This window comes from Cherax quadricarinatus, unplaced genomic scaffold (assembly GCF_038502225.1).
Source record: "Cherax quadricarinatus isolate ZL_2023a unplaced genomic scaffold, ASM3850222v1 Contig558, whole genome shotgun sequence".
NCBI classification, from domain to species: domain Eukaryota; kingdom Metazoa; phylum Arthropoda; class Malacostraca; order Decapoda; family Parastacidae; genus Cherax; species Cherax quadricarinatus.
In genome coordinates this window covers 8,102-152,280 of record NW_027195584.1, presented here as the reverse complement: position 1 = coordinate 152,280, position 144,179 = coordinate 8,102, and the positions used below count along the sequence as shown (strand labels likewise).

The 144,179-nt window shown below is 42.2% G+C and overlaps 1 protein-coding gene across 10 annotated transcripts; it reads right to left on the bottom strand.

Moving 5' to 3' along the window:
* Positions 1–29,606: 29,606 nt before the first annotated feature.
* LOC128695231 (protein N-lysine methyltransferase METTL21D) lies at positions 29,607–108,513 on the bottom strand. Of its 10 annotated transcripts, none has more exons than XM_070080523.1 (5): positions 108,412–108,465; positions 98,497–98,733; positions 75,375–75,462; positions 35,949–36,138; positions 29,607–29,889 (listed from the first exon to the last, which is right to left on the bottom strand). In XM_070080523.1, exons 2-5 carry the CDS (start codon positions 98,657–98,659, stop codon positions 29,668–29,670), a joined length of 663 nt encoding a protein of 220 aa, XP_069936624.1. In that variant the 5' UTR covers positions 98,660–98,733; positions 108,412–108,465; the 3' UTR covers positions 29,607–29,667. The 10 variants fall into 10 exon arrangements, with proteins under 10 accessions (XP_069936624.1, XP_069936621.1, XP_069936623.1 ...); XM_070080520.1 differs by having other exon boundaries at positions 108,393–108,462; XM_070080522.1 differs by lacking the exon at positions 108,412–108,465 and adding an exon at positions 108,341–108,361.
* Positions 108,514–144,179: the final 35,666 nt, after the last annotated feature.

Genomic DNA, 144,179 nt, shown 5'->3' with positions numbered 1-144,179 from the left:
ATATTGACTATGTGAAGAAAGGCGAATGTGCGTGCTCAGTTACCCCTGCTGTTCTCCTGTATCCCCAACTCTCCGCCTTTAAACTCAGCCGTTCGCCTCTATCAACGACGTGCAGTGTAGAGGTGTATTTTGCTGCCCCACTGGTACTCGAATATGTGAGTTCCGCAAGTGCTGCAGATTTGTTGTAACTATTTGCATGAGTGGATTATGCTGACTTAGGACATTGTGCTACCATCAGTACCTACGTAGGCTTAAAATGAGTGAGGAATGTCTGGCCTGCTGGGTGACCTTGAAAATGGCACTATAAGACCAACATGCCACTTACACCCATACTGTGTGTGTCTAGTGAGGTGAATGTCCCTTCCTCAACTTTCCTATTCACCGGTATCCCTTAACTCGTCGTCATTATCTACATATGGGATAAGGGCGAGTTTAGCTGATCCAGGCCAAACAGCGCTCCAAGCCAGCCAGTGAAGGCCAAGGCTACATCTGTTCTGAATCCCAGAATGCCTTTGTGAACGTTCTACAGTGTTCCGGCCGTACCTTCGGTGTTGTGAGAACTAGTTCTTATGTAGTGAAAATTTGTCTGTCATTCCAAGACACGTGTGCTAGATGTGTTAAGTGCTGCGGGTTTGGAGTAATTAACAAGTAGTACAGGGTTGGTAACTCTCGAGACGACTGTGGGCCCAGTGAATGACCTTGAAAATTGCACTGCGACCTGCAGGCCACTACACCCATATTGCCTGTGTCTAGCGAGGTGAATATCCCTTCCTTGTCCCTTCTCCTTCCTCGATTTGGAACTCAGCCATTCGCCTCTATTTGCTTGTGGTCTAGAGGCGGTTTTTTGCCAGACCACATGGGTGCTTGAGTGCCCGTGTCCTCTGTGCCGCACTCCGCTCATCTTGCGAGTGTCTCCTGTGTGCCTGCCTGCCTGCTGCAAGCAGGTGTCCGGGTGGTTGGCGCGGGCTTGGCGAGCACAGTCAAGCAAGCTTGAGGGCAGCACTAAAAGCTAGCCAGAACAAGCTAAGGCAGCCTGCAGTTATAGCTGTCCTAGGGCCCAGCATGTCTGTGTATACGTTCTGCAGTGCTGCTGGCATACCAGTGTTTCCTGTAGTGGCTTGAGAACAATTTGACGAGCATTGCAGTGCTGACATTTTGAGTGGGACATGCCAGAGGTTCACTTATAAACATAGTAAGTTTGTGGTGATTGGCTTGTACACAGTGAACATTCATCTGTCATACTTGTGCTAGAAGTGTTAAGTGCTGCTTTCCCCAACAGTTAATTGTCATTTGTAAGCCTGTATTAAGACTTTAAAAGGCTCAGAGTGTGCTTCAGTGTAGCGACTCCTTACATTTGATAAATCAGTGTAATACATGCTCTGCTCAGTGTAACTGAACTATTAAATACGGTTACATAATTAAATTGCTTGTCCTAGTGTCATTGCTGTGTTTTCTAATACATTTTCTCGTTCAGACTGAAACTTTACTGCTAAATTCCCAGTAATATTTCAAATTGCAGTGTTCATCTGTGGTGTGAGTGTGTAACTTATGCTTTGTATTTTTACTGTGAACAAGCTTACTGCTGCATAATGTTCAGTTTCATGAATACTTTCTCTCTTGAGTAATTCGGTTACCTTTCAACTGTGTTAAGCAAGAGTCAGCCTGTTAACATCTATGTTCCTTGCCATCTCATCTAGTGGGTCTAGCGCCTAGTTAAAATTGTAATAGTAACAATTTGCAATCATTATACTTCTAGTTATACATTGTGTAAATTGTTTTAGACTATTTGATCAACTGGATTGTAGTGTTTAACTTCTGATACACCAATTTAATGACTGCAGACACGCACTGACACATAATAAACACATTAAAACGCTGGTACCTCTCCAGAAGCTGGGCCTAGTGTGTGACCTTGAGAAGTTGAGTGTGTTTATTACGACCAGCGGTGTACCACTCTCACCTATATTTACATCAACAAAAGTGTATTCTAAGTGATAAAGTGTACACTTGGTGTACTTGGTAACACTTGTCATACATAGTAACGCGTGTGTAAGTGAGATTGTTTAGGTACTGGTTCATCTATCTACAGCTGCACACTTATGCTTGCATACATATATAACATAGTAACGTGTGAGTTACCCAGGATGGACCAAGGAAGTCAACCAGAGTGATTTATCTCATTGTCATTGTAACATTACCTAGTTCTTTTTTTTTTTTTTTTTTTTTTTTTTTTTTTTTTTTTTTTTTTTTTTTTTTTTTTTTTTTTTAGTAATACTGTTTACAATCTATGGTTGGGGTAAGAGGTTGTCTTCAGCATTCATTGTGATGTCTGCTATATTATTATTTCAGTGAGGTACATTAGGTGGCAGTAGCCTGAACTAACTCAAGTGGAAGTTATCATTGAATTTGAACCTCTTGTTTAATGTGATGTATGTCAGAATTCTAATTTTATGCTCAATATTACCTACTTTGTCTCTCTCTCTCTCTCTCTCTTTGCATCTTTGTAATCTTTGTAATTTGTGATAAGGTGTAAGACCTCGCCTGTACCATCCATTATATCATTATATGTACCATATTATTAACACACATACAAGAGGTCTCTGAGTGTGTTTTTGGTGGGGTGTGTGTCGTATTGAGTGGTGGTGGTCTGGGTTGAGTATGGTTGGAGGTGTTCATTGAACTTGAGCACTTGTGTCTTGTGATCTATTTTGGACTTCTGACTTTGTAGTGAATATTTGCTCTTGCATAAGCTATAAGGGAAAGATAAGCGAGGAATTCTTGTGTTGTGAGTCTTACACCAGATATCATCACTGGCAAACATGGCAACTGTCATAGAGGAACCTATTTCTGCAGGTGATGGAAATGATGATAGCTTCCAGACCTTTAAAAGTAAACAAAAGAGAAAAAGTGAGAAAGGGCTAGAGCGTCGACGTAGTCAGACTCACTTGACTCGTACACAATGTGATACTAAACGTCCTTGGTGCACAGAGGCTGCAAGAAGTCTTTCTTCAAAGGAAGAATGTGTTAAGCTGAACTTCCCTGACAACACCCCGCTGCCTGCTAAGTGTGCATGGCTAATGGAAGCTGTAAACAAGCATCCTAACTCAAGGATCCAATTTAGGAAAAACACACACAACTTTGTGTTTGTGGAACAGAATGCAGAGCTGATCAATGTTCTACTTAGTACACCTTATGGGGATATTAAGCTGCTCCGACCTCCATCAGACACTCACCACTTTAAAAAATGGGTCAGTATCATAATCTTTGGATACCCTCTCTGCATGGACCCATCCCATTTGACTCTAAGTGAGCATATCATCAAGCCTAAAAGACTTAAAGGAAAATCCCAAATTATTGCCAGTTGGGTGGGTCCTGTGCCCCTCCCCCGGAATATCTGGGTGCATGGTTTACGTTTCCTAAACATCGAAGTGTACCTACCCCCTAAACGTAGGTGTTACAAATGCCAGCACTATGGCCATGTTGCAGTAGACTGTGGAATACTACATTCTTGGTGTGGTAAGTGTGCTGGGAAACATTCCACTAGAGAATGCACAGTAGGCCCTGACAGCCAAAAATTTAAGTGTATTAACTGTAAAGAAGTTGGGGTTACAGTTTCCCACAAGGACTGCAGTCAGAACCCAAACAACCTTCGATGTAAACCTGATAACAGTCCTTTAATGGTAACTGAGGATGGGGCCATCCAGTCTACCACAGCCAGATCTGAGACTGAACCTCTGCAAAGTGTGCAAGAACCCCACCTCACTGCAAAGGATTCTGGTGATACCAGAATGCCATCACACACACCAGCTGTGGAGGAGCTAGCCATCCCTGCTAGCACATATGGAACTACTGGTCTGCCACTACAGATACCTATGGCTACACCTGAATATGGGGATGAGTTTGTCATTTCTCCCAATACACACAACTACAACAGTCAGACGGACACCACACAGGTAACCTCCCTGGAAATTGGAGATGAGTCAGATGCACAGGACCTACCTGCAATGAATGATGAAACAGAGAACACTAATGTAACCATGGTACCTGTTAAGGTGATAGGTGTTAAAGAAAGCACTAACCCAGAAGTGCCATCCTCCGGAGAGGCATTGGATTCGCCTGACCTTCCTCATATTATAACAAATTTCCAGAAAAAAATTGAGCATCTTGAACAGATCCTGACAAGTTTAATAAATATATGTAATCAGGATGATGCTCTTGAGCATGGTGATGATGTCAAAAGTGCAGCAATCTCCGTTCAGCTTCCAGCAATTTGTGAGAAAGAAGCCCATAACTCTTGCCTTCAAGACTTGCCTTTTAACTGGCTGCCAAAATGCCGAAAAATGCTTAAAAATAAAGGTCCTGAAGATAAAGACGTACAAACTATGCTATTTGCTCTTAAGTATCTGCACACTGTAGTCAAAGCATAATAGTTTTACCATCTTATGAGCAAGAGATTGTAATAACTCACTACAATGGATACATTACAAATCTTTTCATGGAACATTGCTTCCATCAGGAAGCGGTTGCCTGACTTACATCATATTAGTGCAACCAAGAATATTGATGTCATCTGTTTGCAGGAATGTAGATTGAAAGATGGAGCACCTCCACCAAACTTGCCTGGATATGCAGCTTATAACCTAAGGTCAACCAACTGTTGTGTGATGTATGTCAGAAAGAACTTGCCACATTCACTCCTTTCCTTGCAGAGTCGAGTTAACATGCAGTATCATGGTGTCAAAGTATATGCAGGCGATTTTTCCATAAACATTTTTAATCTCTATGCCCCAGCGAACCAGCTTCGACCTGATGCTTTACCAGATCGCATCAATAGTGAACCTACCATCATTCTTGGAGATTTTAATGCCAGACATAAGAATATTGGTGGGTCTATAACAAACACCAATGGAACTAAACTAGTGAGATTGCTAAATGAGCATGATAATGTTCGAATTGTGGGCACTACTGAGCCTACTCACATATATGGTGGCATACTAGATCTGTGTCTTGGATTTAATACATCATATACGATGCATGACTCTGTCATAGTTGATGATCTTCTATCTGATCACTTCCCAAGACTAACAACTGTCAATCTTGATCACATCTCCAGCAATCAAGGAGCTAAATACAGAAGGAGGAAACTTATTCTCAAACCAGAACACAGAGACAACTTTATTAACCACTTGGATCAATGGTATAAGAATTACGAGCCCATTGGCACACAAAAATTTAATGATGATTTAATTACCACTATTGAGAGTGTTCTCACAGATCAAGTGGGCAGGAATAGGAAACAAAGACCCTCCACTATAAATAACAATAAAAACCAATGTAAATACTATAATGATCCACAGCTGCGCAATCTAACACATGCAGCTAGGAGGATTGGTAAAGCATACCGTGAATGTAGAACCCCAGACCTGCTCAGAACGTTCCAAGCTGCACTAACAAATGCAAGGAATAGAAAGGAAGAACTTAGGCAACAGGAATGGGAACAGTTTGTTAGTGGATTAAATAGGTCCACCCCTTTGAGTTTGGCTTGGAAAGGTATAAATAAAATAACCAGGAAAAAGACTGGCAATGTTGCTCATCCCTTTCCTCTTGAAAAAGCAAATGACCTCATAAATGACTGGTCCAAAACATCCAGGCATGAAAGCCTTCCATCTCATATTAGAAAAAATTTAGAGAGTACTTCTGAAGAAATGTTGAAACTGATTAATTTTATGAGCCAAAATATTGATGAGAGTGATTGCCTCTTTACCGAGTATGAATTAGATAATGCATTAACCAAAGGTCGATCAACTGCTCCTGGAGAGGATGGTATAACCTATGATATTCTCAGAACTCTAAGGCACGTGCCTGATAACCCTTTGTTGGCACTGTATAATCTCAGTTACATTGAGGGCGTTCTTCCTACTTCCTGGACCAATAGTCTCATTGTGCCTATCCCTAAGCCCCAACAGCCTGATACATTTAGGCCGATCTCCTTAACTAGTTGTCTTTGTAAAACTTTTGAAAGAATGATGCTTAACAGACTGTACTACAGAATCAGACATCAACTTTCCCCCTACCTCTATGGGTTCATGAAAGGTAAAAGTGTGCAGAACTGTATTTCCACCTTTCTCACTGCACACACCTCTACTAGTTTTACCACTTTTCTTGATCTAAAATCTGCATTTGATATTGCGAACAGAACCGTTATACTACATGAACTAGCCAAAATGAATATTGGTGGTAGCTTACTCTGCTGGATAATAGGATACCTGTCAAATAGAGTATCCTCTGTCCTTTACCAAGGCTTCAGAAGTGATTCTAAAGAAATGTCTTTAGGTACACCGCAGGGAGGAGTTCTTAGTCCCATGCTATTTAATATTCTGATTAATGCTCTCCTAAATGCTCTACCTGCCTCACCTAAACATATAGCTATAAGCTATGCTGATGATATCATGATCCATACAACAGGGCATAAGAAGATGAATACCATTCTTAATGAAGTTCAAGCAATTTGTAATCGACTAGGCCTCATAATATCTTCCTCTAAAACTAAGATATTAACAAGCAAACGACATCCCCCACCCATCTATTTGCAGGGTGAAATCATTAGCTACGTTAAAACTTACAGATATCTTGGTGTAGATGTACCCTTTAACAAATCCACTATACCACAGCTAAACAAGAAATGTAAAGCTAGGCTAAATGCTCTCAAAGCTGTTGCTGGCTACAATCCCAACTATGGTGCTAATGTGAGAATCGTGAGAATGATGTACATAGCCTATGTTAGGTCCTTAATTGATTATGCTGCTCCCATGTTGATATTAGCTAGAGAAAGTTCTCTCCGACCCTTGGAGTTAATGCAAAATGAAGCTCTCAGGATTATTCTTGGCTGTCCCAGATCTACAAAAGTTCTTAACATGAGGAAGGAGCTTGGTATTTCTAGTATCAGTGATAGGATTGTTGAAATTAACACTGTACTCGGTATTAGAATGTTGAGAAACGAACCAGACACTGTCACAGTGAATCTTACCAAGTGTCTAGAGGTAAATACACACAGATCTAAATGGATTGTGAAAACGTGCAATTGCATTAAGTTTTATAACCTGCATGAACTGTATCACTGTAGGCAACAAGAGCATTTCACCCCTCCATGGAAGATGTGTTCATTTAATATCACATACCTACAAGTCCCTCCCAAGAAGCTCATTGCTAGTAATCCCTTCCTTAAATCTCTTGTTAGAGCAACTGCTCAAGAAGAAATTTCTCACCTAGCTGGTAGTAACAAGTTATCACAAGTTATATACACTGATGGATCTAAACAGGAGTCTTCTGACAGGGCTGCATCTGCTCTTGTTGCCACCTCCCTAGTTAAGAACGATAATAAATTTGTTGAGTTAGGCATAAGAATTAACAACTGGGCGTCTACACTGCAAACCGAATTGTTTGCAATCCTAATGGCGCTAAAGCTAACCTATGACACTGAGCTTGACTCTATCATCATTACTGATTCTATCTCATCATTGAAGGCTCTTGGCTCATATAATGACTCCAACAACATGCTCATTGGGGAAGCCAGGTATAGATACTCAAAAATTAGGGACAAAGGAATTAATGTACAATTGCTATGGATCCCATCACACATTGGATTACTCCTTCATGATAAAGTTGATATGTTAGCCAAGAAGAGTATCCAGAAGGAGAATGTAGAATATAACTTTGGTATAACTGTGTCTAGCATTAGGAATAATATTAGGAGAGAAGTAAATAATGAAAATGATTGTTATAGGAATGCAGTTAGAAGCCTGAGTAGATCTATAACCCACTATGATAACATGAACGTAGATCAGTATGTTTATGGAGCAACTTGCAATGTGAACAGACTGACTGATGTTGTAGTGGCCAGGCTTAGGCTTGGTTACAAGTACTTCTGGCAGTTTGGGAGACACACAGATTACTTGGTGTTGCAGCATATATCCTGATCTTCAACTTCCTAAGCCTAGCTTTAGCCCCCTTGGACTTCCCCTTGGGAACCACGTGCAACCGGGAGCATTAATTCCTGCAATATTCAATCGTTATTAGTGTCCTGCCTGCACCTCAGAAATTCCTATATCCAAGAGGGTATGTATCCCCTAGTATAACTATGCAGACTCAGACACTAGCTTCAGACGACTCTGAGACGCTGGTACTTACTGGGCATACTCTCTCTGTAGCACACCGAGCCCTCAGTTAACTCAACCCACAATCTCCTAAGTCACTGGCCAGATTCTACGGAAAAAGGTGGATATCTCGTCTTACTGTATGGGCTGATGGAGGAGATCATCTATGGTACATCGAGGTGTCTCTACCAGATTTCCCCAGGTCTCAGATGTGAAGACACGTGGGGGCGCCGCCTGATGTTCACGGCACGTCTTGTCCAGTCGAAGTCTATCGTAAGAAGGACGCTATTCTGTCTTTGTGACCTGCGCCCCGCCATTCAAGCTAGGGCTGCCAGTTCTCCCTAGCTAACTTATCCTAATGTTTGCCTACATTATCGGCCTATTACTACCTATGTTAAGGTCTTAGGTCTACTCTATCATTATCTACAGATGCCTTAGTAAACCTAATATGAGTGTACTACCAGTAAACCTACCTCCTACTTCCCTGAAGAGTAAATCTATAAATTAAATAAGCTTACCAACCGCCAACCAGAGAATGCCGTGTTTGGGAGGGTTTAAGGGCCGCTCGGCTCAGACGACCAGACGCTCGTGCTGGATCTGAGCTGTGGAACTATTTGGACCAAATAAATTTCCACATCCTCCCGCCGGCGAAGGTAGGCACTAAGTCTAGATCAAGTCTGCCTCCCGCAGGCCCCCCCAGTGGGCCCTGGACTCGAGCGCCGTTCGACGGGTCGTCCGGCCGCTCAGCTCGCTCAACCTCTGGTCTGATTTCTCATGTCCCGGTCCCACCGTGTGGACCTCGAGAGGCAAAAGCCTGTTGATGGGTCTTATAGTCTCGACACCGTTCATTCTCACTTTCACCATTCTCAACCGCCCAGCCTTGTCTGGGTGGGTTGACACTACCAGGCCAAGAGGCCAGTATGCCCTCGGCGCCTCGGATTCTACCAGCACCAGGTCCCCTTCACTTAGCATCATCTTATTCGCCTCGGGGTCGGCACCATAGAAATGTTCCCGCAAGGTTGTCAAGTAATCCCTGCGCCACACCTGGTTCCATTTGTCCAGGATGTTCACCAGTCTGTTGTGACTCCTGTGCAGTTCTTCATTGATGGGGGGACCATCTGGCCCATAATAATCCAGCTCCTTGGAAGACTGACTCAAAATTGCGGGGAAGGGCTCAATCCTTCTTCCAAACAGCATGTGATTGGGGGTGAGAGCTTCTTGCTCGTCAATCCCATTTTGTACGTAGGTCAGAGGCCTGTTATTAACTCTTGCCTCTATCTCAACTAACACTGTCCTCAGTTCATCACAGCTCACCCTCCTGCCGTGCAAGACCTTCCGAATGCACCTTTTGACTGTGCCCACCATGCGTTCATAGAATCCCCCTTGCCAGGGTGCCCTGGGAGCTATGAACCTCCACTCGCACTCTATTCTCTTCAGGTGTTCTCGTACTTCTCCGTTGTCCCTAAGATTCCTGAAAACTTTATCGGCCGCCCTAAAGCTTGTGCCATTGTCCGAGATAATCAATCGCGGGCACGAGAATCTGGCAGTAAACCTCCTGAACAACTTCACGAAAGTCTCTGTCATCATATCTTCTGCCAACTCCAAATGCACCGCTCGAGTAGTGGCACAGGTAAACAGGCAGACATATACTTTCTGAGGGCCCTCCTTAACGTCTCCTGGGTTCTTCAATGTGATAGCCCCAGTATAGTCTATTCCTACAGTCTCAAAGGGCCTGTCACTATGTACCCGCTCCTGAGGCAGCGGTGGTGGACCTGGGTAGGGTAGGGTCCTCCCATCGTACCGCCGGCAGACCGTGCAACTCTTTAGCACCCTTTTGACGGCAGCTCGACCCTTCAGTACCCAGTAATTCTGACGTAGGCAGGTGAGGGTATCTCCAAACCCCCCATGTAAGGTCCTCTGATGGGCATCTTGTATCAATAGCTCTGTCGCCCATCCCTCCTTTCCCAGTAGCACGGGATGTTTGGCCCCATAGCTGAGCTCAGAGTTTTGTATTCTTCCCCTGCATCTTATTAGCCCCGCATGATCTAGGAACAATCCCAATGAGTGAACCAATTTGCTGTTCCCTGAGTCGTCATCGTTGGACACGCGTCCTGACGCCATAACCTGCTGCCGGGTCGCAAGTACTTTCCAGCACTCCTGGAAACCTCCCCCTTTGGTACTGCCTTATCCAATATTCTCTGGGACCCACTAGAGACAACTGTCGACCCTGGCTTACCTTGTCATGCAGCTTCCTCACGAATCGAAATACCATTTCCGTGACTCCTATAAGTTTTCTCCACGAGGAGTAGCGCCTGGGGTCAAATAATTCAGTGTCGTGTTCCCCCGCAAAATGTACTATGCTGCTGATTGTCTCCACGAATTTCTGCTCCGGCCAGCAATCCCTTGCCGGTAACCAGTCTGGGCCTTTGAACCAAAGCTCGCTTTTACTCAACTTTCTGTGTGTCACCCCTCGGCTTATCAGGTCGGCTGGGTTTTGATCTGTAGGCACATACAGAATTGTTGACGTTGACTGTAGTTCCCGTATCTCCTTTACCCGATTCCTGACATAGGGGAGCTTAGACCTGTCATTCTGGACCCACTGTAAGGCCACCTCCGAGTCTGTCCATACATAGGTGTGTGTCACCCTCAGATTACTTAACACCTCCTCTACGTACTTACCCAGTCTTGCTCCCAGCAACATCGCCGTGAGCTCTAGCTTTGGGATCGAGCAATCCTTCAGGGGTGTCACCCGCGCACGACTGGTGACCAGATTGACTTGGTCCCCGGCCACCAAATACGCTACTGCCCCATAGGCCCTGGAGGAGGCATCACAGAAGACGTGCAAGTCATAATCCCGCCCGGTGCACCCGATGGACCTGGGGAATGTGAACTCGTGCAATTCCGCTAGGTCTTTGTTAACCAGATCCCACTCCTGGCAGACTGTTTCTGGCAGTGGGTCGTCCCAACCTAGGTTCAGCTCCCAGGTCTGTTGTACTAGCATCCTCCCTCGAATGGGGATGGGTGTCAACAAACCCAAAGGATCGAAGGCAGTCTGCACTTTGCTCAGCAAAGACCTCCTGGTCAGCTTCCCTTCCCCATCAGGCTTCCTCTTTAGCCTAAGTCTGTCTTCCTTGATTTCCCACTCCAGTCCCAACACCGATGTTACCTCAGGCACTGAGTAGCCAGTATAGTCACGTTCCACCATGCCCCGCAACGTTGGATTGTTTGTCACCCATTCTCTCAATGGCATGTTAGCCGAGAGCATCTCCTGATTAGACTCTCGGTAAATATCCATCAACAGCCTTTCATCTGAGGTGGTACCCTGCATGTTGTCTACATAAAATAGGGCCTTCAGTAATTCTTTAAGCGGGCTGTTACAGTTCACAAGGTGGTAGTCTATGGTAGCCTGTAATAGGAATGGTGAACTAGTGGCACCAAACAACACTGCCCTGAATCTATAGGTATCATACCCTTGCTTGGGCACCTCCCTGTTAGCCAACCACAAGAACCTTGTGTAGTCCCTATCCTGTGGCTGCAACCCAATACGTAAGAAGGCTTTGCTAATGTCTGCCGCATAGGCGTACTGTTCCGTCCTGAATCTCAACAACACATCTGCTAATTTCTGCGTCAGGGAGGGCCCTGTGAGCAGACAGTCGTTCAACGATGGCTCTCGGGGACTCGCCTGCGAGCTGCAGTTGAAGACTACTCTGATGGGAGTGGTTACCGACTCCTTGGTGACTGCCATGTGTGGAAGATAATGGGTGTTTTCCCCAGGGCTGGCATTGGGCACTTTCTCGATGAACCCAAGGGCCAGCTGTTCCTTAATAATATCATCATATTTCCCCACCAGACCCTTCTTGGTCAGGTTGTTCACCAATGAATTCAACTGACCACGTGCCCTCTTGAAATTAGTGGGCAGCGTTGGGTGGCCCGATTTCCATGGGAGTCGCACCCAATACTGCCCGTCCCTGAACTGCACATGGTTCAAGTAATCTCGATACGTCTCTTCGTGTTCGGGGGGCGGCTGGTCACCTTTAATACCTACTACATCCAGGTCCCATAGTTTATGGACCGGCTCACTGTCGGATATGCCGACTTGCGCCTCTGACAGGCCTTTGTGCACACCAATCCGCATCACCAGTACAGCCTCAGTCGCTGTAATACCAGAGCCCTCCTTTCCCGGGGTCGCAGGGAAGTGAGCTGGTATTCTGCCTCCTACGATGTACCCCGCTGGAGTCCTGTACAGGCCCACACCTTCCTTGATAACCCTTCTCGTAGACACGAACTCGTCTAGGTAATCCCCTCCTACCAAGATGCCTACATTACTAACATTGTCTGTAGCAATGTCTGGTTCTGCTAGCTTCACACCCAACTCCCTCAAACGTTTGACTGCTGCAGCCAGTCCCCTAGTGGTAATGATATTGGGCAGCCTCTTCACCATCAAGGCTGAAATTTCCCGTCGATGCCCGGCTAACCTGACCGTCACATTGACTACTGGATAAGACCTGCGTGGGACTTCCCCACCAAACCCTTCCACCTTCATGTCAACTTTACCAACTGTCTCCAGCTTCAACCTAGTGGCTAGACTCTCCGCTATGAAGGATCTCTGTGCCCCACTGTCGAAGAACAAACGGGTTGTTTCAGACTTCTTCCCGTTCGCGACCACCGCCATTATGGTGGGCAAGGCCACCGAGCCTTGAAATTGCTCACCAGAACAAATTCTCGGTGCCGTACTCACCACACTCATCGTTACTTCTGACTTGTTCTTGCTCTCCGCCCTTTCTTGCGGTTTGCTCTCCTTAACTTGTGCTAATCCGGCATCATTAGGACACAGTGCACTGTGGTGCTTTCCCTTCCGGCAGCCCCGACACTCCCTGAGCATGGTGTTACAGTCCCTGGCAAAATGTTCTCCACAACACTTGAAACAAAGTCTCAACTCTCTTAGCCGTTGAACCCTTTGGTTATAGGTGGTGAAGCTTGAACACCCTGAACTAGCGTGTTCTTCATCACAAAACACGCACCGTCTCATACTGGCCGCTTTAGTGGCTTCTCCCTTGGCCCTGTGGGTGGAGGGTTCGCCCTGGGCATAATACGTGCCTACTTTAGTGGGAGGTGGTTTAGGTCTATCTCTCGAATGTCTGGGGAAGTCGACCGACTTCTCCTTGGTAGGTAATTTCTCCCCCTGACCTATGCTCAGGTGAGATACGAGATCCCCTAACCCTTCAACAATTTGGTTTATCGTGAACCTATTCGTCCGATGTTTTAAGTGTAACTCATGCACTGTCGTGCTAGCCAGTTTCCTCTGAATCACCTGGCTAAGGATCCATTTTGAATCATTCTCATCATGCAAATCTCTGAAACTATTGGTCAAGCTCATAACCTCAATACGGAACTTCTCTAGACTTTGACGGTCATGTCGGCAAGCCTTTAGATCCAACAACCGATAAAGTATAGTTACCTTTATCTCCTCAGTGTTGCCAAACATGTCTTCTAATTGGTCTTTGGCATGTTGGTAATTAGTGTCAGTAATCGGGTAGTGCCGGACCAGATCTAAGGCTTTACCCTTGAGCTGCGACCGCAAATACTGCAACTTGACGGCATCTGACAAATCATTTCTGTCATCTATCTGGGCTCTAAACTGATCCCAGAAAGCAATGTACTCTGTTAAGGTTCCGTCAAACGTTGGTAAATTCAACTGGGGCAATCTGGGCAACACATTAACAGGCGTGCTGTTGTTCGTGTTCTTTGAAACATTTGCTGCCCCTGCTGTGCCGGCCTTCAAAGTCTTTATTAACCGCCTGCAGAGTCTCATCTCTGCTTTACACTCTGCCCTTCATTCGTCATAGTCTGTCCGTGCTACTTCGACCGTATATTCAGACTCACCTGTAGTATAGGCCTCTGTCTCATAAAGGATAAATGATCTCTCAAAGGCCTCCAGTCTTTGCTCCAAAGGTTTCAGGCAACTCTCTAGTTCCTCCCAGTCTACGTCCTGATCTTGCCTGGCCATACGACACTCCTCACATGCTTTGCTCAGGCGCCCCTTATAGGCTCCCATAGACCGCTTTAATTGACTTAGAGCTGGGACAGCTGGTACTGCATCTTCACCTACCATAGTTGCGGTTTAGTTAAGATCACGGTGCTAATTTGTATTTCAATTAGCCCACCCCACAGCACAAACGGTATTAGGTGAGAATGAACGAGTCTCAAGGCTTCTCAACAAGCTTAACAATTCCCTTTATTATATTGACTCTACTCTGAATCAAAAATGTACACTGTTAGCTCTCAAATCCCAATCAAAAATGTGTATCGATGTGAAAGCTTAATCTAGCACTCAACTGTACAATGCCAGCAAATAATTACAGGACTTAACCTAGTCTCAGGTGTAATTCACAAATCCCACATTAACATGAATCAAAGATGATGAAAATCACAATAAAGTGCAGTATACAAATTAAAATCACTTGGTTAACACTAAGTAAATTCAACAATTCAACTTGTGAAACAGTAAATAAATAATGTATGTAAACAGCTTGGCCTAACTGTGCCCAGCTTACTCTGTTTTAGCGTGGATGGTTGGATAAGGTAAATCCTAACCTAGCTAGTGTGCTATAACTTAAACCTGGCTTTATAACTCCCTGTAAATAATAACTAGGTTAAATCTGTCCTAGCTACTATAACCTTTTGTAAATATTGCACAAGCCTAGCCTAACTGTGGCTACCTTGCAAATCCACTGTAAGTAATTAACACACAAGTCTCCTACTCTGGATTACTTGTAATCACTGTAAATAATTAAATTCACAAGCTTCTCTAGCCTACCTGGCCTGCCTGTAAATTACTGCAAATAACAACTTCTGTGTATAGTCAGCTTGGCCTAGCCTCTGAGTAACTTTGACCTAGGTGTGCTAACTTAACCTAACTTTTTTAAACTGGTTCCTAACTGTGGCCTAGCTATGATAGCTTAACCTAACTCTGTAAAACTGGTTCTTAACTGTAGCCTAGCTATGATAGCTTAACCTAACTGTGGCCTAGCTATGATAGCTTAACCTAACTCTGTAAAACTGGTTCCTAACTGTGGCCTAGCTATGATAGCTTAACCTAGCTATTCCACATCCGGTTTTTGAAGGACCACTTTTGTGAAAATTTGTGTGGACTGCCTCCAAGTGAGTCGCCTACCCTGGCAAACTCTGTTGACACCGAGCTCTGAGGTGGGTACCTCAGCCTCACAAGTGGCTTATAGGACAGATTTTCACAAATGATTGTTATTGCAAGAAACCTCGCCTGCATGCACGTATAAAGGACTAACTTACTTGGTGTTGCAGCATATATCCTGATCTTCAACTTCCTAAGCCTAGCTTTAGCCCCCTTGGACTTCCCCTTGGGAACCACGTGCAACCGGGAGCATTAATTCCTGCAATATTCAATCGTTATTAGTGTCCTGCCTGCACCTCAGAAATTCCTATATCCAAGAGGGTATGTATCCCCTAGTATAACTATGCAGACTCAGACGCTAGCTTCAGACGACTCTGAGACGCTGGTACTTACTGGGCATACTCTCTCTGTAGCACGCCGAGCCCTCAGTTAACTCAACCCACAATCTCCTAAGTCACTGGCCAGATTCTACGGAAAAAGGTGGATATCTCGTCTTACTGTATGGGCTGATGGAGGAGATCATCTACGGTACATCGAGGTGTCTCTACCAGATTTCCCCAGGTCTCAGATGTGAAGACACGTGGGGGCGCCGCCTGATGTTCACGGCACGTCTTGTCCAGTCGAAGTCTATCGTAAGAAGGACGCTATTCTGTCTTTGTGACCTGCGCCCCGCCATTCAAGCTAGGGCTGCCAGTTCTCCCTAGCTAACTTATCCTAATGTTTGCCTACATTATCGGCCTATTACTACCTATGTTAAGGTCTTAGGTCTACTCTATCATTATCTACAGATGCCTTAGTAAACCTAATATGAGTGTACTACCAGTAAACCTACCTCCTACTTCCCTGAAGAGTAAATCTATAAATTAAATAAGCTTACCAACCGCCAACCAGAGAATGCCGTGTTTGGGAGGGTTTAAGGGCCGCTCGGCTCAGACGACCAGACGCTCATGCTGGATCTGAGCTGTGGAACTATTTGGACCAAATAAATTTCCACACAGATGATGATCAAACTAAATGTAAATTATGTGATCAGTCATATGGTCACTCTCTTGAACACTATGTGCTTAATTGTCCACTTATTGAGGAATACAGAGACAGACAGTATAATAACCTATGTGACATGTCAAGATATCTTATTAATGAAAATAAGATACCAGATATACTAAGCAAATTTCCTAAATTTGCTTGTAACAGATAAGTGAACTATAGATATGTAGATATAAATTCATATGTATTCCTGTTAACCCTTTGGGGCCTAGTTCCTAGGCCTTTTGTGTATCCATATGCTCTCGCGCTACCGTCCACAGGATGGATATGGGGTGCACAATAAACTAGCCACTTCGGTGGCAAAATCTAAAATCTCTCCATGGGAGGAGGCACAAGTACCTCCTCATCTTTGGGACCAACTGTCCCCAGGCCTAGCCACAAGCTAGGCCTCTCTGGTCTGCCATCCCCGCCCCAAGGGGGCAAATGGGAATGACAGTCTTATGAGCTAAAGGCTCGGGCTCAGGCACCTACCCTACCCTAGAAGGGTTAGGCATGGTGTCGATCAGCAAGTTACAGAGGTATTGAATCAGGCTTCACTCCTATACATGGTTACAGTCATGAGCAAATTACAAAGTAATGAACCACTGATACGTCCACACCTGGTCACAATTGTAATGAGTTATAAATACAAATATTAAGTGGATCATACACCCACACTAGAACGCGCACACACATACACACACGAGGGCGCACGCACGGACATGTGCACACGAGCGTACAAATACAGTGGACCCCCGGTTAACGATATTTTTTCACTCCAGAAGTATGTTCAGGTGCCAGTACTGACCGAATTTGTCCCCATAAGGAATATTGTGAAGTAGATTAGTCCATTTCAGACCCCCAAACATACACGTACAAACGCACTTACATAAATACACTTACATAATTGGTCACATTCGGAGGTGATCGTTATGCGGGGGTCCACTGTATATGCATACACACAAGGACGCACACCCACACACCCACACCCACACACACACACACCAACACCCACACACACACCCTCACACACACCCACACACACCCTCACACCCTCACACACACCCACACACACACCCTCACACACACCCACACACACACCCTCACACACACCCACACACACACACCCACACATGCACACACACACACACCCACACACACACACACACACACACACACACACACACACACACACTCACACACCCACACAGCGGGGCCAGGAGCTGAGTCTCGACCCCTGCAACCACAATTAGGTGAGTACACACACACCCTCACACACACCCACACACACACACACACAGACACACACACACACACACACACACACACACACACACACATGGAGAGCCAGGATGTTGGACGTGGTGCTGGAAAACCTCATGCACCAACATGTTAAGGACACTACCAGAGTGAGAGGGGAAGATGAACCAGCAAGATTGGACCTTTTGTTCACCCTGGGCAGCTCAGACATTGAGGACATCAAGTATGAGAGTCCCCTAGGAGCTAGCGACCACGTGGTTCTGTGCTTTGAATACATAGTAGAGCTGCAAGTGGAGAGAATAACAGGAGTAGAATGGGAAAAACCTGACTATAAAAGAGGGGACTACATAGGGTTGAGGAACTTCCTGCGGGAGGTCCAGTGGGACAGAGAACTGGCAGGAAAGCCAGTAAATGAAATGATGGAATATGTAGCAACAAAATGCAAGGAGGCAGTGGAAAGGTTCATTCCCAAGGGCAACAGTAATAACGGGAAGACCAGAACAAGCCCCTGGTTCACCCGACGGTGTAAGGAGGCAAAAACAAAGTGCAATAGAGAATGGAAAAAGTACAGAAGGCAGAGAACACACGAAAATAGGGAGATCAGTCGCAGAGCCAGGAATGAGTATGCACAGGTAAGGAGGGAGGCCCAGCGACAGTATGAAAATGACATAGCATCGAGAATCAAGACTGACCCGAAACTGTTGTATAGCCACATCAGGAGGAAGACAACAGTCAAAGACCAGGTGATCAGATTAAGGACAGAAGGTGGAGAACTCACAAGAAATGATCAGGAGGTATGTGAGGAGCTGAACAGGAGATTTAAGGAAGTTTTTACAGTAGAGACAGGAAGGGCTGTGGGAAGACAGAACAGAAGGGAACATCAAGAGGGAATATACCAACAAGTGTTGGATGACATACGAACAACTGAGGAGGAGGTGAAGAAGCTCTTAAGTGACCTTGACACCTCAAAGGCGATGGGGCCAGACAACATCTCCCCATGGGTCCTTAGAGAAGGAGCAGAGATGCTGTGTGTGCCTCTAACCACAATCTTCAACACATCCCTTGAAACTGGGCAACTACCTGAGAAATGGAAGACAGCTAATGTAGTCCCCATATTTAAGAAAGGAAACAGAAACGAGGCACTAAACTACAGACCTGTGTCTCTGACATGTATTGTGTGCAAAGTCATGGAGAAGATTATCAGGAGGAGAGTGGTCGAACACCTGGAAAGGAACAAGATTATAAATGAAAACCAGCATGGGTTCATGGAAGGTAAATCTTGTATCACAAACCTCCTGGAGTTTTATGACAAGGTAACAGAAGTAAGACACGAGAGAGAGGGTTCGGTAGATTGCGTTTTCCTAGACTGCAGGAAGGCCTTTGACATAGTTCCCCACAAGAGATTAGTGCAGAAGCTGGAGGATCAGGCACACGTAAAAGGAAGGGCACTGCAATGGATAAGGGAATACCTGACAGGGAGGCAGCAACGAGTCATGGTACGTGAAGAGGTATCACAGTGGGCGCCTGTTACGAGCGGGTCCCACAGGGGTCAGTTCTAGGACCAGTGCTATTTTTGATATATGTGAACGACATGATGGAAGGAATAGACTCTGAAGTGTCCCTGTTCGCAGATGACGTGAAGTTGATGAGAAGAATTAAATCGGACGAGGATGAGGCAGGACTGCAAAGAGACCTGGAGAGGCTGGACATGTGGTCCAGTAGCTGGCTTCTCGAATTCAATCCAGCCAAATGCAAAGTCATGAAGATTGGGGAGGGGCAAAGAAGACTGCAGACAGAGTATAGGCTAGGTGGACAAAGACTACAGACCTCACTCAGGGAGAAAGACCTTGGGGTGACCATAACACCGAGCACATCACCGGAGGCACACATCAACCAAATAACCGCTGCAGCATACGGGCGCCTGGCAAACCTGAGAATAGCGTTCCGATACCTTAATAAGGAATCGTTCAAGACACTGTACACTGTGTATGTTAGGCCCATACTGGAGTATGCAGCACCAGTCTGGAACCCACACCTGGTCAAGCACGTCAAGAAGTTAGAGAAAGTACAAAGGTTTGCAACAAGGCTAGTCCCAGAGCTCAAGGGAATGTCGTACGAGGAAAGGTTAAGGGAAATCGGACTGACGACACTGGAGGACAGAAGGGTCAGGGGAGACATGATAACGACATACAAGATACTGCGGGGAATAGACAAGGTGGACAGAGATAGGATGTTCCAGAGAGGGGACACAGGGACAAGGGGTCACAACTGGAAGCTGAAGACTCAGACGAGTCACAGGGACGTTAGGAAGTACTTCTTCAGTCATAGAGTTGTCAGCAAGTGGAATAGCCTAGCAAGTGAAGTAGTGGAGGCAGGAACCATACATAGTTTTAAGAAGAGGTATGACAAAGCTCAGGAAGCAGAGAGAGAGAGGATCCAGTAGCGATCAGTGAAGAGGCGGGGCCAGGAGCTGAGTCTCGACCCCTGCAACCACAATTAGGTGAGTACAATTAGGTGAGTACACACACATACACACACACACACACACACACACACACACACATACACACACACACATACACACACACACACACACACACACACACACACACACACACACACACACACACACACACACACACACACACACACACACACACACACACACACACACATGAGTACATGCACACATGTGGTAATGCTTTATTTACAGCTAGCAAAGTCAGGGTATTTCTCCAGAATGGTCTGTAATATACCACTGTGGATAAAATACTTAGCCATTTCTTGAACACTTCTGAGTGAGTTGTTTCTAAATTCATTAATTTTATCACACTCCAGTACATAATGACGCAGGGTGTGACAATAGTCCATCTGGCAAAGTTTACATTTCGTTTGGTCTACATCTGGTGGTGGTGATTTAACCTGCCAAAGATACTTGTAACCCAGCCGGAGCCGGGCAGTAGTGACATCCAAGAGTCTGCTTATTTTGTTGGATGCACCATAGACATGTGGCTCCTCCTGCATGATAGAATGATGATAGATGGACTGACTTGTGTCAATCTCCCTAAGTCTTAAGTCAATAAAGTTCATTTGAAGTTCTTTTCGTATTATTGTTCTCAAACTGCTAACTGACAACCCAAGATTGTAATCTACCCCCTCTTTGAAAGCATACAGCTTTCGCTACGAAACCAAAAGACTTGGCAGACGATGCAACATCCCCCCATTGAAAAGCAGGAGTGTCACTAGCACGTTAAGAGACCATACAATAAGTGTCAGGGGCCCGAGACTGTTCAACTGCCTCCCAGCATACATAAGGCGGATTACCAACAGACCCCTGGCAGTCTTCAAGCTGGCACTGGAAAAGCACCTAAAGTCGGTTCCTGACCAGCCGGGCTGTGGCTCGTACGTTGGTTTGCGTGCAGCCAGCAGTTAACAGCCTGGTTGATCAGGCTCTGATCCACCAGGAGGCCTGGTCACAGACCGGGCCGCGGGGGCGTTGACCCCCAGAACTCTCTCCAGGTAAACTCCAGGTAATAGGAGTCGTATAGTACCTGGGAAATGGAAGGCCTTTAGGATCGATCCAAGGAAGTGTAGGAGAAGTCCACTTCTTTGGATCAAGAGCTGAAATATCCATACAAGATACAGAGGACCTACTACAAGAGACCAGGACCAAGAAAAAGCAAAGAAAAAAAGATATTATATCATCATGTGACTGAAATAAACTATCTGTTCCACATTATTATTATTATAATCAAGGGGGAAGCGCTAAACCCGGAGGATTATACAGCGCCTGGGGGGGGGATGTGGAAGGCATTCAGGCTTAATTCGGGGAACTGGAGCACAGATCCAATTCCCTAAATCAAGAGCCCCTCACCAACATCAAGGAACCTTCCTTGAGGGGTTCTGTTCCACAAAAAGTTTTCATTCAAATTATAATGTAAATTGGAACACTGTGTTAGTGCAGTATTGGAACACTGTGTTAGTGCAGTATTGGAACACTGTGTTAGTGCAGTATTGGAACACTGTGTTAGTGCAGTATTGGAACACTGTGTTAGTGCAGTATTGGAACACTGTGTTAGTGCAGTGTTGGAACACTGTGTTAGTGCAGTATTGGAACACTGTGTTAGTGCAGTATTGGAACACTGTGTTAGTGCAGTATTGGAACACTGTGTTAGTGCAGTATTGGAACACTGTGTTAGTGCAGTATTGGAACACTGTGTTAGTGCAGTGTTGGAACACTGTGTTAGTGCAGTATTGGAACACTGTGTTAGTGCAGTATTGGAACACTGTGTTAGTGCAGTATTGGAACACTGTGTTAGTGCAGTATTGGAACACTGTGTTAGTGCAGTATTGAAACACTGTGTTAGTGCAGTATTGGAACACTGTGTTAGTGCAGTATTGGAACACTGTGCTAGTGCAGTATTGGAACACTGTGCTAGTGCAGTATTGGAACACTGTGCTAGTGCAGTATTGGAACACTGTGCTAGTGCAGTATTGGAACACTGTGTTAGTGCAGTATTGAAACACTGTGCTAGTGCAGTATTGAAACATTGTGTTAGTGCAGTATTGAAACACTGTGTTAGTGCAGTATTGGAACACTGTGTTAGTGCAGTATTGGAACACTGTGTTAGTGCAGTATTGGAACACTGTGTTAGTGCAGTATTGGAACACTGTGTTAGTGCAGTATTGGAACACTGTGTTAGTGCAGTATTGGAACACTGTGTTAGTGCAGTATTGGAACACTGTGTTAGTGCAGTATTGAAACACTGTGCTAGTGCAGTATTGAAACATTGTGTTAGTGCAGTATTGAAACACTGTGTTAGTGCAGTATTGGAACACTGTGCTAGTGCAGTATTGAAACATTGTGTTAGTGCAGTATTGAAACACTGTGCTAGTGCAGTATTGGAACACTGTGCTAGTGCAGTATTGGAACACTGTGTTAGTGCAGTATTGGAACACTGTGTTAGTGCAGTATTGGAACACTGTGTTAGTGCAGTGTTGGAACACTGTGTTAGTGCAGTATTGGAACACTGTTAGTGCAGTATTGAAACACTGTGTTAGTGCAGTATTGGAACACTGTGTTAGTGCAGTATTGGAACACTGTGTTAGTGCAGTATTGGAACACTGTGTTAGTGCAGTATTGGAACACTGTGTTAGTGCAGTATTGGAACACTGTGTTAGTGCAGTATTGGAACACTGTGTTAGTGCAGTATTGGAACAGTGTGTTAGTGCAGTATTGGAACACTGTGTTAGTGCAGTATTGGAACACTGTGTTAGTGCAGTATTGGAACACTGTGTTAGTGCAGTAATGGAACACTGTGTTAGTGCAGTATTGGAACACTGTGTTAGTGCAGTATTGGAACACTGTGTTAGTGCAGTATTGGAACAAGGTGATGGTGAAGATACTAAATTATATTAAATGGAATCAGATACATGGGATTTTAAAATAAGATAAGATTTTGTTCAGATTTTTAAACCCAGGGGAGGGTTAGCCACCCAGGATAACCCAGGGGAGGGTTAGCCACCCAGGATAACCCAGGGGAGGGTTAGCCACCCAGGATAACCCAGGGGAGGGTTAGCCACCCAGGATAACCCAGGCAAGGGTTAGCCACCCAGGATAACCCAGGGGAGGGTTAGCCACCCAGGATAACCCAAGGGAGGGTTAGCCACCCAGGATAACCCAGGGAAGGGTTAGCCAACCAGGATAACCCAGGGGAGGGTTAGCCACCCAGGATAACCCAAGGGAGGGTTAGCCACCCAGGATAACCCAGGGAAGGGTTAGCCACCCAGGATAACCCAGGGGAGGGTTAGCCACCCAGGATAACCCAGGGAAGGGTTAGCCACCCAGGATAACCCAGAGGAGGGTTAGCCACTCAGGATAACCCAGTGGAGGGTTAGCCACCCAGGATAACCCAAGAAAGGCAATACATCATCGAGGACTGTTTTTCTTATCTCTATTGGGGTCCACAATCTTGTTCCCCAGGATGCGACCCACACCAGTCGACTAAACCCAGGTACCTACTTGCTGCAAAATGAACAGGACAACAGGTGTACGGAAATGCATCGAAATATTTCTACCCCGCCGAGAATCAAACCCGGGCCCTCCGTGTGTGAAGCGCAAGCTTTGCCAGCCAGGCCATGGGGTCACTCATATTCTAAGAGATGTAGTTAGATTTGGTGGTATACCCATGATATACCTCTGCCTGGTTTCATGAGATTTTCTACCCTCGGAGCCCAGTCTGAGGCCAGGCTAGTTGATTTGATCCTTAGCAGAGATGGTGATCCAGTTTCCACTTGGAAGTAGCAAATAGACCTGGGTCTATTTCCTCCCACCCAGTTGTCTCACTCTTCTATACTGTTATGGTATTGTATTGATTTGTGAATTTTGAGGTTAGGCTTAGAAATGTAAAGTTTACTCCACGTTACAATATAAAAGAAAAAATATAATAAATCCTAAAAATATACTTTTATTACTACATGCATGGGGAAAGTACTAAGCTGATATAAATCATACAGTCCCAAGGACAATGAGAGATAATCAGGTTCAATTAGTGCTAAAATACTGTTATACAGTACATCTATAAAAAATGAGAGAGATGCACAGAATTCAGAGCAAAAAAAAATAAAATAAAAGGTGATATGGGGTTTTCAAAGGTATAATTCAGAAGGCTAAGGAGGGGTTATTGTAGTTTGAGAATATAGAAACATTGGAGGAATAGGCTGAAGAGGAGCATGTATAAATCTAGGGTGTAAAGTAGAAGGGGTAGGGGTGGGTGGAGGAAAGGAGTAAAGAGGCTTTAAGTTTTATGGGTTTGAACATCCAGCAGGCTTGTATGTGATAGATAGAAGTGAATAGAGACAAGTGGTTTTTTAATGGATATGCTGTTGGAGTGTGAGCAAGATAACTCTTATGAAAAGATTCAGGAAAACTGGTTAACTAAACATGCATCCTAGAAGTGGGAAGGGCAGTGCCTGCACTCTGGAGGAGGAGTAGAGAGTTGAAGTTAGAGGGTAAACTGATTGTGATGTCAGCGCACTTCTGGGAAGATGGCAATTGCTTTCTTCTTTGAAGCATTCTTTGGTAGGAGGTGGCTGAATTAAGGAAAATGTCCAAGTTCCTAATGCTAGAAGCTTAGACATCCAACAGGCTTGTGTGAGCATGTTAGATATGAATAAGTGGAAAGTAGTAGTTTTTAGGATATGATGTGCTGTTGGAGTGTAGGTAACATTTATGAAGGGACTTGGGAAAACTGGCTAGCTGGACTCAAGTATTACAGCACATGTACTCTGAAGAAAGAGTGGGGCTTTTGCAGTCTGGAGGGTAATTTGAACTGTAATGTCAGCACACTTCTGGCAAGACAGTGAGTGACAGTGCATGTTTTCTTCTTTGTCAGGTCACCCTTTCTTGGGAAGACAGCCATTTTTTTTTTTTTTTAAAAAGGTATGATTACACATACTATAAGAAATCTATACATTATCCTTGCACTCACAACAGCCATGCTCTATGCTGTTCAGATGGCTAGAATCGTGTTGCGGTAAGAAGGCAGTAAAGGCCAACAACTAGAGGGAAAGACATTTCAGTCCTGGGACCTTGATCAATTTAAATACCAGTACTGTACAAGTATTTAAAATGATCAAGATCCCAGGACTGAAATGTCTTCAATAAAGTGGCTGCATTTATGCCCATTTCCCTCTGGCTAAAGGTATCAAGCATGTCATTCCCATCATCCTCTTTTCAGACATCATCACTGGAAAGTGTCCTTCAAGAGGTGCTGAGATGCTGCAAGGTCTGGATGTATTATCCAAGCATTCTCATACATAAAAAAAAAAAAGTTTTGACTATTTAAAATCTTGAACATCACTCCGCTATCCTTCCACTAAGCTCATGACTTGCATTTCTCACCAAATATACTTATTTATTTATTTATTTATTTATTTAGTAATTTGAGCATACATACAGAGGTACAAAAAAATACAGGTAAGAGCAGCATGCCAAAGCCACTTATATGCATAGCATTACAGGCTGGCTTAAGATTAACTTAAGATTAACTAAGCAATGATGAAATCAGTGATAAGACATTATTGTAAACAGATAACTATAAAGCACAAATGAGTATTACAAAGACAGGTCATATGGTTGCATGCATTGCTGTACATTCAGTCGAATGGAGTATTCTGTTAGACTGGGTTTTAGGTTTAACATTTATGTGATATAATTGTGAGAAACATTTAAGATATACAATTTATAAGGTTCAGTTATTCAGTATTTATTTGGTTTTGGGTGAGTAAGTGATCTTTGAGAAGAGACTTGAATTTATAAACAGGTAGTGTTTCTTTTATATTTACAGGTAATGAATTCCAGATTTTAGGGCCTTTTATGTGCATTGAGTTTTTGCATAGCGTGAGATGGACACGAGGAACATCAAAGAGTGATCTGTGCCTTGTGTTATGGTCATGTGTTCTGTTGAGGTTGGCAAGGAGATGTTTGAGGGGAGGGTTAATATCAGAGTTAAGAGTTCTATGTATGTAATAGGTGCAATAATAAGTAAGGATGTTTTTGTATGGTGAGTAGGTTGAGTGTTTTGAATATTGGTGGAGTGTGCTGCCTGTAGTGAGAATTTGTTATCATTCTAACTGCAGCCTTTTGTTGGGTAATTAGTGGTCTGAGATGGTTAATTGTTGTTGAGCCCCATGCACAAATTCCATAGGTGAGATAGGGACAAATAAGAGAGTGATATAGGGCCAGGAGGGCTGACTGTGGAGCATGGTACCGTATCTTCGATAGTATGCCTACAGTCTTGGAAATTTTCTTAGAAATTTGTTGTATATGTGTATGAAATTTGAGTCTATTATCAAGGTGGATTCCTAAGAATTTTCCCTCTGTTAGCTTTGTGATAGGTGATCCGTTTATCATTATGTTAAGAGGGACATCTGTAGCTCTGTTACCAAACTGAATGAAGTAGGTTTTGTCAATGTTTAGTGTAAGTTTGTTAGTCTTCATCCAGGTAGATATTTTCCGTAATTCGGTATTTACAGTATTGGCTAGCGTGACTGGACTCGGGTGAGAGAAGACGTATGTAGTGTCATCTGCAAATAGTGTGGGTTTGAGTAATTGTGAAGCATTTGGTAGGTCATTTATGTATAGGAGAAAGAGAAGAGGGCCAAGGACACTTCCCTGTGGGACACCAACTGTAATTGGTTGTGCAGAAGAGCTTGCCCCATTTGCATACACATATTGGCTTCTGTTGCTGAGGTATGACTTGAGGTAGTTGAGGGAGTGCCCTCTTATACCATAGTGTGACAATTTTACGTGGAGCAAGTCATGGTCAACTGTATCAAAAGCATTATGTATCAATGAAGATCCCCAGTGGGACTTCTTTTCTCTCTATTGCAGTGTATATATGTTCTAGCATGTGTATAATAGCATCATTAGTATTTTTATTAGGCCTGAATCCAAATTGGCAGGGGTTGAGTATGTTTTGGGAGATGAGGTAGGAGTAGATTCGTTTATGAATTAATTTTTCGAAGATTTTTGAGAGAGGGTGTAAATTGGATATTAGCCTATAGTTATTCAACTCTGTTTGGTCTCCTCCTTTATGGATTGAGGTGACCCTTGCTATTTTGAGAACTGTAGGGAAGGCGGAGGATTCAATGGATTTGTTAAAGAGTGTTGCAATGATTGGTGATAGCACTTGTGACACTTTTTTGTATATAAAGGGTGGCAAGGTATTTAAATCTCCTGCCTTGTTTTTTAGTGCGTTGATAATAAGGGAGACTTTGTATGGGTTAGCCGGAGCTAGGAACTGTGTTCGGGTAGTTGCCAGGGAGGTAGTCATTTGGTGGGGTATCTGAGCTTGGGATTTTATTGGCAAGGTTTTGTCCTATAGTGGAGAAGAAATCATTGAGTCTGTTTGCAGTTTCTGTTGGTGGGAGTTGGGGTTCATCTGATTTTGCTAATTTTATTTCGCTATTTCGTGACATCTTTTTTGTTCCCAGAATTTCAGAAAGGGTTTTCCAGGTCTTTTTTATATCACCTCGTAAGTTGGATAATCTGTTCTCATAATACATTTTTTTTGCCCTTCTTATCAGGCTGGTTAGGACTGACGAGTAACGTTTTGTATGGTCTCTGGTTATGTGACCCATTCTGTACTGTTTTTCATATCGGTGTTTTCTATTTATGGATTTGAGAATGCTGGGTGTTAGACAGGGACTGTTCAGTCTCTTAGCTGTCATCTGTTTAGTTTTTTTAGGGCAGTGTTTGTTATAGAGGTATTGGGTCTTTTTTAGAAAATTATTAAAACATTTGTCAATATCTGTATAGATTTCTAGCTCAGTGTTCTAGTCAATGTTTGTTACTGCTGTTGTGAAGTTATTAATGGCTGCCTCATTGTGAAGTCTGAAGGTGACTTTAGTAGTGTCTTGGGGTAATTTACCAAGAGTTGTTATGAGGAAAGTAGGGTAGTGGTCTGTGGTATTATCTGTAATTATGCCTGATTTTAAAGGGGATATGGTGTTGATCCAGATGTGGTCAAGTAGGGAAACACTAGTCTCCGTAACTCTTGTAGGTTTTGTTATTGTTGGTAGCAACATGCAGTTACTCATTGTGTTTGTGAATTCAGTAACATGTGGGTCCTGGTCTTGCAGGAGATTTATATTGAAGTCACCTGAGAGTAGTAAGTGATCTTTGTTCATGCGTGCATCAGTTATACTTCCTAGGTTTTGACTAAATTGGCTAATGTTTGACTGTGGAACTCTGTAGATGTTTATCAATGTGAGAGGTTTTTGTAGGTATTTGGATTTGAATTTAGCTATTATATATTCCCCATGTTCATCCCTTGTGCAAGTATTAGTGATACATTCTAGTTGGTCTGAGTAGTATATAGCTGTGCCACCCCCTTGTTGATCTGTCCTACAGTTGTGTATGGCTGTGTAACCAGGAATGGCATAGACATCTGTAGTATCAGGCTTTAGCCAGGTTTCAGTTAGTGTAATGATGGACATATTGGCATGCAAGGAATTTAGTAATGCTATGAGGTCATCGTAATGCTTGCTTAAAGATCTGATATTGTAGTTAAAGACAGTTATGTTGTTGTTGGCTCTGAGAAGTGCCTTTGATTGTTCTGCTGTGTAGTAATTACAGTAACTGTTTGATTCATTTAAGTCATTCAATAAGAGGTTGGTATCAGGATCAATGCTTGTAATCATAAGATTTGTAGTGAATCTATAGTTAGAATTAAGTATAAAACAAAGTAAATATTCTAAAGCTAAAATGTAGCACCTGAATTATTTAACAAATGTAAAAATAATGAGCTAAGGTAGTTTTTTAAGCTAAAATAAAGGAGACAATATAAAAGGGACTAAAACAATTTGTGGTGAACAAATAAAGTGATGATCAAATAATGGAGCTTGGGAATATGATAGTAGGTAGTACTTTAAAGGTAATTCTTTTAAGTTAGAATTATAATATAAAATTATAATATAAAAGGGACTAATATAAGTTGTGGTGAACAATAAAGTGGTAATCAAATAAATGAGCTTTGGAATATAATGGCAAAATAGTGAACTTATTACACTTTAGCACCTGAGTATAGCACCTTGATTATTTTAACAATTGTGAATATATGAACTAAGGCAGTTATATAAAGCTAAAATAATGGAAAAAATATATAAGGGACTAAATTTAAGTAATGGTAAACAAAGTTAAATGGACAGATAGTCACTATGAAATAATATTGGTTTAGGAGTAAGATCTGATTTGTAATATTAAATAAGTTGAGCAGTTTATTGCACAATAAAAAGTAAAAAAATGAGGTAGTTGGTACTAGCTAGCAAAAGATAGTTTTGGTACTTGCAAAAAAGTAATTGGAATATACACTAATTGCTTAAAATTTCCATGGTTCATATTCTCTGTTATGTTTACTTAGCTTCTCTCAGACTAAGCAGGCAGAGCAAAAACTTTTTTCAAATTTTATCACCTCTCAATATTATTACACATGCTCAAGATAAATGAAAAACTCTTTAATGTATCTCCATTTATTGGAATGTAAATAGTTATCACTTCCCTGAACTACCAATTTCCTATCTTAAATTAAATTTGAATAAATGTATGTCATGACTTCTATACAGTTCATGCTGATCTTCCAAGGGAATGCTCTCCTTCCAGAAATTTTCTTCCATTAAACCAAAAAATCTATTCTGAATCTCCAGGTTGTTTCCTGTAGTTCGATGCTCGTAGCTGAGAATGACAGTGGTGCTGGTCCCACAGAGGCTCCTCATTGTTGACACTAGTGGCTCCAGTGACTGACAATGAAGAGAGTTCATTAATATTATTACCATATATGCAAGAGGAAGTGATAAACCTATAAGGATCATACAACTCCTGGGGAATGAGAGGTAATCAGGTTTGATTCGAGGAAAAGGAGGTCAGCCACAATTCTTTGGAACAAGAGCCCTTCACCAACTTCAAGGCATCCCCTTGAAGGGTGCCAGTGACAACTGGTGAATAATCTGCCTCTGAGTAATGTATCTGCTAAATAGATCTAGTTAACTTAGTAAACACTATTAAACATAAAAATGCACAGAAAAAACTTTCCATGTACAGCACTTTATTAGTGTATACTACTATATATATGTACAGTATAATGCACCTGCCAAAGCATGTACATAACCTAGTTTAAATTTGTATAATGTCAAAATGTTCAAAATACAGTTCCAGAGAGCCCACCAAAGGTCGAAATTCACGAAACTCGAAACCATTTTCCCCATGAGAAATAATGGAAATAAAATTAATCCATTCCAGACACCCAAAAATATTAAAATAAAATTTTTTTAAATTAAATAAAGATTTACATAATGAAAACAATCAGAAATCAAGTACATGCATTTAAAATAAATAATAATAACATTACACTTACCTTTACTGAAGACTTCTGGGTAGATGGAAGATGGGAGGAGGTGATAGGAGGAAGGTGTACACTATTGTTTGGAAGGAGAATCTCCTTCCATTAGGGCTTTAGGTAGCAAGTCCTTATCTGGGGTTACTTCCCTTCTTCTTTTAATGCCACTGGGAACAACTTGAGAGTCACTGGACCTCTGGCGCCCAAAATATCTATCCAGAGAGGTCTTTTTCTGGCGTTTCTTTAAGATTTCCCCGAAGTGGGACACAACACTGTCATTGTACATGTTGTAGATACGGCTTGTTTCAGCTTGGTCAGGGTGATACTTTTCAACAAAACTTTGCAACTCATTCCACATTCCACACATCTCTTAATCACTGAAGAAGGCACCTCATCCACTTCCTCTTCCTCCTCCTCTGAAGCAAGTTCCTCAGCTGTGGTCTGATGCTGTTCCAGTTGAAGCTCTTGCAGTTCGTCAGTGGTTAGCTTTTCCCTGTGGTCCTCCACCAACTCTTCCACATCCCTGTCACTCACTTCATTTACCAAAGGGCTTGCACTAGCTTTCTTTGGGTCCATGATGACTTATTTAGCAGTTGCAAGCACAAAAAACAATGGATTATTATGAAATGTATTGTATGAACCCGCGGGGTGATGGTCACGTGTTGGTAAACAATGGCACACTGAGCGTGAATGGCGTGGGAGACTGGCTTTGTGTGCACGGTGATGGGCGGACGGGTACCGGACGGTCGCCGAAACAAGTTTTTTCACGAAACTCGAGGCAAAATTTTTCCAAAAAAAACTTGCCAAAGGTCGAATTTTGCGAGTTGAGGCTGCCAAAACTCAGGGGTCCACTGTACTATATAACATCATAGAAAAACAAAAAAACCTATGTTTAAATAATGTAAAAGTTCATAAGAAGAACCTCCCCTACAATATTACAATGACCACACCTGCACACCTTCCATAATACAGCAAGGTAAACATGGGCAGAATGTTTCACAGATGAGAAACAGGAATAAGGGGGCACAATCGGAAGTTAAAAACTCAGATGAGTCAGAGAGATGTTAGGAAGCATTTCTTCAGCCTTAAGAGTTGTCAGGAAATGGAACAATCTGGAGAGTAAAGTGGTAGAGGCGAGATCCATACATAGCTTTAAGAAGAGGTACAAAAAAGACTTGTAACCCGGAGAGAGTGGGCCTAGTAGTGATCAGTGAAGAAGTAAGACCAGGAGCTGTGACTTGACCCCTGCAACCACATACAGAAGAGTACATATAGGCAAGTACAGCATCCATGCATCTCTACGCATGTCAGCCTCCTCTTGCAGACCTATTATTCTTCTCTCTCCTTCCTCATGCTAAAGAGCTTCCTTGATCTTATATTGTTCTGAACTCTTTAACCCTTTTTTTTCCCCCTTTTAAAGTGAGTGCCTCCTCCTGCCCTGTTCAAGTGGATGATAAAATAATAACTAAATTTCAAAATGTAATTTGTTTTGTAATTTTAAGCCAATTCCATTGCTCAAGTTGACCAAATTCTTAGATTTTTTTTTTAGTATGCCTTCCAATCTATTGATTGAGCACAAGAATTCAATAACTTGGCGAGTTTTAAAAAAAAAAAAATTAAATTTAACCCTTAACCCATAAACGGTCCAAGCAGATCTACGTTCACATGTGTAGTGCTACAAAAGTAGATCTACGTTTTTTTACATATTTTCAAATATAACAAAAAAAAAGTAGATCAAAGTTTTTTTACACATTTTCAAATGTAAAAAAACAAAAAGAAGATCTACTTTTTTTACATACTTTCAAATGTTGAAAAAACGTATATATACGTTTGGACCGTTTACGGGTTAAACTGTCCAAACGTAGATCTACGTTTGGAGCGCTTCGCGAGCGAACGTAGATCTATGTTTGGACAGTTTAAGGGTTAAAAGAGTCCAAAATAAACTTTGCAGGCATTCCAGCAGTAAAGCAACATTTCCTCTGTTCATTACAGTGGACCTTCAGCTAACGATATTAATCCGTTCCTGAAAGCTCATCGTTAGCTGAAATTATCGTTAGCTGAATTAATTTTCCCCATAAGAAATAATAGAAATCAAATTAATCCATTCAAGACACCACAAAGTATGAATTTTTTTTTTTTTTACCACACGAAATATTAATTTTAATACACACAAACTGACACTTACCGTTATTGAAGATCTGGTGATGATTGATGGGATGGGAGGAGGGGAGAGTATGGAGATTGTTAATGTTTAGAAGAGGAATCCCCTTCCATTAGGACTTTAGGTAGCACATCCTTTTCCGGGGTTACTTCCCTTCTTCTTTTAATGCCACTAGGACCAGCTGACCGTGGTGCAGCAACAGCTGACTGTGGTGCAGCAACAAATGATGGTGGTGTAGCAGCAGCTGACTGTGGTGCAGCAGCAGTTGACTGTGGTGCAGCAGCAGCTGACTGTGGTGCAGCAGCAGCTGACTGTGGTGAAGCAGCAGCTGACCGTGGTGCAACAGCAGCTGATGGTGGTGCAGCAGCAGCTGACCGTGGTGCAGCAACAGCTGACGGTGGTGCAGTAGCAGCTGACCGTGGTACGATAGTACATATTTCTCACTCTTTTTACCACAGGGTTGGCACTAGAAGCTTCCTTTGGGCTCATGGTGGTTTATTTAGTAGTTACAAGCACTATAAACAATGGAATAATACAAAATGTATCAAATGTATGCATGCAACCTGGCTTGTAAACAATGACGGCAGGGCTGAATGGACAGGTTCGGGACAAGTCATGTTGGTCAGAAGCAGCTGATGGTGGTGCAGCAGCAGCTGACGGTGGTGCAGCAGCAGCTGACAGTGGTGCAGCAGCAGCAGACGGTGGTGCAGCAGCAGCTGACCGTGGTGCAGCAACAGCTGACGGTGGTGAAGCAGCAGCAGCTGACCGTGGTACGATAGTACATATTTCTCACCCTTTTTACCACAGGGTTGGCACTAGTAGCTTTCTTTGGGCCCATGGTGGCTTATTTAGCAGTTACAAGCACTATAAACAATGGAATAATACAAAATGTATCGAATGTATGCATGCAACTGGCCACCCTGGCTTGTAAACAATGACGGCAGGGCTGGATGGACAGGTTCGGGACAAGTCATGTTGGTCAGAAACAGCTCACCGTGGTGCAGCAGCAGCTGACCATGGTGCAAAAGCAGATGACCATGGTGCAGCAGCAGCTCACCGTGGTTCAGCAACAGCTGACTGGTGCAACAACAGCTGACTGTGGTGCAGCAGCAGCTCACTGTGGTTCAGCAACAGCTGACTGGTGCAACAACAGCTGACCGTGGTGCAGCAGCAGCTGACCGTGGTGCAGCAGCAGCTGACCGTGGTGCAGCAGCAGCTGACCGTGGTGCAGCAGCAGCTGACCGTGGTGCAGCAGCAGCTGACCGTGGTGCAGCAGCAGCTGACCATGGTGCAGCAGCAGCTGACTGTGGTGCAGCAACAGCTGATGGTGCAGCAGCAGCTGACCATGGTACGATAGTATGTATTTCCCACCCTTTGTACATATGATCGCTTGAGAGATGGTATCTCCTGCTATCTGTTTTTCGTTTATCCACTTCATTTCCATGGAAATTTTCACCGTTTTTACCGCACAGTTGGCACTAGAAGCTTTCTTGGGGCCCATGGCGACTTATTTTGCAGGTACCATCACTAAAAATGCTGTGATTATATGAAATGTTCCGATTGTATGAGTGGATGCGACCGCACTGGCTGTCTTGTAAACACTGGCACCCACGGGACAACTGCTCAGGCCACACGTGGACGCGTCTCAAACGAATAACGTTGGGCGAGTTTTTTAGCATTAGCTGAGGCAAAATTTTTGCATTAAAATGTATCGTTAGCTGGATTTAACGTTAGCTGATGCCATCATTAGCTGAGGGTCCACTGTAATCATATCCTCAGGGCTCTCTTATTTTCTACTCATCACAGACACAAAAAAATTGAAGTTTTACCTAATTTCTCAGATAATAAAATACAGGAATGATTGGTCATGATTTAGGGCAGCCCAATAATTAAAGCAAACCTAGTAAAAACCCACAAATAGACTGGGGGTGTGCTGTAATGGAGGACTTACTTGTCCTCAAGAAAAATTTAAAAAAATTGAATATTTATGTTATTTGAGGTTGATTTCAAGCTATTTCTGATCCTGACAGCAACTAAGGTCACTCTACCTTGGTGAGAGACAGGTCACTCTACCTTGGTGAGAGACAGGTCACTCTACCTTGGTGAGAGACAGGTCACTCTACCTTGGTGAGAGACAGGTCACTCTACCTTGGTGAGAGACAGGTCACTCTACCTTGGTGAGAGACAGGTCACTCTACCTTGGTGAGAGACAGGTCACTCTACCTTGGTGAGAGACAGGTCACTCTACCTTGGTGAGAGACAGGTCACTCTACCTTGGTGAGAGACAGGTCACTCTACCTTGGTGAGAGGTCACTCTACCTTGGTGAGAGTTCACTCTACCTTGGTGAGAGGTCACTCTACCCTGGTGAGAGGTCACTCTACCCTGGTGAGAGGTCACTCTACCCTGGTGAGAAGTCACTCTACCCTGGTGAGAGGTCACTCTACCCTGGTGAGAGGTCACTCTACCCTGGTGAGAGGTCACTCTACCCTGGTGAGAGGTCACTCTACCCTGGTGAGAGGTCACTCTACCCTGGTGACAGGTCACTCTACCCTGGTGAGAGGTCACTCTACCTTGGTGAGAGTTCACTCTACCTTGGTGAGAGGTCACTCTACCCTGGTGACAGGTCACTCTACCCTGGTGACAGGTCACTCTACCTTGGTGAGAGGTCACTCTACCTTGGTGAGAGTTCACTCTAACCTTGGTGAGAGGTCACTCTACCCTGGTGAGAGGTCACTCTACCCTGGTGACAGGTCACTCTACCCTGGTGACAGGTCACTCTACCTTGGTGAGAGGTCACTCTACCTTGGTGAGAGTTCACTCTAACCTTGGTGAGAGGTCACTCTACCCTGGTGAGAGGTCACTCTACCCTGGTGAGAGGTCACTCTACCCTGGTGAGAAGTCACTCTACCCTGGTGAGAGGTCACTCTACCCTGGTGAGAAGTCACTCTACACTGGTGAGAGGTCACTCTACCCTGGTGAGAGGTCACTCTACCTTAGTCAGAGACAGCCACTGAAGTAAAAAAAAACTAATATGCTCTTTAGATTGCTCTTTATCTTTCACTCTTAAATTAATCCATATTTTTAACATGATTATCTATATATTTATAAAGTGTGCTTCATCATATAGTCTCTCTCACAGTGTACTAAACAATAAGAAAAAGGTTGAATGGTAGTGTGTCTGTCTCATCATTAGCCAATAGAGGATAGAGTCTCCACTATTCCTTATGCTGTATGACCCCTATCAGTTATGCTTTGAATAGACTAAATATAAAAAAATACTGATAAATAAGAGCTAACCCACCTCTTCATAATAAATGCAGTCAGCAAGCACAAGAAGATCAGGAGTACCGAGAGCAGCACCTTGCTCCATGTTGCCCCACGTTAGCTCTATGGCATCAACTGCACACCTTAAATTATTGTGATTTTGAAGAATATTCTTCTCCATAAGGGGAACCAACTGTGGCAGATCAGTGATGGTTACCTTTGATGCTCTGTAAATGAAGAACTGTATGAACTACAGTAGTACGTAACAAAAAAGGCACAATACCGTGACTGGAACGATACACAAATAACCCGCACATAAAAGAGAGAAGCTTACGACGACGTTTCGGTCCGACTTGGACCATTGACAAAGTCACACTAACCAGAGGTGGAGCAGGACGGCTATATATAGGCAGGAAGAGGAGGAGGTGGTGGTGGTGGTGGTGGTGGTGGTGGTAGTGGTGGTGGTGGTAGTGGTGGTAGTGGTGGTAGTGGTGGTGGTGGTAGTGGTGGTGGTGGTAGTGGTGGTGGTGGTAGTGGTGGTGGTGGTGGTGGTGGTAGTAGTAGTAGTAGTAGTAGTAGTAGTAGTAGTAGTAGTACTAGTAGTAGTAGTAGTAGTAGTAGTAGTAGTGGTAGTAGTAGTAGTGGTAGTAGTAGTGGTAGTAGTAGTGGAAGTAGTAGTAGTGGTAGTAGTAGTAGTGGTAGTAGTAGTAGTGGTAGTAGTAGTGGTAGTAGTAGTAGTGGTAGTAGTAGTGGTAGTAGTAGTAGTAATAGTAGTAGTGGTAGTAGTAGTAGTACTAGTAGCAGTATTAGTTCTAGTAGTAGTAGTAGTAGTAGTAGTAGTAGTAGTAGTAGTAGTAGTAGTAGTAGTAGTAGTAGTAGTAGTAGTAGTAGTAGTAGTAGTACAAGAATTGTATATAATACCGACAAGATGAAATTAAGACACATGCACAACACCCGGGCATCCCCATCGTAGACGTTTCGCCATCCAGCCAGCCACTGGATGGCGAAGAAACATCCACAACAAAGACAACCAGACGCCGCACATGTGTCTTAATTTCATCAGTAGTTGTAGTAGTAGTAGAAGAAGAAGAGGTAGTAGTAGTTGTAGTGCTAGAAGTGGGAAATAAGGATGACAAGCCAGTCAAATACAAAGGAAGGGGAGCACTGCAAGAGAGCTAGATGCCCACAGAGGGAGAGCAAGCGCACAGAGGTGCATGAAAGGGGAAGTGGTGAAATAAATGAAGAAGGAACAGAAACACGAGACAGGAGAGAGAAAGACAACCCAGAGGAGAAAAGGAAAGAGGAAAGGGGAAGAGGAAGAAGAAGAAAAAGAAAAAATGAGGATTCAGGTTAAGTCACGGGTGTTCTGAAGTTTGGAGCATTTTACAATGTAGTGGGAGAGGAAGGCATCTACAGAGACGAAGCCAGGGGTAAGGTTCATACAAGGAAAGTTGTGTATTAGAGAGGATTCAACTAGACGGCGACTGTTCGAGTTGGAAGTAGGGAAGACAGTTTTAGCAGAAGACCAGTCAATAGGATGGCTATGATCTCTGACGTGACAGAAAAGAGCATTGTTAGTGTCGGCAAGCCTAACACTATTTTTGTGCTCCCTAAGTCTGTCAGAAAGAGATCGACCAGTTTCTCCGAAGTATTGAAGAGGACAGGAGGAGCAAGAAATAGAATAGACACCAGGAACATCTGTAGAGGGAGGAGAGGTATGAACGAGATTAGTGCGAAGAGTGTTAGTCTGGCGGAAGGTAAGCTTGATGTCTAAGGGACGGAGAGAATTGTTGAGATTAGAAAGACCGGAAATGTAGGGAAGGCAGAGGATAGAAGAGTTCCCATGAGTAGAGAGTTTGGGAGAGAAGAAATTGCGTTTAGCACGTGAGAGGGCAGAGTCTATGAAAAGGGAAGGGTAGCCAAGACGGGAGAACGAATTATGAAGAGTGGAAATTTCTGCTGGAAGGAACTGAGGATCACAGATGCGAAGGGCACAGAGAAAGAGGGAGATAAGAACACTTTTCTTGACAGGGGAAGCATGATAGGAAAAGTAGTGAATGTACATGCCACTGTGCATAGGTTTACGGTAAACGGAAAAGGAAAAACCTGTATCTGAGCGGTAGACATGGACATCAAGGAAAGGAAGCTTTAAACTTAATGGAAGGGGCAAGATTATTAAGAGCTTCAAGAAAAGGTTGGAAGAGACTGGAGTCATGAGGCCACAGAGCAAAGATGTCATCCACATAGCGGAGCCAGAGTGAAGGTTGCACATCGAGGGAAGGAAGAACAGTCTCGAAGTATTCCATGTAAAGATTAGCAAGGACAGGAGAGAGAGGAGAGCCAATAGCGACACCGAAGGTTTGAGAATAATATTTCCCTTGGAAGGAAAAGGAGTTAGTCCACACAGAGGCGGATCAGATCAAGAAAGACATCAGTGGGGATAGGGAGATGAAGAAACCCTTCATGGGCCTTCTCTCTAAGGAAATCAAGGACATCATCAAGAGGGACATTGGTAAAGAGGGACTCAACGTCAAGACTAAGCATCTTACAGGTTGGGAGAGAGCGAACCCGTTCAATGAAGTCTTGAGAGTGACGGAGGTGGGCAGGAGAAAAAGTACCAAGAAAGGGAGTGAGGGTTTTCGCCAGCCAAGAAGCAAGAGAATAAGAGACAGAACCTCTAGAGGATATGATAGGACGAAGAGGAATATCAGGTTTATGAGTTTTGGGAAGGCCATAGAAATAGGGAAGAGAGGGACAGATGACACGAAACCGTTGAACAAGGTCAAAGTCAGAAGGACAGAGGTCGGAGAGAGTCCTTAGTTTTTTGTTGAAAGTTCTCTTGATGCGATCAAGAGGGTTGGAAACGAGAGGAGTGTAGGTGCGTGAGTTAGAGAGAGAGCAAGACATCAGCTTTACGGAGGTAATCCTCGCGATCAAGGATAACTACCGAATTACCTTTGTCAGTAGATAGTATGACAATGTTAGTGTTGGATTTAAGAGAAGAAAGGGCAAGTTGGTAACGGCGTGGAAGGTGGTGATTCTTAGAAAACAGACTAACAAGAGCAGGAAGGAGAGCACCACGAAAAGTGGACAAGTCAGGAAGATTACGGAAGCGAGATTGACGAAAGGAATCAAAAGAGCTAATCAGGGAAATACCAGCACGAGGAGTAGGCGAAGTGGCAAAGGAAAGGCCAAAACCAAGAAGTTCAAGCTCATACTGAGAGAGTGAGACAGAAGACAGATTAGTAACACAGTCAGTGAGGGAGAATTTAGACCAAGGGCTAGCTGAGATGAGACGTTGAAGTTTATTTTGTAGTTTGGAAGAATGAATTTGTGCATTCATGCGAGCAGTGTCAAAGGCAATGGTAGAGAGAAGGTTACAGAGATCCTGTGGTAGAGCCGCAAAGAGAGCACGTTGCTCCACCTCTGGTTAGTGTGACTTTGTCAATGGTCCAAGTCGGACCGAAACGTCGTCGTAAGCTTCTCTCTTTTATGTGCGGGTTATTTGTGTATCGTTCCAGTCACGGTATTGTGCCTTTTTTGTTATTTATGGACCCTGCAGTTAAGTGTCATATTCTCTCCAACTTTTTTAATGTTCTTCCCTCTTTTAAACCCCTCTTTCGATCTTATGAGGCTGCTCTTATTGCTACCAGGCGTCATAAGAATCAGCTTCGCTTCCTACGTGACTGTCTTGCTCAACAAGTTCTGCCACCTTCCTTCTCCCACTTCCTGAAAACCAACCCACTGGGCACTCCCTTTCCTGATCATGCCCGTCTCCTACTTCAACAGCTCATTCTTTCTACTAAATCACAGGTTGAAGATGCCTTCTTTACTTTCCGTCAGACAAAGTGGGCTGGTAAAGCCTCACAGAGTTCAGTTCTTACCTTCCTCACCTCTCGTGAGGGAAGCTCCCTGATTCCTGGATTTAAACTTCTGGTCCCACATGAGGTTCCCTAGTGACCCTCCAGTACCTCGGACGATATCTGACAGAAACGTCTCGGACGAAGTGTGTGTTGCTGTTTTGGAGATGCTGGTGATTGTCCCTAGCTCTGCTAGGAGTGAATTTAAGCAGTATTGGTTCAAAGAGGATGGTGAAAAAGTCATGGGAGACAGACTCGCCTCAAAATTCCTTTAAGTGTAAAATATTCCTAATCTCACTTAGTATATTATGAAAGTTGAATAAGAGTGAATTATTATTGAAGTGTTACGTCTTCTGTCTCATTTGGATTGAGTTAAGTAAAGTGTTATTATGTGAAGAGAAGGTGTTATGATACTAGAGCCGTTCAGTACTATAATCAAGATAATACTGTGTATTATCTTTTAAGTGAACTTATGTGTAAATTTCATGAGTACTCTGTTTTATGGTGCGACCTTTTTAAAGTTAATATAAAACCCTTCTATGGTTTATTAAGAAACTTAATAAAAAACCGGAAAGAAACATTATGATTGTTTACTACTGAACTCTTGAATGATTTCATCTAGAACAGGATATTCAATCCTGTTTATTTGTTGCAAGAAAGGGCTAAACAGGCTTAAGTAGTGGCCCTGTACGCAACAAAGTGGGGGCCCGTCCGCGAGTTGCTCTCTGATCCAAGGTGCTGGAGGAAATATCAGCCCTAGGAAGTAAGTGCCAATCCCATGAAAGTGAGCTGCTGTTCAGGTACCCATAAAATTAACTATGGAGGCTCAAATGCAACAGTTAATATGTGAGTTAACCTTGGAGGATTTGAAGTCTTTAAAACTTCAGAAGTGCTGGCAAATTGCCGTATGCCTAGGAGTGAAGTACAACAAATATTACACCGCCGAGACCACTCAATCTATTTTGAGAAACATGATGTTTCTGGAACAAGGGGAGGTGGATGACATTAACGATACTGATGAGGCAAGTCTAATATCTCAATTTGAACACTTGGACCGACCGCTTGGAGCGCAAGGACTTGATCTTGGTGGCCTTCCAACTTCCCTACCTCCTAGTGATGTGGCTGAGCCAGAATCAAAGGGATCTGCTGGTGAGTGGACATCTCTGGGAGAGGTGCCTGAAATTGGGGTGTCTAATCACCCAGTTTCTGACCCTGGTTCACAAGAAGCACCCAGCACAGGTGCTCGACCCAAGGAAAGATGGGAAAACTTGTATCCTCCAACTCCTCCACTACCGATTGGGCCCATATCACAGAGCCAGTTCACAAGAATGGAGCGCCTTATTACTTTACAAATGGCCCAAATAGAAGCCCAAAGGAAGCTGAATGCAGAAGAGTTCGAGAGGGACACCATACTCTACGAACGTCAGCGGCAAAGGGAAGGAGTTGTGAGGCCCGAGGCCCCCAGAAATACTTTCGACATTCATAAAGCAGCATCTTTGGTGCCCAAGTTTTGCGAGTCTGATCTGGACACGTACTTCGATACGTTCGAAAATCAGGCTCGAGCTATGCAGTGGCCCCAAAAATTCTGGGCTGTCTTGTTGCATACGACGCTGACTGGTAAAGCTCGAGAATGTACCGCGGCTTTGCCTTACGAAAAGTACATACAATATGACTCCATCAAAAAGGTCATACTGGAGACCTATGATCTACTCCCTTTGAGCTACCAGCAAGCCTTCCGTACTCTGCAAAGGTTACCAGGGAAAACTTGGGTGGACTTCGCCAGGCAGAAGAAGGTAGCTTTCGAGAGGTGGCAAAGAGCCTCACAAAGCAACACCGTAGGCAGCTTAACCCAATTAATACTACAAGAGGACTTCTATAATTCTATATCTGGGGATTTGCGGAAGTTCCTGATCGACCGTCCAACACCTGATGTGATGGAGACCGCTGCACTGGCCGATCGCTACGAGATCTCCAGCCAGCTGATCTGTGATAGAACATCCAGAGAGGAAGCAGTAAAATTGGGCCAGAAGGTTCGACCAGTTAAGTCAAGAACAGAACCTCGCCAAAAGTTTCCTTCAGAAGCAGTGACCTCTCGAACCCTGGATAAGCCATGCAATGGTGACCGGTTTCAACTACGACAGAACCGGGAGGTGTATAAAGCCAGGAAGAACTTGTCCTGTTCATATTGCCAAAAGGAAGGTCATGTGAGAAACCAATGTTATCAGCTGGAAAGGGACAGGAAATGCTCCTGTGCAGATGGTGTCTTCAGTAGCCCACACGCAGAGATGTTTACAGGCAGATCTAGAGCCGGCAGGACCGAAGACTGCTTCACTGAGATGACCTGAGACGAGGGCCATCTCAGGGCAAGAAATTGAAAAGGCAATGAGCCCATATTTTTCAAAAGGAAAAGCTGGTATTGACGAGGGTCAAGTGGTGCCGGTTAAAACCTATAGGGATACGGGGAGTTACTTGACATTGTTAAAAAAGGGAATCCTCTCTTTGTCTGACCGCACTTATACGAAGATAGATGCACTTCTGGAGGCTTATGAAGGAGCCGTTTCTAGAGTTCCCCTCCATAGGATATACCTAGACCTGGGTTGCTATAAAGGATATGCGACTGTCGGTATATCAGATGAAGGATTTCCTATTAAGTCTGTTGACCTACTGATAGGAAATGACCTAAGCTGCGAAGGAATCAAGAAAGAACCTCTGGTGATAGAAAATACCTCGGGAGAGGATTACGTGATTGAGGCTCATAGGAAGGATCTATCATTATTTCCGCTGGGAGTTGTCACTAGGTCCATGGCAACGACCAGGTTACCTCCTGAATCAACAGAGGAAGTAGAGGACAAAGCTGATCTGGGTTTGAACCTATTGTTTAGTGCGACCCACTGGCCCAAGGATGCGACGTCTGTGTCTGCAGGGCTAGACTCAACTTTAGATTCTTTAGGTGCTAAAAAGTTTAGACCTGAAGATCTAATCCAAGCACAGATGGAAGACCCCTCGTTGGAGAAAGTAAGAAAGCTGTTGATAACGGAAGAAGAGGCCGAGAAACTAGAGGACTGTGTTTATTCTAGTAGCGGTATACTTATGAAGAAATCCACCAGAAGACATTCTCTAGGGGCAGGCGCGGATATAAGGGGGGCCCAGGGGGCCCGGGCCCCCCCTTTGGCCCTCTTTGGGCTTTGGCCCAGTGTCATAGCTGGGTTTTCATTTTGGGGTGAGGGGAAGGAGGGGCCAATCCTTTACATGGTGGGGGCATGCCTTCCCGAATTATTTGAGATTTTAAAGCCGATTATATATATATATATATATATATATATACAGTGGACCCCCGGTTAACGATATTTTTTCACTCCAGAAGTGTGTTCAGGTGCCAGTACTGACCGAATTTGTTCCCATAAGAAATATTGTGAAGTAGATTAGTCCATTTCAGACCCCTAAACATACACGTACAAACGCACTTACATAAATACACTTACATAATTGGTCGCATTCGGAGGTAATCGTTATGCGGGGGTCCACTGTATATATATATATATATATATATATATATATAATGTATATATATATATATATAATATATATATATATATATATATATATATATATATATATATATATATATATATACATAAATAAATATATTTTTTTACTTTTCTAGACACAAAACTATGCAGATACTCCTTTTCAAGTGGGGGGGGCCACAGCTCTAGTGAGGGGGGCGGACCCCCCAGGCTCCCCGTAGTTACGCCACTGCTTTGGGATGCATTTAAATTTGTTTTGCAACTTTGCAAGTTTACAGACCACTAATACCTCTAGCTCCATAACAATACAAAAATGCTTTTTAAGGTTGGATACTTATAATAAACATTTTGGAGCTGTATTGATGCTGAGAATAATGAGATGTGGCAAAAAAAATCGTGGAAATGTCTTAACTTGAAAGAAATTTCGCATAACACCCAGAGAGGCAGGCAGGCTCTGAGAGAGCGAGGCTCAGCCTCAGCGAGCGTCAAGCAGTGTTGCATGTTGAGAGCAAGTGGTAACATCAGACGGCTGATGCGGCGTGACCCCATGATGGTGAGTCACCGTCCCCCGGTATTTCAAGGCTCCAACACACATACTGACTCACTGCGAGCCGGACACGAACCAGGACAAGAGGGTAAGGGTTCATGAACCATTCAGTGACCTTATTGCACCAGGTAAAGGGGCCAGGGCAAGATTAATACATTAGGCTATTGTGTTTATGCCTGTTTTGGGGCCTTGTGGGACAGTGCCAGAGTGGAGTGGGTTGGAGCCTTGGAGCTATGCCTACGGTAGCCTACCGTGAAAGAGTATAATAATAATAATAATAATAATAATAATAATAATAATAATAATAATAATAATAATAATAATAATAATAATAATAATAATTGTTATTTTTATTAGACTAAGTTTCAACATATTTACCCATATCTCTGAGATATGGGTAAATATGTTGAAACTTAGCCTAATAAAAATAACAATTATTATTATTATTATTATTATTATTATTATTATTATTATTATTATTATACTCTTTCACGGTAGGCTACTGTAGGCATAGCTCCAAGGCTCCAACCCACTCCACTCTGGCACTGTCCCACAAGGCCCCAAAACAGGCATAAACACAATAGCCTAATGTATTAATCTTGCCCTGGCCCCTTTACCTGGTGCAGTAAGGTCACTGAATGGTTCATGAACCCTTACCCTCTCGTCCTGGTTCGTGCCCGGCTCGCAGTGAGTCAGTATGTGTAGCTTGAATAGTGAGATATTATCTCACTATTCAAGCTACAAAAGTGTTGAGACCACTATTGAAAACAACAGAAAATTCTGTGAGATAGAGTATTCGAATCAAACTGGCAGTGAAAGTTTGTACTAACTTATTTATTATCGTTGGTACTGTATTTCCATTTTTACCCTTTTCATATTTTTTTCGTTATATAGCTTGACTTGACTGTTACTTAGTTACTTAACGGCAGCAGCCGCAAAACGGTAACAACTTACAATGACAGCTATCAGTAAAGGACTATCTTTTTTTTTCATCACTCTGAAGGATGCCAGTTTCAATTTTATTGTTTCAGTGAAAATAGGTAAAGCTTTGCTGAGTTAATTCCTTCTCATTCTCACAAGGAGTGTAACATGAAGCGAGCCGGGAGTGAGAGGAAGATCACCTCGTTCTTCAAGACAAAAGTGACCCAGAAGAGTGGTGATGGTGACCATGAAGAGAAACACTGGCACCTAGAGCAGATGGTTATGCCCATTCATTTAGGTCAGTCCGCCAGTAATTAACAAATAAGAATCCCATTAGTGGAGAAACGGTAATGCTAATGCTCTTTAAACAACCGAAAATTCTGCCGTCGGGCCCCCCCCAAACTTTGTTCCTAGATCCACGCCTGTCTAGGGGCACCTTTGGCCAAGGCCAAGCATGTATTAATCCTGCCTAGGTTTTATCGTGAGCTTGCATTGAAGGTCGCCCATAATAGTCCAATGGGAGGACATCTGGGATTAAGGAAAACAATGGTAAAGTTGTCAAAATACTTTTTTTGGCCTAGAATGCGGGAAACCGTGGTGAAACATCTTCGCAGTTGCCGGGTCTGTCAGACCATTGGTAAACCTGCTCATACCCCGCCTCCAGCTCCCCTCTGTCCTATCACCTCAGATGGCGAGCCTTTTTCCCGTTTAACCCTTTGAGGGTTTTCGTCGTACTAGTACGTCTTACGCGTAGGGGTTTTTGACGTACTAGTACGCATAAATTCTAGCGGCCTCAAATCTCGCGCGAAAAGGCTGGTAGGCCTAGGTGTGAGAGAATGGGTCTGCGTGGTCAGTGTGCGCGGTAGAAAAAAAATCTGGGACCCAGTGGTGCATTGTGGGAATGCCCTCTTAGTAAACAATGTCCACCATGCCTCGCGGTAAGAAGCTCCTCACTCCTCGGCGAATTGGGACACTTTTGTTCCCCAGTGACAGTTCTAATAGTGATGGAAGTGCTAGTGAAGATGAGTTTCGTGGTTTTAGTGAGGTTTTGACCGAACCTAATGACCATAATATCGGTAATAGTGAAGAAAACCCAGACGACCCTCAGCCTTCCACCTCTGGTGCTGGGCCCTCGTGTTCACGTTCAGTTGTTCCAGAACCCAAGAGGAAACTTCTATTTTCCCAAATCCCAGACTCAGATGAGAGCATGGGTGATGATAGTGATAGTGAATATGAACTACAAGCTCTTCAAACTAGTTCCAGTAGTGATAGTGAAGTGCAATATTCCCCAGTGAAGCGTCAGTATATACGACGATATATGCGCTCTGGAAGTGTGCCATATGTTTTACCAAGGGGAAGGAGTGTATCTCGGAGTACATCCCGTGGCTGTACAACAGGAACAGACAGTGAAAATGACGAAGATACTGTTGCAATTGGGATGGAAAATGTGCGTGGTGGTAGTGGTGCCGGCGGTGAGGCACCAGCAGTGGGCCATGCTGCCACCCACGCTGCCACCCACGCCGCTGCCTCAGCTGATCTAGAACAAAGGCCACCATCCCCCACTCCCCCACCACACCAGCCTCCACAACCACAACCTCCACAACCACAACCTCCACAACCACAACCACCTGTCATTGTCCAGTACCCACCAGCAGACCGCACCTGGGATTGGCAGGAAGCTGCCAATTTTGTTCCAAATCCCCACCAGTTTGATGGCAGCCAAAGTGGAATACGGCCATCTTGTGCACTTGGGAACAATGCCACTGAACTGGAATGTTTCGAGTTATTCTTTGACGAACCACTGATGAAAAGTGTTGTCATGGAAAGCAACACATACTACGAGTACACCATGGCAAACACAATACTTTCACCAAAATCACGTCTACACCAATGGAAGGAGGCAACTGTGGCTGAGATGTATCTTTTCTTTGCCACAATAATGCTTATGCCACATGTGTATAAGCACAAAGTGAAATCATACTGGTCAACAGACCCCCTGATTGCAACACCAGGTTTCAGTGATATAATGCCAGTGAATCGATTTGTGCTAATGTTACGTATGCTTCACTTCTCAGATAAAACCAGGCCTGACAGAACTGACAGGTTATATAAGATTAGGAATGTGTTTGTGTATCTGAAACAGAAATTCAGTACTCATTTTTATCCCTTCAGGAAGCTTGTAATTGACGAGTCTTTGATTCTGTTCAAAGGAAGACTCTCTTTCAAGCAGTACATACCAAGCAAGAGGAAACGCTTTGGTATAAAGTTGTTTGTGCTTTGTGATTGTTACAGTGGTCTGGTATTGGATATTATTGTGTACACTGGAAGTTATACATTGCAAAATACCAGGAAGTTATTGGGCATCTCAGGTGATGTGGTTCGAACAATGATAGAACCATACCTTGGTAAGGGGCATATATTATATACAGATAACTGGTACACAAGCCCCTCACTCAGTGATTTTTTGCGAGTGAACATGACAGATGTGTGTGGCACAGTGCGTGCAAATCGAAAACATATGCCCAGGTTTGACGCTGGCACTCGCAGAGGTGAGGTGCAGGCTTTTGCTGCCAATGACATCATGGCATTTCGGTGGCATGACAAACGAGATGTCACACTGTTGTCATCAATTCACCCTAATGAAATGGCAGACAGTGGCAGGCAGCATAGAGAGAGAAATGAACCCATTCTAAAACCTGCAGCTGTGATTGATTACACCTTCAACATGCGTTCAGTGGACAAATGTGACATGCAGATTGGGTTTGCTGATTGTGTTCGCAAGAGTTATAAGTGGTACATCAAACTGTTTTTCCATCTTCTGGACATTTCCATGCTCAATGCTTATAATATGTATAAGATGAGCACCAGAAACAAACCACAGTACGGCGAATTCTGTTTGTCTGTCATCAGACAAATAGTATTCAAGTACCAAGGAAATGCACCTGCAATTGACCGCCCACCAAATTATCAACAACTACCTGCTCGTCTGAAGCATGGTGATCACTTCCTGGTAAAACTGCCTGCTACTGCTTTGAAGAAAAAGGCTCAGAAGAGGTGTTACGTCTGTTCACATACAAAAAAACGCCCACAACAATGCAGAGACACTCGTTTTATGTGTGAGGAGTGCAAAACTCCACTGTGCATGACACCATGTTTCAAAGACTTCCACAGGCTGCAGAACTTCTAGAAACATGTCCTGTGACTGTATATGTGTATATAAAATATAGAAAAATAGTAATAAACAACATTTCATATTGTTTGTTTGTGTAAATATTTTCTGTAAACAAAATAATGACAACAGTGTTTACGCCCTTATTGTGTAGTATTGAAAAAGAAATAACTTACAAAATACTGATCATGTTGGCCTCAGAGGCCATAAAAGTTACTCAGAAAAAGAAAAATTGAAAAATAATTGAAAATAGTACATAAAAAAGTAAATAGAAAAATACCGGGTGACGGCAGTCGGCGATGTTACCATATGTTGTTCAATTTTGCCAAATTTCACACCTCCATATCTCGGTAAGTATTGACGTTAAAATTTTTTTGTTTAGCCTATAATGTTTAGAAAAAAATACTCTATTTTTTCATAAGAAAAAATAATTTTTTTTTTTTTGAAATTTGGCCGACCCTGAGAACGAGTTTCGGAGGGCGCCTGTCGACCCTCAAAGGGTTAATCATCGATTGCGTAGGTCCACTCCCCAGGACCAAGGCGGGGAATCAGTACCTATTCACTATAATGGATTCTGCCACCCGTTACCCCGAGGCCATCCCCATGAGGAAAATAAATGCTCGCGCAATAGTCCGCGCTTTAATAAAGTTTTTCTCACAGGTAGGGCTGCCTCGTGAGATCCAGTCTGATCAAGGATCAAACTTCACTTCAAAAATCTTCAAGGAGGCCATGTCACGCCTTGGTGTAAGATCTATCCTCACTACGAGCTATAGGCCCCAGTCCCAAGGAGCATTGGAATGGTTTCATCAAACATTGAAGGTGATGATGCGTTCCTACTGTGAACAATTCAGTAAAGACTGGGACGAGGGCATTCCTTTCCTTCTCCTGGCCGTAAGGGAAAGCGAGCAAGAAAGTCTAGGGTATAGCCCTTTTGAGTTGATATATAGTTATACGGTACGTGGACCCCTCGCAGTATTGAAAGATGTATGGACCGGAAGACGTACCCCGTCAGTTCAGGTATGCCTGGCTTTGATGCAGGAACACCTCACTTTCATGAGGAACCTAGCCGCAGAGAACTTGAAGAAAGCCCAGGCTAAAATGAAACTACAACATGATGAACATGCGGCCTCTCGCTCTTTCAACATCGGAGATAAAGTATTGGCTCAAAAATTCATGCCCGGACATGCACTGAAACCAAGATATGAAGGACCTTTGGAAGTCATTAAAAAACTGAGTGAAGTGAATTACCTGGTTCGTACCCCAGGGAAAAAGAAATCAGACCATACATACCATGTTAACCAATTGAAGAAATATTATGGAGGGTTAGCCCCGACCGGTGCCATTCTTCTAGAGTCCCAGCAAGAAGCAGAGGATTTGGAGGACTGCTCCAAAGGAATAGAAGTCCGTCTTAGAAACACTCAAGTTCTACGATCCCTGGACGATTTTTTAAAAGGTCTGGCCTGTGACCGAGCCAAAGAAGTGAAAAATGTGATTTTGAAGTACCCATCATTGTTTGGCGATATACCTAAGCGTTGCACGTTGGGGACACGACGTGGATGTCCAAGGAGCTGCACCCATCAAGCAGTCCCCTTATCGCTTAAGCCCTATTAAACACCAAGCTCTAAAGGAGGAAATCGACTTTTTGCTGACCCATGGACTAATTGAATGAAGCAAAAGCCCATGGGCCTCACCTTGTGTGTTAGTCCCAAAGTCAGATGGAACCTATCGTATGTGTACGGATTATAGAAAGGTGAATTCCGTCACAGTTCCTGATGGTTACCCTTTGCCTAGGGTAGATGATTTAATCGATATGGTTGCCGGAGCCAAGTATGTGAGCCGGCTGGACTTACTGCGAGGCTACTATCAAGTGCCCCTGACGGACCGAGCTCAGGACATATCAGCGTTTACAGTGCATGGAGGCTTGTTCAACTACTTGGTTACCCCATTCGGGTTGTGCAATGCAGCATCCACGTTCCAGCGACTTATGAATGACCTTGCTTATAACCTTGAGGGGGTTGAAGCCTACCTCGACGACCTAGTAGTCTTTAGTGACGAGTGGAGTTCACATTTAGTCCGTCTGGAGGCTCTTTTTAAGAAATTAGATGCTTATAATTTTACCATCAATTTAGCCAAATGCAAATTTGGATTAAGTATTTGGGCTTCAATGTAGGTCAGGGGACGGTGGCACCCATCAGTGCAAAAGTGAGAGCCATTGCAGACTTTCCTATACCAAGAGACAGAAAAGGGGTGCAGAGATTTTTGGGAATGGCTGGGTATTATAGACGATTCTGCCCTAACTTTTCACACATAGCCACCCCCCTTTTTGCGCTAACTAGTTCTAAAATTAAATTTGCTTGGTCTGAGGAATGTAATATGGCTTTTAACCCTTTGAGGGTTTTCGTCGTACTAGTACGTTTTACGCGTAGGGGTTTTTGACGTACTAGTACTCATAAATTCTAGCGGCCTCAAATCTAGTGGGAGAAAGCTGGTAGGCCTTCATATGAAAGAATGGGTCTATGTGGTCAGTGTGCACAGTCTAAAAAAAATCCTGCAGCACACAGTGCATAATGAGAAAAAAAAAACTTTGACCATTTTTTTTGAATAAATCAGCGACTTTGCAGTGTATTTTCGTATGGTATTTATTGTTGTATTCTAGTTTTCTTGGTCTCATTTTATAGAATGGAAGACATATTACAGAAATTGAGATGATTTTGACTGGTTTTACAAAGAAAGGTGCCTTGAAATTGAGCTCAAAATAGCAGAAATGTTCGATTTTTACCAAACTTCAAAAGTAAACAAATCGTGCCAAGCGTGCAATACACGTCAACTGGCGAGTCTAATATTCTTTCACAAGTGCACCAATAATATTTATACCATTTTTTACACTAATGCCGTAGTCTGCATAACAGTAAATCTTATATTTTTGGTGAAAATAAAAATTCAAAGTGGAAAGCAAAAGAATATAAGAGGGGTCTTGAGACATGACTAATGACTAGAGGAAATGTCATTTTAGTGCCAGGAATGTCTTTCTTGTTTATTCTGGACCCTATTCCGAAATTGGCATCTTTTGAAATTTGTGTGAAATTGGCAAAATTGCTAAATTCTGACCACTGTACTGGATAGTTGAATTTCATAAATGAGTGGTTTCTTGCATCCATTCGATAGAAAAAATGGAGTTCTAGCGAAATATTCATGTTTTTTGTCGACTAGTACAGTGAAATTGGCCGAAAATGGGGCTCAAAGTGGGCAAAATCGCCGATGCGTAAACATCGCCGAGACCGCTAACTTTGCAAGAGCATAATTCCGTAAGTTTTCTATCAAATTTCAAACTTTTGGTGTCTTTATGATCGGGAAAAGATTCTCTATCTTTTCATAAGAGAAAATAATTTTTTTTTTTTTTAAATTTGGCCGACCCTGAGAACGAGTTTCGGAGAGGGCCTGTCGACCCTCAAAGGGTTAATAGGTTAAAGCGATTATTAAACTCCTCTCCAGTATTGAAAAGCCCTGATTTTAGCTTTCCCTTCCTGTTACATATAGATGCCAGCAGTTATGCTGTTGGATCAGTACTACTGCAGTCCTCCCACTCCTTTGATATTCTACATCCGATATGTTATTATTCCTCCACCTTAAAGCCACACCAAAAGAATTATGCAACCGTAGAAAAAGAAGCTCTAGCCCTGGTTATCTCTCTCGAGCATTTTGAAGTTTACTTGGGGACATCACCTCATCAGATTACAGTATACTCAGATTACAACCCTTCGACATTCATTAATACCATGAAGGCTAAGAATGCCAAAATACAGAGGTGGGCCCTTAGAATTCAACCTTTTTCTATTAAAATCCTACACATAAAGGGCAAACATAATGTAATTGCGGATGCTTTGTCCCGCCCTTAAACCAGTTGCACCAATATGCCCCTGTTCTAACTTACACCTAATATTTCCTTTTTTGCCTACAGTTATGTGAATGAGTGGTACTGTTTACAGTTTAGTTATGGCGGATGAAGCTTGGAGACCAGTTGCTGTGTCCTTACATTTTACTTGAGAGACAGCATTCGTGTCACCCAAGGCCAAGAGAGAACCCAATTCTGTTGAGGCAGATGTCTGTCGTCTCAACAATATCCTCCTTGAATACCTTCAGAACACATGAAGATTGTCTGGGACGAATTGGTGGTGAAATGTATATCAGTCTTGCTATATGGGTATTTCAGTTTTTCTACTGAATCTAAAAGATTCAGGATTATTTTTGTCCTATTGTCAGTGCGACATTTGGTCGTGTGGAGGGGATGTTACACCCTTTTGTTCATTTTGTTCATTTTCTTCTTATTATCACAATGGTATATTGTTACATGTTATTTTTGCTATTTCACTTAATATTATTTTCAGGAGTAATTCCATTAGTAGCTAAAATGGATTTACTCGACTTTATAATATTATCTGGTCGTATTACTTAGCTTTGTATTTAGGAAGGTCATTTAATTAGTGTCAACTGCTGGTGACCTGGCCAAGCACCAGTAGGTGTTTTGAGCTGCTCGATCCCTGCTCCGACCGAGACAAAGTGGGCTGGTAAAGCCTCACAGAGTTCAGTTCTTACCTTCCTCACCTCTCGTGAGGGAAGCTCCCTGATTCTTGGATTTAAACTTCTGGTCCCATATGAGGTTCCCTAGTGACCCTCCAGTACCTCGGATGGTATCTGACAGAAACGTCTCGGACGAAGTGTGTGTTGCTGTTTTGGAGACGCTGGTGATTGTCCCTAGCTCTGCTAGGAGTGAATTTAAGCAGTATTGGTTCAAAGAGGATGGTGAAAAAGTCATCGGAGACAGACTCGCCTCAAAATTCCTTTAAGTGTAAAATATTCCTAATCTCACTTAGTATATTATGAAAGTTGAATAAGAGTGAATTATTATTGAAGTGTTACGTCTTCTGTCTCATTTGGATTGAGTTAAGTAAAGTGTTATTATGTGAAGAGAAGGTGTTATGATACTAGAGCTGTTCAGTACTATAATCAAGATAATACTGTGTATTATCTTTTAAGTGAACTTAAGTGTAAATTTCATGAGTACTCTGTTTTATGGTGCGACCTTTTTAAAATTAATATAAAACCCTTCTATGGTTTATTAAGAAACTTAATAAAAAACCGGAAAGAAACATTGTGATTGTTTACTACTGAACTCTTGAATGATTTCATCTAGAACAGGATATTCAATCCTGTTTATTTGTTGCAAGAAAGGGCTAAACAGGCTTAAGTAGTGGCCCTGTATGCAACACTGTCTTGCTCAACAAGTTCTGCCACCTTCCTTCTCCCACTTCCTGAAAACCAACCCACTGGGCACTCCCTTTCCTGATCATGCCCATCTCCAACTTCAACAGCTCATTCTTTCTACTAAATCACAGGTTGAAGATGCCTTCTTTACTTTCCGTCAACGTCAAAGTGCTCTCTTTTCGGCTCTACCACAGGATCTCTGTAACCCTCTCTCTACCATTGCCTTTGACACTGCTCACCTGAATGCACAAATTCATTCTTCCAAACTACAAAATAAACTTCAACGTCTCATCTCGGCTAGCCCTTGGTCTAAATTCTCCCTCACTGACTGTGTTACTAATCTGTCTTCTGTCTCACTCTCTCAGTATGAGCTTGAACTTCTTGGTTTTGGCCTTTCCTTTGCCACTTCGTCTACTCCTCGCGCTGGTATTTCCCTGATTAGCTCTTTTGATTCCTTTCGTCAATCTCGCTTCCGTAATCTTTCTGACTTGTCCACTTTTTGTGGTGCTCTCCTTCCTGCTCTTGTTAGTCTGTTTTCTAAGAATCACCACCTTCCACGCCGTTACCAACTTGCCCTTTCTTCTCTTAAATCCAACACTAACATTGTCATACTATCTTCTGACAAAGGTAATTCGGTAGTTATCCTTGATCGCGAGGATTACCTCCGTAAAGCTGATGTCTTGCTCTCTGACTCACGCACCTACACTCCTCTCGTTTCCAACCCTCTTGATCGCATCAAGAGAACTTTCAACAAAAAACTAAGGACTCTCTCCGACCTCTGTCCTCCTGACTTTGACCTTGTTCAACGGTTTCGTGTCATCTGTCCCTCTCTTCCCTATTTCTATGGCCTTCCCAAAACTCAAACCTGATATTCCTCTTCGTCCTATCATATCCTCTAGATGTTCTGTCTCTTATTCTCTTGCTTCTTGGCTGGCCAAAACCCTCACTCCCTTTCTTGGTACTTTTTCTCCTGCCCACCTCCGTCACTCTCAAGACTTCATTGAACGGGTTTGCTCTCTCCCAACCTGTAAGATGCTTAGTCTTGACGTTGAGTCCCTCTTCACCAATGTCCCTCTTCATGATGTCCTTGATTTCCTTAGAGAGAAGGCCCATGAAGGGTTTCTTCATCTCCATATCCCCACTGATGTCTTTCTTCATCTGATCCACCTCTGTGTGGACTCTAACTCCTTTTCCTTCCAAGGGAAATATTATTCTCAAACCTTCGATGTCGCTATGGGCTCTCCTCCCTCTCCTGTCCTTGCTAATCTTTACATGGAATACTTCGAGACTGTTCTTCTTCCTACCCTCGATGTGCAACCTTCACTCTGGCTCCGCTATATGGATGACATCTTTGCTCTGTGGCCTCATGACTCCAGTCTCTTCCAACCTTTTCTTGAAGCTCTTAATAATCTTACCCCTTCCATTAAGTTTAAAACTGAATGGGAATCTAATTCCTTGCTTCCTTTCCTTGATGTCCATGTCCACCGCTCAGATACAGGCTTTTCCTTTCCGTTTACCGTAAACCTATGCACAGTGGCATGTACATTCACTACTTTTCCTATCATGCTTCCCCTGTCAAGAAAAGTGTTCTTATCTCCCTCTTTCTCCGTGCCCTCCACATCTGTGATCCTCAGTTCCTTCCAGCAGAAATTTCCACTCTTCATAATTCGTTCTCCCATCTTGGCTACCTTTCCCATTTCATAGACTCTGCCCTCTCACGTGCTAAACGCAATTTCTTCTCTCCCAAACTCTCTACTCATGGGAACTCTTCTATCCTCTGCCTTCCCTACATTTCCGGTCTTTCTAATCTCAACAATTCTCTCCGTCCCTTAGACATCAAGCTTACCTTCCGCAAGACTAACACTCTTCGCACTAATCTCGTTCATACCTCTCCTCCCTCTACAGATGTTCCTGGTGTCTATTCTATTTCTTGCTCCTCCTGTCCTCTTCAATACTTCGGAGAAACTGGTCGATCTCTTTCTGACAGACTTAGGGAGCACAAAAATAGTGTTAGGCTTGCCGACACTAGCAATGCTCTTTTCTGTCACGTCAGAGATCATAGCCATCCTACTGACTGGTCTTCTGCTAAAACTGTCTTCCCTACTTCCAACTCGAACAGTCGCCGTCTAGTTGAATCCTCTCTAATACACAACTTTCCTTGTATGAACCTTACCCCTGGCTTCGTCTCTGTAGATGCCTTCCTCTCCCACTACATTGTAAAATGCTCCAAACTTCAGAACACCCGTGACTTAACCTGAATCCTCATTTTTTCTTTTTCTTTTTCTTCTTCTTCCTCTTCCCCTTTCCTCTTTCCTTTTCTCCTCTGGGTTGTCTTTCTCTCTCCTGTCTCGTGTTTCTGTTGTTCTTCATTTATTTCACCACTTCCCCTTTCACGCACCTCTGTGAGCTTGCTCTCCCTCTGTGGGCATCTAGCTCTCTTGCAGTGCTCCCCTTCCTTTGTATTTGACTGGCTTGTCATCCTTATTTCCCACTTCTACCACTACCACTACTACTACCTCTTCTTCTTCTACTACTACTACTACAACTACTGATGAAATTAAGACACATGTGCGGCGTCTGGTTGTCTTTGTTGTGGACGTTTCACCATCCAGTGGCTGGCTGGATGGCGAAACGTCTACGATGGGGATGCCCGGGTGTTATGGGGCTATAGGACCCAACATGTATTTATAAGTAACAGTTACTCTGGAATACCTAATTATATTGAATTGATGGGGACTCAGTTCTAAATGTCATAAGGGCTGATCAACCTTATGACTGAGAGGAAGCTGGGTCAAGCCTATTTTTCTAAACATAATAGGTTATACTATAGATACATAAACACACAATTTAAATAAGTAGTTTATAAAGTTGTATTTCTTTTTGTAAAAGTAAAATTAAGGGTGGTAGAATTGTGGTAACTGGAGAATTGTGCTTGGCAACAGTCTTTTGTTTTGGTGGGAGGAGCTTAGCTAGTCTTTCTCTCTCTCCCTCTCACTAAGGCTCTCTCTCTGTGGCTGACCTTCAACCTGGCAGGATCTCTGGGTCCTTCTTCTATCTTTTGGGGCAGTATGTGTGCTCCAGGGGTGAGTTTTTATAATTTAAGTTGTGGCCACCATGCCCAGAGTGACTAAAGTGTGTCAAAACACTGGTTAGCCCAGAGTTATGTCAAGAAGAGAGAAGGACAAAAGTTAGTAAGATACACCATGTGGGAGAACAGCTATGGAGTGTGTAGATCTTTGTTTTTAAAGTGTGAGGCTGTAATTGTATATTCTGTACATATCTATTGAGAAGACAGTTATATTTTTATAGTAGTAGTTTACATAACCTGTGAAAAGGGCTGGTGAAAGGATATCAGAGACACTCAGGATGATCAGCCATAATGTAAGTATTACCCCTAGACAGATAAGGCCATTAAGTAAAAAGCTACCCCACACTAGAACATGTAGTGAGAACCTTACTATCAAAGTGAGCTAGAAATCTATACAGATATTGACGAATGTATTAATAATTTTCTAAAAAAGACCCAATACCTCTATAACAAGCACTGCCCTAAAAAAACTAAACAGATGACAGCAAAGAGACTGAACAGTCCCTGGCTAACACCCAGCATTCTCAAATCCATAAATACAAAACACCAATATGAAAAACAGTACAGAATGGGTCACATAACCAGAGACCAAACAAAACGTTACTCGTCAATCCTAACCAGCCTGATAAGAAGGGCAAAAAAATTGTATTATGAGAACAGATTATCCAACTTACGAGGTGATATAAAAAAGACCTGGAAAACACTATCTGAAATTCTGGGAACAAAAAAGATATCACGAAATAGCGAAATAAAATTAGCAAAATCAGATGAACCCCAACTCCCACCAACAGAAACAGCAAACAGACTCAATGATTTCTTCTCCACTATAGGACAAAACCTTGCCCATAAAATCCCAAGCTCAGATACCCCACCAAATAACTACCTCACCGGCAACTACCCGAACACACTGTTCCTAGCTCCGACTAACCCATACGAAGTCTCCCTTATTATCAATGCACTAAAAAACAAGGCAGGAGATTTAAGTACCTTACCACCCTTTATATATAAAAAAGTGTCACAAGTGCTATCTCCAATCATTGCAACACTCTTTAACAAATCCATTGAATCCTCCACCTTCCCTACAGTACTCAAAATAGCAAGGGTCACCCCGATCCACAAAGGAGGAGACCAAACAGAGTTGAATAACTATAGGCCAATATCCAACTTACACCCTCTCTCAAAAATCTTTGAAAAACTAATTCATAAACGAATCTACTCCTACCTTATCTCCCAAAACATACTCAACCCCTGCCAATTTGGATTCAGGCCTAATAAAAATACTAATGATGCTATTATACACATGCTAGAACATATATACACTGCAATAGAGAAAAAAGAAGTCCCACTGGGGATCTTCATTGACTTACGTAAAGCTTTTGATACAGTTGACCATGACTTGCTCCACGTAAAATTGTCACACTATGGTATAAGAGGGCACTCCCTCAATTACCTCAAGTCATACCTCAGCAACAGAAGCCAATATGTGTACGCAAATGGGGCAAACTCTTCTGCGCAACCAATTACAGTTGGTGTCCCACAGGGAAGTGTCCTTGGCCCTCTTCTCTTTCTCCTATACATAAATGACCTTCCAAATGCTTCACAATTACTCAAACCCACACTATTTGCAGATGACACTACATATGTCTTCTCTCACCCGAGCCCAGTCACACTAGCCAATACTGTAAATACCGAATTACAGAAAATATCTACCTGGATGAGGACTAACAAACTTACACTAAACATTGACAAAACCTACTTCATTCAGTTTGGTAACAGAGCTACAGATGTCCCTCTTAACATAATGATAAACGGATCACCTATCACAAAGCTAACAGAGGGAAAATTCTTAGGAATCCACCTTGATAATAGACTCAAATTTCATACACATATACAACAAATTTCTAAGAAAATTTCCAAGACTGTAGGCATACTATCGAAGATACGGTACTATGTTCCACAGTCAGCCCTCCTGGCCCTATATCACTCTCTTATTTACCCCTATCTCACCTATGGAATTTGTGCATGGGGCTCAACAACAGTTAACCATCTCAGACCACTAATTACCCAACAAAAGGCTGCAGTTAGAATGATAACAAATTCTCACTACAGGCAGCACACTCCACCAATATTCAATACACTAAACCTACTCACCATACAAAACATCCATACTTATTACTGCACCTATTACATACATAGAACACTTAACTCTGATATTAACCCTCCCCTCAAACATCTCCTTGCCAACCTCAACAGAACACATGACCATAACACAAGGCACAGATCACTCTTTGATGTTCCTCGTGTTCATCTCACACTATGCAAAAACTCAATGCACATAAAAGGCCCTAAAATCTGGAATTCATTACCTGTAAATATAAAAGAAACACTACCTGTTTATAAATTCAAGTCTCTACTCAAAGATCACTTACTCACCCAAAACCAAATAAATACTGAATAACTGAACCTTATAAATTGTATATCTTAAATGTTTCTCACAATTATATCACATAAATGTTAAACCTAAAACCCAATCTAACTTTATTATTTTTTAAATACACTACCTAACAGAATCCTTCATATGACCTGTCTTTGTAATACTCACTTGTGCTTTATAGTAATCTGTTTACATTAATGTTTTATCACTGACTTCATCATTGCTTAGTTAATCTTAAGTTAATTTTAAGCCAGCCCGTAATGCTATGCATAGTATAAGTGGCTTTGGCATACTGCTCTTATCTGTATTTTTTTTGTACCTCTGTATGTGTGCACAAATTTATAATAAATAAATAAATAAATAAAAAGTAATAAGGGACAAACCAACGTAACATGGGGGCCTGTCCGGGATAGTTATTTGACTGCTAAAATAACTCAAAACATTCTTTGAACTATATGTGCTGGTATGGGGTAACAACAGTTGCATGTTTCTGGTAGAAGATTTACCAAGGTGGTGTCAGTGGAAGTGTGTTTTCATATATTAGTTTACAGGTTGTTTTTCTCCTAAGGTGGGAGAACGGTTGAGTAACACATTTTTGTTGTGGTTATGGTAAGTGCTATGTGCAAAGTTTACATTCAATTTGTGTTATTTTATGTGCCTGTGGGAAAACTTTGTCCACTGATACTGTAAGAGGGAAGCAAGTGTTGAAAGATAAAGCTATGTCAGAAGATGAGTCTTTATACTTTTTAGGTTTCAGGGAAGAAGGTAATAATTCATCAGTAAACATGCCTGTTAACAGTGAAGATGAGGAATCACCTACTCCAGGTGATATGGAAATGGAGAGAATGAGACTTAAATTAGCAGTACTAGAGGCTCAGATGAACTTAATGAAAGCTAAGGAGGAAGAACATCAAAGGTTAGGAGGTTCAGAACAAGAGCCTGAGCAGTATTTTAACATAACTAAAGCTGCAAATTTTGTCCCTAAGTTTACAGAGAGTGACCCAGATAGATATTTTTCTTTTTTTGAGAAGACTGCTTTGGAGCAAGGATGGCCCAAACAGAAGTGGGCTACCCTAGTTCGCACACAACTTGTAGGTAAAGGATTCCAGAGAGTAGAGACTCTGGAGGGGCAAGATTTTTCTGATTATGATAAGATTAAAGAGGAAGTATTGCTTGCCTACCAAATGATACCTGAGAAATATAGACATAAGTTCAGGAATCAAAAATTTCAGGATGGGTAGACCTTAACTGAGTTTGGGAATGAGAAACTGTTCCTTTTTAAGAAATGGGTTTGTTCTAAAGGAGTTAATAAAGACTATAACAAATTAGTAGATCTGATGGTTCATGAGGAATTGTACAATACAATCCCTGTTGACCTCAGAGAGTATCTGGAGGACAAAAACCCAGATAATCTTTCAGAAGCACTGGATCTAGGTGACAGATTCTTGGCTCGCAGGGAATTGGTAAGTAAAAACAGTCATGCTGCTTCTGAAAATTTACCCACTCATTCTAAACCTTATTCCAAGTTCTATGGTCATAAAGGTAAGTGGGACAAGAATTTTCAGGGACAAATGAAGGCTGAGGTGCCCTCTAAAATAGAAGGAAAAGGTAAGTCAGCTGGAGTTCAAAGTTTACCTAGACAATCACATAATGTTTCAGGTCCTCGAGTAAACAGTACCAGTCCTACACCAAATGGTAAAAATACCTTTAAGAGTTATGCCTGTTACTACTGTAACTAAACTGGACACACACAAAAGTTTTGCTGGTCATGGCGGCGAGATCAGGAAAGGGAGGAACCACCCCAGAGGACTCTAACTGCAGAGATACATCCAGTTGCCTGCATTAGGTCTTCAAGGCAAGGTGAGGAGGAACCTTTGGATCTAGACCCCAGGATGTGTATATTTTCTAGTAGGTCCACAGTTGGTTTGCAAAAGAATGTAGGCAGAGTTGAGAACATATTGTCCTTGAGAGATGGATGTAGCACCTACTCTTTGCTACGTGCTGGAGTGCTACCAGTGTCTAAGGATACCTATACTGGGGTAGATATATTGTTGAAGGGTATTACTGGTTCAACCATAAGGACACCTGTACACAAATTATGGGTAGAATCTGCATACCAAGTTGGCTATCTCCCTGTAGGTATCTCAGATGAAATTCCCTTCAAAGGGATCGACCTCTTACTAGGGAATAATGTTATGGGTCTGTTAGACAGTGAGGAACAACTAGTTTGGGGGAAAACCAAGTCCAAAACGTTGGGAGGAAATGGCTAGGAAAACCCTGCCAGACCTTCTCCCTGATGGTTCCACCATGAGAAGTATGGCTCATGATCATGCTACCAACAGTATTCATGATATTTCTCATGAGGATGGTGAGGGCTTAAGTTTGGTAACTCTGCTTTCTGATGTTGAACTGCAGTCAACTGAAGAAAAGGATGTTCCAGCCAGAGCTGAGCATGATTGGAGAATGGATCAGTTAAATAGTGTGAGAGAGGCTGCACCTACTAGGGTGCAATTAATTTCTGTGCAGGAAAATGTCGCTGTTGCTGAGGAAGAGATTTTACAGTTAAATAAGTGTTTTCATTTCAAGGAGGAAACTCTTACAAAGAATTCACCTCTGTTTGCAGTATCGATGGAAGGAGAACAAGGGTTTGGTCCCCAGGTGGTGATGTCCAAGGTTTCCAGGCATTTCTTCTGGTCTCAGCTGTGGGAGACTGTCAGAGAGCATATTGAGACCTATCATGTCTTTCAAATTATAGGGAAACCTAGTCGAAGTATTAAACCTGTTCCCCTTCAGTCTATTTCAGCACCAGGTGAACCCTTCAGCAAGCTGGTAGTAGATGTACTTGGTCCATTCCCAAGGACCAAACTGGGAAATGATTATTTACTCACAAATATTTGCTCCACTACCAGGTACCTGGAAGCAGTCCCTCTACATAAGATAACTGCTCATGTAGTCTTAAGGGTTTTGATGAAGTTCTTTTTTCATGTTGGTTTTCCACAAGCAGTACAAACAGATCAAGGGCCTAACTTTACCTCAAAGTCTTTTAGAAATGTTTTGAAGGGACTAAAAGTAGAGCCTCAGTGTTCAACTGTGTATCACTCTCCATCTCAAGGGGAAATAGAGAAATTACATCAAACCCTCAAGACAATGATGCAAGCCTATGGTATAGACAATACTAACAACTGGGATGAGAGGATCCCTTTCTTTGTATTTGCTGAGTGGGGAAGCATTCTGGAATCTCTGAGCTATTGGCTTGGGGAGGATGGTGATGCTCCCCCCTTGGAGCTTTTTCTCAGTTTCAGACACTGTTTGGCTCGTATGAGGTGGATGGTACCAGTGAACGTGCCCATCAACCAGACCAGGATGATGATGTGGGACCGTAATGTGGACCATGATACTCTGGAGGCTGGAGAGGAAGTGCTGATACTGGAGCCAATTCATGTGAAAATCTGTATGGCAAGTTGCTGTGAGCTGAACATGTTGTGGGGGAAGTTCCCAGGGGTTAGATATAAAACCCACACCCCCAAGCAAGAAAAGAATGAGTATAGTGTACACAGTAACCGGTTAAAGGGTTTGAAGTTATGTCAAAAATTCAGAGAGACCAATGTTTTAATGGAATGTAAAGGGCTGCAAAACAATAATCTGCATGAAATACCAAAAGTGTATTTAAGAAATAACATGTGTGTAAAAGATTTTGGGAATTGCATGCTTGGTTTTAATGAGAAAAATGTTGGAGAGTTGGCTCAGCCACCTTGGAACTTTATAAAAGTTTGGGATGTCAGTAATGGGGAAAAGTTGAAACTCAATGAAGAAATTGTTAAGGAAGCTGAGCCAATTCAACAATTTTTGTGTGGGAAAAATCTGTATGAAAAATTGGAGATGGAGGAAGAAGTGAAATTCTTCCAACACCAGTTTGTAGTGCTTAGTGAGAGTCGGTGGGCATTCCCATGCTTCATGGTTCCCAAATTAGATGGCACCCTGGGCATAAACACTGACTACCACAAAGTACGTTTAACAACTAAGGTTTACAGGATTAGAAAGATTGATAATTATGCACTAAGAGATGCAAACATTTTAAATAAACTAAAACATGGGGCAGGAAGATGTGATTTCCATGGCCTGTGTTCAAGTACCATTTTAATGTGTGTAATGCAAATTGTGTTCATTGTGTGCTTAAAATTTGTGTGTGAGATGGAACGTGATGGTATTTGTGTAAACTTGATGTATCCAACCTGGGTGCAAAGAAATGTCTTTGGTGTTTGTTGTTGTATTGCGAGAAGTTGCAGAACTGTTACTATCAATGAGCAACCTTCTAAATTTAAATGTCAACATTTTACCACAGGAAAGAAAATTTTCATTTTGGGGCTGGCTATTCAGCATTTGTACATGTCTCAGGATCTCTTCATCCTGTTCCTGTGTATAGTGACTAAAATCAGACTCTTAAAATGAGCTTTGTTCCTACAGCCTTTTAATTTGGAAGTCAAATATATAAAAGGCTCAGAGAATGTGGTTGCTGATGCTCTCTCTAGATGTTTCATGTAGATGCATGGTGCGTACTTTGTACATAGTGTTTGTCTTGTGCTGACCTTGTTGTTTTTGCAGTGGTGGACTCTCGGCGAGCCTGAGTACTCTCTACCAGCCATCTGACTGTGAAGGAGTTGAGTCAGAGCCAAAAGTGTGACGAGGGTCAGGGTGTACGTAAATGTGAGTTGAGGCAGTGGTTGACAACCTTCGGTAACATGAGACGTTCAGGAAGGTATGTGATGATGTGTCTTGGTGTGCTCTATATACAAAACGGCCCGACGATTTGCCTTTGTGGTCCCTTGGACCCCTTCATGTTCTATGTCAGCCTCCTCTTCATAAGTTTGGAGGATCTGTATGGAGTGGGACCTCGGAAGATGGGCTTGAGTGCCTGACCATGTTAAGGATCATGAGTGTTGACTGGAAGTCTCACTGTTTGGTTCGGCCACCAAGTGAGAGACACCTTGACATGTTTTGTGAAGTTTCCTGCCTGGTGTACACCTGACTGCTCTGGGTTTGGCTCTACTCTCGTCTCCTGATCAGGAAGATGCCACCCTGGAGTACCAGTTGCTTGCTGGATTACCATAGCAGAGGCACAGGCCTGTTGGTGCGGGCTTTCACAGTGGGCATTGTGTGCAATTTTTGCATTGTAATGTGTATTGTTTAAAAGTCACTAAAATTGTAAATAGTTACACCCTTGAGTATATGGGTATGGTTAAAATGCTTTTCTATAAAAAACTCTGCAATCTGTTGTAAATAACAGTAAAGTGAAGAGTAGTTATGGTGCTGGGAAATATGTAGCATTTCTAGTAGTCTTGTTTACCGCCTTCAGACTTAAGCAATATACTTTTACTAGCCGTATCCTGAGGGACACGGCTAGCTTTTGTGAGACTTCGTCTGGAGGTGGGGGTGTTATGGGGCTATAGGACCCAACATGTATTTATAAGTAACAGTTACTCTGGAATACCTAATTATATTGAATTGATGGGGACTCAGTTCTAAATGTCATAAGGGCTGATCAACCTTATGACTGAGAGGCAGCTGGGTCAAGCCTATTTTTCTCAATATAATAGGTTATCTATAGATACATAAACACACAATTTAAATGAGTAGTTTATAAAGTTGTATTTCTTTTTGTAAAAGTAAAATTAAGGGTGGTAGAATTGTGGTAACTGGAGAATTGTGCTTGGCAACAGTCTTTTGTTTTGGTGGGAGGAGCTTAGCTAGTCTTTCTCTCTCTCCCTCTCACTAAGGCTCTCTCTCTGTGGCTGACCTTCAACCTGGCAGGATCTCTGGGTCCTTCTTCTATCTTTTGGGGCAGTATGTGTGCTCCAGGGGTGAGTTTTTATAATTTAAGTTGTCGCCACCATACCCAGGGTGACTAAAGTGTGTCAAAACACTGGTTAGCCCAGAGTTATGTCAAGAAGAGAGAAGGACAAAAGTTAGTAAGATACACCATGTGGGAGAACAGCTATGGAGTGTGTAGATCTTTGTTTTTAAAGTGTGAGGCTGTAATTGTATATTCTGTACATATCTATTGAGAATACAGTTATATTTTTATAGTAGTAGTTTACATAACCTGTGAAGAGGGCTGGTGAAAGAATATCAGAGACACTCAGGATGATCAGCCATAATGTAAGTATTACCCCTAGACAGATAAGGCCATTAAATAAAAAGCTACCCCACACTAGAACATGTAGTGAGAACCTTACTATCAAAGTAATAAGGGACAAACCAACGTAACACCGGGTGTTGTGCATGTGTCTTAATTTCATCTTGTCGGTATTATATACAATTCTTGTACTACTACTACTACTACTACTACTACTACTACTACTACTACTACCACCACCACCACCACCTCTTCCTGCCTATATATAGCCATCCTGCTCCACCTCTGGTTAGTGTGACTTTATCAATGGTCCAAGTCGGACCGAAACGTCGTCGTAAGCTTCTCTCTTTTATGTGCGGGTTATTTGTGTACAGTAGTATGTGGTCAAATTTATGAATTACCGAGTTATTTCAACGAAATGATCAATGGTGTGCAGATCTTCCTGGGCAAGGAAAGTTATTATTATTTTCTATTTCTTTCCCCATCCCTCCCCACCATACACATAGTCTTATGTAACACTTCAAGATTAACGCTGCATTTTTTAAGATTATATTTTCATTATTAGAGGTACTAATCCCAACCATAACATAACTAGTTATGTCTGACCTTTAATACAAAAGCTATGTATCACTTGTGCTGTAATGTTCTGTATACAGTAGATGAGTGAAGGCAGGGAGTCTACTGATGAAGGTAGTGGGAGTTTTGCTATTAACGGAGGTCAGTGAGAGTCTTGATGGATGGTTGTGGGAGTTTCACATGTGTCTTTCTGTACCCTTACTGAATGCCTATTGAATATTACGTACAGTTGAGAGACTTAACAAATCTCATCTTAGGCAAAGTTGAAACTGGCCACAGGTATGTCAGAATATTAGCATTAGTTCTTTATATTAAGAACTTATTTATCCAAGCTAGAGCATGCACAAATTCTCAGCGGAGGCAAGGAACACTACCTAAAATAGGCAACCACTGAATTAGAAGCAACTTATGGCCTAGATCTATATGCTTAATTTATAAGAAGAAATAATCTAATACCATTTTTGAATAGTGCCACTGGCACTATTACATACTTTAATCTTCTAAGGTAGATGCCTCTCTTGCCCTGCAGAGACTACGGCCCTGCTTATCTCACCTGAGGATTTGGTATGCAACCTGGTCAATAAATAATAAACATGATTGTATTTCTCTTCAAGATCACCTGGGAAAATTGAGAAAATGGAGAGATAAAGGGAAAATAGCATTTAATGTAGATATATGTCATGCAATAGAAATGAGGGAGAGTGAAATTAAGCCACTGTGTGATAAATTATTGAAAATTTCAGACTGAGAAAGGTATCTAGGAGTTATTACTAACAAAAAATAGTCATCAGATCATAAAAATTAAATTCTGAGAAACTTGTATGCTACTCCAGTGAATTATTTATAAAATAGCTTTTAAATAAAGAATATGCCAACCTCAACAGAACACATGACCATAACACAAGGCACAGATCACTCTTTGATATTCCTCGTGTCCATCTCACGCTATGCAAAAACTCAATGCACATAAAAGGCCCTAAAATCTGGAATTCATTACCTGTAAATATAAAAGAAACACTACCTGTTTATAAATTCAAGTCTCTTCTCAAAGATCACTTACTCACCCAAAACCAAATAAATACTGAATAACTGAACCTTATAAATTGTATATCTTAAATGTTTCTCACAATTATATCACATAAATGTTAAACCTAAAACCCAATCTAACTTTATTATTTTTTAAATACACTACCTAACAGAATACTCCATTCTACTGAATTTACAACAATGCATGCAACCATATGACCTGTCTTTGTAATACTCACTTGTGCTTTATAGTAATCTGTTTACATTAATGTTTTTCACTGATTTCATCATTGCTTAGTTAATCTTAAGTTAATTTTAAGCCAGCCCGTAATGCTATGCATAGTATAAGTGGCTTTGGCATGCTGCTCTTATCTGTATTTTTTTGTACCTCTGTATGTGTGCTCAAATTATAAATAAATAAATAAATAAATAAATGGATGGGGAATGATAAAAAGCTGTTTATAACATGCATCTATTAGGCCAAAACTAGATTATGCGACAATGGTGTGTTACCCACACCTTAAAAGCACATAAAAGAGGATGTGATTATCATATATCAGGTCATAAGAGGCCATGATAACCACATATCAGATCCTAAAAAAACATGATAACCACATATCAGATCTTAAGAGGGCATGATAACCATATATCAGGTCATAAGAAGACATGATAGCCCTTTACAGTGGTACCTCAGTATATGTCCGCTTTGGAATAAGTCCAACTCGGTATACGTCCTGCTCGGACACGAAAATTTTTGCTTGGTATATGACCTTTGTTTGGAATACGACTCACGTGCTATAAATTGCATGGGTCAAAAAGAGTCACGATACCACACTCTACCCTTGTTTACCTCTCTCTCGAGACAAACCCATGACTGCCCACTAGCGTCAGTATGCCCATGGCTACCATTTAACCTTTTCAGGGTCTGTACCGTAGATCTACGGCTTTACGTTCAGGGTCCAAACCGTAGATTTACGTCATGAGCTCAACTCACTCTGATAAGCTGCGAGTGGTAAATTTTTGCCTAGATATGAGAGAATACATCTATGTGATATGTGTGCAGCACATACCACATAGATGTAGCACACATTGTTTAATGAGAGAAAAAAACTGAGACCGTGATTTTCGATTAAAACAGCAACTCTGCAGTGTTTTTTCATGTTTTTTATAGTTGTATTTGCGATTTTTTGGTCTCATTTGATAGAATGGAAGATATATTACAGAAATGGAGATAATTTTGATTGGTTTTAGAACTGGAAATGGCTTGAAACTGAGCTCAAAGTAGCGGAAATGTTAAATTTTTGCCTATGTTCAAGAGTAAACAAACGACTTCACACATCTAATACATGCCAGCTGGTGGGTCTAATATACATTCACAAATGTAGTGATGATATTTATACAATTATTACAATATTGCATAACAGTAAATCTTCTATTTTTTGGTTTGAATAAAACTTCATTATGTGAATAAAAAATCAAAACAGAATTCATTTGTAAAGCCTCAAAACATAACTAATGAACAGAGGAAATGTTAGTTTAGTGCCAGGAATACCTACATTGTTTATTCTAGACCCTATTTTGAAATTGGAATATTTTGAACTTTGTGTTAAATTGGCCAAATTACCAATTTCCAATCACTTTATATTGTAGTTGAAACAGCTGACTTGGCGATTTCTTGTGCTCAATTGATAGAATAGAAGTAATACTAGTAAAATAGCTAAGAATTTGGTCGACTGCAATAATGCAATTGGCCTAAAATGGGAGTCAAAGTCGGCAAAATCGCCGATTCATAAATATCGCTGACACATCAAAATTCGCGAGAGCATAATTTCGTCAATTTTCCATCAAATTTCGTACTTTTTGTTTTATTACCTTCAGAAAAAGATTCTCTACCATTTCATAAGAAAAAAATAACAAAAATTTTTTTGGAAAATTCTTGGACCCTGGTGCACACTTAGAAATTTGGCCTCTGGACCCTGAAAGGGTTAATGAACAACCCGCGCTGTAACTCTCTGAATTTTCACACGATTTTGTGTTTTTTCATATAAATTTTTAGTAAATTCATTAACCATGAGTTCTAAGAGAGTTAATGAAAAGAACCAAGCAATGAAGAAAATCACCATAGAGGTGAAAAAGAGACTTTTGAAAAGTATGAAGGTGGCATGCGTATCCGGGACTTGGCTGCTGCATACCGTAAGCCGAGAACAATGATATCTACGATTGTGAAAACAAAGATGTTATTAACCCTTTGACTGTCGCAAGCCCCTTTCTGAAACTGTCAAGTTATGTCACAAAATTTTTGGAAAAAAAAAAAAAATTTTCTTATGAAATGATAGAGAATCTTTTCCCTACGGTAATGACACCAAAAGTACGAAATTTGGTTGAAAACTCTGAATTACGTTCCCGCGAAGATAGTGGTCTCGGCAACATATACACATTGGCGATTTCGCCGAATTTGAGCCCTGTTTTTGGCCAATTCCAATTTTCCAATTGGCCAAACTCATAGCTATTTCTTTAGAACTCCATTTTTTCTATCCGTTGAGTACAAGAAACTGTCCATTTACTGATTTGAACTACCCAATAAAGTTGTCAGAAATTGGCAATTTGGCTAATTTCATGCAAATTAAAAAAAATGCCACTTTCAAAATAGAGTCCAGAATAAACAATGTAGACATTCTTGGCACTAAAATAACATATCCTCTGTTCATTAGTCACGTCTCAAGGCCCCTCTTATATTACTATTGCTTTCTATTTTGATTTTTTATTCATACAGAAAATACAAAATTTACTGTTATGCAGACTACTGCATTATTGTAAAAATGGTATAAATAATATCAGTGCACAAGTGAAAGAATATTAGACTCCCCAGCTGACGTGTATTAGATGTGTGGTGTGATTTGCTTACTCCTGAACATTGGTAAAAATCAAACATTTCCGCTACTTTGAGTTCAACTTCAAGGTCGTTTTCATCATGAAACTAATCATCTCTATTTCTGTAATATGTTTTCCATTTTATCACGTAAGACCACGAAAACGAGAATACAAAGATAAATACTATACGAAAATACACCTCAAAGTTGGAGTTTTAATCCAAAAAAATGGTCAGAGATTTATTTTTTTCTCATTATGCGCTGCGTGCTGCAGGATTTTTTTTATGTGGTGCACACTGAACACACACACCCATTCTCTCACATGTGAGCCTACCAGCTTTCTCCTGCTTGATTTGAAGCCGCTAGAATTTATGCGTATAAATACGTCCGAAACAGTGGCGCGTAAGACGTATATATACGACCAAAACAGTCAAAGGGTTAAATTGGCTAACGTCTTCAAGAAGGAACTGGACACACACCTAAAGGCAGTACCTGACCAACTGGGCTGTGGTTCGTACATCAGCTTGTGTGCGGCCAGCAGTAACGGCCTGGTTGATCAGACCCTGATCCACCATGAGGCCTGGTCTCAGACCGCGCTGCAGGGTCATTGACCCCGAAAACCTCTCCAGGTAAACGTTGCGAAGGGGGTGAAATTGATTACCAAACAAAGATCAAGGACGTTAGAGCACGTTGAAAAATTGCTTTTGATTTGGATAACAGAAAAACAGTGTGCCATCAATAGCATATCAAAGGCAATGATTTGTGTAAGGGCAAAACTGATACATGCCGATCTTTTGAAAAACAAGGCAGGAACGAGCCAAGAAAGTGAAGTCTTTAAAGACAGCCATGGCTGGTTTGATAATTTTAAGAAGCGGACTGGCATTCACAGTGTTGTGAGGCATGGAGAGGGAGCCAGTGCTGATAAAGATGCTGCCAATGATTTTGTTAGTTTGGGGAATTTGTGGAGGCTGCGGGTTTTGTTCCCCAACAAGATTTTAATTGTTACAAAACAGGCCTGTTTTGGAGAAGGCAGAAGCAAAGTTCTTTGGGCAAATTTTTAGTAAAAGTCAAACCTGGTGAGCTTCAACCAGGTCTAAAGAGACAGAAAAGAGAAGGGGATTCTCCTTCCATACAATAACATTTCCTCCTCCCTTCTCAGCAGTATCCTAGTAGGCACTTGACTCTTTTCAGCAAAGAAAAGTGAGGTTAAATTTGCATTTATTTCATCTAATTATTTTGTATTTATGTATGTATTTTAGTATATTAAGCAGTGTTTAAATTACAAATTTTAGTATTAAGCAGTGTTTAAATTATTTTATACAACCCAATCAATGTATAATATGCCAATAACAATAGGATTTTTTTTCATGGGAACGGATTAATCGTTTTCCCTATAGTTCTCATGGGAAAATTCATTTGGTATACGTCCTGTCTGGTAGAAGTCCAAGGTCCTGGAATGGATTAAGGATATATACCGAGGTACCACTGTATCAGGTCATAAGAGGACATGATAACCACATATCAGGTCATAAGAGGACATGATAACCACATATCAGGTCATAAGAGGACATGATAACCACATATCATACCTGTAGATCAATGGAATGAATTACAAAAGGATGTAATAAGTGATTCAACCACTGGAAATTTAAAAAAATTACATGATGAACATACAGTGGACCCCCGCATACTGTACGCATCACATAACGTTCAATCCGCATACCGCTCGCTTTTATCGCAAAAATTTTGCCTCGCATACCGCTCAAAAACCCATTCACCGCTCTTCGTCCGAGACGCGTCCAATGTGCGGCCTTAGCCAGCCTCACATGTGCCACCGGTGGCATTGTTTACCAGCCAGCCTCCGCGGTAACATCCAAGCATACAATCGGAACATTTCGTATTATTACAGTGTTTTTGGTGATTTTATCTGCAAAATAAGTGACCATGGGCCCCAAGAAAGCTTCTAGTGCCAACCCTACAGCAATAAGGGTGAGAATTACTATAGAGATGAAGAAAAAGATCATTGATAAGTATGAAAGTGGAGTGCGTGTCTCCGAGCTGGCCAGGTTGTATAATAAACCCCAATCAACCATCGCTACTAATGGTGGTACAGCTGCTGCTGCTGCTGTACCACCGTCAGCTGCTGCTGCTGCTGCTGCTGCACTGTCAGCTGCTGCTGCTGCTGTACCACCATCAGCTGCTGCTGTAGTACCGTCTGCTGCTGCTGTAGCATCGTCTGCTGCTGCTGTAGCACTGTCAGCTGCTGCTGTAGTACCGTCTGCTGCTGCTGTACCACCATCAGCTGCTGCTGCTGCTGCTGCACTGTCAGCTGCTGCTGCTGTACCACCATCAGCTGCTGCTGTAGTACCGTCTGCTGTTGCTGTAGCATCGTCTGCTGCTGCTGTACCACCGTCAGCTGCTGCTGTAGTACCGTCTGCTGCTGCTGTAGCATCGTCTGCTGCTGCTGTAGCACTGTCAGCTGCTGCTGCTGCTGTAGCACTGTCAGCTGCTGCTGCTGCTGCTATAGCACCGTTGTTGGTGTGGCTTATTGAGAATACCAAGAAACAATTAACCCCAGAGGATTTGCCACCCAGGATAACCCAAAAAAGTCAGTGTCATCGAAGACTGTCTAACTTATTTCCATTGGGGTCCTTAATCTTGTCTCCCAGGATGCAACCCACACCAGTCGACTAACACCCAGGTGAACAGGGAAAAATGCCTGGAACTAGTGCTCATATTGGTGAATTTAAAGCCAGCAAAGGTTGGTTTGAGAGATTTAAGAATCGTAGTGGCATACACAGTGTGATAAGGCCTGTTCTGGAAGAAAATGCCAAACAGGACCTACAGTACTCAGGAGGAAAAGGCACTCCCAGGACACAGTGTCTCATCAGTCATTGCTGCATCTTCAATAAAGGTAAGTGTCATTTATTCTTCATTTAGTAGAGTAGTACATGCACAATATATATTGTGCATGTACTACTCTACTATTGTGCATGTATCCTTCTCTTTGTGTGTAGGAAAATGTATATTTCATGTGGTAAAAATCTTTTTTTCATACTTTTGGGTGTCTTGCACGGATTAATTTGATTTCCAATATTTCTTATGGGGAAAATTCATTCGCATACTGATCATTTCGCATAACAATGAGCCCTCTTGCACGGATTAAAGTCGCTATGCGGGGGTCCACTGTATTACTGAAGACAGGACACCACAGAGTTCTGTTCATGTAGCTAGTTTAATATGCTAGTTTAATATGCTAGTTTATTATGCACCCCATACCCATCCTGTGGGTGGTAGTCAAAAGATTAGAGAGGTACATAATGGGTCCAGGGATTGGGCCCCGAAGTTTGATAGCTGAGCAAGTTACAAAAGTAATGAACTCCAGGTAGACATGGTCACAATCATGACAAGTTACAAAGGTATTTACAGGTTACAGAGGTACAGTGGACCCTCAAGTTACAAACCTACCAATTATTGAACTTTTCGAGTTTAGAATGCTTTTTTCGAACCAATTTCCTTCCAAGTATTGAACCCTACCCGTCTTTCGAACCGCTGGGTACCGGACCTGTCCACCAGTCCACTCTGTCCGCGTCCCTGCGCAGGCGTCATGAGCCAGTCTAGCTTTGTTGATGCTTGAGTGAACACTAACCTGCACGCTCATTCAAACATTTCACTATTAATTCATTGTGTTTAGTGCTTGTGTTACTGAAATAAGCTACCATGGGCCCAAATTAACTTGCTAGTGGTACCCCTGTGGTAAAGAAAGTGAGAAACACCATAGACTTGAAGAAGGAAATAATACAAAAATATGAGAGTGGTGTGAGAATTGTTGAGCTTGCCAGGATGTAGGGCAAAAACAAATCAACCATCGCTTCTATCCTGGCAAAGAAAGCACAAATCAAGGAAGCTGATGTGGCAAAAGGTGTTGATATGCTAACCAAAAATAGACCACAGACAGTCGATCAGGTTGAGTTGTTGTTGGTGGTGTGGATCAAGGATAAAGAGATGGCAGGTGATAGTGTTTCTGAGACAATCATTTGTGAAAAGGCAAGGAAGCTGCATGCCGACCTGGCAAAGAAAACTCCTGGAACCAGTGAATTTAAGGCCAGCAAAGGCTGGTTTGAAAGAGTTAAGAAGCGTAGTGGCATACACAATGTTGTAAGGCATAGTGAGGCAGCCAGTTCAGACAAACAGGCGGCTAAGAAGTTTGACAGGAGTTTAAGGGGTACGTAGACACTGAAAAATTCAAACCCCAACAAGTGTTCAATTGTGACGAAACAGGCCTATTTTGGAAGAAAATGCCAAAGAGGGCCTATATCACACAGGAGGAAAAGGCACTCCTAGGACACAACCCTATGAAAGACAGGTTAACTCTTTTGTTCTGTGCTAATGCTAGTGGTGATTTTAAAGTGAAGCCTTTACTTGTGTATCACTCAGAAAATCCCAGAGTGTTTAAGAAAAACAATGTCATTAAAAACAAGTTGTGTGTCTTGTGGAAAGCAAATAATAAGGCATGGGTCACAAGGCAAATTTTCAAAGAGTGGGTTCATGAAGTGTTTGGCCCCAATGTGAGAAAATACCTCCTAGAAAATAATTTGCCACTCAAGTGCCTTCTGTTAATGGACAATGCTCCTGCTCATCCTCCAAACTTGGTAGACCTACTGTCTATGGACTACAGTTTCATCACAGTGAAGTTCTTGCCTCCTAACACCACTCCTCTCCTCCAGCCCATGGACCAGCAGGTCATTTCTAACTTCAAAAAACTCTACACAAAAGCAGTGTTTGAAAAGTGCTGGGAAGAGACCACAGACACTAAGCTGACCCTAAGAGAGTTCTGGAGGAATCACTTCAATATCTACAGCTCCTTAAGCCTTATAGGCAAGGCTTGGGAGAGAGTGACTTCCAGGACTTTGAACTCTGCTTGGAGACAATTGTAGCCAGATTGTGTCCAAAAGAGGGATTTTGAGGGGTTTGAGGCTGACCCTGACGACCCTCTGCCTGTTGTGGACTCTATTGTGGCATTGGGGAACACCCTGGGGCTGGAGATGAGTGGTGAGGATGTGGAAGAGTTGGTGAAGGATCACAGGGAAGAGCTAACCAATGAAGGGCTGGAAGAGCTTCATCTGGAACAGTAACAGACCACAGCTGAGGAACTTGCTTCAGAGGAGGAGGAAGAGGGAGTGGATGAGGTGCCTTCTTCAGAAATTAAGGAGATTTGTGCCCAGTGGAATGATGTCCAAATGTTTGTGGAAAAGTACCACCCTGAGCAAGCTGAAACAAGTCATCTTTGCAACAAGTTCAGTGACAGAACCATGTCCCATTTTAGGGAAATCTTAAAGAGGTGCCAGAAACAGGACTGTAGACAGTTATTTTGTGAGACAGGGGTCCAGTGACTCTCAAGCTGGCCCTAGTGGCATTAAAAGACAGAGAAGGGAAGTAACCCCAGAGAGGGCTTTGATACCTAAAGTCCTTATGGAGGGGGATTCCCCTTCCAAACACTAGCCTCAACTCCCTCTCTCCTCCTCCCTATCTTCCATATGCCATCACCAATCTTCAATAAAGGTAAGTAAAAATGTTATTTAATATGTTTATTTAAATTTATTACTAATTGTACTATATACATATATGTATGTTCTGTACGTAAAACGATAATGTAATCTCTAAAATGTATTTTTTTGTGAATATTTTTGGGTTTCTGGAACGGATTAATTGTATTTCCATTATTTCTTATGAGAAATATTGGTTCAACTTTCGAACATTTCAACTTCAGAACTAGCTCCTGGAACGGATGAAGTTCTAAACTCAAGGGTCCACTGTACATAATGGGTCTAGGGACTGAGCCCCAAAGTTTTGATAGCTGAACAAGGTACAAAGGTAATGAACTCACAAGTTACACAGGTAATGAATCATGAAGTAGGTAAATTTACTTACTTATGTTTATACCTGGCTATAATCATGAACAAATTATAGATCTACAAATAGGAAATTGCAAATAGGTAACTGCAAGAGAGATTTAACTGTGCCATCATGCACTAGTTTTTTAGACTAACCCCAGGAGAGCAGCGGTAAGACCAACACAGCCAGTCCCTGATCCTAACTCCACCACATGGCAGTCTGACAGTCGCACAGGTCTTACATCTGTAAAATATTACATGGATTAATGCAAGAAAAACAAAGAAAACATTTACAAGTTTAAAACATTAAATGCAAAAAAAAGTACATCAATAGAAATCAAAATACTTTCATGAAAATAATACAGCATTTAGAGGAAAACAAATATTTAATATTATAAGTATTAGCAATATGCACAAGATTACAATGAATATTTTGTTTTCATTTAATATTTATTATATACTACAAGCATTACTTGGTTTCATTTTACCTTTCAAGGAATGACAAGTTTCATTCTGACACCATGAACTTAAAATGTACAATCACCCTTCCCAAGTCTTGGCACCCTGCAAATTTCTATTATCCACTCCTACTGAACGAGTCTTCAATAAACAGTTTTGATCATTCACATTTACTTGCATGGAAGGACATTTTAAGAAGCAGGAACACTAGACAAAACAAAAAACAATTTAGTGAGTTACTGTTGATGCCACTATCACGTCTGCAGGTTACAGCACTCTGATGGTTGACTCATGAAATCTTAACACAACTGTTAACAACTCAAAGAATGGACAGGATTCAAACCCATGGCACAACAATCCTAAAATTAGTAGGCCAGTGCTCCAACCACTAAACCGTGCAGGCCTCTTAAGATCCTTTCAACTAGATAAGTATTTATACCAAAAGAAGGTTAACAGGTTAACATGGGCCACACTGATCACAAATGCACATTTTTTTTCAAATTAATCTCACACTAACATGGCTGTAGCAAGCTCTAGCTCAAGTCCCTTCACAGCAACTGTAAGCAACTTATGAAATTGTATTAAGATTGTGCACAACTCGTGGAATGGACAGGATTTGAACCCATGGCATTTGTGGTCAAAGGTCAGTGTGGCCCATGCTAACCTCTGTAATGCTTAGAGATGTACCTAGATGGATGAATTTTAACCCTTTCAGGGTCCGTCCCGTAGATCTACGGTTTTACGTTCAGGGTCCAAACCGTAGATCTACGCCATGAGCTCAGCTCACTCTGATAAACTGTGAGTGGTACATTTGGGCCTAGATATGAGAGAATACATCTATGTGGTATGTGTGCACCACATAAAACAGATCCTGCAGCACACTGTGTATAATGAGAGAAAAAAAATGAAATCATGATTTTTCGATTAAAACAGCAACTTTGCAGTGTTTTTTCGTATGTTTTTTATAGTTGTATTTGCAATTTCTTGGTCTCATTTGATAGAATGGAAGACATATTACAGAAGTAGAGATGATTTTGATTGGTTTTAGCACTGGAAATGGCTTGAAACTGAGCTCAAAGTAGCAGAAATGTTAAATTTTTGCCGATATTCAAGAGTAAACAAACGACCTCACACGTCTAATACACGTCAGCTGGTGGGTCTAATATACATTCACAAATATGGTGATGATATTTATACAATTATTACAGTATTGCATAACAGTAAATCTTCTATTTTTTGGTGTGAATAAAAATTCATTATGTGAATAAAAAATCAAAATGGAATTTATTTGTAAAGCCTCAAAACATAACTAATGAACAGAGGAAATGTTAGTTTAGTGCCAGGAATACCTACATTGTTTATTCTGGATTCTATTTTGAAATTGGAATATTTTGAACTTTGTGTTAAATTGGCCAAATTAACAATTTCCGATCACTTTATTTTGTAGTTGAAACAGTTGACTTGGCGATTTCTTGTGCTCAATCGATAGAATAGAAGTAATACTAGTGAAATAGCTAAGAATTTGGTTGATTGGAATAATGTAATTGGCCTAAAATAGGAGTCAAAGTCGGCAAAATCGCCGATTCGTAAATATCGCTGACACATCAAAATTCGCGAGAGCATAATTTCGTCAATTTTCCACCAAATTTCGTACTTTTTGTTTTATTACCTTTACAAAAAGATTCTCTTCGATTTCATAAGAAAAAATAACAAATTTTTTTTTTGAAAATTCTTGGACACTGGTGCGTGACTCCAGATTTGGGCCTTGGACCCTGAAAGGGTTAACAGATTAAAAATCGGTTAAAAAACTGGCATGCTAGTCTTAAAACTTACTTGCCATGGGTTTAAAGCCTGTCCATTCTGAGAGTGGTGAAGATGAACCTGCTCCTAAGATGCAGGTCATGATGACATAAAATATGTATGTGAAATAATTAGACATGACGGAAATAAGTCACTGGCATTTTTAGGGGTTATCCTCGGTAATTTACACTATGTATGATAATTGTGTACCTGTACCTAAATAAAATTACTTACTTATAGTTAAGTATGAGAGTGCAGCCACTGTTGACAGACATTATCATGCAAATAAAACAGTAATATACTATACTATACTGAAGTGTGGTGACCAATACGGCAGATGCTAAAGTGTAATTAATCTATTGTGTGCAATCTTTGCATACTTAAAATGGAGAAAGGACTAAATGTGTGAATTCAGGACATGGTGACAAGAATATTTTAAATATTAACTGTTACATGCAAAAGCTAAGGACTTGCATGACATTTTAGTAAAACCTAGTGGCAAAAGCATTAGTAGTGGATCCTTTAACCCTTTCAGGGTCCATCCCGTAGATCTACAGCTTCACGTTGAGTGTCCAAACCGTAGATCTATGCCAAAATTCTAGCGCCGTCAAATTTAGCGCGAAAGCGCTCATAGGCCTACATGTGAGAGAACGGGTCTGCGTGGTGGGTGTGCGCCATAAACAAAAAATCTAGGCGCCCGCATAGCATTGTGGGAACGCCGGCTAAGTTACCCTTGTTCACCATGCCTCGTCGCAAGTCAGCTCTCACTCCCTGGAAAATTGGGACTCTCCTCTTCCTATCTAATAGTTCTGACACTGATGGAAGTGGAAATGAAGACGAATTCTATGGCTTTGATCAGTTAGTGACCGAAAGGAATGACCAGGATATCGATAATATTATTATTATTATTATTATAATCAAAAAGAAGCGCTAAGCCACAAGGGCTATACAGCATATCAATAATAGCGCAGAAAACCCTGACGATCCTCAACCTTCTACCTCTGGTGTGGGCACTCGTGACTCACGGTCGGTTGTACCTCAACGCAAGAGAAAACTAATATTTTCGCATGGCCAGGCCTCTGACTTCAGTAATGATGATGATAGTGACGTGGATTGTGATTTTATTGAGCTTGACGATCATTCGAGTAGTGATAGTGAGGAATCATATTCACCAGTGAAGCGTCGGTATGTGCGCCGCCGCATGCGCTCGGGTAGTGTACCCTATGCTGTGCCCAGGGGACGGAGTACATCCCGGAGTACATCCCGTGGCGCTACACCAGGTTTAGATAGTGATAGTGAGGATGATGTGGCTACACTAGGCATGGATAGACCACAGGCATCAGTAGATGGTGGTAGTGGTGATGGTAGTGGCACCGCCATGCGTGACTCACCAGCCCAGGCTGGGACCCACGCTGCTGACTCAGTTCAAGGACAAAGTGGAGCGTCAGCCACCAGCCCACCACAACCACCCGCACAACCAGCCTATGATGTCCAGTATCCACCAGCAAACCGTACCTGGGATTGGCAGCAAAATCCCAATTTTGTTCCCAAGCCCCACCACTTTGATGACTCTCAAAGTGGAATTCTACCTACTTGTCCCCTTGGAACCATGGCCAATGAACTGGAATTCTTTGAATTATTCTTATACCAGCCACTGATGGAAACTATTGTCAGGGAAAGTAATAAGTATTTTGAGTACACCATGGCAAATACGATCATATCAACACAGTCAAGACTACACAGGTGGAAAGAGCTGACTGTTGCAGAAATGTATTTGCTTTTTGCAACAATAATGCTTATGCTTCATGTCTATAAGCATAATATAAAAGCATACTGGTCCACAGATCGGCTAATTTCTACCCCGGTCTTCAGTGAAATCATCCCAGTGAACAGGTTTATCTTACTGTTACGTATGTTGCACTTCTCTGACAAAACCAGGCCTGACAGAAGTGACAGGTTATACAAGATTAGAAATGTTTTCATGTATCTCAAACAAAAGTTCAGCATATACTTTTATCCATTCAAGAATCTTGTAATTGACGAGTCTTTGATATTGTTCAAAGGTAGACTGTCATTCAAGCAGTATATACAGAGCAAGAGGAAACACTTTGGTATAAAACTGTTTGTACTCTGTGACTGTGACAGTGGCCTGGTGTTGGATATTGTTGTATACACGGGAAGTAAAACATTGAAAGATACCAAGATGTTATTGGATATCTCAGGTGACATAGTGAGAAACAGGATGGCACCTTATCTTGGTAAGGGGCATACATTATATACCGATAACTGGTACACAAGCCCATTACTCAGTGATTTCATGCGAGTGAACAAGACAGATGTGTGTGGCACAGTGAGTTCTAATCGTAAACATATGCCCAGGCTCAACGCAGGTGCTCATGGTGATGACGTGCAGGTGTTTACTGCCAATGACATCATGGCATTACAGTGGCATGACAAATGAGATGTCACATTGTTGACAACCATTCACCGTAATGAAATGCAAGACAGTGGCAAAGTTGATCGAGTGACTAATGAACGTACAGTGGACCCCCGCATAACGGACGCCTTGCATAACGGACAATCCGCATAGCGGACGCTTTGATCGCTAAAATTTTGCCCCGCATAGCGCCCAAAAACCCGCTCAGCGGCCTTCGTCCGAGACGCGTCCAATGTGCGGCCTGAGCCAGCCTCATATGTTCCGCCGGTGGCATTGTTTACCAGCCAGCCTCCGCGGTAACATTCAAGCATACAATCGGAATATTTCGTATTATTACAGTGTTTTCGGTGCTGTTTCTGGAAAATAAGTGACCATGGGCCCCAAGAAAGCTTCTAGTTCCAACCCTACAGCAATAAGGGTTAGAATTCCTATAGAAATGAAGAAAGAGATCATTGATAAGCATGAAAGTGGAGTGCGTATCACCGACCTGGTCAGGTTGTACAAGAAACCCAAATCAACCATCTCTTCCATTGTGGCCAAGAAAACGGCAATCAAGGAAGCTGTTCTTGCCAAAGGTTTAACTGTGTTTTCGAAACAAAGATCGCAAGTGATGGAAGATGTTGAGAGACTCTTATTGGTGTGGATAAATGAAAAACAGCTAGCAGGAGATAGCGTCTCTCAAGCGATCATATGTGAAAAGGCTAGGAAGTTGCATGAGGATTTAATTAAAAAAATGCCTGCAACTAGTGATGATGTGAGTGAATTTAAGGCCAGCAAAGGTTGGTTTGAGAGATTTAAGAAGCGTAGTGGCATCCATAGTGTGATAAGGCATGGTGAGGCTGCCAGTTCGGACCACAAAGCGGCTGAAAAATATGTGCAGGAATTCAAGGAGTACATAGAAACTGAAGGACTGAAACCTGAACAAGTGTTTAATTGTGATGAAACAGGCCTGTTCTGGAAGAAAATGCCAAGCAGGACCTACATTACTCAGGAGGAAAAGGCACTCCCAGGACATAAGCCTATGAAAGACAGGCTTACTTTGTTGATGTGTGCCAATGCTAGTGGTGATTGCAAAGTTAAGCCTTTATTAGTGTATCACTCTGAAACTCCCAGAGCGTTCAGGCAAAAGAATGTCCTCAAGGATAATTTGTGTGTGCTGTGGAGATCAAACAGTAAGGCATGGGTCACTAGGGACTTTTTCTATAACTGGTTACACCATGCATTTGCCCCCAATGTCAAAGATTACCTAACTGAAAAGAAATTAGAACTTAAGTGCCTCCTGGTGTTAGACAATGCCCCTGGTCATCCTACAGACGTGGCAGAGCGACTTTATGGGGACATGAGCTTCATTAAGGTGAAGTTTTTGCCTCCTAATACCACTCCTCTCCTGCAGCCCATGGACCAGCAGGTCATTTCCAACTTCAAGAAACTGTACACAAAAGCTCTGTTTCAAAAGTGCTTTGAAGTGACCACAGACACTCGATTGACTCTAAAAGAGTTTTGGAAGGATCACTTTAATATCCTCAATTGTGTAAACCTTATAGGTAAGGCTTGGGAGGGAGTGACTAAGAGAACCTTGAACTCTGCTTGGAAGAAACTGTGGCCAGAATGTGTAGACAAAAGGGATTTTGAAGGGTTTGAGGCTAACCATGAGAGGAGTATACCAGTTGAGGAATCAATTGTGGCATTGGGGAAGTCCTTGGGGTTGGAGGTTAGTGGGGATGATGTGGAAGAGTTGGTGGAGGAGGACAATGAAGAACTAACCACTGATGAGCTGATAGATCAACTTCAAGAGCAAGAGGCCAGACCTGCGGAAACTGGTTCAAAGGAGGGGAGAGAGTAATTGAAGGAATTGCCTACTTCAAAGATTAAGGAAATGTGTGCAAAATGGCTTGAAGTGCAAACCTTTTTTGATGAAAATCACCCTCACACAGCTATTGCAAGCCGTGCTGGTGACTGTTACAATGACAATGTTGTGAACCACTTTAGACAAATCATAAAGGAACGAGAGGTACAGGCCACTATGGACAGATATGTTGTGCGAAAGAAGTCCAGTGACTCTGAAGCTGGTCCTAGTGGCATTAAAAGAAGAAGGGAAGTAACCCCAGAAAAGGACTTGCCTCCTCAAGTCTTAATGGAAGGGGATTCCCCTTCTAAACACTAACACTCTCTCTCCCCTCCTCCCATCCCATCAATCATCACCAGATCTTCAATAAAAGTAAGTGTCATGTAATTGTGCATGCCTTTTTCAGTTTGTGTGTACTAAAATTAACATTTTTTTGTGGTAAAAAAAAATTTTTTTCATACTTTTGGGTGTCTTGCACGGATTAATTTTATTTCCATTATTTCTTATGGGGAAAATTCATTCACATAGCGAACATTTCGCATAACAGCCAGCCCTCTTGCACGGATTAAGGTCGCTATGCGGGGGTCCACTGTATTTGAAAACCAGTGACAGTGATTGATTATACGCAAAACATGCGCTTGGTTGACAAATGTGACATGCAGATTGGTTTTGTTGATTGTGTTCGTAAGAGTTACAAGTGGTACATGAAACTTTTCTTTCATCTCATGGACATTTCAATGCTCAATGCATATAATATGTACCAAATAAAGAATGGCAACAGACCACCGTATGGTGAATTTTGTTTGTCTGTTGTCAGACAACTCATAATGAAGTACCAGTAAGAACACCTGCTATACAACAAGGTCCTCGAATTCCTCAGGATATACCCAAGCGTTTGAGGAGGGAAGGTGATCATTTCATAATACAGCTTCCTTCAACTCTGAAGAAATTTGCTCAGAAGAGATGTGTTGTCTGTGCACAAACAAAACGACGGCAACAAAGACGCAAAGACACTCGGTTTATGTGTGAGGAATGTAAGGTGCCTCTGTGTATGGTGCCTTGTTTCAAGGAGTTCCACAAGCTCCAGCAGTTCTAAAACCATGTCCAGTGATTGTAAATATATGATAGAACATTAGTATTATACAGTGGACCCCCGCATACCGTACGCATCGCATAACGTTCAATCCGCATACCGCTCGCTTTTTTCGCAAAAATTTTGCCTCGCGTACCGCTCAAAAACCCACTCACCGCTCTTCGTCCGAGACGCGTCCAATGTGCGGCCTTAGCCAGCCTCACATGTGCCGCCGGTGGCATTGTTTACCAGCCAGCCTCCGCGGTAACATCCAAGCATACAATCGGAACATTTCGTATTATTACAGTGTTTTTGGTGATTTTATCTGCAAAATAAGTGACCATGGGCCCCAGGAAAGCTTCTAGTGCCAACCCTACAGCAATAAGGGTGAGAATTACTATAGAGATGAAGAAAAAGATCATTGATAAGTATGAAAGTGGAGTGCGTGTCTCCGAGCTGGCCAGGTTGTATAATAAACCCCAATCAACCATCGCTACTATTGGTGGTACAGCTGCTGCTGCTGCTGTACCACCGTCAGCTGCTGCTGCTGCTGCTGCTGCACTGTCAGCTGCTGCTGCTGTACCACCATCAGCTGCTGCTGTAGTACCATCTGCTGCTGCTATAGCATCATCTGCTGCTGCTGTAGCACTGTCAGCTGCTGCTGTAGTACCGTCTGCTGCTGCTGTACCACCGTCAGCTGCTGCTGTAGTACCATCTGCTGCTGCTGTAGCATCGTCTGCTGCTGCTGTACCACTGTCAGCTGCTGCTGTAGTACCGTCTGCTGCTGCTGTAGCATCGTCTGCTGCTGCTGCTGTAGCACTGTCAGCTGCTGCTGCTGCTGCTGCTGCTGCTGCTGCTGCTGCTGCTGCTGCTGCTGTAGCACCGTTGTTGGTGTGGCTTATTGAGAATACCAAGAAACAATTAACCCCAGAGGATTTGCCACCCAGGATAACCCAAAAAAGTCAGTGTCATCGAAGACTGTCTAACTTATTTCCATTGGGATCCTTAACCCTTTCAGGGTCCGTCCCATAGATCTACGGCTGGTCGGTGAGTGTCCAAACCATAGATCTATGCCAAAATTCTAGCGCCGTCAAATTTAGCGCGAAAGCGCTCATAGGCCTACATATGAGAGAATGGGTCTGCGCCGTGGGTGTGCGCCATAAACAAAAAATCTAGGCGCCTGCATAGCATTGTGGGAACGCCGGCTCAGTCACCCTTGTTCACCATGCCTCGTCGCAAGTCAGCTCTCACTCCCCGGAAAATTGGGACTCTCCTCTTCCTGTCTGATAGTTCTGACACTGATGGAAGTGGAAATGAAGACGAATTCTACGGCTTTGATAAGTTAGTGACCGAAAATAATGACCAGGATATCGATAATAGTGCAGAAAACCCCGACGATCCTCGACCTTCTACCTCTGGTGTGGGCACTCGTGACTCACCGTCGGGTGTTCCTAAACGTAAGAGAAAACTAATATTTTCCCGTGGCCTGGCCTCTGACTTCAGTAATGACGATGATTCTGAAGTGGATTGTGATTTTATTGCGCTCGACGATCATTCGAGTAGTGATAGTGAGGAAACATATTCACCAGTGAAGCGTCGGTATGTTCGCCGCCGCATGTGCTCGGGTAGTGTACCCTATGCTGTGCCCAGGGGACGGAGTACATCCCGGAGTACATCCCGTGGCCCTACACCCATTTCAGGTAGTGATAGTGAGGATGATGTGGCTACACTTGGCATGGATGGGCCACAGACATCAGTGGATGGTGTTAGTGGGGCTGGTGGTGGTAGTGGCACCGCCATGCGTGACTCGCTGTGCCACGCGGGAACCCACGCTGCTGACTCGTCAGTTCAAGGACAAAGCGGAGCATCACCCACCAGCCCGCCACAACCACCCGTACAACCAGCCTATGATGTCCAGTATCCACCAGCAAACCGTATCTGGGATTGGCAGCAAAATCCCAATTTTGTTCCCAGCCCTCACCACTTTGATGACTCGCAAAGTGGAATTCTACCTACCTGTCCCCTTGGAACCATGGCCAATGAACTGGAATTCTTTGAATTATTCTTTGACCAGCCATTGATGGAAATTATTGTCAGGGAAAGTAATAAGTATTTTCAGTACACCATGGCAAATACGATCTTATCACCACAGTCAAGACTACACAGGTGGAAAGAGACGACTGTTGCAGAAATGTATTTGCTTTTTGCAACAATAATGCTTATGCCTCACGTCTATAAGCATAATATAAAAGCATACTGGTCCACAGATCGGCTAATTTGTACCCCGGTCTTCAGTGAAATCATCCCAGTGAACAGGTTTATCTTACTGTTACGTATGTTGCACTTCTCTGACAAAACCAGGCCTGACAGAAGTGACAGGTTATACAAGATTAGAAATGTTTTCATGTATCTCAAACAAAAGTTCAGGATATACTTTTATCCATTCAAGAATCTTGTAATTGACGAGTCTTTGATTTTGTTCAAAGGTAGACTGTCATTCAAGCAGTATATACCGAGCAAGAGGAACCGCTTTGGTATAAAATTGTTTGTACTCTGTGATTGTGACAGTGGCCTGGTGTTGGATATTGTTGTATACACGGGTAGTAAAACATTGAAAGATACCAAGATGTTATTGGGTATATCAGGTGACGTAGTGAGAAACATGATGGCACCTTATCTTGGTAAGGGCCATACATTATATACCGATAACTGGTACACAAGCCCATTACTCAGTGATTTCATGCGAGTGAACAAGACAGATGTGTGTGGCACAGTGCGTTCTAATCGTAAACATATGCCCAGGCTCAACGCAGGTGTTCGTGGTGATGACGTGCAGGTGTTTACTGCCAATGACATCATGGCATTACGGTGGCATGACAAACGAGATGTCACATTGTTGACAACCATTCACCGTAATGAAAAGCAAGACAGTGGCAAAGTTGATCGAGTGACTAATGAACGTATTCGAAAACCAGTGACAGTGATTGATTATACACAAAACATGCGCTTGGTTGACAAGTGTGACATGCAGATTGGTTTTGTTGACTGTGTTCGTAAGAGTTACAAGTGGTACATGAAACTTTTCTTCCATCTCATGGACATTTCAATGCTGAATGCATATAATATGTACCAAATAAAGACTGGTAACAGACCACCATATGGTGAATTTTGTTTGTCTGTTGTCAGACAACTCATAATGAAGTACCAGGTAACAACACCTGCAATACAACATGGTCCTCGAATTCATCACAATATACCCAAGCGTTTGAGAAGAGAAGGTGATCATTTCATAATACAGCTTCCTTCAACTCAAAAGAAATTTGCTCAGAAGAGATGCATTGTCTGTGCACAAACAAAACGATGGCAACAAAGATGCAAAGACACTCAGTTTATGTGTGAGGAATGTAAGGTGCCTCTGTGCATGGTGCCTTGTTTCAAGGAGTTCCACAAGCTCCAGCAGTTCTAAAACCATGTCCAGTGATTGTAAATATGTAAATATATGATAGAACATTAGTATTATACAATATTTGTGCATGTTTATTGTAATAAACAACAGTGGTAAACAATAATATGATAATAACTTTAGTGCGGTTATTGTGTTCAATACAGTGAGTATATATATATATCAATTATATACAGTATTGGTCTCTCAGGCCCCAAATGTTAGTAGGAATAGAAAAAAATTGGAAAAGAAAAGAAAAAACAACTAAAACAACAAAATAATATAATACGCGTATGTGGAATTCGTCGATGTTGCCGCCACCACATCATTTTCTACAAACTTCTTGGCACTGTATCTTGGTAAGTACTGATCAGATTCTAATTTTTTTTGTTTTATTACCTTCACAAAAATATGCTCTTTAATTCTGTAAGAAAAAATAATTTTTTTTTTTTTCAAAATTTCTTGGACACTGGTGTGTGACTTCAGATTTTGGCCTTGGACCCTGAAAGGGTTAATCTTGTCTCCCAGGATGCAACCCACACCAGTTGACTAACACCCAGGTGAACAGGGAAAAATGCCTGGAACTAGTGCTCATATTGGTGAATTTAAAGCCAGCAAAGGTTGGTTTGAGAGATTTAAGAATCGTAGTGGCATACACAGTGTGATAAGGCCTGTTCTGGAAGAAAATGCCAAACAGGACCTACAGTACTCAGGAGGAAAAGGCACTCCCAGGACACAGTGTCTCATCAGTCATTGCTGCATCTTCAATAAAGGTAAGTGTCATTTGTTCTTCATTTAGTAGAGTAGTACATGCACAATATATATTGTGCATGTACTACTCTACTATTGTGCATGTATCCTTCTCTTTGTGTGTAGGAAAATGTATATTTCATGTGGTAAAATTTTTTTTTCATACTTTTGGGTGTCTTGCACGGATTAATTTGATTTCCATTATTTCTTATGGGGAAAATTCATTCGCATACTGATCATTTCGCATAACAATCAGCCCTCTTGCACGGATTAAAGTCGCTATGCGGGGATCCACTGTACAAGATTTGTGCATGTTTATTGTAATAAACAACAGTTGTAAACAATAATATGATAATAACTTTAGTGCGGTTATTGTGTTCAATACAGTGAGTTTATACATATACATTATATACAGTATTGGTCTCTCAGGCCCCAAATGTTAGTAGGAAAAGAAAAAAATTGGAAAAGAAAAGAAAAAACTACAAAAACCGCTAAATAAAGTAATGCGGGTATGTGGAATTCGTCGATGTTGCCGCCACCACATCATTTTGGACAAACTTCTTGGCACTGTATCTCGGTAAGTACTGATCAGAAATTTTTTTTTTTTGCCTTATTACCTTCACAAAAATATGCTCTTTAATTCTGTAAGAAATTTTTTTTTTTTTTTTTTTTTTAAATTTCTTGGACACTGGAGCACCACTTCAGATTTCGGCCTTGGACCCTGAAGGGTTAATAACAGTATGGGTTTAAAGAAGTTTAAGGCATGGTGTTAGCTCGAAAATTATGAATGATATTAAGACTGTTACTGTAGCAGATCACTAAGCAAGTCAGATGTAAATTAATATAATTATATATATAATTATAAACACATGTAAAAAAATGGAAAAAACTTATTGTAAGTGAAGAACTTAGTGGCATTTGCAGTTTCTGGATTCACCAGGACCTCTAGGTATACAACATCTGCAAATTTAAAGGTATATTATTTATCCTGACCTTTACGCTTAAAATTATTTTATGATAGTAGTAGGTTGGTAGATAGTAACTGCCATGGAGGTACTACTGTACTGCCGAATGTGAAATGGAAACCTGTACATGTATTTGTTTTACATGATGGTAGGATTGTTGGCATCTTTTTTTCTGTCTCAAACATGCAAGATTTCAGGTACGTCTTACTACTTCTACTTACACTTAGATCACACTACACACTACACATGCATGTACACATTTAAGTATACACACTCATCAGTTTTTTCTTAGATTTTATCTTAATAGTTCTTATTCTTATTACTTTTCCTTTCATATCCATGGAGAAGTGGAATAAGAATCTTTCCTCTGTAAGCTTTGCGTGTTGCAAAAGTCAACTAAAATACGGGAACAATGGGATAGAAACACCTTTTCTCATATAGCCTACTAAAAAGAAAAAGTAAACCATCGGAGTGGGATGTTTGAATGTGCGTGGATGTAGTGCAAATGATAAGAAAGAGATTGATTGTGGATGTTATGAATGAAAAGAAGCTGGATGTCCTGGTTTAAGTGAAACAAAGCTGAAGGAGGTAGGAGAGTTTCAGTGGGGAGAAATAAATGGGATTAGGTCAGAGGTTGCTAATCAATCAATCAATCAAATTTATTCTCTACAAGGATTACAATGCGGGGTTTTTATGTAGTTAGTTGACAGGGTGTATCAGGGAAATAAGATGTTTTCTAATGGTAGTTTTGAAGGTGATGAATGTGTCTGCAGTTCTAGAGTTTTCAGTTAGGGTGTTCCAGATTTTAGGGCTTTTGACATACATTGAATTTTTGTAAAGGTTTAGTCGGACACAGGGAATGTCGTAGAGATGTTTGTGTCTGGTGTTATGCCTGTGGGTCCTGTCACAACTATCAAGAAAGCATTTTAGGTCAAGGTTAATATTGGAATTTAAGGTCCTGTAGATGTAGATTGCACATTAGTAAATGTGGATGTTCTGAACAGGGAGTAAATTTAGATCTATGAAGAGTGGGGGGGGTGCTGCCAGGGATGGGATTTAGTGATTATTCTTACTGCAGCTTTTTGTTGGGTTATTATTGGCTTTAGGTGTGTGGCTGCAGTTGACCCCCAAGCACAGATAGCATAGGTGAGGTATGGATAAATGAGTGAATGGTACAGTGTGAGAAGGGCATTTTGCGGAACGTAGTATCGTATCTTGGAGAGGATCCCACCTGTTTTGGATACTTTTTTTGTTATGTGTTGGATATGAGTGCTGAAATTCAGGTTGTTGTCGAGGTAAAAGGCCTAGGAATTTGCCCTCATTATGTCTGGCAATTAGAGTGTTGTCGATCTTAATGTTAAGTTGCGCAACACCTGCTCTGCTACCAAACATAACATAGTAGGTTTTGTCAGTGTTAAGTGTAAGTTTATTGGCTGTCATCCAAGTCGATATTTTGAGCAGCTCCTCGTTAACAATGGTGCTGAGGGTGGCAAGATTAGGGTGAGAGATGAGTTAGAGAGTTAGAGCTAAGGAAGGAGTAGCAATAATGTTGAAGGATAAGTTATGGCAGGAAAAGAAGGAATATAAATTATGTGGAGTAAAATAAGGGTTGGATGTGAAAAGTGGGTTATAGTAAGTGTTTATGCACCTGGAGAAGACAGAAGTGTCAAGAGAGAGAGAGAGAGAGAGAGAGAGAGAGAGAGAGAGAGAGAGAGAGAGAGAGAGAGAGAGAGACAGACAGACAGACAGACAGACAGACAGATAGACAGAGAGAGACAGAGACAGAGAGACAGAGAGACAGAGAGACAGAGACAGCTGCAAGAACTGTGTCAAAACTGTCAGTGGCGACAATAAGGCAGGAGGAGGTGCATTTCCTTCTTAAATTGCTTGACCAAGAAAAGGCTGTGGGCCCAGACAAGTTGAGCCCAAGATTGCTGAGAAGATGTGCAGACCAGCTAGCAGCACCTCTATCTCGCATCTTTCAGCACTGCCTAGTACAGTGTAAATGGCCCTCTCTATGGAAAGAGGTAAATGTAGTCCCTGTTCACAAAAATAAGAGCAGAGCAGAAATCAGCAACTACAGACCAGTGTCACTCCTGTCAATCACTGGTAAGATCTTTGAGACAATAATCTCAAGACAAATGACAGAGTTTTTTGACTATCACTCACTACTTTGTGATCGTCAATATGGCTTCAGGAAAGGTTACCCTGCTGCTGATCTGTTGTTAAACCTCTCCACTAAGTGGCACCAGTCACTGGATGAATCCAGAGTCAGCTGTGTGGTAGCACTGGACATTGCTGGAGCTTTCGACCGGGTGTGGCACCAGGGCCTCTTAGCAAAACTTCAAGCACTGGGAATTGCAGGCTCTACGCTATGTCTCCTCAGTGATTACCTTCAGGGTAGATCTCTAAGTGTAGTTCTCAATGGAACGGAATCAGCAAGACATCCTATTGGGGCAAGTGTTCCACAAGGAAGCGTGCTGGGACCATTGTTATGGAATGTCTACTTCAACGACCTTCTTCATCTCATCCCAGAATCACATGCATATGCAGACGACTGCACACTGACATTCACTTATCCAAGAGAAGAAATGCCAGCTACTCTAAGCTACATCAATCACCAGCTGAGAGCTATATCAGCTTGGAGAAATAGATGGCAAGTAACATTTGTACCTGAGAAAACGCAAATGATGATCGTCTCTAGGCACCATGATGGTAATGCTGGTGCAGTAGTAAGGATGAATGGGAGGGTGTTGGCACCTGGAGAAGAAGTTGATATCCTTGGGGTGAAATTTGACTCCAAACTAACCATGAAGAACCATGTTGTAAATCTTGCAAACAAGGCAGCCAGGAAGCTTACAGCACTTCGCCGTATCTCGCATCTACTTGACAGTAGGGGTTGCAAGATTCTGTACGAGGCACAAGTACGCTCGCACCTTGAGCATGCTCGACTTTCTTGGTTTGCCTGCCCCCCCCCCCTCTCATCTGCGACTGCTTGACAGAGTAGAGAACAGAGCAAGACGTCTTATCTCTCGCCTGGACCCATCCTGGATAGATCTGTCATTTCAGCAGAGCCTTCAACATAGGAGGGATGTGGGTGGCCTTACTGTTATGTACAAGGCCAATATTGTCAAAGTACCACACTTGGATCCACTTCGAGGATATCGTGAAACAAGCTTTTATGCCACAAGATGGGCAGAAAGCAGCAACTTCACTCTGGCTGTACCCTTCTCCAGAACTTCACTCCATCTGAGATCCTATATACCCAGGATGACTCGAGTATGGAACACATTCGTAAAGCATAATGATGTCAACGAGATAAAGTCAGTTGATCAAATGAAAATGCTGGCCCACAGATGGCTCCAACTTCATCCTGTTCCCTACTTGTATGTCTCATAACAATAAAAATGCTTTCAAATGAGCTGATCTAGGTAACAGCTCTTAGCTTGCCAATAAAGTTAGGAATCCTAGGGATCCTTAACCTTGTCAAACCCTGTGTAAAAAAAAAAAAAAAGAGAGAGAGAGAGAGAGACAGAGAGATAGATTGATTGATTGATTTTGGGAAATGTTGAGTGAGAGCATGCAGAGTTTTGAACCGAGTACTTGTGGTTGGGGGATCTCAATACTAAAGTGGGTACAAATGTTGTAGAGGGAGTAGCAGGTAAATTTGGGGTGCCAGGGGTAAATGAAAATGGGAAGTCTTTAATTGAACTATGTATAGAAAGAGGTCTGGCAATAAGTAATACATATCTGATGAAAAAGAGGATAAATAAGTATACAAGATATGACATATCACATTAGTTAGATTATGTACCGGTGGATAAAAGGTTGATTGGTAGGCTTCAGGATGTATACATGTTTGTAGAGGGGCAATGGATATATTGGATCATTATCTAGTTGTTGCTTCACTTAGAGTAAGAGGATGATGGGACAAGAGGAGCAGTTGGTATTTTTGTTTAATAAATGTATGAAAAAGGGGAAGGTACCTAGGGACTGGCAGAGAGCATGTATAATTCCTTCATGTAAAGGGAAGGGGGATAAAAGAAACTGTAAAAATTATAGGGGAATAAGTTTACTGAGTATACCAGGTCAAGTGTATGGTAAGGTTATTATTGAAAGTACTAGAGAGAGAGAACAGGATGGCAGATAAGTAACTAGGCTTTAGAATGGGTAGGGGATGTGTAGATCAGGTGTTTACATTGAAGAAAATATGTGAGTATTATTTAGATATAGGTAGAAAAGTTTTCAGTGCATTTATGAATTTAGAAAAGGTATATGACAGAATGGATAGGAGAGCAATGTGGCAGATGTTGCAAGTGTATAGAACAGGAAGTTACTACTTTTTATGAGGATAGTGAGGCTCAGGTTAGGGTTTGTAGGAGAGAGGGAGACTACTTCCGGTAAAAATAGGTCTTAGACAGGGATGTGTAATGTCACCATGGTTAAATAACAAAAAGGCACAATACCGTGACTGGAACGATACACAAATAACCCGCACATAAAAGACAGAAGCTTACGACGACGTTTCGGTCCGACTTGGACCATTGACAAAGTCACACTAACAGAGGAGGAGCAGAACGGCTATATATAGGCAGGAAGAGGTGGAGGTAGTAGTAGTTTACCTGGAGTTTACCTGGAGTTTACCTGGAGAGAGTTCCGGGGGTCAACGCCCCCGCGGCCCGGTCTGAGACCAGGCCTCCTGGTGGATCAGAGCCTGATCAACCAGGCTGTTGCTGCTGGCTGCACGCAAACCAACATACGAGCCACAGCCCGGCTGATCCGGAACTGACTTTAGGTGCTTGTCCAGTGCCAGCTTGAAGACTGCCAGGGGTCTGTTGGTAATCCCCCTTATGTGTGCTGGGAGGCAGTTGAACAGTCTCGGGCCCCTGACACTTATTGTATGGTCTCTTAACGTGCTAGTGACACCCCTGCTTTTCATTGGGGGGATGGTGCATCGTCTGCCAAGTCTTTTGCTTTCGTAGTGAGTGATTTTCGTGTGCAAGTTCGGTACTAGTCCCTCTAGGATTTTCCAGGTGTATATAATCATGTATCTCTCCCTCCTGCGTTCCAGGGAATACAGGTTTAGGAACCTCAAGCGCTCCCAATAATTGAGGTGTTTTATCTCCGTTATGCGCGCCGTGAAAGTTCTCTGTACATTTTCTAGGTTGGCAATTTCACCTGCCTTGAAAGGTGCTGTTAGTGTGCAGCAATATTCCAGCCTAGATAGAACAAGTGACCTGAAGAGTGTCATCATGGGCTTGGCCTCCCTAGTTTTGAAGGTTCTCATTATCCATCCTGTCATTTTTCTAGCAGATGCGATTGATACAATGTTATGGTCCTTGAAGGTGAGATCCTCCGACATGATCACTCCCAGAAGTAGTAGTAGTAGTAGTACAAGAATTGTATATAATACCGACAGGATGAAATGACACATGCACAACACCCGGGCATCCCCACCGTAGACGTTTCGCCATCCAGCCAGCCACTGGAAACGTCGTCGTAAGCTTCTGTCTTTTATGTGCGGGTTATTTGTGTGTCACCATGGTTGTTTAACATATTTATAGATGGGGTTGTAAAAGAAGTAAATGCTAGGGTGTTTGAGAGAAGGGTGGGATTAAATTATGGGGAATCAAATACAAAATGAGAGTTGACACAGTTACTTTTTTTCTGATGATACTGTGCTTTTGGGGAATTCTACAGAAAAGTTGCAAAGGTTAGTGGATGAATTTGGGAGGGTGTGTAAAGGTAGGAAGTTAAAAGTGAATATAGACAAGAGTAAGGTGATGAGGGTATCAAACAATTTAGATAAAGAAAAATTGGATATCACATTGGACGGAGGGAGTATGGAAGAAGTGATTGTTTTCAGATATTTGGAAGTTGATTTGTCAGCGGATGGATTTATGAAGGATGAGGTAAACCATAGAACTGATGAAGGAAAAAAGGTGAGTGGTGCATTGAGGTATATGTGGAGACAAAAAAAAAGTTATCTAAGGAGACAAAGAAGGGAATGTACGAGAGTATAGTGGTACCGACACTCTTATATGGGTGTGAAGCTTGGGTTGTAAATGCTGCAGTGAGGAGGCAGCTGGAGGCAGCGGAGATGTCCTGTCCAAGGGCAATGTGTGGTGTAAATATTATGCAGGGAATTTGAAGTGGAAATTAGGAGGAGGTGTGGAGTTATTTTAAGTATTAGTCAGAGGGCAGAAGAGGGGTTGTTGAGGTGGTCTGGTCATTCAGAGAGAATGGAACAAAGCAGAATGACTTGGAGAGCATATAAATATGCTGGAGAAGGAAGGCAAGGTAGGGGTTGCCCCCAAAAAGATTGGCGGGAGGGGGTAAAGGAGGTTTTGTGGGCGGGTGGCTTGGATTTCCAGCAAGCATGCGTGAGAGTATTAGACAGGAGTGAATGGAGATGAATGGTTTATGGGACCTGACAAGCTGTTGGAGTGCAAGCAGGGTAATATTTTGTGAAGGAATTTAGAGAAACTAGTTATCTGGACTTGAGTCCTGAAGATGGGAGGTACAATGCCTGCACTTTAAAGGAGGGGGTTTAGGATATTGGCAGTTTGGAAGGACATCGAAACTGGCGTATACGAGCATCTCTGCAAAGACAGTGATTATGTGTGAATGATGGTGAAAGTGTTGAATGATGATGAAAGGTTTTTCTTTTGGAGTTTTTCTTTCTTTTTGGGTCACCCTGCCTCAGTAGGAAACAGCCAATGTGTTAAAACAAAAAAAATATATTATTGCTTATACTGTGGATTAAGAACAGTGAAAGTCTTGCTCTTAAGTGAGGGCAAGGAGTCTTCACTGATGAAGTTATTGTGAGTGTCTATTAATGAAGGTCAGTGGGAGTCTCACTACTGATGGAAAGCAGTGAGAGAGTCTTGGTGGGGGGGGGCTGTGGGAGTTTCACTATTGATAGAGGCCAATAGGCATCTTACTACTGATGGAGGGAAATGGGAGACTTGGTGTAATAATAATAATAATAATAATAATAATAATAATAATAATAATAATAATAATAATAATAATAAAAGTTTATTTCTTTGTAAAGGTTACAATGTGTAATTACAATTTTGATTTATTAAGTACAAAGATAGCCACTATCAGGCTGAGGCATTTCGGGCACACTAATCCTAATACATAGTAACTAATTAAAACTAGATAAGACAATAGTACATAGTAACTATACCTAAAACTAAACAAGGAATAGTGGTTAGCTGTTTTACAATCTTATTTGAACTTAGTACAAAATCTAACTTACAAGTACATGTAATGGTGCAGGTGGTAATATTTTATGGAATGGCAGAATTAAAAGCCAGGAGGTCACATGATAAGACTAGCAGATGTTTTGGCAGATTTGGTTAATATTGAGAAACAAGATGATTTTATAGATTGGCAGAATTAAGAGCCTAGAGGTCACATAATAAAACTAGTTAGCAGATGTTTGGTTGATTTGGTTAATATTGTGAGATAAGATGATTTTTTCCTAGGTAGTAGGTTGATAGACAGCAACCGCCCAGGGAGGTACTACCGTCCTGCCAAGTGAGTGTAAAACGAAAGCCTGTAATTGTTTTACATGATGGTAGTATTGCTGGCGCCCTTTTTTCTGTATCATGAACATGCAAAATTTCAAGTACGTCTTGCTACTTTTACTTACACTTAGGTCACACTACACATACATGTACACGCACATATATACACACCCCTCTGGGTTTCCTTCTATTTTCTTTCTAGTTCTTATTCTTGTTTATTTCCTCTTACCTCCATGGGGAAGTGCAACAGAATTCTTCCTCCGTAAGCCATGCATGTTGTAAGAGGCGACTAAAATGCCGGGAGCAAGGGGCTAGTAACCCCTTCTCCTGTATAAATTATTAAATTTAAAAAGAGAAACTTTTGTTTTTTTTTTGGGCCACCCTGCCTTGGTGGGATACGGCCAGTTTGTTGAAAGAAGATGATTTTTTAGCAAAGTCCTAAATTTACAAGCTGTCTGGGGATCCTTGACCTGTTCCGGTAGCGAGTTCCAGATCTTCGGGCCTTTCATGTGCATATCGTTCTTGCATAGTGAGAGTCTGACTCAAGGGATGTTGAAAAGTGCCTTATGCCTTGTATTGTGCCTGTGCATTCTGTTGTAACTGTCGAGTAGTAGTTTTATGGGAGGGTTTACAGTGGAGTTTAATGTTCTGCTTATGTAGTAGGCACAATAACAAAAGTGTATGTCTTGTATATTTAGCAAGCTGAGTCTTTTGAAAAGTGGTGGGGTGTGCAGTCTAGCACAGGAGCTGGTTATCACCCGCACAACAGCTTTTTGTTGGATTATTAAGGGTCTAAGGTGGTTGGCTGTGGTTGAGCCCCAGGCACAGATACCATAGGTGCGGTAAGGATATATTAGAGAGTGGTACAGGGTAAGGAGAGTCGTTTGTGGTACATAGTAGTGTATCTTGAAAAGGATTCCTACTGATTTGAAAATTTTCTTGGTTATGTGATGGGTATGGGACTGAAATTTAAGATTACAGTCAAGGAGAAGACCTAGAAATTTGCCCTCTGTGCGTCTTGATATAGGGGAACCATTTAACATTATGTCGAGTTGGATATTTGAGGCTCTGTTGCCAAACAGCATGAAGTATGTTTTGTCTATATTGAGAGAGAGTTTGTTGGTCATCATCCAAGCATATATCATTAGCAGTTCATTGTTTACAGTGTTTCCAAGCACAGCTGGGTCTGAATGGGAGTAGACATATGTAGTGTCATCTGCGAATAGAACTGGTTTAAGGAGTTGGGATGCATTGTGGAGATCACTGTCATCTAACTCTCTCTGCCAATCAATGGCACCTAGAGCTAGTTTTAGGTTGTTTATCAATGTCTCATCATGTAGATGGCTAAAAATCAATTTAGAGTACAAGTGCCTAATCTTCTCTATTTTAATGAACTTTTATACTTAAAAAAAATTTACAAAAATTTAGCTAATGTTTTGTGGGTGGAGAGCAATGGAAGGTTTGCTGAGAATAGAGGGGAGTGAGTCTTGCTGTGGGTGGAGACGGATAGGAATATTCTTGCTCATATTACGAGATATCTAGCATTTTATCAATATTCTTGGGTAGAACATGAAGTCTATACTGAAAACAGCTGTTTAATGGAACTCAGCCATTACTTATCTTTAACAATACAAGTATAGTCTCCAAAAACAGTCAAAAAAATTTTATTCCTTGAGTAAATTGTAATTTTGGAAAATTTTATTAATGCAATACTCTTATGAAGAACATTAGTAGTAAAATGCATTTCCAGCCCAATCAGCAATTACCATAACATTTATTGACAGTATTCTAATAATATATAGTACAATACTAAGTTCAACAACTAATTAGGCTAGGTTGTTAGATTTAATTAGATTAGGCTACATTATTTTTGGTAAAATACATAAAAATAAGTTAATCTAAATACGACCTTCTTCAACCTAGCTGGAGGTGGTGACCCCATTCTCTATCAACACTTATCCTGGTTTTTGGGCCATCCAGAAGTTTACATCCTATTTCTGACTGCCTTTGGAATAGTATCCCACATTGTTATACAAGAGTCAGGTAAAAAAAAAAAGTATTTGGAACCTTAGGTATAATCTACGCCATGACAGCAATCGGAATTTTAGGTTTCCTAGTATGAGCCCACCACATGCTCACAGTAGGTATAGATGTTGACACTCACGCATACTTTACATCCGCAACTATAATCGTCGCCATCCCTACAGGAATCAAAATCTTCAGATGACTGAGAACCTTACAATATTCTCAATTTTCATATATGCCCTCCCTCCTATGAACTCCAAGGTTCATTTTCTTATTCAAAGTAGGATTTTTGACCTGTTAACCTTAGTCTGTGGTTCTTGAACTGAGTACATGTATATTACTAGAATGTAGAGTCTTAGTACCAGCCACTGATTGAGTCAGGAGAATACCTGGAGCATACCTGGAGGGTATTCCGAGGGTCAACGCCCCAGAGGCCTGGTCCATGACCAGGCTCCATGGTGGATCAGGGCCTGATCAACCAGGCTATTACTGCTAGCTGCATGCAAACCAACTTATGCACCACAGACTGGCTGGTGAGGTACTGACTTTAGGTGCCCACCCAGTTTCCTCTTGAAGACAGCCAGGGAAGGCAGTTGAACAGTCTTGGGCCTCTGACATCCATTGTGTCGTCCCTCAGCATAATCATATCACCACAAATATTCTTCCTCCCATAAAAGTATTTATGTGAATAATGTCCCTAAAATGGCAATTTGCCCAAGAAATAACTATTTTTGCCTGCATTTAGATACCTTCTTTTATGTTAAAAAATAAGTAAATGGCAAGTTCAGCTGAGCAACTTTATTCAATACACTTCAGTTAGATTTTCATTAATTAAATCAAGTTTGGAAGTGTAATTTCTTCCCTGCCATGATAGCACCCTTAATTGCCCTTAATGACCACCATGGCACTGTTATTAACAACTGAACTTAAACTGTGAAACTCACCTAAATCCCTTTGTTTTTCCAAGAGATATCTCTGCTTCTCGAGGTACTTTGCCAGAACAATGGCTGCATCCCACACCACACAGCCTGTGTCCCCCTCACTCTCTTGACTTAAAAATAAACTTTTTCCTATAGACTCAAATTCAATTTGTCTTGTGAAGAGCATTTTTTTTTTTTTTGGAGAGCAGCAAACTAGCCTGGAAGGATTTCTTGAAAAAAGTTGGAATCCATCTATAAAATCTGTTGGATTTTCAGACAAATTAACAAATAGATTATATATAAAAAAAAGTTGGTCAATACGGAGTTGAAAGTCAAATATGAGTTGGTCAATAATTAGTTCTGTAAAATGTGAATTATCAAGTAAAAAATCATTTTGTGGAAACAATAAAAGCCTAAATCTAAAGAATCCCAACTTAACCCAACTTAAAATAATCTAATCTAACCTCACCCACTGTCAGCAGTAGAGATAGAAATATCATATCCTTATGTTCAGTGTGCTGCTGTGATTGGCCAGGCATGTTAATTAACTTGAAACTAACTGTTGATTGGCCGTGATATGCTGTTTGTACCAAATGTTAACATTTGTTAATATCTCAAACAATAGAGTTTTACACACGATATAGCAACTATTGCCAGGGTATATATAAGATGCTTGTATCACACGAGTTCAGACCAGGACCTAAACCTCAATATAAACTAAAAGATTGAGTTTTGTATATTTAAATAATAACAGATGCTTATTTTCATTGAAGTAATTTTGGTTTAACCATCACAGTGTGTTCAATGGAAAGAAACATATTACAAGTAAAATAATACAAGAACATATGTATCATATGAGAAGCCATATAAATATCATTAATGGTTTACTATAGTGATATCATTGATTCCAGTGGATTTCATAATACTACGTTAATTTACATTTAATAAATGAAGCAAACAAGTGCTGCTGAACATTATATATCACAGGATACAATGTATATACTTATAATAAATTCAAATAATGGTAAAGTTTAAACTAGGCCAGCACAGCTGTGTCAGGCTGCGTCCTGCTGTCTGGCCAGTAAATAACAAAATCTGGGAGTACATATAATAAAAGTGTTCAGCACAGAACAACTAAGAAATAGTAAATAAGATACAAGGTGGATCTCCCCAAGTACACTCAGGTGCAGCCAGACCCACTGTCACCCACCAGACCCACTGCCACCCACCAAAGTCACTGTCATCCACCAGAGTCACTGTCACCCACCAGACCCACTGCCACCCACCAAAGTCACTGTCATCCACCAGAGTCACTGTCACCCACCAGACCCACTGTCACCCACCAGACCCACTGTCACCCACCTGACCCACTGTCACCCACCAGTAAGTTTATTCAGGTATACACAAATACAGTTACATAGATTATCATACATAGCAGTATATGTGTAGAGAACCTAGGATAACCCGAAAAAGTCAGAGTGATTTATTTCCACTGAGGTTCAGAGTCATTGACCAGCGACATAACAGCCATACAGAGCATCCGCAGGTGTGATTGTCTAATGTTGGTCTCTGGACCAATACACAGGTGGTCCACGATCACAACATTATCACAAATTAATATAGGAAAATTGTTCAGTGAAGATGTGTTGTGAAGGTGATGTGTACACACCTCTCACACCATGAAGACCGTACCACAGGTGTCAGTGAAGGTGATATGTACACACCTCTCACACCACCAAGACTGTACCACAAGTGTCAGTGAAGGTGACATGTACACACCTCTCACATCAGGATTGTACCACAAGGGACAGTGAAGGTGACATGTACATACCTCTCACACCAGGATTGTACCACAAGTGTCAGTGAAGGTGAAATATACACACCTCTCATACCAGGAGTGTACCACAAGTGTCAGTGAAGGTGATGTGTACACACTTCTTACACCAGGATTGTACCACAAGTATCAGTGAAGGTGAAATGTACACACCTCTCACACCAGGATTGTACCACAAGTGTCAGTGAAGGTGATGTGTACACACCTCTCACACCACCAAGACTGTACCACAAGTGTCAGTGAAGGTAAGGCTGGAGGTGATGTCCTGGTAGTCAGTAAATGTGGGGCTGATAGTGCTGTCCTGGGAGACAGTAATGGTGAAGTTGGAGGTGCTGTCCTGGGAGACAGTAATGGTGAAGCTGGAGGTGCTGTACTGGGAGACAGTAATGGTGAAGCTGGAGATTTTGTCCAGGTAGTCAGGAAATATACGCAGGAGGGAATGCATATAAATGACCTCAAGGGAGACAGGAGCTGTAGTGGGGAAACAAGTGTAGTCAAGGACAAGATAAAACCAATATTGCAAACTAGTAATACCACAGGAAATGGCAAACAAGAGGACTCCACTAGCAATAGCGAGGATATATTACCAAAAACAACTGGTGAGAGCTCCATTGTTGGTGCTAGTGAGGATAGGAATAAGACAGGTAAACATGCACTAACAGGGAATACAGTCATGGGAAATCTGGAAAAACAGATGGGACGTGCAACTATGACCACCCTAGAAAATGCCATGCCCATATGACAACAGGAAAATGCAAACTCCCTTCCTGTAAGCTTTTTCACCCTGAAATGTGTCCCTCTTCAGTACAGGAAAGACTGTGCTATAACTTAATTGCCAGGCACACCATCTAACGGGAACAAAAAGATACAAAACATCCAGGCCATGGGAAAACCTGAGTAGCCACAGCCACTCAAGAGGGAGAGGTTTTTAAGTGCCAGGAAGGAAAAAAAACTGGCAGGAAATGGCAGAAATCGTACACCAAATCCAGTCATTCCTGGAGTGGAACCACAGCCGATGGCCTCCACTCCAAACCAACAGATACAGATACGAATGCCGGAAAAAAAATCCCCCCCCCAGTACCAACAATACCACCAGTCCGATGACATTCTTCTTCGCAAATATACAGGGTCTAAAACCAGCAACAAACAACAAAATACCTGTCATCCGTGGACTGCTTGCAGAGGCAAATGCAATGTTCGCGGCTTTCACTGAGGCCCACATAAAGGATCACTTGGACAACGAAATATGGATCCCAGGTTACAGCCTATACAGGTGCGACAGAGTGAACAGGCAAAAGAGGGGTTTGGCCTGTACATCGCAGAGTCACTTGTTTGCAAAGAACTGCTAAATGCCTCAAATGATGTAGTGGAAGTTTTAGCAGTAAAGATCGAGAACCAAAACCTAATCATTGTGGTAGTCTACAAGCCTCCGGATGCAACGTCCCAGCACTTCCAGGAACAGCTGTTAAAAATTGACCACTGTCTGGAAAATCTGCCAGCTCCTGCTCCCAACATCTTGCTCCTGGGGGATTTCAACTTAAGGCACCTAAAATGAAGGAATATAGCAAATAATGTTGTTGCAGTAATAACACCAGGAGGCAGCTCTGACGAGAACTCACACACACATGAACTATTAAATCTCTGCACAAAATTCAACGTAAACCAGCAAATAATAGAGCCTACTAGACTGGAGAATACACTAGACCTCATCTTCACTAACAATGATGATCTGATAAGAAATGTCACCATATCAAAAACAATATACTCAGATCACAACATAATGGAGGTTCAGACATGTATGCGCGGAGCCCCAGACCGACATAATGAGATTAGTCACGAGGGAGCATTCACCAAATTCAACTTCAATAACAAAAACATAAAGTGGGGCCAAGTAAACCAAGTCTTAACCTATATAAGCAACACAGACCCCAACTTATGCCTAAAACAGATTAACTCGGTGGCACTAGATGTATGCACAAGGCTTATTCCTCTAAGAAAAAGGAGGAATAGATGTAAAATAGAAAGAGACAGGCGCTCCCTTTACAGGCGACGGAAAAGAATAACAGAGCGGCTAAAAGAGGCCAATATATCTGAAATGTGTAGGGAGTCACTGGTCAGAGAAACAGCAAGCATCGAACTTAGGCTAAAGGAATCTTATAGGAGTCAGGAATCGCGGGAAGAACTAAAAGCCATAAATGAAATCGAAAGAAACCCAAAGTATTTCTTTTCCTATGCCAAATCAAAGTCGAGAACAACGTCCAGTATTGGGCCCCTGCTTAAACAAGATGGGTCCTACACAGATGACAGCAAGGAAATGAGTGAGCTACTCGAGTCCCAATATGACTCAGTTTTTAGCACGCCGCTAACCAGACTGAGAGTTGAAGATCAAAATGAATTTTTTATAAGCCACAAAATTTGATTAACACAAGCCTATCCGATGTTATCCTGACACCAAATGACTTCGAACAGGCGATAAATGACATGCCCATGCACTCTGCCCCAGGACCAGACTCATGGAACTCCGTGTTTAAGAACTGCAGGAAGCCCCATCACGAGCTTTTACCATCCTATGGACAGGGAGCATGGACACGGGGGTCGTCCCACAGTTACTAAAAACAACAGATATAGCCCCACTCCACAAAGGGGGCAGTAAAGCAATAGCAAAGAACTACAGACTGATAGCACTAACATCCCATATCATAAAAATCTTTGAAAGGGTCCTAAGAAGCAAGATCACCACCCATCTAGAAACCCATCAATTACACAACTCAGGGCAACATGGGTTTAGAACAGGTTGCTCCTGTCTCTCAACTATTGGATCACTCTGACAAGGTCCTAGATGCACTAGAAGACAAAAAGAATGCAGATGTAATATATACAGACTTTGCAAAAGCCTTCGACAAGTGTGACCATGGCGTAATAGCACACAAAATGCGTGCTAAAGGAATAACAGGAAAAGTTGGTCGATGGATCTATAATTTCCTCACAAACAGAACACAAAGAGTAGTAGTCAACAGAGTAAAGTCCGAGGCAGCTACGGTGAAAAGCTCTGTTCCACAAGGCACAGTACTCACTCCCATCTTGTTCCTCATCCTCATATCTGACACAGACAAGGATGTCAGCCACAGCACTGTGTCTTCCTTTGCAGATGACACCCGAATCTGCATGACAGTGTCTTAAACTGCAGACACTGCAAGGCTCCCGGTGGACATCAACCAAATCTTTCAGTGGGCTGCAGAAAACAATATGAAGCTCAACGATGAGAAATTTCAATTACTCAGATATGGTAAACACGAGGAAATTAAAACTTCATCAGAGTACAAAACAAATTCTGGACACAAAATAGAGCGAAACACCAACGTCAAAAACCTGGGAGTGATCATGTCGGAGGATTTCACCTTCAAGGACCATAACATTGTATCAATCGCAGCTGCTAGAAAAACGACAGGATGGATAATGAGAACCTTCAAAAATAGGGATGCCAAGCTCATGATGACACTCTTCAGGTCACTTGTTCTATCTAGGCTGGAATATTGCTGCACACTAACAGCACCTTTCAAGGCAGGTGAAATTGCTGACCAAGAAAATATACAGAGAACCTTCACGGCGCACATAACGGAGATAAAACACCTCAATTACTGGGAGCGCTTGAGGTTCCTGAACCTGTATTCCCTGGAATACAGGCGGGAGATATACATGATTAAATACACCTGGAAAATCCTAGAGGGACTAGTACCGAACTTGCACACGAAAATCACTCACTACGAAAGCAAAAGACTTGGCAGACGATGCAACAGCCCCCCAATGAAAAGCAGGGGTGTCACTAGCACGTTAAGAGACCATACAATAAGTGTCAGGGGCCCGAGACTGTTCAACTGCCTCCCAGCATACATAAGGGGGATTACCAATAGACCCCTGGCAGTCTTCAAGCTGGCACTGGACAAGCACCTAAAGTCGGTACCTGACCAGCCGGGCTGTGGCTCGTATGTTGGTTTGCATGCAGCCAGCAGTAACAGCCTGGTTGATCAGGCTCTGATCCACCAGGAGGTCTGGTCACAGACCAGGCTGCGGGGGCGTTGAACCCCGGAACTCTCTCCAGGCAAACTCCAGGAAGGTGACATGTACACACCTCTCACACAAGGATTGTACCACAAGTATCAGTGAAGGTGACATGTACACACCTCTCACACCAGGATTGTACCACAAGTGTCAGTGAAGGTGACATGTACACACCTCTCACACCAGGATTGTACCACAAGTGTCAGTGAAGGTGACATGTACACACCTCTCACACCAGGATTGTACCACAAGTGTCAGTGAAGGTGACATGTACACACCTCTCACACCAGGATTGTACCACAAGTATCAGTGAAGGTGATGTGTACACACCTCTCACACCAGGATTGTACCACGTGTCAGTGAAAGTGACATGTACACACCTCTCACACCAGGATTGTACCACAAGTGTCAGTGAAGGTGACATGTACACACCTCTCACACCAGGACTGTACCAAAAGTGTCAGTGAAGGTGACATGTACACACCTCTCACACCAGGATTGTACCACAAGTACCAGTGAAGGAGACGTGTACACACCTCTCATACCAGGATTGTACCACATGTGTCAGTGAAAGTGATGTGTACACACCTCTCACACCAGGATTGTACCACAAGTGTCAGTGAAGGTGACATGTACACACCTCTCACACCGGGATTGTACCACAAGTGTCAGTGAATGTGATGTGTACACACCTCTCACACCAGGATTGTACCACAAGTGTCAGTGAAGGTGACATGTACACACCTCTCACACCAGGATTGTACCACAAGTATCAGTGAAGGTGACGTGTACACACCTCTCATGCCAGGATTGTACCACATGTGTCAGTGAAGGTGACGTGTACACACCTCTCACGCCAGGATTGTACCACAAGTGTCAGTGAAGGTGACATGTACACACCTCTCACACCAGGATTGTTAGGAAGTATTTCTTCAGTCATAGAGTAGTCAGGCCGTGGAATAGCCTAGAAAGTGACGTAGTGGAGGCGGGAACCATACACAGTTTTAAGGCGAGGTATGATAGAGCTCATGGGGCAGGGAGAGAGAGGACCTAGTAGCAATCAGCGAAGAGGCGGGGCCAGGAGCTGTGACTCGACCCCTGCAACCACAAATAGGTGAGTATAAATAGGTGAGTACAAGTGTCAGTGAAGGTGATGTGTTCACACCTCTCACACCAGGATTGTACCACAAGTGTCAGTGAAGGTGACATGTACACAGCTCTCACACCAGGATTGTACCACAAGTGTCAGTGAAGGTGACATGTACACACCTCTCACACCAGGATTGTACCACAAGTGTCAGTGAAGGTGATGTGTACACACCTCTCACACCAGGATTGTACCACAAGTGTCAGTGAAGATGACATGTATGCACCTCTCACACCAGGACTGTACCACAAGTGTCAGTGAAGGTGGCGTGTGCACACCTCTCACACCAGGATTGTACCACAAGTGTCAGTGAAGGTGACATGTACACACCTCTCACACCAGGATTGTACCACAAGTGTCAGTGAAGGTGACTTGTACACCCCTCTCACACCAGGATTGTACCACAAGTATCAGTGAAGGTGACGTGTATACACCTCTCACACCAGGATTGTACCACATGTGTCAGTGAAAGTGACATGTACACACCTCTCACACCAGGATTGTACCACAAGTGTCAGTGAAGGTGACATGTACACACCTCTCACACCAGGATTGTACCACAAGTGTCAGTGAAGGTGACATGTACACACCTCACACACCAGGATTGTACCACAAGCATCAGTGAAGGTGACGTGTACACACCTCTCACACCAGGATTGTACCACATGTGTCAGTGAAAGTGATGTGTACACACCTCTCACACCAGGATTGTACCACAAGTGTCAGTGAAGGTGACATGTACACACCTCTCACACCAGGATTGTTAGGAAGTATTTCTTCAGTCATAGAGTAGTCAGGCCGTGGAATAGCCTAGAAAGTGACGTAGTGGAGGCGGGAACCATACATAGTTTTAAGGCGAGGTATGATAGAGCTCATGGGGCAGGGAGAGAGAGGACCTAGTAGCAATCAGTGAAGAGGCGGGGCCAGGAGCTGTGACTCGACCCCTGCAACCACAAATAGGTGAGTATAAATAGGTGAGTACAAGTGTCAGTGAAGGTGATGTGTACACACCTCTCACACCAGGATTGTACCACAAGTGTCAGTGAAGGTGACATGTACACACCTCTCACACCAGGATTGTACCACAAGTGTCAGTGAAGGTGACATGTACACAGCTCTCACACCAGGATTGTACCACAAGTGTCAGTGAAGGTGATGTGTACACACCTCTCACACCAGGATTGTACCACAAGTGTCAGTGAAGGTGATGTGTACACACCTCTCACACCAGGATTGTACCACAAGTGTCAGTGAAGGTGACATGTACACAGCTCTCACACCAGGATTGTACCACAAGTGTCAGTGAAGGTGACATGTACACACCTCTCACACCAGGATTGTACCACAAGTGTCAGTGAAGGTGATGTGTACACACCTCTCACACCAGGATTGTACCACAAGTGTCAGTGAAGGTGACATGTACACAGCTCTCACACCAGGATTGTACCACAAGTGTCAGTGAAGGTGACATGTACACACCTCTCACACCAGGATTGTACCACAAGTGTCAGTGAAGGTGATGTGTACACACCTCTCACACCAGGATTGTACCACAAGTGTCAGTGAAGGTGACATGTATGCACCTCTCACACCAGGACTGTACCACAAGTGTCAGTGAAGGTGACGTGTGCACACCTCTCACACCAGGATTGTACCACAAGTGTCAGTGAAGGTGACATGTACACACCTCTCACACCAGGATTGTACCACAAGTGTCAGTGAAGGTGACTTGTACACACCTCTCACACCAGGATTGTACCACAAGTATCAGTGAAGGTGACGTGTATACACCTCTCACACCAGGATTGTACCACATGTGTCAGTGAAAGTGACATGTACACACCTCTCACACCAGGATTGTACCACAAGTGTCAGTGAAGGTGACATGTACACACCTCTCACACCAGGATTGTACCACAAGTGTCAGTGAAGGTGACATGTACACACCTCTCACACCAGGATTGTACCACAAGTATCAGTGAAGGTGACATGTACACACCTCTCACACCAGGATTGTACCACATGTGTCAGTGAAAGTGATGTGTACACACCTCTCACACCAGGATTGTACCACAAGTGTCAGTGAAGGTGACATGTACACACCTCTCACACCAGGATTGTACCACATGTGTCAGTGAAGGTGACGTGTACACACCTCTCACACCAGGATTGTACCACAAGTGTCAGTGAAGGTGACATGTACACACCTCTCATACCAGGATTGTACCACAAGTGTCAGTGAAGGTGACATGTACACACCTCTCACACCAGGATTGTACCACAAGTGTCAGTGAAGGTGACATGTACACACCTCACACCAGGATTGTACCACATGTGTCAGTGAAGGTGACGTGTACACACCTCTCACACCAGGATTGTACCACAAGTGTCAGTGAAGGTGACATGTACACACCTCTCATACCAGGATTGTACCAAAGTGTCAGTGAAGGTGACGTGTACACACCTCTCACACCAGGATTGTACCACAAGTGTCAGTGAAGGTGACGTGTACACACCTCTCATACCAGGATTGTACCACAAGTGTCAGTGAAGGTGACATGTACACACCTCTCACACCAGGATTGTACCACAAGTGTCAGTGAAGGTGACATGTACACACCTCTCACACCAGGATTGAACCACAAGTATCAGTGAAGGTGACGTGTACACACCTCTCACACCAGGATTGTACCACAAGTGTCAGTGAAGGTGACGTGTACACACCTCTCACACCAGGATTGTGCCACAAGTGTCAGTGAAGGTGACGTGTACACACCTCTCACACCAGGATTGTACCACAAGTGTCAGTGAAGGTGACGTGTACACACCTCTCACACCAGGATTGTGCCACAAGTGTCAGTGAAGGTGACGTGTACACACCTCTCACACCAGGACTCACTTTCTGTGTTGGGTTTATAAGGGCCACTGACAGCATTAGTCGTATTGAGCCCAACTTCTCGATGGTACCAGGAAAAATTGTTGCCCATGGCTGGGCGATGAAAGAAAAGGAGCATAAGTGCCTTTGTAAACAGAGACAGAAACTTAAGTTTCCAATTAGATATAGTGAACGCCCTTGCCAAGCCCCAGCAGAGAGGGACGCCCATAATCACACCTGAGTTCAGTAACCGGCTTCCCACCTAAGACCGACAAAGAATTATCCGCAAAGCGGAAAAAAATAAAGTTTGCTAAAAGTAAGCCGATGAACAGGTGCCCTTCCTGTAGAATGCCCGGCGGGCAAAATAGATGAGGACAAGCGTCCCAGTGAGCACGGGAAAATTTGTCACTGATACTCAGGCGAGAGAGACGTCCACATCCAACGAGGGCTGGCGCAGAAATCCTCTCACACCAGGACTGTACGACAAGTGGAGCTCATTACCTTTGTAAATTCTCATGATTAATGTGTTTATGATTCATTACCTTTGCAATTATTCATGAGTGTGACCAGCTCAACCTGGAGCTCATTACCTTTGTAACTTGGTCATGATTATGAACAGATCTAGTTCATTACCTTTGTAACTTGCTCAGCTATCAAAACTTTGGAGTCCAGTCCCTGGACCCATTATGTACCTCTGTAATCTTTTGACTACCGCCCACAGGATGGGTATGGGGTGCATAATAAACATTAAACTAACTAACTGGGTTTGTAAGGGCGACTAACACAGCTTACGCTGTGTTGAGTCCTACTTCCTGGTATAATAATATAATAAAATTTTATTTCCTTGCTAAGGTTACAATGTTTGTTTACATTTCATAATTTGATTGGAACAAAGAAAGCCACTATCATGCGGAGGTATTTCGGGCATGGTGTACGAGGAAGATATATTGTCCAAGGCTGAGCCAAGAAAATTAAGGGAACAAGAGCCCATTTGTAAATACAAACGGAAACTAATTCTTGGCTTCCCCAAATGTACAAAGGTTCTTAATATGAGGAAGGAGCTTGGTATTTCTAGTATCAGTGTTAGGATTGTTGAGATTAACACTGTACTCGGTATTAGAATGTTAAGAAATGAACCAGACTCTGTCACAATGAATCTTATCAAGTGTCTAGAGGTAAATACAGTTCAGTTTAATATGTTTATTATGCACCCCATACCCATCCTGTGGGCGGTAGTCAAAAGATTACAGAGGTACATAATTGGTCCAGGGACTGGACTCCAAAGTTTTGATAGCTGAGCAAGTTACAGAGGTAATGAACTCACAATTTACAAAGGTAATGAACTCACAATTTACAAAGGTAATGAACTCCAGGTAGGTCTGGTCACAATCATAACAAGTTACAAAGGTATTTACAGATTACAGAGGTACGTAATGGGTCCAGGGACTGGGCCCCCAAAGTTTTGATAGCTGAACTAGGTACAAAGGTAATGAACTCACAAGTTACAAAAGTAATGAATCCTGTAAGAATGGTTACTTACGTTTATACATGGCTACAATCATAAACAAATTATAGAGTATTGAGCAATTCACACTTCCACACCCAGTCACAACTGTAGTGAGTTATTGGTGCAAATATTGATTGAGTCACACACACACACACACACACACACACACACACACACACACACACACACACACACACACACACATAATCACACACACACACACATACACACTGGATCTTGTGTTCACCCTGAGCAGTTCAGACATTGAGGACATCACTTACGAGAGGCCCCTTGGAGCTAGCGATCATGTGGTTCTGAGTTTTGACTATATAGTAGAGTTACAAGTGGAGAAGGTAACAGGAACTGAAGGGGACAGGCCAAACTATAAAAGGGGGGACTACACAGGTATGAGAAACTTCCTGCAGGAGGTTCAGTGGGACAGAGAAATGGTAGGAAAATCAGTAAACGAGATGATGGAATATGTGGCAACAAAGTGCAAGGAGGCAGAGGAAAGTTTTGTTCCCAAGGGAAACAGAAATAATAGGAAGACCAAAACGAGTCCTTGGTTTACCCGAAGGTGTAGGGAGGCAAAAACTAAGTGCAACAGAGAATGGAAAAGGTACAGGAGGCATAGGACCCAGGAAAACAAGGAGATTAGTAGAAGAGCCAGAAACGAGTATGCGCAGATAAGGAGGGAGGCCCAGCGACAGTATGAAAACGACATAGCATCGAAAGTCAAATCTGACCCGAAACTGCTGTATAGCCACATTAGGAGGAAGACAACAGTCAAGGACCAGGTGATAAGGCTGAGGAAAGAAGGTGGAGAACTCACAAGAAACGATCAAGAGGTATGTGAGGAGCTCAACACGAGATTTAAGGAAGTATTTACAGTAGAGACAGGAAGGACTCTGGGGGGACAGACCGGATGGGGACACCAGCAAGGAATACACCAACAAGTGTTGGACGACATACATACAGATGAGGAGGAGGTGAAGAAACTGCTAAGGGACATCGATACCTCAAAGGCAATGGGACCGGACAACATCTCTCCATGGGTCCTTAGAGAGGGAGCAGATATGTTGTGCGTGCCACTTACCACAATCTTCAACACATCCCTGGAAACTGGGCAACTACCTGAGGTATGGAAGACAGCAAATGTAGTTCCCATTTTCAAAAAAGGAGACAGAAAAGAGGCACTAAACTATAGACCTGTGTCATTGACGTGTATAGTATGCAAAATTATGGAGAAGATTATCAGGAGGAGAGTGGTGGAGCACCTTGAACGGAACAGGAGTATAAATGCCAACCAGCACGGATTCACGTAAGGCAAATCCTGTGTCACAAACCTTCTGGAGTTTTATGATAAAATAACAGAAGTAAGACAAGAGAGAGAGGGGTGGGTTGATTGCATCTTCTTGGACTGCAAGAAGGCCTTTGACACAGTTCCTCACAAGAGATTACTGCAGAAGCTAGAGCATCAGGCGCATATAACAGGAAGGGCACTGCAATGGATCAGAGAATACCTGACAGGGAGGCAACAACGAGTCATGGTACGTAATGATGTATCACAGTGGGCACCTGTGACGAGCGGGGTCCCACAGGGGTCGGTCCTAGGACCAGTGCTATTTTTGGTATATGTGAACGACATGACGGAAGGGTTAGACTCAGAAGTGTCCCTGTTTGCAGATGATGTGAAGTTAATGAGGAGAATTAAATCTGATGAGGACCAGGCAGGACTTCAAAGAGACCTGGACAGACTGGACACCTGGTCCAGCAAATGGCTTCTCGAATTTAATCCTGCCAAATGCAAAGTCATGAAGATAGGGGAAGGGCACAGAAGACCACAGACAGAGTATAGGCTAGGCGGCCAAAGACTGCAAACCTCACTCAAGGAGAAAGATCTTGGGGTGAGTATAACACCGAGCATGTCTCCGGAAGCACACATCAATCAGATAACTGCTGCAGCATATGGGCGCCTGGCAAACCTGAGAACAGCATTCCGATACCTTAGTAAGGAATCATTCAAGACACTGTACACCGTGTATGTCAGGCCCATACTGGAGTATGCAGCACCTGTTTGGAACCCGCACTTGATAAAGCACGTCAAGAAACTAGAGAAAGTACAAAGGTTTGCGACAAGGTTAGTTCCAGAGCTAAGGGAAATGTCCTATGAAGAAAGATTAAGGGAAATCGGCCTGACGACACTGGAGGACAGGAGGGTCAGGGGAGACATGATAACGACATATAAAATACTGCGTGGAATAGACAAGGTGGACAAGGACAGGATGTTCCAGGGAGGGGACACAGAAACAAGAGGCCACAATTGGAAGTTGAAGACACAAATGAGTCAGAGAGATAGTAGGAAGTATTTCTTCAGTCATAGAGTTGTAAGGCAGTGGAATAGCCTAGAAAATGACGTAGTGGAGGCAGGAACCATACACAGTTTTAAGACGAGGTTTGATAAAGCTCATGGAGCGGGGAGAGAGAGGGCCTAGTAGCAACCGGTGAAGAGGCGGGGCCAGGAGCTAGGACTCGACCCCTGCAACCACAAATAGGTGAGTACAAATAGGTGAGTACACACACACACACACACACACACACACACACACACACACACACACACACACACACACACATACACAAACTCATACACGCACACGGGGTCCCACTGGGGTCAGTTCTAGGTTTAGTTAGTTTAATATGTTTATTATGCACCCCATACCCATCCTGTGGGCGGTAGTCAAAAGATTACAGAGGTACATAATTGGTCCAGGGACTGGACTCCAAAGTTTTGATAGCTGAGCAAGTTACAAAGGTAATGAACTCACAATTTACAAAGGTAATGAACTCACAATTTACAAAGGTAATGAACTCACAATTTACAAAGGTAATGAACTCACAATTTACAAAGGTAATGAACTCACAATTTACAAAGGTAATGAACTCACAATTTACAAAGGTAATGAACTCCAGGTAAGTCTGGTCACAATCATGACAAGTTACAAAGGTATTTACAGATTACAGAGGTACGTAATGGGTCCAGGGACTGGGCCCCCAAAGTTGAGTGTGACCAGTGCTATTTTTGATATATGCGAACGACATAATGGAAGGAACAGACTCTGAAGTGTCCCTATTCGCAGATGATGTGAAGTTGATGAGAAGAATTAAATCGGATGAGGACGAGGCAGGACTGCAAAGAGACCTGGACAGGCTGGACATGTGGTCCAGAAACTGGCTTCTCGAATTCAATCCTGCCAAATGCAAAGTCATGAAGATTGGGGAGGGGCAAAGAAGACCGCAGACAGAGTATAGGCTAGGTGGACAAAGACTATAGACCTCACTCAGGGAGAAAGACCTTGTGGTGACCATAACACCGAGCACGTCACCGGAGGCACACATCAACCAAATAACTGCTGCAGCATACGGGTGCCTGGCAAACCTGAGAATAGCGTTCCGATACCATAATAAGGAATCGTTCAAGACACTGTACACTGTGTATGTTAGGCCCATACTGGAGTATGCAGCACCAGTCTGGAACCCACACCTGGTCAAGCACGTCAAGAAGTTAGAGAAATTACAAAGGTTTGCAACAAGGCTAGTCCCAGAGCTCAGGGGAATGTCGTACGAGGAAAGGTTGAGGGAAGTCGGACTGACGACACTGGAGGACAGAAGGGTCAGGGGAGACATGATAACGACATACAAGATACTGCGGGGAATAGACAAGTTGGACAGAGATAGGATGTTCCAGAGAGGGGAAACAGAAACAAGGGGTCACAACTGGAAGCTGAAGACTCAGATGAGTCACAGGGACGTTAGGAAGTATTTCTTCAGTCACAGAGTCGTCAGGAAGTGGAATAGCCTAGCAAGTGAAGTAGTGGAGGAAGGAACCATACATAGTTTTAAGAAGAGGTATGACAAAGCTCAGGAAGCAGAGAGGGAGAGGACCTAGTAGCGATCAGTGAAGAGGCGGGGCTAGGAGCTGAGTCTCCGCCCCTGCAACCACAATTAGGTGAGTACACACACACACACACACACACAGTTTTAAGACGAGGTATGATAAAGCTCATGGAGCGGGGAGAGAGAGGACCCAGTAGCAACCGGCGAAGAGGCGGGGCCAGGAGCTAGGACTCGACCCCTGCAACCACAAATAGGTGAGTACACACACACACACACACACACACACACACTCGTGGTAATGCTTTATTTACAGCTAGCAAAGTCAGGGTATTTCTCCAGAATGGTCTGTAATATACCACTGTAGATAAAATACTTTGCCATTTCTTGAACATTTCTGAGTGAGTTGTCTTCTAGAGGTATATACGCACAGATCTAAATGGATTGTGAAAATGTGCAATTGCATTAAGTTTCATAGCCTGCATGAACTGTATCACTGTAGGCAACAAGAGCATTTCACCCCTCCATGGAAGATGTGATCATTTAATATCACATACCTACAAGTTCCTCCCAAGAAGCTCATTGCTAGTAATCCCTTCCTTAAATCTCTTGTTAGAGCAACTGCTCAAGAAGAAATTTCTCACCTAGCTGGTAGTAATAAGTTATCACAAGTTATATACACTGATGGATCTAAACAGGAGTCTTCTGGCAGGGCTGCATCTGCTCTTGTTGCCACCTCCCTAGTTAAGAACGATAATAAATTTGTTGAGTTATGCATAAGAATTAACAACTGGGCGTCTACACTGCAAACTGAATTGTTTGCAATCCTAATGGCGCTAAAGCTAACCTATGACACTGAGCTTAACTCTGTCATCATTACTGATTCTGTGTCATCATTGAAGGCTCTTGACTCATATAATGACTCCAATAACATGCTCACTGGAGAAGTCAGGTATAGATGCACAAAAATCCGTGACAAAGGAATTAATGTACAGTTGCTATGCATCCCATCACACATTGGATTACTCCTTCATGATAAAGTTGATATGTTAGCCAAGACGAGTATCCAGAAGGAGAATGTAGAATATAACTTTGGTAAAACTGTGTCTAGCATTAGGAATAATATTACCTGGAGTTTACCTGGAGAGTTCGGGGGTCAACGCCCCCGCGGCCCGGTCTGTGACCAGGCCCCATGGTAGATCAGAGCCAGATCAACCAGGCTGTTAATGCTGGCTGCACGCAATCCAACGTACGAGCCACAGCCCGGCTAGTCAGGTACCGACTTTAGGTGCTTGTCCAGTGCCTGCTTGAAGACAGCCAGGGGTCTATTGGTAATCCCCCTTATGTATGCTGGGAGGCAGTTGAACAGTCTCGGGCCCCTGACACTTATTGTATGGTCTCTTAACGTGCTAGTGACACCCCTGCTTTTCATTGGGGGGATGTTGCATCGTCTGCCAAGTCTTTTGCTTTCGTAGTGAGTGATTTTCGTGTGCAAGTTTGGTACTAGTCCCTCTAGGATTTTCCAGGTGTATATAATCATGTATCTCTCCCGCCTGCGTTCCAGGGAGTACAGGTTCAGGAAATTCAAATTCAAACGCTCCCAGTAACTGAGGTGTTTTATCTCCATTATGCGCGCCATGAAGGCTCTCTGTACATTTTCTAGGTCGGCAATTTCACCTGCCTTGAAAGGTGCTGTTAGTGTGCAGCAATATTCCAGCCTAGATAGAACAAGCGACCTGAAGAGTGTCATCATGGGCTTGGCATCCCTAGTTTTGAAGGTTCTTATTATTCATCCTGTCATTTTTCTAGCAGATGCGACTGATACAATGTTATGGTCCTTGAAGGTGAGATCCTCCGACATGATCACTCCCAGGTCTTTGACGTTGGTGTTTCGCTCTATTTTGTGGCCAGAATTTGTTTTGTACTCTGATGAAGATTTAATTTCCTCATGTTTACCATATCTGAGTAATTGAAATTTCTCATCATTGAACTTCATATTGTTTTCTGCAGCCCACTGAACGATTTGGTTGATGTCCGCCTGGAGCCTTGCAGTTTCTGCAATGGAAGACACTGTCATGCAGATTCGGGTGTCATCTGCAAAGGAAGACACGGTGCTGTGGCTGACATCCTTGTCTATCTCAGGTATGAGGATGAGAAACAAGATGGGAGCGAGTGCCTTGTGGAGCAGAGCTTTTCACCGTAGCTGCCTCAGACTTTACTCTGTTGACTACTACTCTTTGTGTTCTGTTTGTGAGGAAATTATAGATCCATCTACTAACTTTTCCTGTTATTCCTTTGGCACGCATTTTGTGGGCTATTACGCCATGGTCACACTTTACGAAGGCTTTTGCAAATTCTGTATATATTACATCTGCATTCTTTTTGTCTTGTAGTGCAACTAGGACCTTGTCGTAGTGATCCAGTAGTTGGGACAGACAGGAGCGACCTGCTTTAAACCCATGTTGCCCTGGGTTGTGTAATTTATGGGTATCTAAATGGGTGGCGATCTTGCTTCATAGGACCCTTTCAAAGATTTTTATGATATGGGATGTTAGTGCTGTCGGTCTGTAGTTCTTTGCTGTTGCTTTACTGCTCCTTTGTGGAGTGGGGCTATGTCTGTTCTTTTTAGTAACTGTGGGACGACCCCCGTGTCCATGCTCCCTCTTCATAGGATGTTAAAAGCACGTGATGGGGCTTCTTGCAGTTCTTGATGAACACGGAGTTCCATGAGTCTGGCCCTGGGGCAGAGTGCATGGGCATGTCATTTATCGCCTGTTCGAAGTCATTTGGCGTCAGGATAACATCATATAGACTTGTTTTTACCAAATTCTGTGGCATTCTCATAAAAATTTCATTTAGATCTTCGACTCTCAGTCTGGTTAGCTGCTTGCTAAAAACTGAGTCATATTGGGACTTGAGTAGCTCACTCATTTCCTTGCTGTCATCTGTGTAGGACCCATCTTGTTTAAGTAGGGGCCCAATACTGGATGTTGTTCTCGACTTTGATTTGGCATAAGAAAAGAAATACTTTGGGTTTCTTTCGATTTCATTTATGGCTTTTAGTTCTTCCCACGATTCCTGACTCCTATGAGATTCCTTTAGCTTTAGTTCGATGTTTGCTATTTCTCTGACCAGTGTCTCTCTACGCATTAGGAGAGAAGTAAATAAGGAAAATGATTGTTATAGGAATGCAGTTAGAAGCCTGAGTAGATCTATAACCCACTATGATAACATGAACGTAGATAAGTATGTTTATGGAGCAACGTGCAATGTGAACAGACTGATGTTGTAGTGGCCAGGCTTAGGCTTAGTGACAAGTACTTCTGGCAGTTTGGGAGACACACAGATGATCATCAAACTAAATGCAAATTATGTGATCAGGCATATGGTCACAGTCTTGAACACTATGTGCTTAATTGTCCACTTATTGAGGAATACAGAGACAGACAGTATAATAACCTGGAGTTTACCTGGAGAGAGTTCCGGGGGTCAACGGCCCCGCGGCCCGGTCTGAGACCAGGCCTCCTGGTGGATCAGAGCCTGATCAACCAGGCTGTTGCTGCTGGCTGCACGCAAACCAACATACGAGCCACAGCCCGGCTGATCCGGAACTGACTTTAGGTGCTTGTCCAGTGCCAGCTTGAAGACTGCCAGGGGTCTGTTGGTAATCCCCCTTATGTGTGCTGGGAGGCAGTTGAACAGTCTCGGGCCCATGACACTTATTGTATGGTCTCTTAACGTGCTAGTGACACCCCTGCTTTTCATTGGGGGGATGGTGCATCGTCTGCCAAGTCTTTTGCTTTCATAGTGGGTGATTTTCGTGTGCAAGTTCGGTACTAGTCCCTCTAGGATTTTCCAGGTGTATATAATCATGTATCTCTCCCTCCTGCGTTCCAGGGAATACAGGTTTAGGAACCTCAAGCGCTCCCAATAATTGAGGTGTTTTATCTCCGTTATGAGCGCCGTGAAAGTTCTCTGTACATTTTCTAGGTCGGCAATTTCACCTGCCTTGAAAGGTGCTGTTTGTGTGCAGTAATATTCCAGCCTAGATAGAACAAGTGACCTGAAGAGTGTCATCATGGGCTTGGCCTCCCTAGTTTTGAAGGTTCTCATTATCCATCCTGTCATTTTTCTAGCAGATGCGATTGATACAATGTTATGGTCCTTGAAGGTGAGATCCTCCGACATGATCACTCCCAGGTCTTTGACGTTGGTGTTTCGCTCTATTTTGTGGCCAGAATTTGTTTTGTACTCTGATGAAGATTTAATTTCCTCATGTTTACCATATCTGAGTAATTGAAATTTCTCATCGTTGAACTTCATATTGTTTTCTGCAGCCCACTGAAAGATTTGGTTGATGTCTGCCTGGAGCTTTGCAGTGTCTGCAATGGAAGACACTGTCATGCAGATTCGGGTGTCATCTGCAAAGGAAGACACGGTGCTGTGGCTGACATCCTTGTCTATATCGGATATAAGGATGAGGAACAAGATGGGAGCGAGTACTGTGCCTTGTGGAACAGAGCTTTTCACCGTAGCTGCCTCGGACTTTACTCTGTTGACGACTACTCTCTGTGTTCTGTTAGTGAGGAAATTATAGATCCATCGACCGACTTTTCCTGTTATTCCGTTAGCACGCATTTTGTGCGCTATTACGCCATGGTCACACTTGTCGAAGGCTTTTGCAAAGTCTGTATATATTACATCTGCATTCTTTTTGTCTTCTAGTGCATTTAGGACCTTGTCGTAGTGGTCCAATAGTTGAGACAGACAGGAGCGACCTGTTCTAAACCCATGTTGCCCTGGGTTGTGTAACTGATGGGTTTCTAGATGCGTGGTGATCTTGCTTCTTAGGACCCTTTCAAAGATTTTTATGATATGGGATGTTAGTGCTATTGGTCTGTAGTTCATTGCTGTTGCTTTACTGCCCCCTTTGTGGAGTGGGGCTATGTCTGTTGTTTTTAGTAACTGTGGGACGATCCCCGTGTCCATGCTCCCTCTCCATAGGATGGAAAAGGCTCGTGATAGGGGCTTCTTGCAGTTCTTGATGAACATAGAGTTCCATGAGTCTGGCCCTGGGGCAGAGTGCATGGGCATGTCATTTATCGCCTGTTCGAAGTCATTTGGCGTCAGGATAACATCGGATAGGCTTGTGTTAATCAAATTTTGTGGCTCTCTCATAAAAAATTCATTATGATCTTCGACTCTCAGTCTGGTTAGCGGCTTGCTAAAAACTGAGTCATATTGGGACTTTAGTAGCTCACTCATTTCCTTGTTGTCATCTGTGTAGGACCCATCTTGTTTAAGTAGGGGCCCAATACTGGACGTTGTTCTCGATTTTGATTTGGCATAGGAGAAGAAATACTTTGGGTTTCTTTCGATTTCATTTATGGCTTTTAGTTCTTCCCGCGATTCCTGACTCCTGAAGGATTCTTTTAGCTTAAGTTCGATGCTTGCTATTTCTCTGACCAGTGTCTCCCTACGCATTTCAGATATATTGACCTCTTTTAGCCGCTCTGTTATTCTTTTCCGTCGCCTGTAAAGGGAGCGCCTGTCTCTTTCTGTTTTACATCTACTCCTCCTTTTTCTTAGAGGAATAAGCCTTGTGCATACATCGAGTGCTACCGAGTTAATCTGTTCTAGGCATAAGTTGGGGTCTGTGTTGCTTAGTATATCTTCCCAGCTTATATCGGTTAGGACTTGGTTTACTTGGTCCCACTTTATGTTTTTGTTATTGAAGTTGAATTTGGTGAATGCTCCCTCGTGACTAATCTCATTATGTCGGTCTGGGGCTCCGCGCATACATGACTGAACCTCAATTATGTTGTGATCTGAGTATATTGTTTTTGATATGGTGATATTTCTTATCAGATCATCATTGTTAGTGAAGATGAGGTCTAGTGTATTCTCCAGTCTAGTAGGCTCTATTATTTGCTGGTTTAAATTGAATTTTGTGCAGAGATTTAAAAGCTCGCGTGAGTGTGAGTTTTCATCAGAGCTGCCTCCTGGTGTTATTACTGCAACAATATTATTTGCTATATTCCTCCATTTTAGGTGCCTTAAGTTGAAATCCCCCAGGAGCAAGATGTTGGGTGCAGGAGCTGGAAGGATTTCCAGACAATGGTCAATTTTTAACAGCTGTTCCTGGAATTGCTGGGATGTTGCATCCGGAGGCTTGTAGACTATTTATTTATTTATTTATTTATAATTTGAGCACACATACAGAGGTACAAAAAAATACAGATAAGAGCAATGACTAGGTTTTGGTTCTCGACTTTTACTGCTAAAACTTCCACTACATCATTTGAGGCATTTAGCAGTTCTGTGCAAACAAGTGACTCTGCAATGTACAGGCCAACCCCCCCCTTTTGCCTGTTCACTCTGTCACATCTGTATAGGTTGTAACCTGGGATCCATATTTCGTTGTCCAAGTGATCCTTTATGTGGCTGGAATATTGCTGCACACTAACAGCACCTTTCAAGGCAGGTGAAATTGCCGACCTAGAAAATGTACAGAGAACTTTCACGGCGCGCATAACGGAGATAAAACACCTCAATTATTGGGAGCGCTTGAGGTTCCTAAACCTGTATTCCCTGGAACGCAGGAGGGAGAGATACATGATTATATACACCTGGAAAATCCTAGAGGGACTAGTACCGAACTTGCACACGAAAATCACTCATTACGAAAGCAAAAGACTTGGCAGACGATGCACCATCCCCCCAATGAAAAGCAGGGGTGTCACTAGCACGTTAAGAGACCATACAATAAGTGTCAGGGGCCCGAGACTGTTCAACTGCCTCCCAGCACACATAAGGGGGATTACCAACAGACCCCTGGCAGTCTTCAAGCTGGCACTGGACAAGCACCTAAAGTCAGTTCCGGATCAGCCGGGCTGTGGCTCGTATGTTGGTTTGCGTGCAGCCAGCAGCAACAGCCTGGTTGATCAGGCTCTGATCCACCAGGAGGCCTGGTCTCAGACCGGGCCGCGGGGGCGTTGACCCCCGGAACTCTCTCCAGGTAAACTCCAGGAAAGCCGCGAACATTGCCTTTGCCTCTGCAAGCAGTCCACGGATGAAAGGTATTTTGTTGTTTGTTGCTGGCTTTAGACCCTGTATGTTTGCAAAGAAGAATGTTATCGGACTGGTGGTATTGTTGGTACTGGGGGGGGATTTTTTTTCCCGCATTAGTATCTGTATCTGTTGGTTTGGAGTGGAGGCCTTCGACTGTGGTTCCACTCCAGGAATGACTGGATTTGGTGTACGATTTCTGCCATTTCCTGCCAGTTTTTTTTCCTTCCTGGCACTAAAAAACCTCTCCCTCTTGAGTGGCTGTGGCTACCCAGGTTTTCCCATGGCCTGGATGTTTTGTATCTTTTTGTCCCCTTTAGATGGTATGCCTGGCAATTTAAGTTATAGCACAGTCTTTCCTGTACTGAAGAGGTACACAGTTCAGGGTGAAAAAGCTTACAGGAAGGGAGTTTGCATTTTCCTGTTGTCATATGGGCATGGCATTTCCTAGGGTGGTCATAGTTGCACGTCCCATCTGTTTTTCCAGATTTCCCATGCCAGCAGATACCGAGTGCATAGTATGTGCACAGGCTTGGTTTCCGTTTGCCTTGGGTTTCTGTGACTGTATTCCCTGTTGGTGCATGTTTCCCTGTCTTACTTCTATCCTCCCTAGCACCAACAATGGAGCTCCCACCATTTGTTTTTGGTAATATATCCTCACTATTGCTAGTGGAGTCCTCTTGTTTGCTATTTCCTGCGGTATTTCTAGTTTGCAATATTGGTTTTATCTTATCTTTGACTACACTTGTTTCCCTACTATGGCTCCTGTCCCCTATGAGGTCATTCATATGTTTTCCTTCCTGCGTATAATTCCCGACTACCTGGACAAAATCTCCAGCTTCACCATTACTGTCTCCCAGGACAGCATCTCCAGCTTCCCCATTACTGTCTCCCAGGACAGCATCTCCAGCTTCACCATTACTGTCTCCCAGGACAGCACCTCCAGCTTCACCATTACTGTCTCCCAGGACAGCACCTCCAGCTTCCCCATTACTGTCTCCCTGGACAGCACTATCAGCCCCCCATTTACTGACTACCAGGACATCATCTCCAGCCTTACAGTTTCTGACTACATGGCCAGTATCAAGGGCAGTACCATACAGCCCGGACTTTTTATGTTCCCATCTGTTGTAGAAAGCTTCCAGGTTTTCTATGAAAGCAGCTTTGATGTTGACCTCTTTTAATACCCTTGTGATTTTAGTCCACAGATTTATCTCATTTGGGCATACCCAAAAACACTTCCCTGTTTTAATACTGCTTGTAGCTAGTTCTTGGATATCTGCACAAGGGGCGTGACACCAATTTCCACAGAAATGACAATTTATGCATGTGGAAGCCCGTTTGTTTGACTGACCACAGACTACACACAGCTTCATAATGATTTGAATGGTTGATTTACTGCAATTCTACTAGCAACCTCTTGAATATTCTATTAATAACCTGCTAGGTGGTGCACAACGAAACCGTTTGAAACCAGTCCATGTCAAGATATCTTATTAATGAAAACAAGATACCAGATATACTAAGCAAATTTTCTAAATTTGCTTGTAACAGATAAGTGAACTGTAGATATGTAGATATAAACCCATATGTACACCTGTTAACCCTTTTAGGGCCTAGTTCCTGGGCCTTTTGTGTATCCATATGCTCTCGTGCTACCGTCCACAGGATGGATATGGGGTGCACAATAAACTAGCCACTTCGGTGGCAAAATCTAAAAAAAAAAAAAAATCTATCTGTGGGTGGTAGTCAAAAGATTACAGAGGTACATAATAGGTCCAGACACTGGACCGCAAAGTTTAGATAGCTGAACAAGTTACAGTAGTAGTGAACTATTTACACCCTTATATCTGGTCACATTCATAATGAGTTATTTATGCAGACAATAATTAGATCACATACACACCTAGTAATGCTTCATTTACATGTGCAAAGTCAGGGTATTTTCCAGAATAGTTTGTAATATACCACTGTGCATAAAATACTTTGCCATTTCTTAAACATTTCTGAGTAAGTTGTCTCTGAATTCATTTATTTTATCGCACTCCAGTACATAATGACGCAAGGTGTGACGCACTCCATTACATAGTGACTCAAGGTGTGACAATAGTCCATCTTGCAAAGTTTACATTTGGGTTGGTCTACATCTGGTGGTGGTGATTTAACCTGCCATAGATACTTGTTGATCAGGCTCTGATCCACCAGGAGGCCTGGTCACAGACCGGGCCGCGGGGGCGTTGACCCCCGGAACTCTCTCCAGGTAAACTCCAGGTAAACCCAGCCTGAGCCGGGCGGTAGTGACATCCAAGAGTCGGCTTATCTTGTTGGATGCACCATAGACATGTGGCTCCTCCTGCATGATGGAATGATGATAGATGGACTGATTGGTGTCAGTCTCCCTAAGTCTTAAGTCAGTAAAGTTCCGTTGAAGTTCTTTTCATATTATTGTTATCAAACTGTTAACTGACAAGCCAGGATGACAATGACAATGTTTTTTTTCGTTGTAAAGCTTACAATGTGTGGGTTTACAAGTTATATTGGATCTGTGCTCCAGTTCCCAGAATTAAGCCTGAATGCCTTCCACATCCGCTGTATAATCCTCCGGGTTTAGCGCTTCCCGCTTGATTATAATAATAAAATAATAATAGGTAGTAATAATAATAGGTAGTAGGTTGGTAGACAGCAACCACCCAGGGAAGTACTACCGTCCTGCCAGATGACTGTGAAACAAAAACCTGTAACTGTTTTGCATGATGGTAGGATTGCTGGTTTCTTTTTCTGTCTCATAAACACGCTAAGATAACAGGGATATCTTGCTACTCCTACTTACACTTTGGTCACACTTCACAGACACGCACATGCATATATATATATACATACATCTAGGTTTTTCTCTTTTTTCTAAATAGCTCTTGTTCTTTTTTATTTCTTCTATTGTCCATGGGGAAGTGGAAAAGAATCTTTCCTCCGTAAGCCATGCGTGTCGTATGAGGCGACTAAAATGCCGGGAGCAATGGGCTAGTAACCCCTTCTCCTGTATACAATTACTAAAAAAGAGAAGAAGAAAAACTTTATAAAACTGGGTTGCTTAAATGTGCGTGGATGTAGTGCGGATGACAAGAAACAGATGATTGCTGATGTTATGAATGAAAAGAAGTTGGATGTCCTGGCCCTAAGCGAAACAAAGCTGAAGGGGGTAGGAGAGTTTCAGTGGGGGGAAATAAATGGGATTAAATCTGGAGTATCTGAGAGAGTTAGAGCAAAGGAAGGGGTAGCAGTAATGTTAAATGATCAGTTATGGAAGGAGAAAAGAGAATATGAATGTGTAAATTCAAGAATTATGTGGATTAAAGTAAAGGTTGGATGCGAGAAGTGGGTCATAATAAGCGTGTATGCACCTGGAGAAGAGAGGAATGCAGAGGAGAGAGAGAGATTTTGGGAGATGTTAAGTGAATGTATAGGAGCCTTTGAACCAAGTGAGAGAGTAATTGTGGTAGGGGACTTGAATGCTAAAGTAGGAGAAACTTTTAGAGAGGGTGTGGTAGGTAAGTTTGGGGTGCCAGGTGTAAATGATAATGGGAGCCCTTTGATTGAACTTTGTATAGAAAGGGGTTTAGTTATAGGTAATACATATTTTAAGAAAAAGAGGATAAATAAGTATACACGATATGATGTAGGGCGAAATGACAGTAGTTTGTTGGATTATGTATTGGTAGATAAAAGACTGTTGAGTAGACTTCAGGATGTACATGTTTATAGAGGGGCCACAGATATATCAGATCACTTTCTAGTTGTAGCTATACTGAGAGTAAAAGGTAGATGGGATACAAGGAGAATAGAAGCATCAGGGAAGAGAGAGGTGAAGGTTTATAAACTAAAAGAGGAGGCAGTTAGGGTAAGATATAAACAGCTATTGGAGGATAGATGGGCTAATGAGAGCATAGGCAATGGGGTCGAAGAGGTATGGGGTAGGTTTAAAAATGTAGTGTTAGAGTGTTCAGCAGAAGTTTGTGGTTACAGGAAAGTGGGTGCAGGAGGGAAGAGGAGCGATTGGTGGAATGATGATGTAAAGAGAGTAGTAAGGGAGAAAAAGTTAGCATATGAGAAGTTTTTACAAAGTAGAAGTGATGCAAGGAGGGAAGAGTATATGGAGAAAAAGAGAGAAGTTAAGAGAGTGGTGAAGCAATGTAAAAAGAGAGCAAATGAGAGAGTGGGTGAGATGTTATCAACAAATTTTGTTGAAAATAAGAAAAAGTTTTGGAGTGAGATTAACAAGTTAAGAAAGCCTAGAGAACAAATGGATTTGTCAGTTAAAAATAGGAGAGGAGAGTTATTAAATGGAGAGTTAGAGGTATTGGGAAGATGGAAGGAATATTTTGAGGAATTGTTAAATGTTGATGAAGATAGGGAAGCTGTGATTTCGTGTATAGGGCAAGGAGGAATAACATCTTGTAGGAGTGAGGAAGAGCCAGTTGTGAGTGTGGGGGAAGTTCGTGAGGCAGTAGGTAAAATGAAAGGGGGTAAGGCAGCCGGGATTGATGGGATAAAGATAGAAATGTTAAAAGCAGGTGGGGATATAGTTTTGGAGTGGTTGGTGCAATTATTTAATAAATGTATGGAAGAGGGTAAGGTACCTAGGGATTGGCAGAGAGCATGCATAGTTCCTTTGTATAAAGGCAAAGGGGATAAAAGAGAGTGCAAAAATTATAGGGGGATAAGTCTGTTGAGTGTACCTGGTAAAGTGTATGGTAGAGTTATAATTGAAAGAATTAAGAGTAAGACGGAGAATAGGATAGCAGATGAACAAGGAGGCTTTAGGAAAGGTAGGGGGTGTGTGGACCAGGTGTTTACAGTGAAACATATAAGTGAACAGTATTTAGATAAGGCTAAAGAGGTCTTTGTGGCATTTATGGATTTGGAAAAGGCGTATGACAGGGTGGATAGGGGGGCAATGTGGCAGATGTTGCAAGTGTATGGTGTAGGAGGTAGGTTACTGAAAGCAGTGAAGAGTTTTTACGAGGATAGTGAGGCTCAAGTTAGAGTATGTAGGAAAGAGGGAAATTTTTTCCCAGTAAAAGTAGGCCTTAGACAAGGATGTGTGATGTCACCGTGGTTGTTTAATATATTTATAGATGGGGTTGTAAGAGAAGTAAATGCGAGGGTTTTGGCAAGAGGCGTGGAGTTAAAAGATAAAGAATCACACACAAAGTGGGAGTTGTCACAGCTGCTCTTTGCTGATGACACTGTGCTCTTGGGAGATTCTGAAGAGAAGTTGCAGAGATTGGTGGATGAATTTGGTAGGGTGTGCAAAAGAAGAAAATTAAAGGTGAATACAGGAAAGAGTAAGGTTATGAGGATAACAAAAAGATTAGGTGATGAAAGATTGAATATCAGATTGGAGGGAGAGAGTATGGAGGAGGTGAACGTATTCAGATATTTGGGAGTGGACGTGTCAGCGGATGGGTCTATGAAAGATGAGGTGAATCATAGAATTGATGAGGGAAAAAGAGTGAGTGGTGCACTTAGGAGTCTGTGGAAACAAAGAACTTTGTCCTTGGAGGCAAAGAGGGGAATGTATGAGAGTATAGTTTTACCAACGCTCTTATATGGGTGTGAAGCGTGGGTGATGAATGTTGCAGCGAGGAGAAGGCTGGAGGCAGTGGAGATGTCATGTCTGAGGGCAATGTGTGGTGTGAATATAATGCAGAGAATTCGTAGTTTGGAAGTTAGGAGGAGGTGCGGGATTACCAAAACTGTTGTCCAGAGGGCTGAGGAAGGGTTGTTGAGGTGGTTCGGACATGTAGAGAGAATGGAGCGAAACAGAATGACTTCAAGAGTGTATCAGTCTGTAGTGGAAGGAAGGCGGGGTAGGGGTCGGCCTAGGAAGGGTTGGAGGGAGGGGGTAAAGGAGGTTTTGTGTGCGAGGGGCTTGGACTTCCAGCAGGCATGCGTGAGCGTGTTTGATAGGAGTGAATGGAGACAAATGGTTTTTAATACTTGACGTGCTGTTGGAGTGTGAGCAAAGTAACATTTATGAAGGGATTCAGGGAAACCGGCAGGCCGGACTTGAGTCCTGGAGATGGGAAGTACAGTGCCTGCACTCTGAAGGAGGGGTGTTAATGTTGCAGTTTAAAAACTGTAGTGTAAAGCACCCTTCTGGCAAGACAGTGATGGAGTGAATGATGGTGAAAGTTTTTCTTTTTCGGGCCACCCTGCCTTGGTGGGAATCGGCCGGTGTGATAATAATAAAAAAAAAAATAAATATTAATTACAAAGAAGGCCACTAACATGCCTAGGCATTTCGAGCAGACTAATTATAATTCTTACTCTATACTAATATAGGTTATGGAGCAGTACATTTGAATATACGTTGTTAAATATATAATTAGATATATAATTAGATACATACATAATTAGATTTATAATAGTGAAGTAGTATAAGCATATAACAATATTACAAATGGTAAATTTAGTAATGGGATTGTATTTGTCATGGCATGATACACTGCTTCCATTTAAACTCCTATATTGGAAGAGTATCTTAGGCAAACTTTGGACTAACTTAAGATTTAATAGGCAATAGCTATATTAGGAATTTTATATTTACAGTCATTTGGGTGAGTGTAAGTGTAAATTATGGGGGAATTACAGATAACGAGAGTAATACTAGTATACTATTTTGGATGTGTTCATGATACAAAAAATGGGAATTAGGTGGTTGTCATTATGTTAGCTGATGATGGGGTGTGTTAGGGAGATGAGATGTTTTTTAACGGTAGTTTTGAAAATGGTGGTTGAGTCTGCGGTTCTAGAGTTTTCAGGTGGGAGTTCTAGATTTTAGGCCCTTTTATGTACATCGAATTTTCGTAGAGGTTTAGCCGGACACGAGGAATGTAATAGGATTGTAATCTAATGTCAGAGGGTGTGGAAAATACTGTATATATTTTCCAGAAATACAGTAGTTATTGAATGTAAATAGATGGCCATACTGTATTTAAAATTTATGTAATCGAAAACAGGAAGCTGCGCCTGTGCAGAAGGAGACTCGCTGTCTTGGTTTGGAAGTGGAAGTGTGAATTGCTCATTACTCTAAAATTTGTTCATGATTGCAGCCATGTATAAACGTAAGTAACCATTCTTACAGTATTCATTACCTTTGTAACTTGTGAGTTCATTACCTTTGTAACTTGTGAGTTCATTACCTTGTACCTAGTTCAGCCATCAAAACTTTGGAGCCCGGTCCCTGGACCCATTGTGTACCTCTGTAATCTGTAAATACCTTTGTAACTTGTAATGATTGTGACTAGACCTACCTGGAGTTCATTACCTTTGTAAATTGTGAGTTCATTACCTTTGTAAATTGTGAGTTCATTGCCTCTGTGGCTTGCTCAGCTATCAAAACTTTGAGGCCCAGTCCCTGGACCCATTATGTACCTCTGTAATCTTTTGACTACCGCCCACAGGATGGGTATGGGGTGCATAATAAACATATTAAATTAAATTAAATTATTAATGTCTTGGTTTTGAATTGGATACAACGTTAATTTAAGGGGAAGAATTTTTCGTGCTCTAGAGGTTAAAATTGGATTGACACCTCTCAAATAGGAGGCGAAATTGTTGTTATGCATTCCTGCATAACTTGAGATATCAGGCGACTGGACAACACAGCTCCAGGAACCTCAGATAAGTCTGTTTATGTTTATTTCTGGCCAGTAATTTCATAAATTTAGACAGTGAGGTTTTCTGGGTATAATACACATTAATCTCCAGTCAAACTGGTGAGTGATATTAAGATATATTTTCCTTCTGTTATGTAATTGTGTATATATATAACCATTTATTATTTTTAATATAGTCCACAAATTTATATATTTACCAGTATTCCTGGTGTTTACCTGGAGTTTACCTGGAGAGAGTTCCGGGGGTCAACGCCCCCGCGGCCCGGTCTGTGACCAGGCCTCTTGGTGGATCAGAGCCTGATCAACCAGGCTGTTGCTGCTGGCTGCACGCAAACCAACGTACGAGCCACAGCCCGGCTGGTCAGGTACCGACTTTAGGTGCTTGTCCAGTGCCAGCTTGAAGACTGCCAGGGGTCTGTTGGTAATCCCCCTTATGTATGCTGGGAGGTAGTTGAACAGTCTCGGGCCCCTGACACTTATTGTATGGTCTCTTAACGTGCTAGTGACACCCCTGCTTTTCATTGGGGGGATGTTGCATCGTCTGCCAAGTCTTTTGCTTTCGTAGTGAGTGATTTTCGTGTGCAAGTTCCGTACTAGTCCCTCTAGGATTTTCCAGGTGTATATAATCATGTATCTCTCCCGCCTGCGTTCCAGGGAATACAGTTTTAGGAACCTCAAGCGCTCCCAGTAATTGAGGTGTTTTATCTCCGTTATGCGCGCCGTGAAAGTTCTCTGTACATTTTCTAGGTCGGCAATTTCACCTGCCTTGAAAGGTGCTGTTAGTGTGCAGCAATATTCCAGCCTAGATAGAACAAGTGACCTGAAGAGTGTCATCATGGGCTTGGCCTCCCTAGTTTTTAAGGTTCTCATTATCCATCCTGTCATTTTTCTAGCAGATGCGATTGATACAATGTTATGGTCCTTGAAGGTGAGATCCTCCGACTATATGTATATTTCATTTAACTAATAGGTCCATAGCAACTTATGGATATGACAGTGGTAGGTACCGAAGGGGGACATTTTTTGAGACCTAAGTGTCCCAAATTCCTACTTGTCTAACTGATAAATAATAGTTATCATTGTTCATTTACTGTTATGTATATAATTATACATCCAAGTAAATGCAATTTTCCACATTTAATTTGCCCGTTGGTCCTTCTTGAACCGGAGGTAATTAGTGAAGTCATTAATTAGTTAATTACTTAATAATTATAGGTGAAATAACAGGAGGAGGTGGATGTTAAGTTCCCAAATTTACTTAATGTGTAGTGGATTATAATTATTACAATATTAATTTGGATAAGTCAAGTGTGGCTAAAGAATATATTAATGTGTATAAGTGTACGTGTAATTGATAAGCCAAGTGTAGCTTATTAATGTGTATAATATTAATTTGCTATGCCAAATTTGGCCAGGATTTATTAATTTGTATAATATTAAATTTGATGAGCCAAGTTTGTATTAATGTACATTTAAAATTTATATTATACATGTAATTGCTAAGCTCAAGTAGCTAGGATTTATTCAAAGGTAAGTTGTATCAGTGTTGTAAGTTGTAATCAGTGTTATTAATAAAGTTGAATTTAATACATTGCATCATGGCTGAAAATGAGGAAATTAATATAGAAGACAAACATATGGAATATAGAGTAAAGAAAGCATCACTACAGGCTAGAAAGGTTCATGTCACCAAGGCATATAATAAGTGCTTGGAATTAATGAATCAAGAAACTGTGAATACTGATGATTTAAAATTGTATTTAGATGCTTTAGGGAATAGATATGATTCATACAAATTATATTACAACAAACATGAAGGAGATTTATTAGTAAACTGTGTAGATGAGACTGAAATAGATCTCATGATTAATCAGTATTATGAATTAGAGGAAAAGATTCTTTCTTGTAAAAGTCAGGCCTTGAATAAATTAAAATGTGTAAACCAGGCAGTTAATCAGTCTGCTCCAACAAATAAGATGTCTTTGCCAAAACTTCCAGAACTATGTTTACCTGTATTTATTCCTGGTGAAATTGGGAGGAATTTTGATAAATTTTTAAAGCAGCTGTGGATGACAGGAGTGACCTAGCCTGTGTAACTAAATTATTTTACCTCAAAGGACAGGTAAGAGGAGATGCTCACATACTCATACAAGCCTTTCCCAATGTAGATGACTCTTACAAGGAAGCAGTTGACTTGTTGAAAGTCACTTATGGTAATATAGAACAAAGTAGGTTGGATCTAGTGAATATCATTGTTAATTTAAAATCTCCAGATCACACTCACAAAGGTTTACAGCAGATTAGAGTTAAACTGGAGAGCACTCTCAAAACTTTAAGTAATAAATATAATCTGAAGGAATCAGACTGGTTATTGAGTGCCATTGTACAGAATAAATTAAGCTGTAAAACACTTGAATGGATCTCGAATAAATATCACAAAGGTTATTTTGGTCTGGAGGAAATAAGACTAGGTCTACAAGAATTAATTGTGCAGTTGCAGACCAGCCAACTAACTCATTTTAAAGATACAACACATAATAACTCTGAGGTATCTGTCAAGTTTCACAAAGGGAAAAATTATCCCACTGTTAATAATCAAAATTCATTTCCTAAAAATAGTTGCATAGATGCATATCAATTAGCAGGAATCAGAAATAATGGTTCTCCACAAGGTAAGAAGAATAAGTACCCTCCTAAGAGTAGCCCAGTTGATAAGAAACCAGTCAAAGAAAAGAGAGATTGTCTTTTCTGCAAGGGTACTCATTTTTCTAAGAATTGCATTGCATACAATTCATGGAATGATAAAGTTGAAAGATTGGAGGAACTTGACAGATGTATCAGGTGTTTAGGTAATCACACTGTAAAGGATTGTCATGCCAAATTAAACAACTGTTATCAATGTCACAAAGGAAGACACCATATAGTCATGTGTAAGGGTCTATATGATAATGTTGATAATGATAATGTTGACAATCCAGACACAACAGTAGCTAATGTAAAAATTGCTGCTAATGTTAATAATGATGGTTTTGCTGAAGTAGCCTTACCTGTGTTACAGGTAAAAATTGATGATAAAAGGCATAAATCAAAAAATGTAACTGCATTATTGGACCAGGGATCCCAGCGTACTTTCATAAATCGTAAATGTCTTGATGGTATGAAAGTACAGATGGGAGATCCCACAACTTTAAAATTATCTGGTTTTCTCTCGGATAAAAGGTCTCAATTGTATGACACTGTTTATGTAACTGTCAGGTTGGGCAATGAGAAAAAAACGTGTTAATGCAGTAATTGTAGACAGACTTCCAGAGAAAATATCTACAGTAGGGCTTAGTAAAGCTACAGAAAGACTTTCACATAATGTAAATTTAGCACCTTCTGGGGTAAGTGATGATTCTGTAGGCCCAGTAAATATTTTGATAGGTAGTGACTATTATGCCTCCTTTGTAAAGGGTATGGTAAAGAAATGTGGTGTCACCCTTTTGAAGACTGCAGGAGGCCATGTAATGTATGGTAGGATTCCTCGTAATAATAATTCATGACTAGAGGAAACTACAAATACCATAACTGTGTGTCTTACTCATGAAATCGTGCCCCAGTATAATTCTTTCATAGAGGATGGTGTTGAGCCAGAGCATAAATTGTGGGAATTAGACAGCATTGGAATAAATGTAAATGAAGAAAGTCCAGACGATTCTTTTGCTCAAGAACAATACCTGAGAGATGTAAAATTTGAATCTGGACAATACTGGGTACGACTTCCATGGAGACTGAACCATCCAGAATTGCCCACTAATTACAGAATGGCATATGGACAATTAAAGGCTCAGCTCCGCGAACTGAGTAAGACACCAGAATTGTTAACTGCCTATAATGATATAATTGCTGAGCAGTTAATTAATAAATTTATAGAAGAGGTACCTCCTGAGCAAGCCAAAATTTATGGTCACTATTTGCCACATCACGGAGTGAAGAAGGATTCTAAGACCAGGATTGAGGATTGTGTTTAATTGTAGTGCCAGGAATAACAAAAATGTACCTAGTTTAAATGACTGTTTGATGACAGGTCCGTCGTTGACGGAAAAATTAGGAGATATCTTATTAAATTTCAGAGTAAAGAATTATGCCTTTACGGCTGATATAAGTAAAGCTTTCCTAAGAGTGGGTTTACAAGAGGCTGACCGGGATTGTACCCGCTTCTTATGGCCTGAGAATCCTCGTGACCCACTTAGCCCTCTGAAAACCTTTCGCTTTAGGAGCGTATTATTTGGTGCTACATCCAGTCCGTTCCTACTTCAAGCAACGATAAATGCACACCTTAAACGTATGGAAAGTCCACTGAGTAAAGTAATGAGCAAACAATTTTATGTAGACAATTTCCTGGGTGTGACGTCAACTGAAGGGGAACTGTTAATGACTTATGGAGAGGCTAATAAAATAATGCAAAGTGCAAGTATGCCTCTGAGGGAATGGAATAGCAATTCGTTCAAATTAAAGGACAAAATAAGTAAAGATTACCCTGGAGATGAAGTGCCAAAATGTAGTAATGTATTGGGTTTAACTTGGGATACTGAGAGAGATTTGTTAATGTTAAAACCTAATAATTACAGTATGCCCAATAAATTAACTAAGAGAGTTTTGCTTGCTGAAGTTTCCAAATGTTTTGATCCACTAGGTTTAGTGTCACCCCTTACTATAAGAGGGAAATTATTAATACAGGAAGCATGGAAACTTAAATGTGCTTGGGGTGAAATTCTACCTGAGGAATTCATTAACTGGTGGGATGAATTAATTGGTGATTATGAGAAAATTCCAATGTTGGAGTTCCCATGCCAGGTGGCCAATCCAAATGGGAAAAATGTACTCCACATTTTTTGTGATGCTTCAAAATTGGCATATGGAGCAGTTGCTTATCTTCAATGTAATAGTGTTATTTCTCTTGTTAAATAAAGTAATTGATCATTGGTCTAATGTGTGGCGTAAGGAATATCTTTTTACACTACGTGAACACTTTTATGGTGCAACAGAGGCAGTAAATCGACAGACCATTCAACCAGGTGACATTGTGTTGACACTGAACAACATCGAACATTGTGGCCTCTGGCCAAAGTATTGACATTGTACCCAGATGCACAAGGTGTTGTCAGGAATGTCAAAGTGTTGTGTCGTGGCCAGGAAAGTTTACGCACAATTAATAAATTGATTCCCTTGGAATTAGGTGTTTAATCAAACGTAAATGAAAATTTGAGGGAAAGTGACATGAGTGATATGGAAGATAACGCAGACCAAGTGATGCCGGAAGATGAAATCGTTGTAAGACCTACTAGGAGAACAGCCACTCAAGCCAGAACTGGCTGGAATCGTCTCCTAAAGGAAGGAGTAATTTGAATCGTTTAGCAACGAAATCTGGCCGGCCGCAGTGTGGAAAATACTGTATATATTTTCCAGAAATACAGTGGTTATTAAATGTAAATAGATGGCCATACTGTATTTAAAATTTATGTAATCGAAAACAGGAAGCTGCGCCTGTGCAGAAGGAGACTTGCCATCTTGGTTTTGAATTGGATACAACGTTAATTTAAGGGGAAGAATTTTTCGTGCTCTAGAGGTTAAAATTGGATTGACACCTCTCAAATAGGAGGCGAAATTGTTGGATGTGCATTCCTGCATAATTTGAGTATCAGGCGACTGGACAACACAGCTCCAGGAACCTCAGATAAGTCTGTTTATGTTTATTTCTGGCCAGTAATTTCATAAATTTAGACAGTGAGGTTTTCTGGGTATAATACACATTAATCTCCAGTCAAATTGGTGAGTGATATTAAGATATATTTTCCTTCTGTTATGAAATTGTGTATATATATAATAATTTATTATTTTTAATATACAGTTCACAAATTTATATATTTACCGGTATTCCTGGTATATGTATATTTCATTTAATTAATAGGTCCAGAGCAACTTGTGGATATGACAGTGGTAGGTATCGAAGGGGGACATTTTTTGCGACCTAAGTGTCCCAAATTCCTACTTGTCTAACTGATAAATAATAGTTATCATTGTTCATTTACTGTTATGTATATAATTATACATCCAAGTAAATGCAATTTTCCACAGAGGGCATATGATTTAGCCAATTTATCAAGTCTATCATGCATCTGAAGACCAATGTGAGATGGAATCCACAGCACGTGCACTCTGACTCCACTGTCCACAATCTTACCATACCTGTGTCTGGCTTCTGACACAAGCATCCCACAATTTATACTTAATGAGTTGAGAGCATTTATGGATGACAGAGAATCAGTTACAATTAAAGTGTCAACCTTAGATACTTGGACGCATTTGAGTGCAAGGAGTATGGCAAACAGTTCTGTCTGAAGGGTAGAGGCCCAGTTATTGATGCTCTAATTTCTTTATGAGAGATCAGTTTACGCCACGTGCTGAGGTAGACCTAACTACATGTAAACTTTATGAACTATTGTCATACATGACACATATAACCCATGGGCAGCACTTGTATATCTTTAATAATGCAATATTGGACTGGTAAAGCCAGTGAAACGTCCAGTTTAATATTGGACTGGTAAAGACACTGGTTGGTGAAACGTCCAGTTTAATATTGGACTGGTAAAGATACTGGTTGGTAAAACGTCCAGTTTAATATTGGACTGGTAAAGCCACTGGTTGGTGAAACGTCCAGTTTAATATTGGACTGGTAAAGACACTGGTTGGTGAAACGTCCAGTTTAATATTGGACTGGTAAAGACACTGGTTGGTGAAACGTCCAGTTTAATATTGGACTGGTAAAGACACTGGTTGGTGAAACGTCCAGTTTAATATTGGACTGGTAAAGACACTGGTTGGTGAAACGTCCAGTTTAATATTGGACTAGTAAAGCCACTGGTTGGTAAAACGTCCAGTTTAATATTGGACTGGTAAAGACACTGGTTGGTGAAACGTCCAGTTTAATATTGGACTAGTAAAGCCACTGGTTGGTAAAACGTCCAGTTTAATATTGGACTGGTAAAGCCACTGGTTGGTGAAACGTCCAGTTTAATATTAAACTAATAAAGCCACTAGTTGGTAAAACGTACAGTTTAATATTTGACTGGTAATGCCACTGGTTGGTAAAGCGTCCAGTTTAACATTGGACTGGTAATGCCACTAGTTGGTAAAACGTCCAGTTTAATATTGGACTGGTAAAGCCACTGGTTGGTAAAACGTCCAGATTAATGTTGGACTAATAAAGCAACTAGTTGGTAAAACATCCAGTTTAATATTGGACTGGTAAAGCCACTGGTTGGTAAAGCGCCCATTTTAATATTGGACTGGTAAAGCCACTGGTTCGTAAAACGTCCAGTTTAATATAGGACTGGTAAAGCCACTGGTTGGTAAAACGTCCAGTTTAATATTGGACTGGTAAAGCCACTGGTTGGTAAAACGTCCAGTTTAATATTGGACTGGTAAAGCCACTGGTTGGTAAAACGTTCAGTTTAATATTGGACTGGTAATGCCACTGGTTGGTAAAACGTCCAGTTTAATATTGGACTGGTAAAGCCACTGGTTGGTAAAACGTCCAGTTTAATATTGGACTGGTAATGCCACTGGTTGGTAAAACGTCCAGTTTAATATTGGACTGGTAAAGCCACTGGTTGGTAAAACGTCCAGTTTAATATTGGACTGGTAAAGCCACTGGTTGGTAAAACGTCCAGTTTAATATTGGACTGGTAAAGCCACTGGTTGGTAAAACGTCCAGTTTAATATTGGACTGGTAATGCCACTGGTTGGTAAAACGTCCAGTTTAATATTGGACTGGTAAAGCCACTGGCTGATAAAACGTTCAGTTTAATATTGGACTGGTAATGCCACTGGTTGGTAAAACGTCCACTGCGTGTCAGCGTGCCTCGTTGTGCTCCCGGTTTTCTCCAGTGTTTTCACGGTCGCTCTTACGTGCTAGAACTTTAATTTGTGTCATCAATCCTATACGATACATCCCTCTAGCGCCTGGAACCAATCTTGGGCGGAAAACATTATATACTGAGTCAAAAAAGGAGAATTAGTGTGCACTGCGTAGCAGAGTTTACTGCCAGAGGGGAATCATAGGCCTATGTCCCGTGTGGAAAAAAATAATAATAATTGAACTTTTCATGTCAGAGGAAAGAAAGTCTCCCTGATATCATTGAGTATACATAGTGTATAGTGTATACTACAGTGGCTCCCTAGTATATTGATGATAAAGGCTAAAGTGTCATTTGAAAACAGGTGAATTTGTAAATGAAGGGATAAGCCTATAGAGGAAGGTGCCAGAAGTCGCCAGAAACTTACCACAGGTCAGCTGTTTTTAATAATCTTCCTGGCCTGCTAGTGTACTCGCATATAATCTAGTGATACCAGTGAATAGCAGAATACAGTGTTGTAGTAGCAACTAACCAGTATTATAATGGTACTTAGTGGAGTGGAGTGACTTTCATTAGTTTCTTTTCTTGAAATACGAGACGTTACTGTGAATTTCATATAACCTGTAGTTACCAGCGGTCGCATTATACACAACGAGAAGCAATTATTACTACAGAAAAAGCGTCCTTCCTCCAAAATTTGCACCAGTCAACTATAGTGATAATATAGCATTTATTGCGGTGGAGACGGAAAAAAAAAAAAAAAAAAAAAATAGAAAAGCCAGATACAGCGATTGATAAACAAGGAGGTGACCGTTCGTCATTGTAGGAGCTGCCAGATATCACCGGCTCTTCAACACGCAAGTTATACTTTTGTATCAGTCAAATCACATATTACTCGGGTAGATAATTTCCAGTAGATCCTTCATGTGTTAGCTCAAATCACCGACCAGTATGTTTTAAATAAGTGACCCACTGATCAGAGCAGATCGACTGGTCCAAACCCTTGACTGGTCCGAACCCTTGACTGGTCCGAACCCTTGACTGGTCCGAACCCTTGACTGGTCCGAACCCGGGACTGGTTTCAAACAGTTTCGTTGGACAATAAAGCAGACTGTAAACGGATGGGGTTGTAGGCGCCCTTATAAACACAAACATTAAAAATCAGGAACGTGACGGTAAGCTGTCCAATATACAAAAAGAGTTAGAAACAGAAATACAAATAGCTAGAGCTTCATTTAAGGTTATTAATATAATATTCAAGAGGTTGCTAGTAGAATTGCAGTAAATCAACCATTCAAATCATTATGAAGCTGTGTGTAGTCTGTGGTCAGTCAAACAAACGGGCCTCCACATGGATAAATTGTCATTTTTGTGGAAATTGGTGTCACGCCCCTTGTGCAGATATCCCAGAACTAGCTACAAGCAGTATTAAAACAGAGAAGTGTTTCTGGGTATGCCCAAATGAGGAAAATCTGTGGACTAAAATCACAAGGGTATTAAAAGAGGACAACATCAAAGCTGCTTTCATAGAAAACCTGGAAGCTTTCTACAACAGATGGGAACATAAAAAGTCTGGGCTGAATGGTACTGCCCTTGATACTGGCCATGTAGTCACAAACTGTAAGGCTGGAGGTGATGTCCTGGGAGACAGTAATAGTAAAGCTGGAGGTGCTGTCCTGGGAGACAGTAATGGTGAAGCTGGAGGTGCTGTCCTGGGAGACAGTAATGGTGAAGCTGGAGGTGCTGTCCTGGGAGACAGAAATGGTGAAGCTGGAGATACTGTCCTGGGAGACAGTAATGGTGAAGCTGGAGATTTTGTCCAGGTAGTCGGGAATTATACGCAGGAAGGAATACATATAAATGACCACATAGGGGATAGGAGCCATAGTAGGGAAACAAGTGTAGTCAAAGATAAGATAAAACCAATATTGCAAACTAGAAATACCGCAGGAAATAGCAAACAAGAGGACTCCAATAGCAATAGTGAGGATAAATTACCAAAAACAACTGGTGGGAGCTCCATTGTTGGTGCTAGGGAGGATAGAAGTAAGACAGGGAAACATGCACCAACAGGGAATACAGTCACAGAAACCCAAGGCAAGCGGAAACCAAGCCTGTGCACATACTATGCACTTGGTATCTGCTGGCATGGGAAATCTGGAAAAACAGATGGGACGTGCAACTATGACCACCCTAGAAAATGCCATGCCCATATGACAACAGGAAAATGCAAACTCCCTTCCTGTAAGCTTTTTCACCCTGAAATGTGTACCTCTTCAGTACAGGAAAGACTGTGCTATAACTTAAATTGCCAGGCATACCATCTAAAGGGGACAAAAAGATACAAAACATCCAGGCCATGGGAAAACCTGGGTAGCCACAGCCACTCAAGAGGGAGAGGTTTTTTAGTGCCAGGAAGGAAAAAAAACTGGCAGGAAATGGCAGAAATCGTACACCAAATCCAGTCATTCCTGGAGTGGAACCACAGTCGATGGCCTCCACTCCAAACCAACAGATACAGATACTAATGCCGGAAAAAAAATCCCCCCCCAGTACCAACAATACCACCAGTCCGATAACATTCTTCTTTGCAAATATACAGGGTCTAAAGCCAGCAACAAACAACAAAATACCTTTCATCCGTGGACTGCTTGCAGAGGCAAAGGCAATGTTCGCGGCTTTCACTGAGACCCACATAAAGGATCACTTGGACAATGAAATATGGATCCCAGGTTACAACCTATACAGATGTGACAGAGTGAACAGGCAAAAGGGGGGGGTTGGCCTGTACATTGCAGAGTCACTTGTTTGCACAGAACTGCTTAATGCCTCAAATGACGTAGTGGAAGTTTTAGCAGTAAAGGTCGAGAACCAAAACCTAGTCATTGTGGTAGTCTACAAGCCTCCGGATGCAACATCCCAGCAATTCCAGGAACAGCTGTTAAAAATTGACCACTGTCTGGAAAATCTTCCAGCTCCTGCACCCAACATCTTGCTCCTGGGGGATTTCAACTTAAGGCACCTAAAATGGAGGAATATAGCAAATAATATTGTTGCAGTAATAACACCAGGAGGCAGCTCTGATGAAAACTCACACTCACACGAGCTTTTAAATCTCTGCACAAAATTCAATTTAAACCAGCAAATAATAGAGCCTACTAGACTGGAGAATACACTAGACCTCATATTCACTAACAATGATGATCTGATAAGAAATGTCACCATATCAAAAACAATATACTCAGATCACAACATAATTGAGGTTCAGACATGTATGCGAGGAGCCCCAGACCGACAAAATGAGACTAGTCACGAGGGAGCATTCACCAAATTCAACTTCAATAACAAAAACATAAAGTGGGACCAAGTAAACCAAGTCCTAACCGATATAAGCTGGGAAGATATACTAAGCAACACAGACCCAAACTTATGCCTAGAACAGATTAACTCGGTGGCACTCGATGTATGCACAAGGCTTATTCCTCTAAGAAAAAGGAGGAGTAGATGTAAAATAGAAAGAGACAGGCGCTCCCTTTACAGGCGACGGAAAAGAATAACAGAGCGGCTAAAAGAGGTCAATATATCTGAAATGCGCAGGGAGACACTGGTCAGAGAAATAGCAAGCATCGAACTTAAGCTAAAAGAATCCTTTAGGAGTCAGGAATCGCGGGAAGAACTAAAAGCTATAAATGAAATCGAAAGAAACCCAAAGTATTTCTTCTCCTATGCCAAATCAAAATCGAGAACAACGCCCAGTATTGGGCCCCTACTTAAACAAGATGGGTCCTACACAGATGACAGCAAGGAAATGAGTGAGCTACTCAAGTCCCAATATGACTCAGTTTTTAGCAAGCCGCTAACCAGACTGAGAGTCGAAGATCAAAATGAATTTTTTATGAGAGAGCCACAAAATTTGATTAACACAAGCCTATCCGATGTTATCCTGACGCCAAATGACTTCGAACAGGCGATAAATGACATGCCCATGCACTCTGCCCCAGGGCCAGACTCATGGAACTCTGTGTTCATCAAGAACTGCAAGAAGCCCCTATCACGAGCCTTTTCCATCCTATGGAGAGGGAGCATGGACACGGGGGTCGTCCCTCAGTTACTAAAAACAACAGACATAGCCCCACTCCACAAAGGGGGCAGTAAAGCAACAGCAAAGAACTACAGACCAATAGCACTAACATCCCATATCATAAAAATCTTTGAAAGGGTCCTAAGAAGCAAGATCACCACCCATCTAGAAACCCATCAGTTACACAACCCAGGGCAACATGGGTTTAGAACAGGTCGCTCCTGTCTGTCTCAGCTACTGGATCACTACGACAAGGTCCTAAATGCACTAGAAGACAAAAAGAATGCAGATGTAATATATACAGACTTTGCAAAAGCCTTCGACAAGTGTGACCATGGCGTAATAGCGCACAAAATGCGCGCTAAAGGAATAACAGGAAAAGTCGGTCGATGGATCTATAATTTCCTCACTAACAGAACACAGAGAGTAGTCGTCAACAGAGTAAAGTCCGAGGCAGCTACGGTGAAAAGCTCTGTTCCACAAGGCACAGTACTAGCTCCCATCTTGTTCCTCATCCTCATATCCGACATAGACAAGGATGTCAGCCACAGCACCGTGTCTTCCTTTGCAGATGACACCCGAATCTGCATGACAGTGTCTTCCATTGCAGACACTGCAAGGCTCCAGGCGGACATCAACCAAATCTTTCAGTGGGCTGCAGAAAACAATATGAAGTTCAACGATGAGAAATTTCAATTACTCAGATATGGTAAACATGAGGAAATTAAATCTTCATCAGAGTACAAAACAAATTCTGGCCACGAAATAGAGCGAAACACCAACGTCAAAGACCTGGGAGTGATTATGTCGGAGGATCTCACCTTCAAGGACCATAACATTGTATCAATCGCATCTGCTAGAAAAATGACAGGATGGATAATGAGAACCTTCAAAACTAGGGAGGCCAAGCCCATGATGACACTCTTCAGGTCACTTGTTCTATCTAGGCTGGAATATTGCTGCACTCTAACAGCACCTTTCAAGGCAGGTGAAATTGCCGACCTAGAAAATGTACAGAGAACTTTCACGGCGCGCATAACGGAGATAAAACACCTCAATTACTGGGAGCGCTTGAGGTTTCTAAACCTGTATTCCCTGGAACGCAGGAGGGAGAGATACATGATTATATACACCTGGAAAATCCTAGAGGGACTAGTACCGAACTTGCACACGAAAATCACTCACTACGAAAGCAAAAGACTTGGCAGACGATGCACCATCCCCCCAATGAAAAGCAGGGGTGTCACTAGCACGTTAAGAGACCATACAATAAGTGTCAGGGGCCCGAGACTGTTCAACTGCCTCCCAGCACACATAAGGGGGATTACCAACAGACCCCTGGCAGTCTTCAAGCTGGCACTGGACAAGCACCTAAAGTCAGTTCCTGATCAGCCGGGCTGTGGCTCGTACGTTGGTTTGCGTGCAGCCAGCAGCAACAGCCTGGTTGATCAGGCGCTGATCCACCAGGAGGCCTGGTCACAGACCGGGCCGCGGGGGCGTTGACCCCCGAAACTCTCTCCAGGTAAACTCCAGGTAATAAAACGTCCAGTATAAAATGGGACTAATAAAGCCTCTCGTTGGTAAAACGTCCAGTTTAATATTGGACTGGTAAAGCCACTTGTTGGTAAAACGTCAAGTTTAATATTGGACTGGTAAAGCCACTGGTTGGTAAAACGTCAAGTTTAATATTGGACTGGTATAGCCAATGGTTGGTAAAACTTCCAGTTTAATATTGGTCTGGTAAAGCCATTGGTTGGTAAAACGTCCAGTTTAATATTGGACTGGTAAAACCACTGGTTGGTAAAACGTCTAGTTCAATATTGGCCTGGTAAAACCACTCGTTGTTAAAACGTCCAATTTAATATTGGACTTGTAAAGCCACCGGTTGGCAAAACGTCTAGTTTAATATTGGACTGGTAATGCCACTAGTTGGTAAAACGTCAAGTTTAATATTGGACTGGTAAAGCCACTCGTTGGTAAAACGTCCAGTTTAATTTTGGACTGGTAAAGCCAGTGGCTGGTAAAACGTCCAGTTTAATATTGGACTGGAAATGCCACTGGTTGGTAAAACGTCCAGTTTAATATTGGACTGGTAAAACCACTGGTTGGTAAAACGTCCAGTTTAATATTGGACTGGTAATGCCACTGGTTGGTAAAACGTCCAGTTTATTATTGGACTGGTAATGCCACTGGTTGGTAAAACGTCCAGTTTAATATTGGACTGGTAAAACCACTGGTTGGTAAAACGTCCAATTTAATATTGGACTGGTAAAAGCAGTGTTTGGTAAAACGTCCAGTTTAATATTGGACTTGTAAATCCACTGGTTGGTAAAACGTCCAGTTTAATATTGGACTGGTAAAACCACTGGTTGGTAAAACGTCCAATTTAATATTGGACTTGTAAAGCCACTGGTTGGTAAAACGTCTAGTTTAATATTGGACTGGTAAAGCCACCGGTTGGTAAAACGGCCAGTTTAATATTGGACTGGTAATGCCACTGGTTGGTAAAACGTCAAGTTTAATATTGGACTGGTAAAGCCACTCGTTGGTAAAACGTCCAGTTTAATATTGGACTGGTAAAGCCACTGGTTGGTAAAACGTCCAGTTTAATATTGGACTGGTAATGCCACTGGTTGGTAAAACGTCCAGTTTAATATTGGACTGGTATAGCCACTGGTTGGTAAAACGTCCAGTTTAATATTGGACTGGTATAGCCACTGGTTGGTAAAGCGTCCAGTTTAATATTGGACTTCCAGTATTGGACTTTCAATGGTATAGCCACTGGTTGGTAAAACGTCCAGTTTAATATTGGACTGGTATAGCCACTGGTTGGTAAAACGTCCAGTTTAATATTGGACTGGTATAGCCACTGGTTGGTAAAACGTCCAGTTTAATATTGGACTGGTGTAGCCACTGGTTGGTAAAACGTCCAGTTTAATATTGGACTGGTATAGCCACTGGTTGGTAAAACGTCCAGTTTAATATTGGACTGGTATAGCCACTGGTTGGTAAAACGTCCAGTTTAATATTGGACTGGTATAGCCACTGGTTAGTAAAACGTCCAGTTTAATATTGGACTGGTATAGCCACTGGTTGGTAAAACGTCCAGTTTAATATTGGACTGGTGTAGCCACTGGTTGGTAAAACGTCCAGTTTAATATTGGACTGGTATAGCCACTGGTTGGTAAAACGTCCAGTTTAATATTGGACTGGTATAGCCACTGGTTGGTAAAACGTCCAGTTTAATATTGGACTGGTATAGCCACTGGTTGGTAAAACGTCCAGTTTAATATTGGACTGGTGTAGCCACTGGTTGGTAAAACGTCCAGTTTAATATTGGACTGGTATAGCCACTGGTTGGTAAAACGTCCAGTTTAATATTGGACTGGTATAGCCACTGGTTGGTAAAACGTCCAGTTTAATATTGGACTGGTATAGCCACTGGTTGGTAAAACGTCCAGTTTAATATTGGACTGGTATAGCCACTGGTTGGTAAAACGTCCAGTTTAATATTGGACTGGTGTAGCCACTGGTTGGTAAAACGTCCAGTTTAATATTGGACTGGTATAGCCACTGGTTGGTAAAACGTCCAGTTTAATATTGGACTGGTATAGCCACTGGTTGGTAAAACGTCCAGTTTAATATTGGACTGGTATAGCCAC

Bases quoted from the DNA above. Each gene is read 5' to 3' on its own strand.
- LOC128695231 (XM_070080520.1), bottom strand. From the start codon at position 108,447: ATGCTGTCAGTGGCCCTTATAAACCCAACACAGAAAGTGAGTCCTGGT. The intron at 75,463-98,496 runs GTGAGTTTCACA...AATATTTTACAG, and splicing joins GGAAAAACAAAGGGATTTAG to ATGTAAGACCTGTGCGACTG. The intron at 36,139-75,374 runs GTTAGTCTAAAA...CTTCATTTACAG, and splicing joins CTTACCGCTGCTCTCCTGGG to AGCATCAAAGGTAACCATCA.